The sequence below is a fragment of the Lampetra fluviatilis genome, chromosome 3 (assembly GCF_964198595.1).
Source record: "Lampetra fluviatilis chromosome 3, kcLamFluv1.1, whole genome shotgun sequence".
NCBI classification, from domain to species: domain Eukaryota; kingdom Metazoa; phylum Chordata; class Hyperoartia; order Petromyzontiformes; family Petromyzontidae; genus Lampetra; species Lampetra fluviatilis.
The window spans coordinates 29,935,028-30,079,206 of NC_136277.1; the positions used below are offsets into that span (position 1 = coordinate 29,935,028).

Sequence of the window (144,179 nt, forward strand, 5' to 3'; positions counted from 1 at the left end):
CGGTAAAGTCCCGGACCCGTGATGTTCACCCCCCTCGTTTGGCCACCAACATTATCATCATCATCATTATCATCATCATCATTATCATCATTATCATCATTATCATCATTATCATCATCATCATCATTATCATCATTATCATCATCATTATCATCATCATTATCATCATCATCATTATCATCATCATTATCATCATCATTATCATTATCATCATCAACATCATCATCATTATCACGGTTGGCTACGTATGGTACGAAAGAAGTTCAACATACATCAGTAGCATCATCATCAGCCATGCTCAACCCTTTGCTGGATGAAGGCCTCCCCAAGCCGTTGCCATAATAGTGGACATCCGTGAAAAAGCGCTTTGTAGTTCATCGGATTCCTCGAGTATGAACGCATATTCTAGATTTGAAGCTTTCGTGACTGCAAGGATTCATACTCTGAGGTTTTTTCGGTAAAGTCACGTAGGTAAAAAATGAAATTAAAATTAATAAAAAATAAAATAATAACCCCTCACTTGATACAGCAAATCTGGTTGTGACGGTCCCACCTGATGACGGAGACTTGTGTTGCCTCCGAAACGTCGTGATTTATTATTATTTTATTTTTTATTAATTTTAATTTCATTTTTAACCTACGTGACTTTACCGAAAAAACTAAGTGTATGAACGCATATGGCCACTCTGATCTCTCTTGATCCTGCGAGGGGCCACCCACAAGGAGTACAAATTGAGACGTGCAGCGCTGTGGCAGGGAAATGGTGCAGAGCGAAGTGGAGAAAGAGCCCACGGGGGGACGGACTGGGGGGGGGGGGATGGACTGGGGGGGGGGGTGTCACGGCGAATCACCAAGCGGACGAGCGAGAAAGCATCGGCCGCTGCTCCCATGCATGACCACAGCAGCGGCTTTTGGACAACCATCGAACGAACAAAAGACGGCCACGGACTGCATCTCGCGCTTTTCGGATTCGCTTCTGCGGCCATGTGGGATGTCATTCCGATTTTAGGAAAACACTGGGAGCGACGCACTTTAAAAAGAAAAATTGAAAACTCGTTTATTTGTAACTGCTTCTTGTGTTTAGTTACGGTGCGAAAGAAGTTCGAGATATATACAAAGATCCCCTGTATAGCTATCAACAGGATGTGGGGGAAAGTGCTGTTAGCGAGCACCTATGAAGGCCGGAACAGCACCACGCCCGGCCGCCTTTGTCTCCCTAGGCGGTGCTATTTACACATCACACCAGGTATTAATTTTGAGGTTGAGTCGATCTTTCGGAGGCCCAGGACCGGTCCATCTAATCTGGCGTCACTGGCGTTGGCGGCCGTGAGCGGGAATCAAACTCGGGTCGCCGGGTTCATAGCGCAGCAGCAGCGCGCTAACCGCTACACCACCACTCCCCGCGTAACTGCGCACACGCACGCTCTGGCATGTTCCGGCACACAAGCAACCACCGCTGGGAGATTTTTTTTTTCATTTTGTCTCTGTAAACCTTGGGGGGGGGGGGGGAACAGTCACGTGACTTTTGCTGACGTCGTACGCGTGCATTAAAAACAACTAAATTCGACGCTCGAATGGAAACGGCCTCTCTGCGAGTTCTATCTGACCCATCCAAAGCTCTGAACAAGAACTTAAAGCGTTCAGCCTGGCATGTGCGGATGAAGATTAACATGGTGTCACAAAAATGTACACTTTCACATTACCCCTTTTGTCATTTTAATGAAATTGTTTCTCAAGTTTTATTCTGAGAATGATAATCTATGTACGGTCGGGGGCGAGGGGGAATGGAAGCTTTAGTTTAAGGAATAATGTTTTTATTGATTGATGCTCCGAGTCAAATTTCGAGGCTCCCAAGTGGCGCAGCTCTCGAGCGCGCAGGCGGTGCAACTGCGTCTGGGCCTACAGAGAGGCCCGGAGCGGCTCAGCTTTCGCGATGCGAAGCAGAGTGGGAAATAAAACAAAAATGTTTTTTTATTTTATTTTACCAGGTAAGGCCCACTGAGCTATACGAAACTCTTTCAGAAACGACCTGGCTATCGCTAATTATATCTCGACGTAGTAGCTTATCACGTGGAAGTTTATATCAGCAGCCAAACACTCTAAAGTGTAAGCGTTTGTTTCTAAATGTGGGGGGGGGGGGGCGGAGAAAAATCCACGTGACCCCGGGGAGAGAGAGAGACACACACGCAAACTCCAAATCTCCAGCAGGTGTCAGGGTCGGGATTGAACTCACGACCTCCTGTATACCAGGTGAGGTAGTTAACATCTTTCCACCGTTGCTGCCTTTGCACCAGGGCCCATGTCTACTCTGCTACGCCAGTGATGGCCCAACTGAGTTACCGCATGCTGGTGTCCACACGTGGATCGATGTACTGCAGAGCACATAAGGACAGCCTCGTAATTGAAAGAGTGGTCCATTCCTAATGTGCCACAAGTTGATTTCGCCACTCCATCTCTGCAGTGGACGTGGTCTCGAATCTTATGCTTCCTTGGCTGCCACTCAGTTATGACCCGAGCCCACTTTCGAGTTATGCCCAAGCCCAATTCGCTCCCTTAACAGTCAACACGATGTCTCTAACTTGTGCGTGTTTTTTGATGCGCGTGTTCAAAGCAAAGCATGCTCAGACTATATCAATCTAAACAAGGTGTACGTGGTAGGTGTGGTAGCAAACGCCTGTGCTCCACAGACTTAAAGAGGTGCTGGTGGTGCATCATCCAGCCATCAAGGTTTCATGACCTTTGCGTGTGTGAGCGCGTGTGTAGGTGGAGCGGTGGCGCAGTCGTTAGCGCACTGCGCAATGCACCCGGTGACCACAGCCGACACCATTTGCGACTATCTGAACCGGTTCTGGGGCCTCGCCTAGGTCGGCTCAGCCTCAGATCATGACCTGGTGCGACGTGTAAACATGCAAGAATTGGGGAGACAATGACGGCCGCGAGCCAAGACCAATCTCGTCCCCCACGCCGCCCCTGACACGCGTTACTTTGCTGACGGCACTTTGCCCCAATAGCGCGCCGGGCTATTAGGGGAGATCTTTTTTTTTTATCGATTTAAAGCTTCTTTCGTGACTGCAGGGATTCATCTTCTTGGTTCTTTCGGTAAAGTCACGTAGAAGGGAAATAATAAAATAATACAAATAAAACATAATAAAATAATTCTCACGACGTTTCGGCCACAACGCAAGCAGCCGTCCTCAGGTGAAGAACAGGTCTGTCGGGAAGACAGCGTCAGACGCTGCGTTGTGGCCGAAACGTCGTGAGAATTATTTTATTATGTTTTATTTTTATTACTTTATTATTTCCCTTCTACGTGACTTTACCGAAAGAACCAAGAAGATGAATCTTTTTTGTCTGTCGCTCGTACGTCGCTGTGCATACACAATGGGTGTTGGTGGTGTGTGTGATGTTACGCGCCTCGTTCTTGTCACTTCTCACACGCGGTGTCACAACTCCACCCATCTGGCCAGCCACCACCACCACCAACGTCTCTCGTTCGTTCGTTACGAAGATCGATTTTGTCCTAGAGAGAGAGAGAGAACAAAAATGTTCCGAGGAGTTTCTCTGTTCTCCTGACATTTCTCGTTTCCTCCCCACACGCAACGAACACTTCAAGCGAATGGAATTATCGTTAATCATAAAAAAATACACCTGGCCAAACTCTTTAACATGACTTTACAACAGGGGTCCTCAAACTACGGCCCGCGGGCCACATGCGGCCCGCCGAGGACATTTATCCGGCCCATGGTCACTAATTGGGCTGCGCTTGTGAGCACTAATTGGGCTGCGCTGGTGAGCACTAATTGGGCTGCGCTGGTGAGCACTAATTGGACTGCGCTGGTGAGCACTCATTGGGCTGCGGTGGTGAGCACTGATTGGGCTGCGGTGGCGAGCACTGATTGGGCTGCGGTGGCGAGCACTGATTTGGCTGCGCTGGTGAGCACTGATTGAGCTGCGGTGGTGGGCACTGATTGAGCTGCGGCGGTGGGCACTCATTGGGCTGCGCTGGTGAATGGTTCAATGGGCCAATTGACTGGACTTGCCCCCCATGCCTAAGGCTGCCAGCCCTCCCCTGGCTGCGCTTGTCTGGCTCTCCCTCCCTCAGCTCCCTCACTTGCCCCTCGGCTCCACTCCCAGTGATATTCCTGTGTGCTGGGGATGTACTGCGATCTGTGAACAAAACTGCAGGTGTAATTAACTTTTTAATGGCACCACCCGCACCAGTGTGAGCCTGGGGTAAAAGCGGAGTTCCCCCAATCAGACTGCATTGATGGGCAGTGCAGTCTGTATGTCTCTGTGTGGGCAAAGTTATTGCTGGTATATTGTTTTTGTAGCGCTGTATATATATTGGTGTTTTACTAATAGCAATTTTGACTCCCTAGGAAACAATGATGTCAAGAAAGAGAAAAATTGACTCGGAGTGTAGGATATTCAAAGAACAGTGGACTTTTTCATGCAGTACAAGGAAAGAGCTGTGTGTCTGATATGCCAGAATATAGTATCTGTGTTCAAAGAATACAATTTACGTCGACACTATGAAACTCAACATAAAGATAAATATGATTGTTTGGTCGGAGAAGTGAGAAAAGATAAAATATTAAAACTGAAAAATACATTAACAACTCAGCAAAATACTTTTGTGAAGCAGAAGCAGCTAAATATTTCATCACTGCGAGCAAGTTTTCAAGTTGCCAAGCTAATAGTGTGCACTGGCAGACCATTCGTTGAGGGAGAATTTGTTAAAGAATGCCGATTTATTTAGTACAGTGAGTCTTTCAGGACCTACAATTACACGGAGGATTGAAGAAATGGGAGACAATTTGCATCAGCATTTGCAAAACTCCACAAAAAAACTTTCCTATTTTTCCTTGGCACTCGACGAAAGCAATGATGTTCGTGATTCTGCACAACTTCTAATTTTTATTCGTGGGACGAATGACTATTTCGAAGTCACAGAAGAGCTTGCTGCACTGCAAAGCATCAAAGGAACAACTACAGGAGAGGATATCTATGAAAAAGTTTGCCAAACTGTGAATGGTTTGGAGCTGAACTGGGCTAAACTAGCCAGTGTGACAACTGATGGTGCTCCTAGCATGGTGGGGTCTAAGAAAGGAGTAATTGCTCGCATTAACCAAGAGATGGACAAACATAACCATTCTCATCCAATAGCCATACACTGCCTCATCCACCAACAAGCGCTGTATAGTAAATCACTGAAGTGGGACTCTGTTATGAAAATTGTGGTATCTTGTGTTAACTTCATTAGAGCTCATGCACAAAACCACAGACAATTTCAGGAATTTCTGTCTGAACTAAATGTTGACTATGAAGATGTTCTGTACCACACAGAAGTCCGTTGGCTGAGTCGAGGGAGAGTTTTGAAACGTTTCTATGACTTACTTCCACAGATTACAGCTTTTCTGCTTTCAAAAAACAAAGAAGTACCAGAGCTCAATGATGCAGAATGGAAATGGCACCTTTCCTTTCTGACAGATGTAACAGATCTACTCAACAGTTTCAATGTACAACTTCAAGGAAAGGGGAAGCTCATCTGTGATATGCAATCACATGTCAAAGCATTTGAAGTAAAATTAGGCCTCCTCATCAACCAAGTTAAGGAGGAAAACTTCTGTCATCTCCCCACAACTCAAAATCTGTTAGCGGAAAATTGCAATTCCCAAACAAAACATGTGTGGATTCACTGGAAAAATTGCAAAAGGAGTTCCAATTTAGATTTAAAGAGCTTCATCTCCATGAACAGGACATACAGCTTTTCTGTAACCAATTTTCTATTGACATTGAAAATATGGATACAATTTACCAAATGGAACTGGCTGAACTGCAGAATTGTGACTCTCTGAAAGACGCATTCAAGTCAAGCAGCCTTCATAATTTCTATGCATCTCTCCCCTCTGAGACATATCCTCATCTCAGGAACCATGCACTCAAAATGGCAACCATCTTTGGCAGCACTTATGTCTGTGAACAGACTTTTTCCAGAATGAAACATTTAAAATCTCCAACCAGATCTAGACTAACGGATGCACACTTGCATCACTTGTTACGACTAGCAGTGACAAATATGGAACCGGACATTGACCATCTCATTAGCCAAAAGCAGGCCCATAGTTCCCATTGAAATACTGGCAAGTTTGTTGATTTAACTTTACTTGTTCTTCATTTTAAATATTGTATTTGTTCCCGTTTTGTTTCTTCACTTCAAAATAAGATATATGCAGTGTGCATAGGAATTTGTTCATAGTTTTTTTTTAACTATAGTCCGGCCCTCCAACGGTCTGAGGGACAGTGAACTGGCCCCCTGTTTAAAAAGTTTGAGGACCCCTGCTTTACAATAACATCAACAACGTCTTGAAGACTGTTGTTGAGTCTCTCCCGACTTTAGTCGGTCAAATAGGAAAACTATTTTTTGGACTTCACGTCGCACGGTGAGGCATATCGATGTTTCCGCGGTTTTATTTATTTATTTTCCCCTCTTCATTGCATCACCTTGGGGCAGACAATTAACTTCCTTTCGAGGAGTTTGCGCCGTGACTTAGGGACAGGCAAGCGCCAACGCAACGAGAAGAAACTCACGCAAAGAGAATAAACTCACGCAAAGAGAAGAAGAAACTCACGCAAAGAGAAGAAACTCACGCAAGGAGAAGAAACTCACGCAAGGAGAAGAAACTCACGCAAAGAGAAGAAACTCACGCAAAGAGAAGAAACTCACGCAAAGAGAAGAAACTCACGAAAAGAGAAGAAACTCACGCAAAGAGAAGAAGAAACTCACGCAAGGAGAAGAAACTCACGCAAAGAGAAGAAACTCACGCAAGGAGAAGAAACTCACGCAAGGAGAAGAAACTCACGCAAGGAGAAGAAACTCACGCAAAGAGAAGAAACTCACGCAAAGAGAAGAAACTCACGCAAAGAGAAGAAGAAACTCACGCAAGGAGAAGAAACTCACGCAAAGAGAAGAAACTCACGCAAGGAAAAGAAACTCACGCAAGGAGAAGAAACTCACGCAAAGAGAAGAAACTCACGCAAAGAGAAGAAACTCACGCAAGGAGAAGAAACTCACGCAAGGAGAAGAAACTCACGCAAGGAGAAGAAACTCACGCAAAGAGAAGAAACTCACGCAAGGAGAAGAAACTCACGCAAGGAGAAGAAACTCACGCAAAGAGAAGAAACTCACGCAAAGAGAAGAAACTCACGCAAAGAGAAGAAACTCACGCAACGAGAAGAAACTCACGCAAAGAGAAGAAACTCACGCAAGGAGAAGAAACTCACGCAAAGAGAAGAAACTCACGCAAGGAGAAGAAACTCACGCAAGGAGAAGAAACTCACGCAAAGAGAAGAAACTCACGCAACGAGAAGAAACTCACGCAACGAGAAGAAACTCACGCAAGGAGAAGAAACTCACGCAAGGAGAAGAAACTCACGCAAGGAGAAGAAACTCATGCAAAGAGAAGAAACTCACGCAAAGAGAAGAAACTCACGCAAGGAGAAGAAACTCACGCAAGGAGAAGAAACTCACGCAACGAGAAGAAACTCACGCAAGGAGAAGAAACTCACGCAAAGAGAAGAAACTCACGCAACGAGAAGAAACTCACGCAAGGAGAAAAAACTCACGCAAAGAGAAGAAACTCACGCAAAGAGAAGAAACTCACGCAAAGAGAAGAAACTCACGCAACGAGAAGAAACTCACGCAAAGAGAAGAAACTCACGCAAAGAGAAGAAACTCACGCAAAGAGAAGAAACTCACGCAAAGAGAAGAAACTCACGCAAAGAGAAGAAACTCACGCAAAGAGAAGAAACTCACGCAAAGAGAAGAAACTCACGCAAAGAGAAGAAACTCACGCAACGAGAAGAAACTCACGCAACGAGAAGAAACTCACGCAAAGAGAAGAAACTCACGCAAGGAGAAGAAACTCACGCAAGGAGAAGAAACTCACGCAAGGAGAAGAAACTCACGCAAAGAGAAGAAACTCACGCAACGAGAAGAAACTCACGCAAAGAGAAGAAACTCACGCAAAGAGAAGAAACTCACGCAACGAGAAGAAACTCACGCAACGAGAAGAAACTCACGCAAGGAGAAGAAACTCACGCAAGGAGAAGAAACTCACGCAAGGAGAAGAAACTCACGCAAAGAGAAGAAACTCACGCAACGAGAAGAAACTCACGCAAAGAGAAGAAACTCACGCAACGAGAAGAAACTCACGCAAAGAGAAGAAACTCACGCAAAGAGAAGAAACTCACGCAAAGAGAAGAAACTCACGCAAGGAGAAGAAACTCACGCAAGGAGAAGAAACTCACGCAAAGAGAAGAAACTCACGAAAAGAGAAGAAACTCACGCAAAGAGAAGAAACTCACGCAAGGAGAAGAAACTCACGCAAAGAGAAGAAGAAACTCACGCAAAGAGAAGAAACTCACGAAAAGAGAAGAAACTCACGCAAGGAGAAGAAACTCACGCAAAGAGAAGAAGAAACTCACGCAAAGAGAAGAAACTCACGCAAAGAGAAGAAGAAACTCACGCAAAGAGAAGAAACTCACGCAAGGAGAAGAAACTCACGCAAGGAGAAGAAACTCACGCAAGGAGAAGAAACTCACGCAAAGAGAAGAAGAAACTCACGCAAGGAGAAGAAACTCACGCAAAGAGAAGAAACTCACGCAAGGAAAAGAAACTCACGCAAAGAGAAGAAACTCACGCAACGAGGCGGCCTGCGTGCGTAGCCGTGAGAAAACTGAACTTGGTTCGTAGTCTGTCAGAATGTCCAGGACCCGGTGGGAAATGCCCCACGGATTCCCCTGGGAAATGCCCAGGCCGGGACTCGTTCATTGCTGCTGCTGCTCTTGGCTGTCCCCGGATGTCCTTGTGGGGTGCCCGTGGTGGCTGCTGGGTGATATTGTCGGCCCAGGTATTCTTCTAACGCGTCGAACAAAGACGGTCCATTGCATCGCGCGCCGCTCTCAGATGCGCTTCTGCGGCCGTCTGGAACGCTCTTCCTTCCGATATTCGGGACGCCAACCGGAGCTGTGCGCTTTTAAAGTGGAGGTAGAAAACGCATTTCTTTAGAACCACTTTTTGTGTGTTCAGTTTGTTGTTCTTACTCCGCACTTCCCGATTAGCACGGCTTGGCTACGTACGGTGCGAAAGAAGTTCAACATACAGCACACGCGTCCTAGGCTGTGCCAGTGTTGTTCTCCAGTGGCGGATACGAGGCAACAATGGGGGCCATTGCCCAGCCCCCTCCCCCCCTCCCTGAACCTTGAGACCCCATTATCGGGACTCGATTGATATTTGTTCAGAGCAAATGTTACATTGTATTTTAGTAGTAATGTTTGGGCCCTGTTTAAAAGGCTTGAAATGTCGGGACTGCTTCGCCCCCCCCCCCTCCTATCTCCCTGCCATTTGAAAGTATATCGACCCCGCCTCTCTCGCTCGCTCTACTTGCCTGCCGTTGTCATCACATTGACCTGTTTGCAGATATGTTGACGGTTCCATCTTTTCGTGAGCCACCAATCCCCCCCCCCAAAACCTCTCCCACGTGGTCCGAGCAGCTGGCGGATTTACGATGCGTGCAAACATCGTTACTCCTTTGGCAAATGACTGCATTGCACCCCCCGCCCCCATCCTCATCCCCTGTCTCTCGCTGCGTGGTCGCTAAAGTGTGACAGGCACATAGCAAGTTCCAAAAACAGAGACCCCGAGCGCCACTCCACCCCCCGCATTGTTCAACAAAGAGGCCGGCCAAACCGGCTCAGCCAGGGGGGGGGGGATTTGTCTCTACCCCCCCCACCGCCCCCTATCCCCCGCCGCATCTCCGATTAGCACGGTTGGCTGCGTACGGTGCGAAAGAAGTTTAGCATGCTTACAAGCACCCAGCCCCACTCCACCGTGACAACTCTACATCCAAACCCTTCTTAACACGAATTCATGGCCGCAGCAATACCACGGCGGTCAGAGCCCACGGTTAAGCAGAGCCCAGTGGTGCCTTAACCGGTTAGCAGAGCCCAGCGGTGCTTAAACCGGTTACGCAGAGCACAGTCGTGGTTTAACCGTATGTGGATAGAGATCATGGCTGACAGTAGCGGATCTAAGAATGTAGGGAGAAACAGAGATACTACGTAAAATTATGTTATTATTATTATTGTTAATAGAGGGCCCTATCATAAAAAAACATCTTTAAATATCATGACTCCCCTCCCTTCTTGGGAAGTTTCTAGATCTGCCTCTGGTGACTGATGATTATTATGATTGTGATATTTCAGTATTGCTTGGGGTTGTGGAGAGGATGAGATATGTGGCGCAGTTTGTCTGAAAACACACGAAAACCAAGCCACCTCCACCGCCCCCATTTGAACCTCCCTGGTAAAGGGTCGCTCATTGGGAGTGAACAGCAATGACATCGGCAGTGACACTGGGGGCTCCGACCGCAGCTCACCTCTCCCAAGGCGTCATTGGCCCTGGGCGTGGCCAATGAGAGCCGAGTCATCCCTTGTGACGTAGAGAGCACGTGCACAAGAGGGGGAGGGGGTGGTGTGTGTTTTGGGTGAGATCGCGTAAATATATAAATGTGTCGTTAAACCCGCCACCACCCAACACAGCCAATTAGTAAGGTTTGGCACGTAAACAGAACGTGTGCCAATTAGTTACTTGAGCACGCAGGTGTGTAAACCCATTCGAGTACAACGTTTCGCTGGTGATTTCATGGTGCGTGGCGACGTGCGGCAAAACGGAGAGACAGACACGCGTTCGCTTGCTTCATGCAGCGATGCGTCATTGTAAAAAAACAAAGTTGAGTTGTTAATTGAATTCACAGCTTGTGGATGTAATCTGGTGAATCGGGCGAGTTGTGAGAAGTTATATTGTTGTTAACGCTGTTTATATGAACGGGCGCGGGCACAACGAGGTCAAGATGGCCACCAGCAATGCTGTCAAAGTGTAAGATTGCTTATTTAGTGTCACATTCGTAGATATTCAGTATTATTCGAAAGTGGAGATTATGGAGAAGACTCGTATGTATGTAGTAGTATTATAATAATAGGTACACGTACCGATATTAACACGATTTTATCTGTAAATAGGGTGTAATTAATGCTCTTCTTGGTTCTTTCGGTAAAGTCACGTAGAATGGAAATAATACAATAATAAATATACAACATAATAAAATAATTCTCACGACGTTTTAATTATGTTTATTTTTATTATTTTATCATTTCCATTCTACGTGACTTTACCGAAAGAACCAAGAAGATGAATCCCTGCAGTAACGAAAGCTTTAAATCGAAATGTAATTAATGCTGTTAAATGATAAAAAGTTGCACGATTGGTTAATTATGAAGGCCACACTTCACTTTTGAAGGCCACACTTCACCGACAAGACTCCTGCCCACATCACCACCAGTGGCACTTGTTCATACAGGGCTAGACCACGCTGGTGAGTGTTATGTAATCACAACTGTTTCCATATTGCCTTGAGACACGTTGACCACCGATCTGGAAGACGGCCCATTAGCCGATGCATTCAATGTTATTTCCCTTCAGGCATTAAACAATGAATCATTCATCATTACTAGTAACACGCATTTTTCCATAAGAAAAAAAGAGCTCACTAGCCAAGTTGTGGATTTGGAGACTTTGCCCAACCTCCGAAAGAGAAAATCTCCCGTACAGCTTTAACAGACCTTTAGAGTAAGTGCTGTTAGCGCGCGCCTGTGAACGCCGGCAGAGCACACGAGGAGGTGGGGGGCGGCCAGCACCACGGCCGGCCGCCTTTGTCTCCCCAGCAGTGATGTTTAAACACCGCACCAGCTACTACTTTGAGACCGAGTCTACCTAGGGGAGGCCCAGGCGCCCAGCACTGGTTCAGATAATCGTGTTGACTGTGAGCGGGAATCAAAAGCGTAGCGCAGTGTGCTAACCGCCATACTACCGCCCCCCTGGCACCTCACACACAAATCCCAGCCCTTATGAAAGTGAGATTATGTTAAAAAAAGAAATGTGGGTAAAGGGGATTAAAATTTTCATTATGATGCTACTATAAAACCGTGAAACATGGATTGTAAACTGTTGTGATTAAGCTAGCGAAGTACTGTGGTTATAGGCCCACAGCGATGACATCACCTTTACTCCCCCCATTTAAGGTCGAAACAGGCGGATTTCTTCACATGTCTGGCTATCGCCTGATGAAGCTGGTTGTAATCATCAGCGAAACGTCGTGCTCGAATCTTAATGTCGCGGGGTTATCCTCCAACAACACCGGTGCGCTGAAGTAGTAACTAATTGGTACCTTTTGTTTACGTGACAAACCCGACTCATTTGCCATGTCGGGTGGTGGCGGGTATAACGACACGTGATATTTACGTGATCGAACCCAAAAAAAAAACTTTATTATGGATATTGGTCGCGAAAGCCTTCTGTGTTAAACTCTTGGGTTACCGGACGCTCCTCAATTGTGCAAGTGATGCTATTCCCCGCGTTGTCCCCCATCGCACGTGGACAGCTGTGAAATTTGCCGTAGTGGCAGCATTTTTGACTGATAAAAATAATGTGCACATGAAAGGCGAGAGATGAGGATGCTGAGATGGATGTTGGGAATATCTTAGAGGGGGTTTACTAAAATTCCCGAGGAAACTAAACTTTTTATTTTACCAAGTATGGCCCACTTCGCTATCACAGAAGCGACCTGGTTATCACAAATGATAGCTAAACGAAGTGGCTCATCATCACGTGGAAATTTATAACAGCCAAATACTCTAAACGCGTGATGTTGATTCTAAATGTGGAGCAAAAAACCGGAGGACCCGGAGAAAAATCTACGCGACCACGAGGAGACAGCCACGGAAAACTCAAAATTTGCAGCAAGCGTCAGGGTCGGGATCGAACCCACGACCTCCTGCACACCAGGCGAGAAAGATGACATTTCACTACCGTGGTGCTCAGTCTCGCCTGCCTTAGAAGCCTAAGATGAGACATGTTGCGAAGAGACAATGGTGCAATGAGAAGGGCGACGGAGAAGTCATCGGTGCAGGTCTGAAGGAAGTCGAGCGAGACCAAAAGTGAGATGTTAACTCCCTCTCCTGATATACTGGAGTTCGTGAGTTCGATTCCGACCTTGATGCCTATACATTTGGAGTTTGAATGCCTCTCTCCCAGTGGTCGCGTGGATTTTTCTCCGGCTCCTCTGTTCTTTTCCCTCCACATTTAGAACCAACACGCGTTTAGAGTATTTGGCTGCTATAAATGTCCACGCGATGATAAGCCACTTCATTGAGCTATCATTTGGGGCCAGGTCGCTTCTGAAATAAAAAAAGAGCTATATAGCTGTGGGCGTTAACTGGTAAGATAAAAATGTATTTAGTTTAGTAGTTTTAGTTGATGCCATGAAACGAGACACACGGACGGTGGATGTGACACAATAGTACGAGTTGGATAAAAAACATATTCAATCGTGCAATAAATTAAAAGTTTCTTCCGTGCTCAGTGCTGTCGACGCTTGTGTTGAGTTTTTTTGTTCGTGCAACCGCCGCTAACAGCAGCAGCGGCATGCAAGCAGCAGCAGCATCACCACCACCACGCACTAATCCACGCAATAATGAGGCTTTCAGCGCAGAAGAAGAAAAATAAGATGAAAACGTTAATGGATTTTGTGTTCCCCTCCTCCCAACCAGACAGCTTTGTGCCACATGGGAAGGGCATTCTCCGAGTGTCTGCATAAGTAGCAGCCTCCAGAGCAGGTGGTAAGCGCTAATGCGTTTAATACGAGCAAATTGATGCAACAGGCATCGCTGGTAATTTCAGAAATGAATGAAATTGAATTAAAATAAGAGGGGGGGGGGGGGGGTCACACTCACTTGACACGAAAGTTCACCGCGTGACATATGTTAACTATAATATGATGTGTATTCTTTATTTTTTTAAACTTTTTTTTTATACAAAGACATTGAAAAGGACAGTCTTGTGCTGTCTTATAAGCGAGTTGAACATCAATATACTGTACACTGGAGCTAAGAGGACTCGTCAACAGTCGGTACAAAGGTGTTTTACAGAGTAGCTTCATAGTGACCGCACAAAATATATAATTTTTTTTCCTTTTTTTGTTGTTTTTGTTGTGTTTTTAGTAACAATACGGCAGAAACGAAAGGAAAAAAACCCCACAAAAAACAGCAAATATTTCAAGTTGCTATACACAGGCAGATATTGTTTTTTTTTGTTTTTGTACAGACGTATACCTCTGCTCTGTAGGATTTTTTTCTTTAGAAAGCAAAAAAAAACCATCACAAAAGGAAACGAGATTTCATGGCTTATTTAGGATAAACCTTCAAAATACAGTATAACGTAAAATTACTGTGCCAACAAATACAAATTAAAACACTTTTGAAACACTTTGGCTTCAGTAAAATCATTAAAAGCAGACTACACACATAATTTTACTTTAGAATACAACTTTTTTTGTGTCTCCCATCGATATTTACGAAAATAGATGCACTTTATCTTTCACTGAGGTTTTTTTTTTAATTTCCATTAAAAACATTTCAAAGAGGTTAACCAAATTCTGAACCTTAATACAACACAATATATAATAATATATATTAGCTATATTAACTAATACATCAGTCCAATCCAATGCAAGCTCCTATCTTACAAACATCCCATGCAGATTCTACAGAAGAAAAGGGGAAAAAACCCATTCATTAAATAAATTAAATCTGTTTTTTTTTGCGTCGTTTTTTTTTGTTAAATCAAACAAGCAAAGTATAAGCAACTAAAAGAGAAAGTGGATTTAAAGTAAATTGTATTAGTACACGAGATGACAAAGCCGCTGGTACAGTTGATAACACGTAAAAAAAAAATACCAGTTGTTTTTCACCGCATTGTTGCGAATAAACTCCGCGGGATTTCAGATGAAAGTGTCGCACTGCCGCCCCACCACGTGATGTCACGACGCTCGCCGTCTCGCGAAGTAATGCAGGCAAAATTGGTGGACAAGAAAAACCAAAATAGAGAAATCAAAAGTGAACTTTTTCTGCATGAACCGCTGCCAAAAACTGTAAATCTACATGCGTGGAACAACTTCTACACATCCAACTGCATTTTCCGCCAATATATTGTAACTTATAATATGCACGTTTGATTATATAAGCTGTGACGTTACCGTACGTATGTATGTATATGGGGCAAAACGAGCCCAGGAGAATAAACGTGACAAAAGCTGTTATATTTGATCAATTCAGAGCACGGCACAAGCACTTGAGAAAAATAACCATTTTGTCCAGATTTTTCCAACGACGGAAACCACCCCCCCACCAATTTTTTTTTCATATATTATAAGTGTCAACTCATTGCAGTCTGGTGGGGCGAACGAGGAGGGATAAAGAGAAAAAACATGAACCCAAACGTGGGAAATACGAGAGCAAGTCGGAGAAGAGAAGGGCAAAAAAGAACCCCTAGATGGACGCAAGAGATTGGGATAAGGGATGTTTGATTAGACGTTAAACAAGAAGAAATAAAGCATCCTAATAGCAGCAGCATGGCTAACCCTGGCCACGCTTGTATTCATGCCAACCCAACAACTCCCACGCGCAAGAACGCCCCCGCGCGTGTCCCCTCCCCATCTCCCCTCTTGGCGCCCCCCCCACCACCCCCCCCACCACCCACTGAATGTGCACGGGACTAGCGTAGGTCAGAGCAGTCACACAGGGGTCAGGCTCCCAGAAAGCAACAAGCAGCTCACACAACTCACACGGGAAACCTTCCTCGGGTTCCAGAGAGATCGACGACGATGGAAAGTGGAGTGGAGGAGGAGACAGGAGGGGGAGAGAGAGAGAGGGCGGAGAGAGCGTGGAAAGAGAGAACGGAGGAAGAGCGAATGGTGTGGACGTATCACGATGCTGCTTTTGCCCAATCTGCTCTCGGCACAGGGTCGTGCGCGCAAGCCGATGGGGCTCTGCACGAGAAGCTACCCTGGCTTCGGGCAACTGCTAAATGTAAATGGACACTTTGGCAGACGCTATAAACAACCGATACAATAATAAGTTCTTTTCAAAAAATTAAAATAAAACCCAGTTTATTTTAGGAAATACATTAGCTAAAACTGTACAACGGCGTATTTGTAGTGCATTGTTAATTCTGTTGTATTACTTATTTCACGTATATATATTTCTTAAAACTCGTAAAAACTGACGCATTGTTCGTTGCGATCCTAGTGAATCCGATCTGCGCCGGGGGAGTCGAGCGGTGTCGTCTCGCGGAGCGTTGAGGGGCCCCCCCCTCCCCCCCGCCAGCGCTGGCTATGGCTGAGAGCTTACGGAGCGTTAAGTGCTGCGGGCACCGGACGAAAGCGAAACGAACAAAAACAACCCCAACTCTGCAAGTACAGCAGGACCCTGCCCAATTTGAACATCCATTAATGCACAGACCCACACAGTCAAAATAACAACAACCGCACCTTCCCTTTCGGCGCGATTAACGGATGACTGTAAACGGGGGGATATAATGAAGAAATCCTTGTGGTTATTTTGTACTGAATCTAATCTATTGCGTGTACCAGTAAGCAGCAGGTGTTACTGGAGCCGCTTCGCTTAACAGCTGCAATGGACAACAACCGCGTTGGGACTACATTATCGTAGACGATATCGTGGAAGATACCAGAATATTATCTATTTTATCGACGCCGCTCCGATTATTAGTATCTATAAGCAAGACGTCGCTACAGGCAACAGCTTCGGCCGAAGCTGTCGCAAAGGTATCATTTTTAAATTGTCACGATCACCCAGAAACCTCCGCGGCACTGCACCAAACACCAACCGCAGACAAAAAAAATAAAACGCTAAAACATGATTGAGATACAGGCGTGACCACCGTCATCATTATCATCATCATCAACAACAACATGATCGTCACCGTGATTGGGAGGACGATATCATTGGGAGGACGATACGTTATATCGCGGGGTAAGGAGAGTGGGCAGACGCTGGGCACCTGTGCCGGAGGGGGGCTATGGAAGGAGGGGAAGTGGGGCGAACTGTCGGCACGGCAGGGCCAGGGATGACCGCACGCCCAGAGTGGCGAGAAAAGTGCAATCGGTACTGATTGACAATATCGCGAGGAGGCAGTTTCGAGAGAATCTTGCCACGGAAAATAAAATTCACTTGTGTTGGGATCGGGAGAGGCGGTTGAATTACGTTTCGACAGCCGAGCCGCTTTATTTTCTGAAACTTGCAAAGTGTTTTGTTTCGATATAAAGCTTTCGTGACTGCAGGGATTCATCTTCTTGGTTCTTTCGTCACGTAGAATGGAAATAATAAAATAATAAAAAGAAAACATAACAGACTCTGTCTCCTCGACAGACCTGCTCTCCACCTCAGGACGGCTGCTTGCGTTGTGGCCGAAACGTCGTGAGAATTATTTTATGTTTTATTTTTATTAATTTATTATTTCCATTCTACATGACTTTAACGAAAGAACCAAGAAGAAGTGTTTTGTTCTACGTGTTGCTGACGCGCAGTCCGGCCTAGATATGACGTGCAAAATGTTTTGCGTGTAAGAAGGTGTTCTTTTAAATAAAAAAAAGCGACAATGCCAATCGTTTATAAACATCGGTCAAAAAGAGAGATATGATTAAGAGTCGATGAGGTTAGCTGTAATTTAAGATCGTGTTTTGCGGGTGTGTGCTCACAAAAAGCTTCAGAAAAAAAAGCACCGAGAGCTGAAGGATTTCGATGTTCATGTCATGAACAAAAATTAAACAGTACAAGCGTTGCAAAGCACTAAAGTGTTCCATCAACAACAAAAAAACTGGAGACCACAGAACACCTCTAAATACTGGCGAATTTGTACTGCGTAATTTTCATCTCAACAAACCCTGGGGGGGGGTAGGTGTAGGAAGGAAAAAAAGCGTTGAAATGGCGAGTTTTCAAAACGAAAGAATTTTTTTTACGACGAATTTAGTAAAGTGTGTTCTCTCCTTAACCTCATATATATGTGTGTGTGTACGTATATATAATTATTTAGTTTCCTTTCATCGGACTATCGGCGCGCGTCGCCCGCGCGTCGCCGCTCCTTATCGCGGTGGCCATCCGTCTATGCGCAGGCGCTTGGCAGCCTGCGCATCTCCGGGGTCCGGCGATGAGCGCAGCATGCCAACGCCGTGGTGCCCCGCGTGGTGCCCCGCGTGGTGCGAGCCCATGAACTCCCCGCCGCCGCCGCCCCCGCCGCCGACGTTGCGGAGATCCTCGCGGTCGCTGCCCCCGTCGTACGAGCTGCCCGAGCTGCTGAGGCTGTCGCCGGTGGCGCCGGGCCCCGGGGATCGCGACGTGGCGCCTGTGGGGTCGCCGGGACCGCCGCCGCTGCCTCCCTGCGCGCCGCCCGCCACCAGGAACATGGCCGACGAGACGACGCCGCCCTTGGGGGGCGACACGGGCTCCGACTTGACGCTCACGCTCATGTTGGTGTTCACCGTCAGCCCTCCGCTGCTCGGGTTCATCCTGCGGCGGTGGTGGGGGGGGGAAGACGCGTTAAGTTTCGGTGTCGTTGTTTTAGTCGGTGCATCGTCACGGATAATTATCATCGTCGCCACCACGAACACCGCATCGCGCGCTTTCAGATGTGCTTTTAGCGGCTGTCTGGAATGCCCTTCTTTCCGATATTAGAAAGCCACTGGAGCTATGCACCTTTAAATCATCATGTAGATTGAAATCTCATTTCTTTATGACTGCTTTTGGTGTTTAGTTTTTTAGTCCTTCCCCCACATCTCCGATTAGCACGGTTGGCTACGTATGGTGCGAAAGAAGTTCAACATACAATGCCGTGTAATCATCGCTGTAGTAGTCGTGATCATAATGATCGTCGTCATCTGTGCCGCGTCATCTTTAAAACGATCATCACGGGTGTGACCATAGCGATCCGCGCATTTCAACTGGAGTCGTGAACCTTGCGTGTGATCGATGCCGGAGTAATGAGGTTTACGAACATTATTCATTATATAGATCCGTATTTTCGCTCAGAAAGAAGAAAGTGTTGCCAACAATCTTGAAATTCAGAATTGTTGTTGTGACAGTGCACCACACCCTGCGTCAGAGAAAAAAAACCCACAAGATGAGGTCGCAGAACTACGGCTGAATTAACATCTGTGGAACCATTTTTATTAAATCCTTTATATTAAGTTCGCTTGCTTGCTTGCGTGCTTGCTTGCTTGCTTACGACCGTGCAAATCTTTCGGTCGTTTTTTAACCCACTTCCCGTGATCCAATCGAGCTGACATTTTGCACACAGACTCGTTGTGCGTGACAATTAATTTTCGTGAAAATTTTTTTCCAAAATTTTACACTGTTTAGGGGAATTTTTTTAAAATATTTAATTACCAATTGCTTAATGCTGGCAAACAATCATCTGACCCATAGGTAGCAGCCATCTCAAGCCAGAGGACGAGAGGACTCTATCCGCCACGCATATAAAGGATTTATAGTGAAAAACTTAGTTTTTACGGGTTAATTTTTCATGCTCGGGACACACATCACCTACGCCCTTCCAAGGGGCAGGCTCGCATGTCAAACTGAAACTTTTAACTCCAAAAACTGGATTTTAGCTAAATTATGAAAACAAAAAAAAAGTTCAAACCACTCATGTTTAATACGATTGGTTTCCTTGGGCTGAGAACATGCGGCAGTAACTAATGTATGGACATGCACCTTGCGTTATCAAAATTTCCAAACTACTTTCCGAATAATTCCAAAGCACAAAATTCTTACCACACGCATCATTCCCCCCCCATGATTCTTTATTAGTATTACTACTATTACTATCGCAAGGGCATTTGCATTATTACGATTATCAGTACGTTGTTGTTTAACCAAAAAGGAAAAATAAAACCCACGTGTGCTTCAGGGTCTCTTAAACGCGGCGTCAAATAAACCCTCAAGTCTTAACGTTCCTGCAGATACCGAAAGCAATCGCGCGGCCTCAAGAAAACACCGAACAAAAAAAAACCCGTACAAACACGACAAATTCCTGCACAGCGTAATGCGCATCAAAGCACGCACGCACGCACGGACACGGGGCAGGGCGAGGCGGCTCACAGGAGCTGGTTGAGCATGCTCTGTGGGATGTTGTGCAGCTGCTGCTGCTGCCACGTGACGGAGCCCAGGTGGAGGGTGCCGGGCGAGTTGAGACCCGTCAGAGCGGTCAGCTCTGCGAGGGAGTAGTCTGCGGGGCACGCACGGAAAAGCACACGCGTCAAGGCGCCCAACGCGCACGCGCGCACACGCACGTACACGCACGCACACATGCGGGGGTGCAGGTATGAGACAGACCGGAACAGAGATACAGGGACGACAAGATCAAGTACTGTTAGCGAGAACCAATGAAAGTCCGCCACGGCACACGAGAGGCTGGTGTGGCTTGGGCCATGCCCGGCCACATTTGTCTCCCCGGTGCCAGGTACTCATTTGAGGCCGTGTCGACCGAGGGGAGGCCCAGGACCAGTTCAGATTATCGTCACCGGTGCTGGCCGTGAGCGGGTTCATAGCGCAGCGCGCTAACTGCTACCCTACCGCTCCCCAACCAGACTCGACGGTACACACAGAAATGGGGATTTTGGGGCACACGTACACACAGACATGCACACGTACACACAGACATGCACACGTACACACAGACATGCACACGTACACACAGACATGCACACGTACACACAGGCATGCACACGTACACACAGGCATGCACACGTACACACAGGCATGCACACGTACACACAGGCATGCACACGTACACACAGACATGCACACGTACACACAGACATGCACACGTACACACAGACATGCACACGTACACACAGACATGCACACGAACACACAGACATGCACACGAACACAGAGGGACACCGGTACACACGTAGATATACGACACATACGTGCACAGGGGTAGAGTACACATACATAGGCATGTAAGGACACACAGGCACAAGGCATACGTACGCACGCATACATACATACATACACAGGGTTAAATGTAGTCATATAGGAGGTTGTTTTTACAAATTGTTACACGCTCTAAAAATGTCCAGATTGGGCTGTGACTCCAGGACACAATAGCCTGTTCTTACAAGTGCTGCTGGCGTGCAAGTCTTTAAGATCTATGCTACGCAGGTGGCAGATTTGAATCATTGTCGAGTGTGCTATCCAATGAGCCACACCCACATACAGGCAAGCATCACCTGTTTGGTGGTTTGGACCTTAGAGGCAAAGCGCCGTTTGTGAGCACCTATTAAGGCCGGTACTGCACACGGGAGGGTGGTGTGATTATCTCCCCAGTGCTGATGTTTACAAACTGCACCAGGCACTCATTTAAGGCCGAGTCGACCTAGGGGAGCCTCAGAACTGGTTCGGATATTCCTCAGTGACGTAGGCCGCGAGCACGAATCAAGCTCGGCTCGCCAGGTTCGTAGCGCAGCACGCAAAGCGCTGTGCCACCACTCCCCAAACCACAAACAACAGACGCACGCGCACAATCACACGAGCGCGCACACACACACACGCATTGGCACAAGCTGCCCTTGCTTCACGCGGCGAGCTCTACCTATTCCCAAACAGCAACACAGGCCCCCAGGAGCTGGGAACCAAGAGCTTGTTAGTGCGAGCCTGGGGGTGCGGATGGGAGGAGGTTGTGGGGGGGGGGCTGGGGGGGGTTGTGGGGGGTTGAGGGGGGGGTGGCACTCCCACCTGTGTTGTAGGCCGTGGGCATGGCGGACGGATACCCCGAGAGCGCCTGTGGAGGTATGCTGGGCGTTGCTACGGAAACCACCGGAGTGGCCAGGGACTGGGTCACCTGTGAGCTGTTCAGTCGCTGGTTCTGCAGGGCGAGGAGGCAAGGAGGTGGGGGGGGGGCGCGGAGTTACGCCAGTGGTGCGGCAACGCGATGGCTCGCGAAATAAACAACAGCATGCGGAGAACAATTTTTATTTTCATTCGAAGTACAAATTTACGGCGTATTTCGTCAGATTCCGTGCTGTCCCGCTGCAAACGGATGGACTCAATATTTATCGCTTTTGCGACTCGCAGATGGCAGTGAGGCGGCAGATGTTCAGCTGTTATTTCTCTCCAATAAGTCGTTTTTGTCCGCTCTCTGGGTCAGATCGCGCACACTCTTAAAAACAAGAGTGCATGTTGGAAAGGGGAATTGTTTTGCAGACCTTAGGTGCATTAATCACACTTGCGCTACCTTTTAACTTGCGAGTTTTAAGCGGAAGGATGGACCAAACTGCTGTAAAAAATCAACAGTAGTATAACGAAGATGATATTCAGCGCTATGTCTTCTGCTTGTAATAACAAACATGCGCCGCGGAGTATTTGGTTGAAAATGCCGGCGAAAAACAGCGAAAATCAGATGGACGTATCCTCCACTTGAAACCAAAAAAAATCAGCACGAAAATTACGTTGCGTGTTTGATGCGCAAGATGTGGCCAAGATTCCGAGTCAAAGACCAGCGACTTGAAAATGAGGATATTTATTTATACTGGAGGAATCCAATGAGCTACACAGATGTCCAGTCATACAAAAGCGCCAATTTACCAGGTGCTTATTTTGAATCGGAGGCACGAAAAGAACGCATGTTCGAAGGATGCTTTAATATTTCAACAAAAAGCCTGCTGAAATATTAAAATGTCTGGTGACATGACAATTCAAATAAAATGTGTGAACACTATTTTCATATTCAGAAATGGTTAGGGTTTTTGGAATTTTCAAATTGGATTTTTTTCTTCCACCAATTACATAGAAGCTACACTATCAGCAGCTAAGCATGAAGCATTTCATTTCCTGCTGCCCGCCTACAAAAGCAGAATTACGTTGTTGTGTTGAGGAACAACTCAAATCAGCCTCTGCCCCCCACATCCTTCAACATGAATATTTTACACATGAACTTCTAGCCTTGTGAGCAAAATCAAACTTTTACATCTTGTTTGTTCAGTCATTGGTGACTGCACGGACCAACTGTCAAATTCACTCCACTTCAGAACCCTGCTTAAAATTACCATCAGCTGCTTCGATCAAAGCTGGCAATCTCAGCAGTGCCAGCTCGCCGTTTCAGACACAACCATTGCACGAATGAACCGTTCGCATTTCGACAACTTCAACGCGGTCCTTTTTGCGCAACGCGGTCCCCCAATCAGAACATTTAATTTGCTCGTTTCTTTTTGTACAAAACAATTACGGAATGTTACGGGGACCGCGTGGAGCTGCGCGACGTGAAACGGCGCGGGAAGGGAACCGCGAGAGACCTTCGCTCGCGATCGGGCGGCGGTGGCGGCGCTGTAACAGCGATAACTACGGACGCCATCCGACGACACAACTGATCGGTGATCTGCCCAGAAAATAGGTATGGCCTTGCCCGTATAGGGACGTCGTGCCTCTGCCCGTGTGTGGTCTTGTGGATCGTGATTATCATCACGTGCAGTCCATCAGACAGCCATGTTCGAGCGATCGATCCCACGGACCGATTGATCCTATTGGTCAGTCGTCTGAAACGCCCTCCTTGTTTGGGATTGGCTGATATCTGCAGGATCGGTGATTCGCTCGCAGTCTGTTTCTATCGCGTCACAGCGCCGCCGCCGTCTACCAATTGAGAACTGCGGTGGGAGCGGCTCCATCCGAGAGCTCTTTTAGTTTGCTGTCCTCCTCCCGCACCTCCGAGAAGCTCGATTGGCGACTTACGGTGCGAAAGAAGTTCAACAAACATACATATACGTACACATACATACATTACAGAACCCATCGCGAGTCACAAGCGGCGGGGAGGACGGAGCCAGAAGAAGAACACGTGCCGATCGACGCAGCGCCTAATATCTCCCTGAATGTGCCCGATCTCGTCGGGATCTCGGAAAGCTGAGCAGGTTTTCTGAGCCTGATTTTTCGTTTCATCGGGCATACGTGAATTTTGCAGGGGGTTTTGCCTGCAAAGTGACCGACAGATGGCACGTAGAGCGATGGATTCTTGTATTTATCCGTGGAGAATTTTGTAGGCGTGCTGGGTTTCAGATGGGTTCTCTGGTATCTTGGCACACGGAAAGCAAATGCTCATTCAAGGCATATGCCTGATATCCAGATGTAGCAGGCGCCTCATGAGAAAAAGAAAGAGTCTCAGAGACTCGGTGAGGCTTTTCTGGTTGCAGCAAAGCCATTGCTAATTAGAGAAACTTTGCTTGCAGCATCAGGAGATAAGCACAGCATTCGAGAGGAATTTGCCAAACCCGTGTGCGCTACTATCTGCAAGAGCCAAGAATCCAACTCAACATGCTAAAAAAGTTGCAAATACTATGGGCCTTGTCAATCCACTGCTGGTTGAGGGCTTTCAATGCAACGTGCAGGTCATGGTGTTTTTTTTACCATACTTCACCACGTTTGTCAAGTGCGGATTGGTGAAGGCTGGCAGAAAAGACACGAGAGCATACACATACATTACAGAAATAATTTGTTTTCGCCGAACTGTCCTCTGCTACCTCCGTCGTAGGCCCCACAGCCAGCCTATAGCAGCTGCTGTGAATGGTGGTCACCAGTCTATGCGCTATCCAGGCTCGAACCTGCTTAGCTTGTGAGCTCCGATGAGATGAGACGAGGGGGGGGCGATTTCGTCTATGTATATACTCCTACAGCTATTCCACAAGTTGCCCATTCGTTCTCGAGCCCATAATTCACATTCTAGGAGCCTGCAGCTCCAGCTTGTGCATTACAATCGTCGGATTTCAAGGTGCACACGTGGGTAACGCATTAACCACGGCTTTCTCGGGCCACTGTTTGGCTGCTATAAATTTCCACGCGATAAGCCACTCCTCATTGAGCTATCGCTTGTGGTCAGGTCTGCTTCTGAAAAAGAGCGAGATAGCTCGGTTGGGCCTTACCTGGTAACATAACAATGGTTAGTAAAGAAACTAGCAATAGTCGGTTGCACGGGCGGCAGCAGCGGAAAGTCACAACTGCCCGGCCGAAGCGTCCAGGCAACGGAAGAGAGGCATGCTCCGTGATGATCGTTACGCAACGGGCACAGTGAGGCGAAGAAGCATATCCTGCTCACAACGGGGGCATCGTAACGGGTCAGTGCTGACAGCGGACCCTAAACTAAACAATTTATTTTTATTTTACCAGGTACGGCCCACTGAGCTATGTAGATATTTTTTTAGAAGCGACCTGACTACAAATGATAGCTCAATGAAGCGGCTTATCATCGCGTGGACATTTATAGCAGCCAAATACTCTAAACGCGTGTTGGTTCTAAATGTGGAGGGAAAAGAACAGAGGAGCCGGAGAAAAAGTCCACGTGACCACGGGGAGAGAAGCACGCAAACTCCAAATATATAGACGTCGGGGTCGAACCGACGACCTCCTGTATACCGAGCGAGGTAGTTAACATCTACCGAGTATCACCCGCCGAGTGTTGCGGCAAGCAACAGGCGAGGCAGCGAGAGGGTGACATGAAACCCGCGGCGTTGTCAAAGACGCCGGGGCTCGCCCCGCGATCTACCGCGTAGTCGTCGTTCCCGGTTTATTGCTCGCACGCGCAACTCAATCCGCGCGCTTCTGGTTCCGTCCACCTCGGCGCTTTCAACGAAAAAAAAAAATCGCCATTCATCCGTAGCATGCCGTGATTTTGTGTGCTTTGTGCGTCGTGAATGTATTAGAACACCGCACACCGGCGCCAACGAAGAAGACGGTCACAAGGCATGCACGGCGGCTCGCAAAACACGAAGGGATAGACCTCTGGGCTGCGACGCAACGGAGATGCTTTTAGCTTTCCCCTTGCAACGAACGCTATTTATAAAATAACAATAATATCACCACCACTATATATAGGGTAAAAAAAACCACACACACACACAAAGGGCGTGCAAAACAGCATGCGCTAATATTAGCCACAGCACACTTTAGGAAAACAGAGTTTATCCCCCTTGAATGCATAGAATTATCAAATCAAAGGCCTGACAAGAGTGTTCAGTGAAACGGTTTGTCCAAATCCCACAAATAGCCAAGTGTTATTACTAATAACAAAGGCTGCATTTAAACACATTAACCCTTAGCTCTTCGAACACAAAATGCATCCCATCATGGGAAATAACCCCCCCCGGTGGAATAAGTCATTAACTCATAATGGGTAAAGCCCTCTCGTGGGGGGGCCTGGTGGAGGGGGAGTCAAGGGGGGGGGGGGGGGGATGGCGAGACGGGAGGGTGGTATGTTTGTCCAAAACCCCATGCTGCAATCGATGCGATGTTTGTATGTGTGTATGTGTGTGGGATCCGCAAAAGGCACACGCAGGCAAGTGTGTGCGTGTGTTATGCGTTTACAGAAATCCGTTGACTAACCTGCATACTCACCAGTTCCATGAGATCCTCGTCCGTCTGCATGCACGACAAACACAAATCGGGGGCCATCAGGCGGTGAGCGAAATGACTAACGGCGTGGACGGTTCCCCGTGGGAGTTGCCGATGACAGGGGGACAAAAAAGTGGCCGCATCGCGATTGCAACGTCCGACTCGGGGTTTTCCTTTGAGCGCTGTGGTCGGTGCCCATCCTCCGCCGGGTGATTCGGAAGTTGGCGGTGGAAATTCCGCGTTCCCTTTGGCGACGTCTGAACGATGGCGATGATATAGAACGAGTCACGCTACCCACCGCACGGGCTTGTTGCTCAAGGGTCAACTCGAAGCCCACGAGAAAAATGAAAATGTGTCACTGCCGCTAGCACCGCACAGAGGAAAACGACACGGGAACGGTGAATGGGGTGCAATTAATTTGCTTTTCAAGGTTTTTTTTTTTTACAGGGGACCGATCTGCCAGTCTATTATCTGAAAACCAAATCCGTTACTTGTCTGCCAGTCCATACATTTCTAGAGACTCAATCACAGACTAGTGTACCAGACTACTGTCTAAAGATCCCACCAAAAGACGAGTCAAGCTATTGTCTGACCGAGCGAACCCACTGGTCTGATAGACTACCATTTAAAGACCCCATCAATGACCGGTCCGTCAATCTATTATTTAAAAATCTGATCCAAGACCGGTCTGTCAGTCCATTGTTCCGAGTCTGACAGTCTATTGTCCAAAGATCCTATCACAGACTAGTCTGCGAGTCTGTGATTGTCTAGAGACTCCCATCGTAGACCAGTGTGTGAGTATATTATCGTCTGAAGACTCCTTCGTGGAGACTGGTCTGTCAGTCTATTATCAGAAAACTCCGGCTAAAACATGCTAACAGCAACACAAAATTAAATCAAGAAAACCGCAGCTGTTTAATAACCATAATAATACTAACACGTAAAAACATGTACAGAATATAAATTGTAGACAAACTTGAGTGGGAGAATGAATTCTGAGGTTCAGATTTCTCAACGAAACAACAGTATAAAAGTTAAGTGGTTCCGGAGGCGCTAAGGGTGTGGATAATTAAATCAGTGAAATTGAAGCGGTCGATCAGCGGTGCCCACAGCTGCATACCTGAGAGTCAGCCACGGAGCTCGTGTGAAAGCTCACACGCGTGGGCATTCAAGTGGCTCACTCTCGAGAGCTGATGTGCTGATGCGAGATCAAACGAGCTGCATCCAAGTGCACCTCCAGCGGCCGGTACCAGCAGCGTCATGACCAGCCGCTGTGTGCGACGGAGGTTCGGGAATGGTGTTCATTGAACAATGTTGGTGGTAGTGGTGGTGGCCGCTTTTCAGCGACAAGAGGAAGTAGAGAAGCGACGCTTACGACAATGAATGAATGGTGCATCGGGCAGATAAAATACAGGGAATGCAGAGTGATGCATCTGCCGGTCATCCGGCTTTGGTCACCCACACTGCCTGGGCCTCGTTCGTGACCCCCTGCTGACGAGCGTTCACCTCTACGCGACCTCAAAGTGGACCTCCTGGCCAGGCACAAATGCCAGGGTGACGTCACTGCCGCTTTGCAGAGATTAGTGGTTCTTGTTGCTTGCTGTTGTTGCACAGGAAACCTGCGAGTACAAGGTTGCTGTGCGCTCACTCATTCACTTAATAACTCACTCACCGAGTCCTTCACTAGAGACTCACATAACGAAGCAGCCATTCGACTAAATAACCCACTCGATAACTCATCCGACCACTCGCCCACCCACTCACCAGCTCGCCCCACTCACACTCACCAGAGTGGGCATCATGCCCTTGCTGTTGGACGGGATGACAACACGCAGGTCTGGCTTATTGCGCTGCTGCTGCTGCTGTTGCTGTTGCTGCTGCTGCTGTTGCTGCTGCTGCTGCTGTTGCTGCTGCTGTCCTCCAGCTTGTCCCTGTGAGGGCGGCGGCGGAGACTTTGCGGCCATGGATCGGTTCATCCCTCCGGAACCGGAGCCCGATCCCGGGGACCCCATGAGCACCGGCGATGCCCGCGAGGCTGCCACCGCAGCTGCGTATCCGTTACCTGTGCGATGGCAAAAAATAAAAAAACGAGTTATTCTTTCGTGCGAATGCCACTGCGGTGTACGGTTAAACACACTGGACTTGCAAATCCAGAGGTTGCCAGTTCGATTTTTATCTCTCCCGGAGTAGCAGTCGAAACACGTTTCTTAAAACCCTCCCGCCTCCACCGAACAAGCGGCGCAAATGAGTTCACCAGTTAGTCGATCGGCTGGTCACATTGGTAATCCCACCTCTCACAAGACGTCTGGCCAGCAAGTGTGAAAGAGTCGGTCAAAATATCCCTCTAGAGGGCCTCTCTAAAACTCCTCTCGTGGAGCTCCTTCTGCCAGCAGTGGCATGAGCCAAGCACTTGCAGCGCTGCACCTTTACCATTACCTGGCGACGGGGCCAAGGCCATCAACTCCGCGGCTCCGAGGCGCGACTTCATTCCGTGAGATTGCGCGCGTATGCGAACTGTTTATTGTTGTTATTAAGTCGTAATGCGTGAGAACCAAGTCCAATCACGGTGGCAGGCACCGGAGAGCCACACGCTCCAGAGGGCTTCAACTGCAGAGACGGATTCATGAAAGCAGCTGGCGTGTGCAGGGGCTCTACGGATTGCGACAGCGTATGATCGTGGGGGGTGGCGTCAGCTTTGGGAGGCCTTCGTCCAGCAGTGGATTGATCATGCTCGATGACGATGATGACAGAATTGAAAAGAAAAACATGAGCGTTTGAGAAAAAGCAAAGTGCATACAAAAAAAAATACCCATTTGCTGTTTATTCCGGCATCTGAAAAATGTCAATGTTTTCATTTGCTTCAAGAAAGATTTTCTTGATTGAACAACGAGCAATGGGGAGTGAAACATTCTGCACTTGATTTTCGATGTGATAATTTTCCCCGTCAGCCACAAATTTAAATCTTTCAACAAAGAAATCACGTCACAAAAACCAAACTACTATAGGCTCCACGAATCACAGAAGTCGATCGTTTTGTTCGTCTCTGGTTTTTTTTTCCTGCCCAATTGCTCCCTAAAAAAATAAAAAAATCAGAAGGCATGCGATATAATTAGACGAAAATAAACCGACACCAAATAAATCGTGGTCGAAACATTCTCGCATCGGTCGTTCATAATCACGCGCTCGTCTTTAGCGAAGATAATCAGTAAATATATAAGCCGTGTCACCTCACCGATGACACCTACCATCAATCCAACAAAGCTTTTCATCGCGACACTGTCGCTCCTTTGAGAGCCTTTAAGGCATTCCTCAAAAGTGCAGCTTTAAAATTGCCTCAAGTGGCTGTGCAGCTCTTTCACCGTTTGGAATAAAACCCGCTCCTAATCTCTGTGGACCCTATTAAAGGCACTTTGATGTTTGGTTATAAAACATTCCATTAAAAAAACGATTCATAACTCGACAAAAATGGCAGACTGAAAATAAAACATTTTTTAAAAATCTCAACAATTGGCACTCTAATGCATTTATCTGGCTTTACATTTTTTTTATTGGAATGTTTTTTTTAATACAATTAGGATGACTGTAGTAAGTGGGAGTAAGTCTTTGCAATGGTGCATCTGCGCCTGGAGAATATGACGGCTCTTCCGCCAACCAGGTGCGATTTTCAACGGCATTTTAATTTGACAGCGGCGCTTTACAACAGGGCCACATTTCCCCGTCGTTTCCTGTTTACCGCTGCCGCCGCCGCCACCGCCACCACCGTCCAGATGTGGGTACCACTCTGGACGGCGAGCCAGGGCACGGCATGTAAAATGGTCGCAACCCTTCCAATCCTCCCACTATCTCCTCTACCTCCCTCCTCCCCTGCAACTCCCTCCCTTCTCTTCCCTCCCACTCACCCACCCACCACCCTACCATCACTCCCCTCCCCTCCACTCCCATCATCCCTCCCTCGCCACCGCAAAACCGACCTTCCCGTCGTAACGGCGGCGCAGGCAACCCGACTGAAAATGCCCCCGTGCAAAATGGAGACACACTCGAGGTCATGGGTCGAAAGGCTGCCGTCGCCGCTGCCATCGCCTGAACTTTAAAAAATCCGCACCTTAGCCACGCTTGTTAATCAGCTTGGCGCAGGAAAAATAAGCGGCCAGCAGCTTTGGCGGTGGCACTAAGAAGCTGCAAATTTGGGCTCAGTATTTTTTTTGTTACTATCGGTGACGTGAAAGGAGGAAGAAAAATAAATCCCCACCCCCCCCATGCCACAGTGTTCACCCCTCGCAGAGGATTGACGCCGCGTTCTTGTGGCCGAGAAGCTGATTTATTTGCGAACAAAGCGAAGGTTTTCCCGGGGACGTTATTTATTTATCTCATCCAGCGGGCACGCCTATGAACGCACCTCGGGGGGGGGGGGAGGGTTTTTACTTACGCAACAGACCAGTGAAGGAATTTGCATGGAATTAAAATAAAACTCAGCAGTTGAAATCGTGGAGCAAATTATACACGGCTGCATTTCACGCGAGTAATAATTTAGAGGCCTTTTGTCAATCCACTGCTCAGTCGTGTTGGGGTTGTGTCACCTTATTTCACCACGCTGGTTAGGCGCACAGTTGGTGAGTTTTGTTATCCAGGGTCAGGAATCAAACTCGGCACACGCTGGAGTCACAGCGCGGCGTGCTAACTACCTCCTGCACGCAGAGAGTTTGCGTTTTACCTAAGGTGAAAAAAAATGTTCTTACCAAAATGATACAAATCTCAACGAACTCGCACCACGGGTTAAAATACAATTATTCAGCTATAATTGAGTCGCATTGCGTTGAGTTTCTTTTTGGAAATGTATGCAACTGGTGATTTTTGTTGTTCATAATATAATTCACGGTATTATTATTTTTTAAGTGTCAAAAAGGCTTGAGAACATGAGCGGGCTGGCTCCTCATTAAAAATGTGATTCGATTATTTCCTACTTGGGGACAAAAGCCTACCTGCAGAGTGCAATCTCCAGACACGTTGACCCTTACTTGCGTGCCCGTGTGTCCCTCCGTTGTGACTGTTGATATAGGTTCAATAAACAAAATTGTGATTCGATTTCTAGATTTCTAAGCGGCGCATGGTGCAGCAAGCCATCTACACGAGTCGATTAACTGAAACCCCCCCCCCCCTCCAGCACACGGGCGACGGGAGCAACGAGACGATGTCGGCTGCCTACGTTTCGCTTCTCACTGCGAGAGGCACAGCGAGCCTGGAAAAGTCGACAGCAGAGACTCACCGAGACAGAAATTGCCGAGCAGAGAGAATGGGGGGGGGGGGGGGGGTGAGAATGCACAATGGATGGGTGTGGACTGCGGAGGCAGGCCGGGCAACAATGATGGAGATAGACATGGAGTGACAGAGAGGGATGGAAGGATGATAGAGTAGAGGGATGACAGCGTGATGAAACAGAAGATGACGGAGGCAGAAAGGAAAAAAAGGTAGGCAGCCAGCAGCGTCGAGGGGTGAGAGTGTGATGAAGGGATGCAAGACGGGGGTGGACAGAATGGCGGCACGAGGGAGGGGCAGTTAGGGACGAACCCAAGTGCTACGACGACGACGACGATGAGAGAGGAGAGGAGGGATGGAGGGAGGGGATCGGTGACGCAGAGAGAGATGCAAAGATGCTGGGTGCAGCAGTCAGGTCTGGGCCTGCTTGTCACTAGCACTGCCATCACGCAGCCCAGTGCCCTGGGCTTTGCGTGACAACACCAGGAGAAGGCTCGCCTGCTCACTCGCTCGCTGGGAGGGTGCGGGGAGCTGAAAAATGAAAAAAGAGGTGGCAATGTGTTTTTTTGTACGCACGCGCAGACGCACGTGAGCGCGTCTGTGCGCTAAAACATTTTTTTACCGTGATTTTTTGTTACCACCCCCAAAGCGTTTGCACCCACTCGCAATCTCGTAATCACGAAAAGGAAGGAAGAAGTGGGGGGGGGATCTGGCAAACACAATGGCCCTGCACGTGCCATTTCTGGCTGGGGGAGTTCATCTTACAGGTGCCTGTGGTTCGCGCGGCAACACAATAGCGCCGGTTTTGAGAAATTCAAGCATCAATGTCAAAACATGCCGCGGGATTTTTTTCTGCTTTGTTTTCTCGTCCTCCTCTTTATTTATTCTTCTTCTTTTCTCCGCCACATTTATATTTCTACATTTTTTGTTCAAAGCGAACGCCACAGCTCTCAAGCTTCCCGCGAGGTTGCTAAGCATCTGAAAGATTTAAAGGGGAAATAAATGTAAAAGGACACGACGGAGTCGCTCTGCGGTGGCACGTTACGGTGTTAAATGCGCACATGGAAGCTCTTTGCCGCCCGCGGAGGAAATGTTAACATTTGAGGTGTTTTCGAGTGCTCCTCTCTCCCCCTCTCCGATTAACGCTTTCATGAAAACCGCCCCGAGATGCAGCGCTAAAGCGGCGGTGGCGGCAGCAGCGAGCGCACGGTGGCGAGGCGCCCGCCGATCAAAATCGGCGCGTTCACAATGCAGGAGCTTTTCGCCGGCTCGATCACACGGTGAAATATTGACATCGCCGTTTGCTGCTGGACAATAAAAAATATAAATTCGGTGTTGGCAGTAGCAGCAGCAGCAGCTTTGTTTTGAAACCGTCAGCTGAGGAACCGAAGAAGGGCGACACCGCCAGATTAGAGGAGGTGGGAGAGACAGATGCATGCCTACACACACACACAAAAATCCCCCTTATAGCCTTGACAGGCTGTTGGGACAAGTGCTGTTAGCGAGCACCTATGAAGGCCGGTATGGCACACGAGGGGGTGGGCTGCCAGCACCACCACGCTCGACTGCCTTTGTGTTTCCCCAGTGGCGATGTTTTCACACCGCAACAGGTACTCATTTGAGGCTGAGCCGGCCTAGGGGAGGCCAAGGACCGATTCAGATAATGGTCACTGGCGCTAGCCGTGAGCGCGAATCGAACTCGGGTCGCCGGGTTCATAGCGCGGTGCGCTCACCGCAACACAACCGCTGCCTACACACAGATTGTGTGTGGGGCAAGTGCTGTTAGCGAGTAGCATCTATGAAGGCCGAAACGGCACAAGAGGGGCGGCTAGCACCACGCCCGGCCGCCGAACACACACGCATGGGCTCCCACACACACACCACATGCGCATGGGCTCCCACACACACACACGCAGGGGCTCCCACACACACACCACACGCGCATGGGCTCCCACACACACACACGCATGCGCTCACACACACACGCATGCGCTCACACACACACGTATGCGCTCACACACACACGTATGCGCTCACACACACACACACCGCATGCGCTCACACACACACGCATGCGCTCACACACACACGCATGTGCTCACACACACACGCATGCGCACACACACCACACATGCATGCGCTCACACACCACACATGCATGCGCTCACACACACACGCATGCGCTCACACACCACACACGCGCGCGCCCACCGCCCTTTTTCCCCTCTCGCCTCGTCTGCCGGCGAAAGTCTAACGCCCCCAGCGCCGGCTTGTGGTGTCGGTGCTGGGGGGGGGGGGTAGGCGTCACCGCTGGGATGGGCGGCGCGAGGTGGACGCTGGCTCCCACTTGCTCGCTCCGGGAGCCTGCCGCGCCGGGGCACGTAAAGCCGCTAACGCGCAACCTCCCAGACATCAGAGCTCGTGACAAAAAAACCCGGGCATCATTATTTTCCGCGCTCTTCAGTCCAATTAACGAGCGGTAATCATGTGTGCTAGGAGCTCGGTAATGAGCCCAACGCATTTGCAAATGCAGACGGTTCGCCGTGGGGGGGGGGGGGGCCCGTGTGCATTGGGGAAGAGCTTTTAATTATTATTATTTTTATAAAAAATGTTTCCCTGTTATGTTCAAATGCCGCTTCGCCTTTATTCTGAACGCTCTGGCAATGGAGACGGCGACGCATGTCCTTATTTTTATTTAAATTTTGCCCATGATGCACACCTTCGGTACTCTCGGGCGGGTTTTCCAGTTATTGCTCCGCGAAGAGCAAAGCGTGCGGCCAAGACGCAAGGCACAGCAGAGGCTGCGTTTTTGGGGTGGAAGTCGAAAGGTACACTCGGAGTCGGCCGATTTGTGTTCTTTTTCTGCTGTGCGCACGTACGTACGCATGATGTGCGCACGCATGATGAACTTCTTTCGCGCCGTTGCGTAGGCCAACCGTGGTGCGGGCGAAGGAAGACAAACTAGATAGAAAAAAGCGGTTGTAAAGAAATTGAGTTTTCAATCTCGTCAGCACCGAAGCACCGAAGCAAGCTCGGCTATTGTTGTTGCAGCGCACATGGAACATTCTGGAAAAGTGTGCAATTTTTTTCCCCTCTCGCACCGTCTCCTCACTCGTAAATAAACACTCCGTCGTTCGGACGGGTGGTATAAAACTCACCCGTCCGAACGCTTACACCACCGAGCCGAGAAATATGCTTGCTAACGCTTTTTTTGTTGTCGATGAACACAACTCAGGTTTCTCCGCGGAAAGCACTTTCTCTTTGGCGATGCAACGTTGGATCTCCTCCCCCACCGACCCACCCACACCCCACCGCCATCGCCGCTACAACCCACCCTCTTACCAATGACATTTGTTTGCTCACAGGCTGTGAAGTGGTAAACATAAATACCTGTGAAGTGAAGCCCGAGCCATTCTCGTGGATCATTATCATCACCTTCATCATCATCCTCGCCAGAATCTTGACCGTGAAGTGAAACCCGATACACCCTTTGTTATCATCATCGCTACCACCACCATCGTCGTCGTCGCAATGATCTGCATCGTCAAGTGAAATCCGAGCCATCATCACCACCATAAGCCATCATAATTGTTAGTCACTTAATTTTTCTGAGCGCCTTTCGTTTTAGAAAAATATATATCACCATTGCTCGCACGCAGAGCTTCACAATTGTACTACTTTACAAAATCCAAATTGTACTGTATTGCCTTGTACAGAGGACCGAAAGTTTTTGAAGATTTGTTTTTGAAATGCTATCAATGGTAAATATTCAGAGAAATTATAATCAATGATTGGAAGTGCATCGTCGCTTTTGCCAAACCACTGTTGTTTCAAGACGCAACAGCCGCTACATGTGATGTGTTCCTCATTATAATACGTTTTAACAAAGTAGATTTTCGTGGGTAATCTATTAACAGGGGATCTGGATTTAGGGCCAAGGCACATTTGCTAATCTTGCATGACACCGGACCTCAAGAAAGCTACGAGCAGCGTTACGATCCATCGATTCATCTATTCACATCGATTCTCCTAGCTCGCGATACACACACAGACGTAGAATCATGTGTGTAATCATCGATATTTGGGTTTATGTGAAACCTCTAGGCACTGGAGGCCACTATATTAACCGCAAAATAATAAAAATAAATAAACTTCCAATTCAATCGCAGGACCACTGTGATATGACGATGCCTTCGGGGGGGGGGGGGGGCGGGGGGCACCGTCATCCAGCAGTTGATAGATCAAGGCCGGCGACAGTAATCATGAGCGTAAGAATGTATTTCAAATCGGAAAATCCGATGCGACACGCCTAGACTAGGACAAGGATGACGATGTCGAAGCCGAGTCAACCCTGGCCAGAATCCAACCCCCTCCCCTCCCCCCACGATCTCACAATTGTAAACCTGTCGCTCCGCACACACAAAAACGAGCGCCACATCCAATCGTCACTTCAAACCCCGAACAAAACCGTCGCTCGTTCCATAAACACTGCACAAGAAATAACTTCCTCGGGCTGGGTTCGGCAAAACGAGAGGCAAAACCCAAGCCGATTCTCTCTCTCTCGTCGGCGAGCGCTCCCCGATCGTCAAACAAGGGTAGGCGCGCCCGCCTGTGCATTGTCGTGCAAGACAGCGCCGGCAGCGAGCGAGCGAGCAGAGGGGCGGCGTGCGGGCAGCACTTCCTCCCATTCTCCACGACGGGAGGCGGCTCTCCCCCCACCAACCCTCCACCCACGCGCCTCCTCCCCACCGCCGCCCCCCCCCACGCCTGCCCGCCGACACCCCACACTCCCCCCCCCACCACCACCCCCCCTCCCCACCCGCCAAGGTCAAGGCAGCCGGCCAATGAGGAAGCAGCTGTGGCTGTCGCTCGAGTCACATGATAATTACGCCCCGGTGCCAGAGGGGGAAAAAATGCCGCAGCCATCCCGACACGCGGAGGCCACACTGGCGGCAACATGAGCGCGCGGAAATCCTGGGGGGGGGTTGGCGGGGTTGGCGCGGGAAGGGGGGGGGTTGGGGGGGGGGCGGCAGGGGCGTGCGGCGGGGATGGCGATAGGGATTGGGGATAGAGGAGAGAGGTGGGGAGAGTCAGCACAATGGGCGAACGACGGTGTGCACCGACCGCTTTTCGTGCCAAGCTAGCAGCCGGCGTTGGTGGATAACTCCGAGATCACGGTCTGCACGGCGCTGGGCCCCCCCCCCCCCGCAAGTGGCTAGGAGTTGGCGGCAGGGTCGTTAACCGTCGAGTTTACTGGTGCGGAGCTTTGAGGTGTTACTCACCGGTTGGCTAGGTACGGTGCGAAAGAAGTTCGACATACGTGCACGCAACATATGTACCCTCCTCCCAAGCGAGGGCGGGCATTCCGCACGGCCAAACGCTCACCGACGGTACTGGCCAAAAACAACCCGTTGTCGCGACACCCTCCGGCAAATGAAGTCCTGAGACTCTGAGTCTTTTCTGGGATGAACAAAGGGCGTTACCATTGAAATATTATTCATTGTTACTGCCACATGCAGTAATCCACAAGGCGATAAGGTGGCTCATCGGCATGAGCACATGAAGTAAGTTTGTGCCCTATCGTATGCAGTGCAATCTCCCCACATGAGTGGGTTTTCTCTGGACACTCCCGTCTCATCCCACATGGAATGTACTCATTCAGAAACCGGCCAAAAATCCCAACGCAAAACCCTTCAAGAAGAAAAAATAAAATTAAGACGATCCAAGATCGAGCGAGGTTCTTCCGGTTAAATAAAAGGGGTTTGATTATAATTAACGTGTCCAAGGCGGCACAGGAGAACGTGTGTGTGTGTGTGTTGTGTCGGGGGCTAGGGTTGAGGGGGGGTCGAGTCAGGGGAGAAGGAGGAGCAGTAAGAGGGGAGTTGGGGATTGTGGGCTGCTGGGGGTCGTGGTGGTAGTGGGGGGAGGAGGAGGAGGGGGAGAGCGAGGGAAGGAGGGAGGACAGGCAGGGAGAGGCAAAGCGAGACCAAGGCCACTCGCACCCACATCACCGCTGTGGACTAATGAGCCGGGGCGTTCAGCTGTCGCGACGCTTCACGCGCACAAACAGCGGAATAACAGGGTCAAACGTGAAACGCAACGCCACCGGACCTCTCCTCCGCCCAGTCCCCCAGCGCCGGGCGAGCGGAGGCGGCTTTAACGCCGGGCTCGGCGCTAACCGCGGGGGAGGACGAGGTGGGGGGGGGGGAGAAGAGGGAGGGGGCCCCGGGGCAGGGTTGGATGTGCCGTGACAAGGTGTGCGGAGCGTTCGTCGGGGTCCTTAGTTGCAAATTGGGCTCGTAACAAACGAGCTGCGCGCCTTTTAACGATTCTTGTTTGACCTAAAACGCGTTCCTTAATAAACACGCGTGTTAATGAAGTGCATTCGTCTTGCGCTCACGGCTCGCAGGACGAGCTGCGCTAAGTGCGTTTCTTTGTCCGACGGGACGTTAGACAAAGAAACGGTTTAAGCTAAACATTAATTGAGAAACTCCTGTAGGTTGTATTTACGTAAGAGGGCGTATGTAAATGCGTCGTTTAAATATCAGATTCCTGAGTTGAATAAGAACCAACGCTGATGTTATGAATTAATCAATAACGAGAATTATTAATGGACAAGAGGAAAATGATAAGACCGTACAATGAAGGTAATATTTTACAAATGTACGCAATGGAAAACCAAAACACCCCATTCTTAATTGATGACAAAGCCGATTATAAATAAATACAAATCTCGAGAATAGGTTTTCCCCCTTTTGCTGGCAACAAAACAGCTGTGTTAAGATGTTAAAACACCAAACTGAAACCTTTTACAAGGAATCATGTCTGCATTAACCACAATATTTGTGGTCAGAATGCAAACAAAAAACATACGCCGATACATATGCATTGTTTTAACATCTTAACACCTGTTTGTTGCCAGAAAAAAAGGGGAAAACCTCTTCTCATATTTTGGTACTGGCAAAGGAGGTCCCATGAAATACAAATCTCACTTGACAAAAAGTATTCAGTGGTAATAGAGATTCGTAACGTGTCGACCCTGCCACTGATGATTTACCAACGACAGCCATGACAATGACGACGGAATAAAACGAAGACCATGATGACAATGATGACAATAATGACGATGAAGACACCGATGATGAAGACGTGCCCGTAACTCACCTATGGGACTGGCGCCTGCACCAGAGCCTGAGACGAGTTCTGCCCCCAGCATGCCTCCTGCAACACAATGCCGAGACCCATGACACAAGACCCAAGAGACGAGACCCATGACCACAGGGCCCAAGACGTAAGACCCATAATATGAGACCCATGACATAAGACTCTGTGACAAAACAGCGAGACCCAAGACCCTAGACTGACGCCATTGACACCCAAGACACAAGATCCATGACACAACAACAAGACTCTTGACACTAGTCCGAGGCCCAAGACACGATACTCACGACACGAGACCTGTGGCAACAACAAGGCCCACGGCCGGCAGACGGCAGTAACTCAAGTAGGTTGCTGACCTATATGTAAATGTCACCGGGCTCGGCAAAATGAGACAGCATTGCACAATTTTCTTTCAGTCTGGTTTTCACGTTTCACATCACCTATTTGGTTCCTAGCTTCATTATCAACTAATGTAGCACCTAATCCTAAAACCCTAACTGCTAAGCATTAATCCACGAGTCCAATAAGTATGGGGTGGGGGGGGTAAGAGATGATCTCTGGTGTGAACAAATATTCATTTCACTGGGGGAGACAAACACTGTATCCGATGGAACCAATATATTCCTCCTCTACACTTTGTTCTCAATCATGAATGTGGTAACCCAAGTAGGATTCCCATCCAGGGCGAACATCGACGCTCAACGAAGTCTGAGACAGTCCTGACCCCCCCACCTTCCCATGCCCCCCCCCCCCGCCGTCCCCCCCTTTCTCCCCCTCCATGCCCCCGCAACCACTTTTCACAAACTCACACTGATGAGTGCGATGAGCTATGATCAAACAACCCCCGTGCCCGACACGGCGGCAAGGGGAGGCTTTTATCCAGCAGTGGATCGACAAAGGGCTGTAAATAAATGATGCTACGATGGTTTATGATGGGAGGTCTGTGGGAGCTCACGGATGACATGCACGAGCGCCAGCAGGGTAAGTGGCCGCGTTTGGATGCGGGAGTGGGTGGGGGGGCGAGCGGAGGGGGGGGGATGGAGGTTAGCTGGCTGAGGGGCACGTGGGCTTCGCGGGGGTCTGGGGGTGGCAGAAGCTCTGTGCACGGAGCGTGCATCTGTGGTATGTCGAGCGGACGACCGCTTGCGTTTGGGCTCTTATCAGAAGGCAAAAAGAAGCCGATGGGCACGTCTTACGGGCACGCAGACGGCGTGACATCGTCGGCCGTGGCCAAACGACGGCGCTATCAGGTGAGGGGGAGAGGTGCACGCGGGGAGGAGGATGCCTGATTGCATTTTCACCAAGGGATCAGCAGCCAGGGATACTCGACAAATTTGAAGGGAATGTAGAGTTGGGGGGGGTGGGTGGGTGAGTGAGATGAGGTGCGGAAGGGATGTTCGGGATTGGGGGCTCTCAAAAATTCCAGCCACCAGCGGCACTAAAGAACTGTGCATTAACAGAGAGCGCACAGATAACGATCCTGCCCCCCGACTGCACGCGGTTCCACGGCCTGTCATGATTCGGGGTCGCGATTCGATTCAGGAAACGATCCTTTTTGTTGGTAACCAACGCTGATAGCGGTGGTGGTCATGATCGACACTGGCTCCAAATCCAATCACAAGTCAACTACAAGACCTACACAAGATGACCCCCTCGTCGTATTTAAGACCCCTCTCTCTCTCTCTCTTCACTCACCCCTGCGCCACCTCTGCCTTGTAATCTCGCTTCACTTCCACCCGCGTGTCCTTTGCTTGAGAAATCGAGGCCTTCTCTCTCTTAAACCCTCCGCGTCGGTCTCTGCCGAACATGAAGGTCGCTCCCCCTTCTCCGCTGCTGATCCTATCGCCTGGAACTCTCCTCCGTCGCCCCTCTCTCCGCGCACGGTGCGTGTTGCTCGTCCCGGCCGCGTCTCGTACATCGTTCCTTAAGTCCGGCCGAGTTTCAGGACGCCACGTATAGCACAGCTCGCATTGCTCGTATCGTCAAACCGCGTTGCGTGGGGGGCAAAGGGGGCAGTGACTTGCGCGGGGCTGTACCGTGGATGGGGTTTGAGATAGCGGCCTAAGATTTGAGTCAAACCTATGTGGCGAGCGAGCAAGCAGAGGGCAGCGGAGGGATATCCAGTGCTGTACCGTGTTTCTATGCCACCACATCTTAAGACTCCCCCACACCTTCATCGGCCCGCGCTGGCCAGAGGAATGAAATACGGGCGGTCTCCGGTTTACAACAGTCCACATGAACGACGTTACTATCATGCCACCATGGATCGATTTACGATGCAGAAACTTGATTTTACGACGCGTCTTCCAACACGACTCCAAACGCATTTGAACAGAGTCAGTCTGGCTTCCGATGCGACTTGGCGTTGAGCTTTTTGTTATTCTCAAGTGTTTTTGGTGGCTTTTCACCCATTGAGCCCTGTTAAAGACGGCCGATAAAAGTGAAAAAACACATCGGCAAGTGATGTGTCTACCGTTTCCACTGTCTGTTGGAAAAGAGGGTCCGATTTAGGACAGGCTTTGCAGGAATGCATTTCTGGCATAAAAGCGGGGACCTCCTCTATGGTCAAATATCCCCTCTCACGCCTCACCTGACCAGCACAAGCATGGGGAAGTAGTGGATTGACAAAAAACGCTGCTCACATACACATACACTAATAACAATTAATTATGATAAGCTTTGTATAATAATATTCACTGCCACTTAAGATGCCACGGCAACTCAAAGTACTTTACACCACTTCTCATCCGAAACATGCTAAGGGCAACCCCAGTGGCAGCTGTCCCTGTGCGGAACAAGGTGACGTGGTACCGGCGTGCCTCGTCTGCCAGTAGCAGGTGACGATTGCTCTCTACGTGATCCCAATTGAGTACTTTGCAGGAAAAGTTTTTTGTGGGATAACAAAACCGGCACACACTGTCCTAATCTTTTGCCACGGTGGCGAGACGTTAACCACCTCGCCGAGTATACAGGAGGTCGTGGGTTCGTTCCCGATCCAAACGCCCGTTTTATGTTTGGAGTTTGCCTGTTCTCCCGCAGTCGCGGAGAATTTTCTCCGGGTCTTCTGGTTTTATGTTTTTTTCCCTCCACACTCAGAATCAACACGCCTTGAGAGTATTTGGCTGCTATACATTTCCACATGATGATGAGCCACTTCGTTGAGCTATCATCTGTGGCCAGGTCTCTTCTGAAAAAGAGCTATACGGCTCAGTGTGCCTTCCCTAGTTTATTTAATAACACGTCGGGGGGGGAGGGGGGTGACCTGTAAAGTTCACTGTGAAAGCAGACGGCACGCGGCATTTTCACTGTTAATGCACCCGCAGTGTTGTAACTGGGGCGGCCTTACGGACACTTTCCGCACCATCGGCGGGGACGCCGGCTTGCAAGGATCATGCGCGGTTGGAGTCTCACCAGGGTTGCCGGCGCTGGGCGGGCGCTGCTGAACACCGGGAGACACGGTGTTCCTCTGCAGGCTGACGGCCTGCGGGGGCGGCAGCATGGGGCCCCCGTGCTGTGCCAGCGTGCCCCCGGGGCTGCCGTACACCAGCGTGTTGCCGGGGTTCGACAGCGGCACGGCCACCGGCAGCTGGAAACTGCCTGTGCCTGGCGGCACACTCGACTGACACGGGGAATTGGGGTGGGATGGGGGGGGGGTGCGGAATCGGGGATTGCGGATTGGGGGGTATAAGGGGTGGTGCAGGCCCACGGGCGGGTTTGGCAGGGGGGGGGAGACGGGAAGAAACAAGGGGCACAATAAATAAGTCAACAAGCAGGCGGTGGGTAAATAAATAATAAACGCAAAGGACATTAGCGGAATTAGCGGCGTGAAAAAGAACAACGTCAAGCTGCATCACACCACACTGGAGGTGCGAAACGAGCAGCGTGTACGATTTAATTGTCTTCCTCCGTAGGCTTTGTGAGCGATCGCAAAGTCTCCGGGCAATGTCCCCATCGTGTTTGTGTTGGTGAGAGCTTAAAAAAATCCTGCCTGAAAATTGTGTTTTACATATTTATTGAATGGAACGTAATCTCCTCTGAGAGTGTCTATTACGGACGAGATAGCAAACACGCAAATATAGCTTTATTTAACGGAAATATAAACACAATTATTTTATTTGAGTGTGATAAATGACATTACCGTGCCTAAACTGCCAAAAAATTCACCTAGGAGAATTATATACAACTTGACTTCGAAGATTTTGACATTGCGAGTTATATGGATATTTTCATTTTGTGCAATTCACTTTTACCATCAACCCACTTAGATTCACGAGTGATGTTTGGTAATCTGGCGAAATGTGTGCCGTGAAAACACCTCCACCGTCCCCGACAGCCAAAGAAATCAAATAGGTCACGCGCAGAAGCGTCCAAACGCGCCAAATCATTCCCGTTTCAGCTCGCTCACCGGTAAGTTGCACAATGATTTGCGCAGCCAACTGCATGGAATCGCAACGCTGGCTGCGAAAACAGACGTGCTTGGTTGCAAAATGGCGAAGCCTGCCGACGTAAGCTGGCGTATCGCCGTATCGACATCTCATTTGCGATGCCTCTTAAGCGTAATTACCTTAAGCGTGCCGCCCGCTGGAGAGCGGATGTTAAAAGACCTCGCGAGATCCGTCCCGACCAAGAGAATGTGGGAGTGTGTCGCGGCACGCAACTGCCAGATTTGAAAACGACCCTAAGCCGTACCCAATTTAGTGACTAATTTCGTCCGTGTTTGCCAGGTTTGGTATCGTTGTTGTCAATGAGACACTTGCACATCTCCCTGGCTCCTTCCTCGCATTAAAAAAACGGTGTGTTGGGATGTAGAAAAAAGAAAAGATCGTTAAAAATTAGGGTTGGATTCCATCACATGCATGTGCCTAGTATGTGGAGAATCATCGCTACCCATGACCGAATGCTCAACAATAGCCAATCGAAGAAGGCAATGTTATTGTTGCAGCTGGATCGGATGATAAAAAAAAAACATGCTGCGATTTTGACATCACGGCATTGTGCCAAGAACGATGTTACCAAAACATAGTTATTTTCTCGTGGACAATTAGCGAGTTTGCGTGTCTCGGACTGTCTGACAACAATTTATCTTAACTTTGTTCGGGGAATGCTTCAAAGTTATAGCCTAGGGCGTTGCTCAAGTACTGGCCGTGATCTCATCAACGTAATGAAATGTACAAGAGTGCCGTCGCGATGACGTCACTAGAGTAGCAACATGACACGTTTGATCACAACTTGAAAGTCTTTGTTCACTAACGGAGCTTCAAACTTGTGTCGGCTGGCCTCTTGCATGCGCGTGGGCCCAGAGCACGTTTATTGACGAGACAGGAACCGGTTATTTCTATGGCGTTGTCAGTCTTCACTTGCATTTTACCACTCTAAGCGGAACACACTGATTGGGAACGATCCAAAGTCGCGGGCTTAAAAGTGCGTCTAACAACGTGTGTTTGCGCATGTGAATAATACAAAACGTTAGTCCATCACCCCCATCGGCTTTACAGACCAATACCATTGAACAGCATTTCTTTAAGCACGCGAACTCTGGACCGGTTTCAACCTTCTGGGTATCATCAGCAGAGCCAGGTTTGTTAAGTGAAATGCCATTGGCTTGCTGGACATCTGGACGGTTGATGGCACGTGCATGTTTGCGAGCCGTGAAAAAAACACCGTGGGCTTCTTGAGCTGGCCTATGCAGCAAACGGTTCTTTTGCACGGGGTGCCTTTATTGCATTAATAATGCCTGTGGGGCCCAGCTTATGTTTCTGTGCACAGCAGATGACACCGGGCATTCCAAGGCAACAAAAAATCTGGCTCTGGCAATAACGCGTTATTAAATTATGCCGTATGTTCACCTACGCACCCAACTGAAACCCGCCCGCACACAGGTGTGTCGTAGCTTGCGCAACGGTTTTCAGAGCCGTGCGTTGCGGCGCTGGGTAAGACGTGATGTATAAATAAATAAAACCCCTACGATGGTCAGTAAAATAAGAATGAAAAGAGTTTTTTTTTTTTTAAAAGCTTCGCAAGCTATTCGAGACCACGTCTCATTCCTGGCTATCGCAGTCAATTTGTTGCACTAACCCGTTTCGCGAAAGACTTATATCGCATGTGGGTGAAAATGAAGCTTTAACAATGCCTGGATGTACAATTAACCTTCAGTAAAAAAAAACATCCTATGTGAGCTCTACATTCCATGACACGGTGTGATGAAGCACGCCTGCAATCCTGTAACTTGGGATGAGATGTGGTGGACCGTGCCAAAATCAGCCAGTACAGAAAGTAGGTCGGTGACCTATTCGGATTGTGGGTGTTCTGTTCTTCGAGTCCCTGGCCTCCTCCAACATGAAATATAGAAAGATCCAAAATAAGAATTTGCGGATGATCCAGGAAAAAGGGACCTCCTGAAATATTCTTAAAATGCAAGTAAGCCTTTTCTGGGTGCATAAAAAGAGTTATCAGTATTCTCATAAAAATACTAACACATCATTACGGCAAGTTTTTACGTACTTTAACTATTTTTTTGTCTTTCAATTAAGCGAATTGCACGGAGGAGCAAATGTAAGTGCACCACATTTGCACGTCAGACTGTGCAAGTTTCATAACAGTGGCTCTTCATTATACGCCGAATCCAAATGTTTAGGATGCAAAAGCCAAATTGAGCATTCACGGTGCTGAAAAAGAGGCAGCAATTTCAGAAAGGCACCGAGAAACGCAATTAAAAAAAAATCTACAATACAACAAGCGGTATTTAGAAACTCAAGCCTTTCACATTTAGTTTTTTGGGCAGAAGAAACTTTGTGGTGAGTGGTGTTTGGTTGGGAAAATGACAAGAGGAGGAAGTCGTGGAGGGAGGATGAGGAGGGTGGGGGGGTAAAGACCAAAAGAAGCAGCTGTAGGTTTAGAGTTTAACCACTTCCCCGCTCTAACGAGAGGGAGCGACGGGCAAAACCGCAGACAAATAAAAATCATGCATTCATTACATGCGAACGACAAAATGCCACCTTCGTTCAATTAAACTAACAGCAATTTGCGCTGGCTTGACAGTGGCACATGTGTGATACACAAAGGACAGGGTGCCAAGGCAAGTGCACGCGCTCGCTCGCTTCTCTCCCGCTCGCCCGCGTCTCACGTGGCCAATTATCCCATCCCCTTCTTCCAGCGAAAGGCCGGCAGTGAAAAGCGTGCGCCATGCGTGTTAAAGCCACCGGCACACTCGAAAGCCACACCACCGTCGATGAGATTGTAAGTGCCTTGTGCCTCCCTCTGCTGCCACGCGTGAAAGAGGGAAAACTACCACGCACTAGGATGTACCGGCCGACATTTGAAAAAGGTCACGTTAATTGAACCGTTTCGCCAAATTAGGAAATGACAACTTTTACGTGTTATTTTTCTTCTCGGGTTTTTTGTTTCGTTTTCCAATAATAAATGTTTTTTTTTTTTCTCCAGTTCACACGTCTCTATTACGGCCGAGCGTTTTGTTCAGGGAGAGACTGTTCGATGCTTTAGGAGGGGCGGGGGAGGCGGGGGCGTTTGCTTTGAGGGGGGAGGGGGCCGTTTTGCTTGAATGTAAGTAATGAAATCGTGCGATGCAGGTAAGCTGTAACGGGCAATTAAATCGGTTGAATCAATTTTTAACTGTCGCTGGGGGTGTTTGCCCCCCCCACCCTTCCCCACCCACCAGCTACAAGGACACGGAAGTGGGGGGGGGGGTGTGGGGGGGACCTGGGAGACGTCGATTGGAATCGGGACGGTAAATCCTGGCGGTGAGAGCGCGGGCTGCGGTGGCTACTTACGGGCGCCAACCTGTGATTCCGCATCATATTATCGAACTCCTCGTCAATTTTTTTATACTTTTCCTCCGTGCGCGGGGTTAAAACATAAGAGACGTCGGGCTCGGGACTGTCTTCCCCGCCTCGCTGCTCCTTCCGATTTAGAGCCTGCGAAGGTGGTGCAGAAAGACAGAGAGGAGAGAGACGGAAGGAGGGAGACAGCGAAAAAAAGAGGGGGGGGGGGGGGAGGAGAAAAGCAAGCGGAAAGAGTAGCCAAGCGACAGAAAGAATGGAGAAAAAGACAAGAGGCAGAGAAAGACTGGCCGACAGAAAGAGAAAGAAAGCCGGAGGAAAGAAAGCAGCACTGGAGAAAAAGGATTGAAAGAAGAAAGCATCGCTGGTAAAGAGAGGAGAAATATTGCCAGAGATAATAATCCAAACGAGGAGGAGAGAAACAGAGTCGGAGAAAGAGCAAAAGGGCAGCGAGGAGATGGATGAGAGAGAGAGAGGCAGGCAGACAAAGGAGAGAGCAGCAAGAGGAGAAGTGTAAAGCAAAGTAGGCAGGAGAGGATGGAGGTGCAAAAGACAGAGCGGGGAGAAGCAAAGGCAGAGGGGCAGGGGGGGGAAGGAGGCGAGAGGGACAGAGGGGAGAAGCGGGGGGGGGAGGAGAGGCTGAGTGACCAGGTAAAGGTAGGGCACGAAGAGAGTGCTACTTACACACAGTCTCTGATTCCGCATCATGTTATCGAAATCCTCGTTGATTTTGCGGTATTTCTCCTCCGCGTGCGGGTTGCCGCCGAGATTGTCTTCCGGGTCAGAGTCCGGGCTATCAAAGCCGTTCAGCCCCTTTTTTTTCAAGGTCTGAAAATCAAAGTTTAGGACAGTTCACACAAAAACCTCGACGCGCCTGGATCGTCTCCAGCCGACAGAACGCCGTCCAAATTTCCACGTAAAAAAAATAAAATACACGCCGCTTCATTCCAGTCTGCCAACCGCTCTCTGCAAACAGAACATCCAGCGTTAATGTAACACAACGATTCGTAATTAAAATCTCTGCTGCTTAGATTTTTTTTTTTTAACACCAATTATACCCCCAAAAATCATGCTATCGGGGTCACGTCACGACAGAGCCTCTTCCGGAGCTGTCACATCCAGCAAAAGCATCACAATGTGTCACGAGCAGAGCCCCCCCCTCCGCCCCCTGGAACATGACACCACAGATCGACTTCTGGAGTCACTTCAGAAGCTCCCGCACATCCACCGAGTGACAGCTCTCCTTCTCGCTCGGCAAAGAGTATTTGTCACACGTCAATCGGCCGGCAATTTTTTGGGGGCCTCTTGAGCTGGATTAACAATATAATTTACCATCATTATGGGTGTGCAGCCGGGCCTTTACTCTATACACTGGTGTTGAAAGCCCCCCCCCCCACCCGCCGTGACGTGTCGGTACTTGGGGGGTTGTTTTGCCATACTTCACCGCACTCGTCAGTGTAGATTGGTAGAGGTGGGGGTGGGGGCAGGCAGCACAGGTTCAGATATCAATTGCCTCACTGATGTTGGCCGCGGCTGGCAATCGAACTCAAGTAGCTGATTTCACAGTGCCGTGTGCCAACCACTAAAGGCCACCGCTCCACCCCCTGCTCTGGAAGGGGCACGGCAGTGGGGAGATGTTAACTACCTCGCCGGGTATACAGGAGGTGGTGGATTCGATCCCGAAGCTGACGCCTGCTGTATATTTAGAGTATGCAAGTTCTCCCCGTGGTCGCGTGGATTTTTTTCCGGGTCCTCCAGTTTTTCCCCTCCACATTTAGAATCAACATGCGTTAAGAGTATTCGGTTGCTATACATTTCCACATGATAAGCCACTTCGGCAAGCTGTCATTCGTGGGCAGGTTGCTTCTGAAAAAGAGCTATACAGCTCAGTGGGCTTTACCTGGTAAAATAATAAGCGCGGTATCATTTGTGCAGTGTGGTGATCGAGTGAAGATCACCAAATCGCCACACTTGCGACCGTGGCTGCACAGATTCACTATTTTTTTTTTACTATTTTAATTTTCATCAGGTAAGGCCCACTGGAGCTATGTAGCTCTCTTTCAGAAGCGACTTGGCTACAAACGACAGCTCAACAAAGTGGCTTATCATCATGTGGAAATTTAGAGCAGCCAAATACTATAAACGTACGTTTATATTACAGAGGGCAAAACCGGAGGAGCCAAAGAAAAATCCTCTCGATCACGGGGAGAGAGATGCGCAAACGCCAAATATACAGCAGGCGTCAAGAGTTTGGATCGAACTCACAACCTCCTGCATACCAGGCGAGGGGGTTAACATTTCGCCACCGCGGCGACCCTGTTACAGCCAGGATCTCGGCGGCGGCGGCGTCAGCTCTGTGTCTCTCCGACACAGCCGACACGAAACAACCCCGATTCGCGCGGAAAGATCTCAACAACGCGAATTTATTTTTTTGTGTGTGCTGCGTGTGTGTGCTACGTGTGTGTAAACACATCGGAACGGATTATCGCAAAAGCCGGTACGTGCACCGTCCGGGACACGCGATGTCATCGGAACACGGGGCACGACAAACAAAAAAGAAACCGTGACGTTTCGGCCACGGTCGCGGCACGAGCGCCCGTCGACGCGCTGGAACAAACGCGCGCGTCAAATGCAAGCGGACGCACACGAAACAACACGCGGGGGGGGGGGGGCCCTTAAGGCCACAGAATGTGTCGCGCACGAGTGCGGGCGCTGCGGCCGGCACACTCCAGATAGCGCTAATCACGCGGAATGCATTCGGCCGTGTCTGATATGGGCCGGTTGGAGTAGCGAGCGTGGCAGCTGCCACCGCGTTATCGGCATTGGGGTGCCTGGGGAGGCCGGAATGTCACAATCACGGCGAGCCTATCTGCACCTGTTCCACTTCTCTCCTCCCTCTCCCTTTGCCATATCTCTCTGGTGGCCGCCATCTCCACCCCCCCCCTCTCTCTCTCTATGCCTCTCTCCCCTCTATCTCCCTCCTCCCTCCCTTCCCCCCCTCTCTCTCTTTCTCCTATCTCTCAATGTCCATGATCTTCATCCCTCGATCTCCCCTTCTCGCTCTCCCTCCCTCGTTCCTCCTCTCTCTGCTCCCCCCCCCCACCTCGCGCTCTCTCCCTGCGATATTTTTCTTTTCGCTATCCCTCCCGCTCCCCGTCTCTCCCTTCTCGTGCTCTTTCCCTCGTTGCCTCTCTCGCCTCCTTCCCACTCTCCCCTCCTTTTACTCCCTCTGCCACCACTCTCCCCCAAGCACCCCCCCCCCCCACCTCTCAAGCTTTCCCCCCCCCCCACTGCTCTCTCTCTCTCCCCTCTCTCAGCGTCCGCACAGGACAGAATGTGACATGCACAGGGCGGCCGTGGCCAGATGCCCTCACACCTGTCAGCCTGGCACCTGTCTGTCCACTCACAATTTTAGTTTTTTTTTACCAGCGCCCCCCCCCTCGTCACCCCCCTTCTCGTTTTTCAGCCGAGGCCGGGCAACCTCATCAACGTGACTGTTTGTAACGATCGTGAAAAAACAAGCAGTGGGGTTCGTTAGGCGCAGCGGAGACGCTCCGACCGAGCCTTTCACAATTTTATTTCGCATCTCTCTCCCTCTCGCTGCTGCTGCTGCTGCTCGGCTTACGTGTTCGCGAAACACAAATTGCTCGTCGCAATTATACACACGCGCTAAGAATTACAACAAAAAAAGCCATGAACTCAACAAGATTAACTTATGACATCAGCAGCACACACCCAACCACTCTGGACGCGTTTTGTAAGCATTCAATTAAAAACCGTCTTTCCCCCACAACAAAGAGGCGCGTCGGGTTTTTCCTGCACTCGTCAATCCACTGCCAAATTGAGGGCCTCTTGGCGCCATGTGAGGCTGTGGGGCTGTCATCCGATTGTACGTCGGCACACCGTTCCATCGAGAGGGCAGCTTAGGCGTGGAGGCACGGAAGTGCAGTACAATGGATTTTGCTGCACTGCTGCCCTTTGCTGTCCACAGGCGTATCACCCCCCCCGCAGCCCCTATGGCAACCCACTCGCGTGGAGCCATCGGCCATCCAAGCACCGTAACAAGCCGGCGTTTCTTAACCTGGGGTGCCCTTCCTGGGGGTACGAGACATGGCTCGATTTCTTTTAGAAGGCAAATAATCGAAAACACAAATTGAGCACGGGTACGTAAGTACAACTTACTTTGTTTCATCAAAACACTATGCATTTATTAACACTGTACTTTTTTAACGATTTAGAACCAAAGAGGGTGGCAAGGCCGCAGTAAAGGTTAAAGAACCACTTGGTACAAGCAATGAGAACTCAAATCTCTAAATGACGAGGACCCCCCCTCCTCCATCGCAGCGGACAGACTTAACACCACACAGACACGTGCAATGGATGTACAAAAGTTCTGTCAGCCTTACGCAGACCACCAGCTCCACAGAACTACACGTGCGGCCATTCTGTTTGTTTGCTTGCTTGGTTGGGCACATTTTCTCAAACTCTTCCGGGTTGTTGGTAAAAAAAACGACAAAATGACCCCACACGGTCAGTTCTTTATGAGCTGGCGGTCTGCGACAAGACTGAGAGCACATTTGGACGTTCACGGCGACGTCAGCACCACCAGTTCGAGCCACAACCTCCGTCTTGGCTTTTGTAAATGTTGTTGATTTTCTCTCCAACACACCCGTGTGCTGTACTAGTAACGAATTGGCATGTTCCGTTCACGTGACAAACCTCACTAAATGGCCTTGTCGGGAGGTGGCGAGTTCAACGAAACATTTATATTTACGCAATCTAACCCAAAAAAAAACACCTGCATTATGGATGATATTGGTCGCCAAAGCCTACGTGCTAAACCGTCTTGGCTTCCTTCCCGACTTCTGATGGGATGGAGGTGCATTCCATGTGATGTGGCAATAGGCGTGGTTTTGGGGGTAATTGATTGCCCATTCCTGCCGACAGGTTTTTTTTTCGTGTTTAGGGGGTGGGATTTTATTTTAATAAATCCACTGCCGTCATCTCGGCACAGGTGCGTCGATCTGGTTTGGCAGGAGAGACCTGCTGCTTTGTCAATCTGGCACGGCTGCTTTTCTTTTTTTTGCTTTCATTTATCGACTACAACACCACGGTGACTCTATCTTTGTTCCACTTCCACTTTAGTTTGTGGCTGTTGTTTTTTTTGTGCGTGGGGGTGTGAGAGGGAGAATGTAAAAGGATCAGAATCCCAACATTTGAAGTGAACGAAAAAAACCGAAATCACACCTACCTAGGCTGCCCATTTTTAACCTCCGTTGTGCCAGACACAACATTACAAACGCTGCAGAGATTTGCTTCGAAAATTAGTACGAGGTCAAATGTATATATATATTTTAAGAAATCAGTAGCTTAAATCGTGTATGCTTTCTGAGAATGCCTGCCGGTCGGGCTGCCTGTCTACCCACCCACCGTCCTTCGACATTGAAATCAAGGCTTGGAATGGTGAGTAGAGGCACACAAGAAGAGTCGTATAAATCTGCTTCCCAGGCTGGCACTGTTGTTCGAGTGTGGAGGCACTAACTCCTGGGGCTGCCCACCCTCCCACCACCCCCCACTACCCACCCACCACCACATCTCCCCCTCCCCACGCCGCCACCACCCTCTCTCTCTCCCCTCCTAGCCCAAACCAACCCCACACCACCACCACCACTCGCCTCTCCTCCACCTCATGTCGCCAGCCGCCCTGGCTCTGCCTTCAATCTCAGCCCCCCTCCCCTCCGTCCCACCGCTCAGCCTGGCTCACACAATGCCCATACATGGCACCAAACACAGCAACTGCACGGCCGCCTGCCCCATCCCGAGGGGAGGAGGGCTAGGGGGGGGGGAGGTAGTGGGGGGAGGTAGTGGGGGGGGAAGGCATGAGTTGGGGGGGGGCATGGGGAGGCTGGGGCGAAGGGGGAGAGGAGTGGGGGGGGGATTGTTGGGGGGGGGGGAGCAGGAGGCCTCATTAAGCCCACATACGGCTTTCCGCCAGGCCAGCCCGGTAACCATCTCACGTGGACGTGCGTGTGCGCACACACACACACACGCGTGTACACGTGTGTGTGTGTGTACGTTCACAAACAAGCTCCCAGGACGTTCAATAAATACACGCGTGCGCATAGTTGCGTAAGTACGTGTACAAAATAGAACTGCGAGCACACAAATATATCACCCATACGGTATACGTACACACAATGAAGTGTATATTGCCTACACATACAAGAGCAGGCATCCACTAAACATTATACACAGTTATGAGCGTGCATACACCCAAGCATTGTCAGCAAAAACGAGTACCCGCGCATAAAACAAATACAGACACACGCAAGAATATCCCACTATCCACACGCACGCACGCATATACACATTGGAAATAAAGGACATAGATCCATCCATACAGCCTCACTGGGGTAGGGTGGCATGACAGTGGGTAGCGTACCAAACTATAAACCTGAGTGTGATTCCCAGCCACGGCTCACATCAGTCGCGTGCGATATCAGAACAGGCCCAGATCCTCCCCTAGGTCGACTCGGCAGCTTTACGTGAGAATCTGGTGCAGTGTGTAAAACATCGGCATTGGGGAGAAAAAGGCGGCATGGTTTGCCAATATTAATAGGTACTCACTAATAGCACTTGCCCCAACAAACACACAAATATTCAAAGAACCCCTTGTATAGCCTTTCAAAGACTGTTGGAATAAAAATGCTATTAGCGAGCACCTATGAAGGCCGGCATGGCACACGATACGGTGGATGGCCAGCACCACGCCCGGCTGCCTTTGTCTCCCCAGTGGCGATGTTTACACACCACACCAGGTACTCAATTGCGGCCGATTCGACCTTGGGGAGGCACATCACCCTATTCAAATAATTGCCTATGTTGTTGGGTGTCCGTGAGCGGCAATCGAACTCAGGTCGCCGGATTCGTATCGCCGCATGCTAACCGCTGCAACTACACTACCGCTCCCCACGTGCACACGCGCACACAAAGATCCCCCGTCTCGCCTTAACAGACACGCACGGCACACTCGACCCATTCTGGCCGCTATGTCGCCATGTACACCGGCTCGAATTTCCGCGCGGCTGTGTTCATGGTGGACCGTATTTCTCCTTCTGGCGCGTGTTAACGTTGTTATTTATTCGTGACGAGATTCCGCCAGCAAAACGTCCGGGGCAGCACATCGGCCCAGGTCCCGTTTCGACAAAGCGACGAGCACCGTCAGGGAACGGAAAGAAAACCCACGCCGAGAGGGCACCCCTGCCCACCTCACCCCAGAGGCAAAGTCACTCAGCCACGCACCCACCCCCGCTCGTTCGCATGCCCGCAATCAGCACGGTCGGCTCCGTACGGTGCGAAAGAAGTTAAACATGCATACGCCGGTGCAATGAGCGCGCACGTTTCGAACGGGTAAAGTTGTTTTCGCCGAAAATAAAATTTACAATGTTTTTACAGAATTGTAATTTGTCGAATATGCCTGTTTGCGCGTACATTAACATGATACATAGTGCATAAATCATGAAACGTTATGAAAAAATTTTGGGGTGGTGGGGTTGGGTTTTTTCGCTCTCTCACTCGCTCGCTTGCTTGCTGCACTCACACCGCATTTGCGGAGAGAGAGAGAGAGAGGATGCATTAGCCGCTAAATCTGATCCGGGCATCGATTCAAAGCGATCGGTTTCAATTCCTCCAACGGATATAAAACCTTCCACAGCCACAAAAACTCAATGGCAAATCTCCCGGGCCCGACGGCTGTGATATCATCCATTATCGGCCCCATCCCTCCCGCGACCATGCGGCTGTCAGCGATGCAGCGCTTTGAAAATGTCAAATTACGGAAAAATGTTAATTGTCTCGCAACACTACTAAGTCTAATTATCCAAAAATAGCTTTGCTGGGCCGTTATTATTTTTTTTCCCCTTCGTGCTTTCGCACATCCTTGCAGGTCACCTGTTTGGCGCAGCGCGGTGTTGAAAAATGTTTGGAGGGCGAGCGCAGACTGGAAGCTGCGGTGGTGAGAGCTTAACTACCTCGCCCGGTATGCAGGAGGTCGTGGGTTTGATGCCGACCCTGACGCCTGTGTATTTGGAGATTGCATGTCTCTCTCCCCCTGTTGTTGCGTGGATTTTTCTCCGGGTTTGTCCCTCCACATTTAGAAACATGCGTTGCGAGTATTTGGCTGCTATAAATTTTCCCATCATAAGCCACTTCGTTGAGATATCATTCATGAGCAGGATTGCTTCTGGAAAAGACCTATATATCTGGTAAAATAAAAAGTTTAGTCTAGGAAACAATTATTACGATGACAATAAACATTTAAAAAACAAGAATAATTTAAGGCATTTTTGTCAATTCTGCTGCTGGATGAAGGCATCCCCCCCCTCCCCCCAATAATAACTATTATTCAGAAAACAAAGAGTCGTTTAAGGCACTTTTGTCGATCCACTGCTGGAACTTTTTGTCAATCCGACCCGCAGGAAGGAACGTTGCAATGCCGCCCCGTTGCTGCCCGTCACATGGGCAGAGTGAACGACGCGGGCGGCGACTCGCTCGCAGTCTGCGCCCGTCACAGCTCCCGGCGACTTTCTTCTCCGTTTGAAATTCGGACGACGGGGGTCGGGCCATGCACAACCCACGCTACGACGCAAGCGATTTCAGCGAGGGGGGAAAAAAAATACACGCTAAAACAACGCAACCGTTAAAAGGCAGAGCGCCCGCGGTTCAACGGGATGTATTTATTTTTAATGGTCGAATTGGCTAAGCGAACTTGACACTTGCCTGTCACCTAAGCTATCCCTTATGAGTGTTCATGTTCTTTGAAATGCGCTTTCATGTCTGTAGGCCTCACCGTTGTTTACGTGCCTGTTCATATTTATTTTACACTGCGTACACAACGTGCGTATTTGTACCACGCGTGTTGCCTACAGACGGGTAGCGGAGGGATGGTGGTGAAAGTGGTTTGGGTGCTGCCCTATGAACCCGGCGACACGAGTTCGATTCCCCGGCCATGGCCGATAACATCAGTGCGGGGTGACGTCTAAACCAGTCTTAATCGCACCGCATTCGACAACTCGCGCTGACCAGCGTGGTGAAGTATGGTCAAACAACCCTTGTGAACATCACGATGTGGGGGAGGGCCTTCATTCAGCAGTGGGTTGACAATGGGCAGCAAATAATTACTAATTATCGTTCCAGTATGTACATTAATCTCCTCTCGTTGTCTCTAACCATGGTATGTGTGAAGCCAATTGTGGGTGGGTGTTCAAGACGGCCCTTTCGTGTTGTCATTTTACTACTTGAGCACCAATAAGTTCAATCAAAAACTAAAATTCCCCACGACAACAATTAAAAGAACACTTAGATGCAAAAACACAGACCTCATCTGTTGTGTCCCAAGTCTTCTCACGCAAGTTAGAAACTTCATTAACGAGCAAAAGAAGACAGCCTACAATCAGGCCTCTCATGTTAGCACTCCAGTGACATCAAATTGACATCACTCCAAATAACCCAATGCAGTAAAGTCAATACCACAGTGTAACTATTACTATTTTTATTATTCTACCAGGTAAGGCCCACTGAGCTATACAACCTGGCCACAAATAATGGCTTATCATGTGGACATTTATAACAGCCAAACACTCTAAATGCACCTTTTTAAATGTGGAGGGAAAAACCGGAGGAGGACCCGGAGAAAAATCCACGCGAGCACGGGGAGAGAGACACTCAAACCCAAAATATACAGCAGCAGGCATCAGGGTCGGGATCGAACCCACGACCTCCTGTACACCAGGCGAGGGAGTTGACATCTCACCACCGAGGCGTCGCATCTCGCCGTGACTTAAGTATTATTTTTTTTCCCTCACCAACGAAGATTCAATCTCATGCTGGTCAGTGCCTGACACATGGCGGCCCAGGCACAGTACGTATCTGCGAGAGATAAGAGCCGTTTGATGTTTTTGCATTGCGCCTTAACTTCCTCACAACCGCACTACGTTACTGAGAGCGGACACGCGTTCGCACGCACGTAAGAAAGATGGACACGGGACTAATATATATTTTTAAAGCCTATTTGTCAATCAACTGCCGTACCACGGTCGGTCATGAGGATTGTTTGATCACACTTCACCACACTTTGTCAATGGGGGGGGTGGGCCCAGGACCGGTTTGGATAACACTCGCCACCCACGGTCAGCTGTGGCTCAAAATCGAACTTGGGACGCCGGGTTCGTAGCGCAGTGCGCTACCCTCCACACCGCAGCTCCACTGTGAGAACGCATGCCGATGTGAAATATTTAACACCCATTACCCAATAACATGACATTATGCATATCCATGATATGAGACCTAATTTTTCTGATGAAAAAAGCATCCTGGATAGCACGAAACTATTTCTGCACGGGAGCGCTGGGAATGTGTGCGTAGCTCAGCAAATGCATGTGCGCGTGAACAAGCGAGTGAGTGTGTGCGTGCGAAAGTGCACGTGTGCGTGCAAGCACGTGTGTACATGCGCGTGCGTGTACATGCGCCCGTGTGCGTACATGTGCACAGGTGCCCGAGTGCACGAGAGAGCGCGCCAAGGTGGACGCGGGGGCGTGAGTGCACGTGTGCCTGCGCGTGTGTGTGTGCGCGCGTGTGCGTCCGCGCGTGCTCGCTGAGCTGAGGCCTCGTGGCGCGCGTGGGCGGGGGTTTGTGCGCAGGCGGAGTGGGATTAGCGGCGACAGCCTGCCGATTTACTCTGCGCTGCTGCACACGCATGCGCATGCGCAGGCTGCGCACGCGTGTGTGTGTGTATGTGTGTGTATGTGTGTGTGTGTGCAGCGCGCATTAAGCTCCCCTCTAATGAACTGTCAGCCGCGGCGAGTTGACTTATACGTCTCATTGCCGGCTCGCCGCAACTCTCCGCCAAACGACGCTCGGCAAGAACGTCGGCTTTCTGTTTGTCCGCCCGGCCTTCCGTTCATCTGTCCGTCAATCCATATTGTCCGTCTGGCTATCCATCGTCCATCTGCCTCTCTGGTCGGTCTCTGACTGTGGTCTGGTTGATCCCCCCCTGTCCTTCAGAGTTTACAATTTGCACAAGTGGTTCAGTTTTCACACATGCGTGGCCGTTGACAGGGACCTGCTCGTATTTGAAATCACGCACGAGGTTTCTTACGGCCAAGGCTGAAGAAACGGCAGCGCGGAGATGGAGTGAGGGAATCGGCTCATGAGCACGCGCACCCGATGCATTGTTACGTCACAGGACCGTGAGAGATGGCGAGGCATTCATCCAGCAGCGGCTTGATCATGGGTGAGGATAATAATGATAACGGCGACTCGGTTTCTTCGCTTTTATTGGACCCCTTCAAACCGCGTTCACGATCTCATGGAGCTCGTTGAAGTGGCGAGGGACGTTGCACAGTCGGCTCCGATTGTAACGGGAGCCGGTGGGGGGGGGGGTGGGGGCCGTGAGGGATTGGTGCTGGCGAGACGTTTCCAGTGTGAACCCCTTAGCACTTCACTGTCCCCCCCCCCCCCCATGGACCCCGTGGCCTGTTACGGACCCCCTAATGATGCCCGTGTCTGCCCCAAGAGGCCACTGACCCCAGTGGAAACCCCCACCCCACCCAGTCTAACGGACGCCACACAGAGCCAGAGTCCGCCCGGCATTGGAGGGGGTTAGAATTTTCATTTGCCTCTGCCGGTCCACGTAGCGATTGCTCCAAAACGTATATTTAGTACGCATTTCTTCCACTGCGCACCTCCTATTATTAGCACGGTTGGCTACGTTGGGGGTACGGTGCGAAAGAAGTTCAACATACAGGACATACACAGTCTTCAGGGTGCACTACCAAGTGACCGCTCACCGTGTGACCGCAAGAGACGCCGGTGCCTTTTGAGAGACCTTTACCCAGCAGTGGATTTATCGTGGCTGATGAGGAGGGATTTATGTTAGACGGGGGAGGTGGCACGTGACCAGTCGCCACAACCAAAGCGCGGGGTATACCGGACGCGGCGTGCGGAAATACATTCTCGATCACAGACACGGTTATGTATCAACCCCCCGCTGACGATAATTACGGTGGTCTTCCACCAACGCATTTGCACTCCGTCCGTTCGAACAGCTGAACAACGCCGCCCAATTTCAGCCACAAATGCAACAGCAGAAAAAACCAAAGCACAATCCTCACCCAGAATCTAAACTCCCCCTCTCCACTGCCCCCCCCCCAACCGAAACCACCCGGCGGCCAGAACGCTACCCCCCCCCACCATCCCCGGCACCGAAATGGTACACGCGGCCCGGGCTTCCTGCAACACAATCAGGGTCACGGCAAGGATCGGGGGGGGGGGTCGCCAACGGCTCGGCAAATAGAAAGAAATAGATGACGAGGGGAGTTCCTGCAGAGACTGTCGGCGGCCTGGCAAGACGGGCGACGCCATTTCATAGCCCTCACCACCTCCCCCCCCCCCGTCCATCCATCGCCAGGAGGGGCTTGCGGCAGATTTCGCTGCTCCGTCTCCTTCAAGGCATCCCGATCAGCGGTATCCAGGGTTACGCGGAGCGCGCGGCCCCCCCCCCCCGCTGTTATTCCGTATGTTTCCACCCCGTCTGGGCCGTGCTATTTTTAGGGGCGCAGCCGCAGCTATTTTTAGTCGACGGCTACGCCGGTCCTGCACCAAATCCCCGCGTTTAAAAAAAAATGCAGCAGCGGGGGGGATGAAAGACCGCTATTGATCGCCGTGTTTTGGCATACAATTACATAATAGGGCAGCTCTTGCACGGGGTGAAATGAGACTAAATATTTTTCTCGTCATCGGATGCCACAATCCTGCAGACTCCCACGCGAACCATTACTTGTTACATGACCTATACCAATTCCGAGCCTTAACGCACGTGCGCGCGCTGTATACGTCCTCCAAGCGACGAAAACAAAGGAAAATATAGATTAAGTTGGGCAGCAAGTGGAATTCCCAAGGCGCGTAACGTGCGAAACAAATCTTTTTAATCACGCCGTTTGATAGGCCAATGAGCCTGGATTGTGGCATCGCGAGACCCTCAGCAGATGGTGTCAATCTGGGGAGGCATTCGTCCAGCAGTGGATTGATTGCGGCTGCTGATGACGACGACGCTTGATAAGAACCTTGGCTACATCCCTGAGCCCCCCCCCACCCCTCCCACCTCAAAAAAAAATGATTGGCTGATAAAAAGAACCCTAAGTGTTTTTATCTCTTTAAATAGCTTTGTTCTGCCGACAGTTAAAACACTTTAAAGAAAACGCATTACTCTTTTGGCAGAGGCCTCAGAGCAGATTTAAAACAAGAAACAACTTTCAAGTGCGGCTGTCGATGCAGCAGATGGAAAACAACAAAGCTTGAAACGGCGTTGGCGTTAATTTTTTGTGCGACGCTAAATAGAACGCTTTCACATTAATTACATTTCGCCCCCCCCCTGACCCATCGCAGACCCCACCCACCTTGCCCCCAAAATAAGTAACAATGTAAGAAAATGAAGAATGAACCCTGCCCGTCCCAAGTCATTCGTCTAATCTTGCGACGATGCGCGAGACGGGAAAGTTTACGTTGACATGGCGTGCGCAGAAAGCGCGGAGCAACTTGCAGCGACGTTTGTGTGCTGTTCCAATTTAAGGAGATTACAGGCCCTCGTGCCTAAGCGCAAATGCTTCCTCGGACCACGATGACCAATCAGCTCAGCAAGGAATGGGTTTATCCCCCAACAGGCCTTCAGAGATCCCTGACCACGTGTCTGACCCTCGACCATGCGGAGGGCTCAGTGCGGAGTGCTCAGTGCGGAGATGTTCACCGCCACAGAGAGCACGGAAGAGGGTTTGAATCATTTACATGCTCAAAAGACTTGGGGACAGTTTAACGAGAAGATCTCGGGGGGATTTAACCGTGGTGTTTTTGTTGTGCGGGGCTACCGAAGTGGTGGTTGTTTCATAATAAGGTCTGTGTTGTGTCAGAGTTACTTTTTTAACTAATGACACAGAGGTGGCTGGGTGGGTCAGGGGTCAGAGGCTAGAGCGCCAAGTTGCTGCCTGTGTCCGCGTCTGGGTTTTCAGAAGCCTATGATTAGAGTGGGTGCTCAAGCGTAGCGAATTGGTCTCCTGGTGAAATATTTTTTTGAAACTAATTTTAATGTGTAAGGCTTGCATGGATCATTCTCTTGCCACAGCACCTGATGCTCTCTGTCATTTCTGAATCTATTCTTCTTTGGCAGAGGTGGTGGTGGTAAAAGTTCTGACGGTGGTGGTGTTGACGGAAACTGGTGGAGATAACTGAGGTAGTAGTATTGGTCGTTGGTTGTTTTTTTTTGCACGACCTAACTGAACCATATGATGGATTGAGACTGTAAGGGCGGAACTTGGAGGGCACCTGCCAATTGCTTAGCATTTACATGACCAAGCAGAAATTACGTATCAAATGGCAAGTGTGATGTGGCATCAACAGCATTCAGCCACAGTGACCTCTAGACCTGGCTGCTTACATTCTATAGACATGAAAACAAATATCTCTCACCATGGCCACACAGACCATTGGGGGCAAGGGGCTGTTAGTGAGCACTGAACAAGACCAACGCAGCGAACCAGGGGACAGCGTAGCGATCACCACACACCGCCAGTCTTCTCATTGTGGGGGCCGAGACGACTTGGATGGGAGACCAGGGACCGGTTGAGAAACAGATCACTCGGGCCCTACGTTTGTCACAGCCGTGGGCACGAATAAAACTGGATTCGCCGGGGTTGTTCGTAGGCGGAGGCAACCGCGCTAACCACTTGCTACTCCCACCGCTCCGATCCGTACACACACACACTCGTAAATCTCACGCAAATACACGGATGCGGCAGCACGCGAGGAGCACGAGCACAGGCCAGAGAACACACAAAAAACACAAGCGCGTTGGCACGGCGAGGCCGAACGCCTCGTACCACAATTACGGCAGAGGCTCCGAACACTCCCGCGCCACTCGCGGCCGCGTTTGAAATGTGACACGCGACCAAGAAGCAATTTTACAGCGGGAGCGGGGGCCCGCAGCTGCCCAGCAGGCTTTAATTAGCACGGCCACGTGGAGGGAAGCATTTATCAGTGGAATGCGCACAACAGCGTTGCCTGTTGGAAAAAAAAATCCCAGGGAGAAATTTAAAAAGGGGGAGGAAACTGGCGTTATTAATTCCAGGGGAGAATGTGGCTCGTGCTTATGATATAGCACCCACGTAAAGGTTTTTTTCTTGACCTCCGAATGCTTTGACCGCGCGTTCGTGTCGCGAAAATATTAAATGGGCCAGTTGGGCCAGAATGGATATGGTTTGACCGGTTACGTATTGGATTTTTAGATTTAGTTTATTCCTTGACGTCAATAGCTCAGTCAAAATGTTTATTTATGAGGTTGTTCGGCTGCATTGATTATCGTATTAGCGAATGCAAGTTTTTCTGCATGATATCATTTCTTGGGGCACCCTGAATTTTAAATATAAATGCTGAAGAAACAACTGGCTCAACAACGCTGATGCTCGTGCCATAGAATCGCAACTTCTCTGCGGCGCAGAACATCTTTGCAGTTCATGCAACGCGCCCTTGACACGTCGACAAACGTCAAGGCCTCATCATCTACCTGCGGTGAAACAAATGACATGAAACCCGGACAGGAATGACTGCGGCTTTCCTGGAACCGGCCCTGGGCAAGTTGTGATTGAGATTGACCAGCGAACGTCACAGACCGTTTGGTAAGAAAAATAAAGACGGGCAAAATCAGATGCCCCCCCCCCACCACCATTGACGCTGCCGCTCACCTTCCCACTTAAGGTGCCCTTCCGAGCTCGTATTAGCGCTAAAGCTGGGGTTAGAAGAGATAGACACAGCGGGTACACACATCAGATTAGCCTCAAAATCCCCCCCTCCCACACCTACACTCAAGAGGTCACCACTAGCCCCTCCCTCTCAGCCGCTCCCGTCTGCATGTGCGCACGAACGCACGCGCCGGCACGCACGCGCCACCACTGTCACGATTGTGAGAAGTGCCCCCCTACAAAGTGAAGACGCGGCCTCTGCCACCGCACACCCACCCCCCCCACCACCTCCCCCCACCCTTCAGATTTCCCTCGTCCCTACTCATCTCTCCTCCTACCGATGCGTTCACCCCTTCTATCCCTCCCGCGTACAGAGGATAGTCCCCTCCCATCCCTCTGCATGCGCGAGCTCTAGCGGTGGCAGAACTAACCGATCACCCCGGCTCCTTGTCCTCCGCTCGTCGATGCAGCTGCTCGCTCGGGCACACGACGCACAGACGCACGCACGCGCGTGCACCCACGCACGTGCACAAACACAAAAACACACACACGTACGCGCACTTGTCCTTTGTCCCGCGCATAAGCGCAGCCGCTGACATTTGAGTTAATTCCGCTCTCTCCGTGAAGCAGCGCGACGACGCTTGTTTTAGCAAGCGTGAGCACAAGAATCGTCGTCGGCAAGGATCACTGGGGTTGAGGGGCGGTGGGGGGGTGGGGTCGTAGGAATGGTGGGGGGGGGGGGCAGTCAGTAGCTTGCGCGTGCCCCCCGCGCCAGCTGTGCGGACGCACCTCGATAATGTCGGAGTTGGTGCGGCTCTCGTGCGGCTCGTTGTACTCGGTGTACTTGAGCAGCACCTTGTCCATATCGGTGCTCGCATACTGGAAGAGCTTGTTGGCGCTGTTGAAGATGATGAGCGCGATCTCGCAGTCGCACAGCACGCTCAGCTCGTAGGCCTTCTTCATCAGCCCGAACTTGCGCTTCGTGAACGTCACCTGGCGCGATGGGCGAGAAAGATAACGCCGCAGTTTTAGCGTTTTGTTTTACGCTGCAAACGGAGCTCGATAGTGAAGAGCGACGTGCCACTACGGGCATAGAGGATCAACGGCGTAATCGGTGTACGTTATCCGTTGCGACACACGGACAACGTGGATCAGACACACACACACACGTTGACAAAGAAAAAAACATGGAAACGAAGGGTGTGAAAAGTGCACAAAGGTGCACGTTCGCAATCCGACACAAGACGGACATGTACATCTTCATAACTACGCAAAGACAAAGATGCCTCGAATAGGCTTAATAGGCTGTTGGGTCAAGTGCCGTTCACGAGCACCTATGAAGGCCGGCACGGCACACGAGGGGGCGGGTGGCCAGCACCACCCCTGGCTGTATTTGTCCCCCCAGTGACGATGTTTACACACCACACCAATTACTCATTTGAGGCAGAGTCAACCTAGCGGAGGCTCAGGAACGGTTCAGATAATAGTCACTGGTGTTGGTGGTCGTGAGCGGGAATTTAACTCAGGTCGCCGGGCTCGTAGCGCAGCACGCCGACCGCTGCGCCACCACTCCCCACCTACATACAGACATATTCGCACACAAAACACACACTTCCCACGTGCACGTGTGTGCACATACCCAATCTGGCACACACACTCAATGATATATACACACGCACTCTGGAAGGAAACGCTAGAGAGTAGATGCGGATTTCTTTGGGTGCGACTTCAGAGGCACAACGCTCCTTGTTTTGTTTAGGAATGCGATAACCATGTCAGGTGTAACTTTGATTAATGCTCTCTAATTACAAAACTCAACAAAATTCCTGTTCTTTCTGCACGACTCAACAATAACACATTCAACACGTGATATGAGAAAAATTAACCTATTTCTTTATCTCGGTGCATTTCTACTCTAACTTTATCTGCAATAGACTGGTTTCACTGGTCCCTGTCATAGCAACGTTGAATTTCCACCGATGGCTAAGGGGACCAGCAACAGCTGTTATGAGCACTACCCAATGCATGCCAGTTTCTGACGACACTGATTTGTTTCACCTCTGTAAAAGATATGGGTGGGGGGGGGATGTGAAGCAACGGGGCACAGTAGCTAGCACACTGCGCCAAGAACCCCTGGCGAACCGAGTTCGAACCTCGGCCACGGCTAACATCAGCGACAAGCGAATGGGATTTCTGTACCAGTTCTGCATTTCACCGCATCTACCCCCAACCACCACCACCCCTTCACCAAAACCCGCACCGACCAGCGTGGCGAGAATTTGTTAAAAACAAACCCCATGACCGACGCAGCGTCGAGGGGACCGGCCTTCATCCAGCGACTGATTTACAAACGGCAGTAAGACTATTAAATGGTTATTTATTACATTCAAAAGACTCTTGGCCACAGGAACGTTGAACTTCAGGACTGCCACGAGATCTTAAAGAGCGCCGCCCAACGCTTGCGCTGGTCTGAAGAGACTGACATTTTGACTTTTTTTTTAAAGTCAAGTTGTTATTTTTTTTGTAATTTTTTTTCTGAAGGATGATCTCACCTGGCCGTGCACGTGGAGCTTGATTGACTCGCAATACGAGTGTGCCATCGGTGCGGGGGCAAGTGGCTCCGCGGGCCAGGTCTCGGGCAGTTGGTTAAATGCTTGAACTCTTACCGAGGCAGTTGTCAAAACATCGACATCAAGCCTCAGGGAACTTCCTCGCGCGCTCCATAAGGTCTCCTCGAGCTCCACAAACCGCGCTTTGTGCCAGGGACACGAGCAAAACATTTTTGTTGGAAAGCCGTCGGCGAGAAAATGTGCCGAGCGGAAACCAGAAACCAAGAACCTTGTTTGGAAAGAAAGGCCCGACTAACGAAGGCAGGATTGCACAAACACGTGTCGAAACTCCCGGCTGTCATCCGAGGCTCGGTTTGCCACGCCAGGGCTTTGCTGTTTCGTCGGGGCCTAGAGAGCGACACGAACGCACACACGCCTCCGTGCACATGTGCGTGTCCGTGCGTGCGCATGCACAAATTCCGTTGCCTTGTCTCTTTCTCAGGTCCCCAACGCAAGAGCCAAAGCTGCGCCATTAATGCGCAGCAACAGTTCTGTACAATGCTGCTCTCTTTGTCCTGTGATCATCGCACACAAATCTTCATTTATTTCAAAGTTGTTCGTTTTTAATCCAATTAAATCTGGGGAACCAAAAGTAATACAATGATGGGCAATTCACCAACAGTTGGCAATAAATATCCGCTTGTGAAAATGCAAGTTGGGGTTTTTTGAGAGTATGATCTGACCTTGAGAGAGCATTACCGGGACCTGGAAAGCATACAAAATGTTTTTATGGAGTTATCGTTTGGCCGAGTAGAGACACGGTCGGCTGAATTATGACAGTTTTCACATGTTAAATTTCGATTTAAAGCTTTCGTGACTGCAGGGATTCATCTTCTTGGTTCTTTCGGTAAAGTCACGTAGAAGGGAAATAATAAAATAATAAAAATAAAACATCATAAAATAATTCTCACGACGTTTCGGACACAATGCAAGGACGGCTGCTTGCGCTGTGGCCGAAACGTCGTGAGAATTATCTTATTATGTTTTATTTTTATTATTTTCATATGTTGTTAACATCCACGGGCACACGACGGAGCAGGGGAGTAAAGTTCAAGGACAGAATGTATGGAAAAAGAAAAAGTAACGTGAAAGGGAGAGAAGAGGAAGAATGGAAAAGGAAGCGGTAAAGTAACAAGAGGTAAATACGAGGTAAAGGAATGAAAAAAATGAACGGAAAAAAAGGCTCAGAAATAGAAGAATGGTGAGGGCCTGGACGCTGCCACACAGAGGGAGGAGCAGCGTCTGTTTTCACAGTGGGTGGCAGGGAGAGGGGGAGGGGTTCGTCAGTGGGTGTGGCCACGTTGAGGTCACGTGATTTGCTGGATGCTTGAGCTGATTTTAGAGAAATAGAAGTGTGCATATTCATCCCTTTCAACGTCACCATGACTGCATTGTACGTGTATCCTAACGTCAAACTACTACTGACGTATGGAGAGATACGTGTGTGTCGTTGTGTTAGTAACTCTAGAACTACAACTAAACAATGTTGTTTTTATTTTACCAGCTACGTAGGACGGTTGCACCCCTGTGTGTGTCTGTGACCGCCTTCCTGTGTAGCCGGTAAGACGGCGCAAAGCAGAAGGCGACGAATAGTGAGCAGAGTACATACTAAACCAATGACTTAAGCTTGGGGCTAAGCAGCAGATGGGGATAAATACCTCAACAGCACAGTAACCCGTCTGTTCATGCATTTTGTGACAATTAACATACGTACAGCCCTTTTGTCAATCTGCTGCTGGATGAGCGCCTCCCCTACGCCCGTGTGGGTTCTCAGGTGGGGGTGTTGAGCAAGGTTATTTGACCATACTTCACCAAGCTGGTCACAGTGTGGGGTTGGCAATGGCTCGGAAGTCATAGCACAGTTGAAATCAATAACGTTTGTAAAAATGCATACATGTTACATCAATAGCGGATTAACCGAAATAGCGAGAACAGAAAAATTCCGAACACGTACGTAAGGAAACGATGGCGCAAAAAATGTAAGTAACATAATGAAAACCAGCGCTTCGGAACAATCGCAGTATTATTGGGACGCAAAGTCAAGTCGTTTATTTATTTATTTTACAAAACGCAGTTGTACCTGAAACGTACAAGGCAGTTAATTGTTAGGGCATCCCCCAGGGAAGTCATTAAAGCAAAATTCCAAAATACCAAATCGAACACGCTTTTGCAGTTTCCCTGCATTTCCTGCACGAACAAGCCTCGACAAGTTTCTGATGGTTTTTTTTTCAGCACTTTTTTTAATTCTTATTTTCTCCTCGGTGTGCAACAACACGATGGCTTGTCGAGTCGTGCGATGTCGCGACTGAACTGAACACACGCAAACTGCGAAATGACTCTGTTTCAGTCGGCTACAGGGCTTCTGTACAGCGCATCCGTGCAGGCCATTGCCCGAAACATCACCCAGTAGTTTTTTTCTGCACTGTGAAGCTACTTGGGTTGCTGTACCTGAGCTAAAGAGCGCGGTGAGGGGGGGGAATCAAGAGGCGGGGGGGGGTAACGTATATGTTTACATCGGAGATTCATCGACGGACATACTCCGCTAGCCCAAGCGATAGCCACGCGAGCAAGTGGGCAGGCTTCGTTTTGTCACCGTTGTGAAATACGTAAATACCGTAACCTCTGTCCGGCCACTCTTCTGGGTTTACGTGTAAAAAAAAATTATTCCAAGTAAAGATCGTCCGTGCGAGACCATTGTGGTTTCAGCTTCACTAAGTATTATCAGTGCAAGGTGTGGCCTCATAAATCCTCATGTCTATATTGCACACTGCACCACGTGTCACATTTTTAAAGCGATCTCGAGGAGGCCGAGGATTTGTTCAGACGTCACTCGCCACCGACGTTCCCCCCTCAGATGGGAATCGAATTCGGGGTCACAGCGGCGTGCGGAAATCACTTCGCCCCACCGCCCTGCCCGCGCACGAATTGAAAACGAATCGACGATCACACGCAAGACTCGCCAAAGGTGTCGAGAGCATAATCGCCGACATTTCGATCGATGTTTTGTGATGCGGTAAAGCCCTGGCAGCCCCGCCCACCCATGTGCCCCGCCCATCGGGCCACCAGGAGACTCCGCCCCCCCCCCGGGAGGCGCGTAGCTGGCAGTACGCGGAGCAGGTGGGAGGGCGTGTGGGTCACCTTCAGCGCGAGCGCTTGGTTCCTTCACAGGAGGGTGGCCGTGGCAAGGTGGTGGGGGAGGTGAGATGGGTGGGGGGGGGACAGTGGGAGGATGGGGGTCAACCCGTCACCACCACCACCTCCTCCCCCCCCATCCCCACTCTCCCCCCCCCCCGCCGCCCCCCACCACACACATGAACAAAAGCTGCCAATGCCTTCACAACTTGACCTTTACGCCGTGCCTTGTTTTTTTTTGTGGCGAGCTCTTTTTTTTCACGACATTTCTTCTTTTTTTTGTGCAAAATGAAAGCAAAAGATTCACACGCCGGAGCCGCGTTTGAATTCCGCGTGTGTTTATTATTTTTGTAGCCGTTGATAGTAGTGCGCTTCAAAAAAAAAAAACCCCGAAAATCTCATGGGGCGGACGACGTGACGAGCCGTGGGCAGGTGTCGCACCCACGGACTCTACGGCCTCTGAAGTCGCGGTCCGCGGGCGACGAATGCTGGCTGTGGCAACTCCGCGGTAAAGTACAGTGTTTAGGCGTCTCCAAGCACGAAAATCCCACCGAAAACAATCGGCTGAACTTAAACCTCGCGAGCTGATAAGTGTGCCGCCGCCGCCGTACGTCAGTGTACGCGATTTTATTGGTCCAGTCCGTTCCGTTCCGCACCTTTGCCCGTGATTAAACCTCCGCTTGGGGAGCGTGCTGCGGCAGATTTGCGGTTGAGGTGGGGAGAGCCATTGGGTAGAAGACAAAAACCTCGGTCACTAAACGTTTATTTCCAAGCAATGTAAATAAATAACCTTACTCTTATTTCAAAATAAGACGCTAAATATGCGCGCTATTGCCTTTCCGCATCATACTTGATCAGAAATGAGTCGTGGCCAAAAAAGTCTCTCAAAAAAATGCACATATTTCAAGCTTAACCTGGAGAATGCCTCTAGGCTGAGCGTTAAAAATAATTACATTTTCTATAATTCTTTTCCGGCAAGTTCTCCATTTTAAGTCGTGCCAAAATGCCAAACTGGGTCATGTTAGTGTTATGATGCACCCCACCTACAGTACAAACTTGCATGCCAAGTAAACGCTGATGTATAAATTGACACGGCGTGCATAGATTTTGTTGTCGGCGGTGAGCAAAGGAGAAGGGAAGAGGTTGAGCGGGGGTGGGGGGGGCAAGGTTGTTTAAAAAAAACATAAAAATCTGCGTAGCGCAGCCGAACGTGTGAATTCCGCAGATTTCCAACACACGCGCGTGTGGGTTCCAGCCAGCCCCTCCGTGCGTCATCACGGGCCTTCAATGCCTCACCGTTCCGCTGTAATTCCCTCGGCTCATCCCTAACATCAAGACGCGCCCCTCTGCTGGATAGACATGCTGTTGCCACATTGATGTTCCGAAACCGTGAATGTTTACTAAACTCTGGCGGAAGGGGTTGGGGGGGAATGGGTAAAGAGAAAAATCTTTTCCGGAGGGCTCAAAAAATCCACGAGGTGTGGTGGCGCCGCCGTGAGCGAGGAGATGCGAGAGACTGCACATTTCACCCAAGCACCTCCTGCAAATCCCATCACTGAAAGCAGTTTATCCAGGGATTTTCTCCACTGCAATTCAATCCCATTCCAGAATCATTCACTTACAGCTTCTTAGTTGGGCCCCCCCCCACTCACACCCCCCCCCCCCACGTCCAATACCATGGGGGGGGGAGGGGGCACGTGCGGCGTTGAGCCACAACCCCCGCACATCAAGCAAGGGTCACCACGGTGGCGTCTGCCATTATGGTTTTCTTGCAAATGGAATGGACGCTCTTAATGCATTAATTACTCACCCCCCCCCGCCCCCCGCCCCCCGCGCATGGCGGGAATAGATTCGCAAGGACGCGTGCGGTGTCTCTATCTCCGAACAGATCGCCGCGGAACTATGGATCCGCCGAGGGCCGGAAGTGGACGTGTGGCTCGGGGTGGCGGGGGGTGGGGGGGGGCGCTTAAAAGCCGTAAGAGCGCCGAGCCCAATACTGTGGTCGTCGTCGTCATAGTAGTAGCGGTATTTTTTTCCCTCTCAACATTTTATTTACAATGATGCCATCAGCATCATGCTGCGAGATGAAGCGCCCGCTTGGGAATTTCGCCGAGCCGTGACCCACCAAAACCCAACCCCCCCCATGCGCAGGACAACGGCCTTCAGAAGCAGACGTAGCAGCACTTCTCAGATGGTCGCCTCGCTCCAGTTGAGAAGCCGGCTTAATCGCGGGCGGCTGAAATCTGGGCTCAAACCTCGTTTTATTTTCAGCGCTGGTCTCAGTTCTCTGATCCATGACCTGCCACTGTCCACCTACAATAATTGCGTAGATTAAAATTCTTGCCTGAGGATGAGGCCTTCTTTTGAGAGTTATATTTGTCAGGCGAGCCCTGCTTGAGGAAGGGTGGCCATTTCCTCTTTGAGTTATTGTTGTTGTGCAGTCTCTCTCCGAGATGCTACGTTTGAAATCCTGGGAAAGGTGGGTAAACTGAGATACTCGGGGTGGGGGGGGGGTTACTCAAAATGAAGTCAAATTTTCACGGTCTCAACCCCTGCCACCGATGATTGCCACTGGTAATGAGCAAACATAGCCAGATAATGAACCCGGATCTCCGAGAGTAGAGCGCAGCGGGGGCTCGCCATCAAAACGCCACTCTCAAGGGGGCGCAGGGCGGCGCACGGCGTAAACGGTGTCCTGAGCGGAAACAGTTAGAACGGCCGATTTTGGGTAATAAGCATTAAACTGTCTGTTGTTCCTATGGATGCGATTTTGAAAAAAAAAAACCCCTGTGAATCAGAGAAACATCGGAGAGCAGCGCGCCAATTAAAAAAATGATAAAGGGGTTCAAAGGGACGTGAACGCACGCGCGGCGAGCCCGCCAAAGATGAGTGCAATCATGCAATCGGCCAACGAGCCACTTAACGATCACCAAAACAAAACGAGATGCGCACATCCGCGCGCGCGCCCGCGCGCCTTCTTTTAATCAGAAAGGTCGCGGTTTTCAAAGAATTAATAAACTAATGGACCCGGCGACTGTGATCTGCGCAACGCGTGCCCTCCAACTTGCCGTGTAAATTCTAGTGCTCGAGCGCGGAGAGGCACAAAGAGGGATGGGGGGGGGGCACTCTTCCACTCTTCGCTCGGGCGGGCGGGGGGGGGACGCTGAGCCACTAGAGCCTGAGAGGCCCCCGTGTGACGGTGGCGGACGCGAGCTTCATTAAAGTGTCGCCGCAAATTATTCCCGAGCGTCACGATCCCGCGGGGAAACGCGAACAGGTGATGAAGGAACATCCGCCCGTGTCCAGGGCGATGGGCTTTGTCACACGGGTTTTCAACGCGTCCGTGGCGCGATCATCACTGTCCATTGGATTTGCCCGACCACTGCTGTTTTTCCGCCGAGGTAAGGCCCCGCGGGGAGATTTCTAGCTCTTTTTTCAGAAGCGAGCTGGCCAAAAATTGATAGCTCGGCCAAGTGGCTTATTACGATGTGGAAATTTATACCAGCTAAATTCTCAAAACGCACGTCAATTCTAAATGTGAATGGGGAAAAAAAACGGAGGACCCGGAGAAAAATCCACGCGACCAGGGGGAGAACACGCAAACTCTAAATATACAAGAATCAGGGTTGGAATCGAGGGAGTTAACATCTCGCCACAAGAGTGGCCAAGCAGTTCCCACAAGCCCCGCAGATTGCAGGGAGGGGGGGGGGGGGTGGAAACTGTTGCGTGGTGGTGGTGGTTCGATTCCATCTCCCATTATGGCAATTCTGCGGCCAGACGGGCAGAGGGCCCCGTCTGGTAGCAGTGGTGTGCAAAAAGCAATTGCAGGTCTGCACCATAACCTTTACCCCACGGATGGCCCAACCAGAGCCCATGGAGTTCCCATCGCAGAATCGATGTGGGCAGGACCTAGTCCTGCCACCACCACCACGATCACTACCCGTGCGAGGGAAGTGTTACCAAACGGGTAGTTGAAGGGTTAAATTCTCCACACTGGACAGTCGGGCAATTTCCCCATAAACCAATCCCTGGATTTGCGCCACCGCACACTCAGCCCGGCTTAAATCACGCGGCAGCCGATTTAAGTTGAGCTCTAAGTTGGGCCGAGCGCGAGTCGGCGGCCCGGTTGCAGGACCGGGCTCGCCGCGGCAAATTTCCTCGGTCGACCGCGGCAACCACCACCCGCCCCCCCCCCCAAAAGAATGACAGTGGCGGCACCCCCGCGGTAGATTGCCCTCACCTGTCGGTTGCGCTCGTCCGTTATCCGGGCGATCTGTATCTTTTTCCGCCCCATCTTCCGGCCGCCTCCGTGGGTGTGCGGGCGACGACGAAAATGTCCGCCGCTCTTGTTGCCTCGGAAACGCTTCTTTGCCCGACCTCCTCACTCTGCGAACGCGAGGAGACAAAAAAGCAGCTGCTCATCTCAAACGTTCCCGCTATCAAGGGCGCGGAGGGGACAGCATTTTCTTTTTATCTGCCACCTGGAGTAGATTGTTTTTTTGCGCGCGTGTGCGCCTGCTAGATAGATTAACCAACCGGCATTAAACTGCTGGGACTTGGCAGGCGCGGTCAGGGCTACAGGCAACAGTCGCCCCCCCCCCCTCTCGCTCAAGGTCACGTCGTGACATTCACAGGAAGTGGCATCACCCCCCCCCCCAACATGCAGCCACTTCAACCGTTAGCGTCTCCATCGCGGAGAAATGCCGGTCAGGTGTGAACGACGGATATGTCGCGCGGTTAGCTACGGGGCAGGAGGACAAGATAATCTTCCCCGGGCAAAGCTTCTCAAGTTTTAGATTATGTACACATTTCACTCGACGTTTGGGCTGTCCTTTTGGCCAGACAAAAGATGAAAAAAAACACGCCGGTCAAATAAACACGGCACGTCGCGTTTCGCTCATATAGGTCAAGCCCATTCTGTGGTGAAGATGCACGGGCAATTGGGCGTTTATTTATTAAAATAACAACAAGTGCGGCCGTACATCTCTCACACACCCCACAGTTTGTAAACAACACACTTGTGTACACGCACAAGCAGGCAGGCAGGCAGACAGGACGCAATCACGCACCAGCAAGAACTGGGAATGCTGCCAAAACAGAAGGGGCAGTGTGCCAGGAGGCGCAATTTTGACAGCAAATGGAAAACGAGCTTGCAAAGCTCGAAAAAAAAACACACCCACGCACATGCGACGACGGCTTCCAGTCTATGGCAGCCGCGGAAGCGAGGCCCCCTGTTCGCAGGCGGCGGCTGACGCCAGCTCAATTAGACGCCGGGAGGAGAGACACGGACAAGCGCGCAGCTGGTCCGCCTGTCTGTCGGCACAAGCAACGGAGCCACAGCCACGTGGAGCCGCGCGAGCCGCCCCCCCTCACCCCCCCAACTGCCCGAGTCTGTCATCATGCCATCATAGAGGAGCGGGCTGGGTGGGGGGGGGCAGTCGATCGTCCACCAAGATGCTCTCTGTACACGGAACGATACCGCGATGCGATTGCGTTCATATGAAGGGCGCTGTTCGAACAGCGGCGGGTTCGTGGCGTGGCAGAGCGGTGGGTTCACAGAGTGGCACAGCGGGGAGAATGTAGCGTGGCACAGCGGAAGATTTGTAGTGTGGCACACAGCGGTGGGTTCGTAGCGTGGCAGAACGGTGGGTTCAGTGGCAGAACGGTGGGTTCAGTGGCACAGCGGGGAGCATGTAGCGTGGCACAGCGGAAGATTTGTGGTGTGGCACACAGCGGTGGGTTCATAGTGTCGCACAGCAGCGGAGGGTTTGCAGCGTGGCACAGCGGTGAGCGCAAAACGCTACGAAACCCGGTGACCTGAGTTTGACAGGTCACCGGGTTTGACAACCAGGATTGACTAGCGATACGCGAGTCAAGCCTGGACATTCACCTAAGTTATCTCAGCCTTATACGAGCACCTGGTACGGTATGAAAACACATCAGTACTGGAGATACAAAGGCCGCTGGGCATGGTGCTAAGGACTGAAACAGTTCTGTGCTTCCCCATGCCTTCACTAAGCTGCGGAGACCAGCATGGTGAGGTATAGTTCAAAGAATCCCATGATTGACACGAAGGAGACAAGGCTTTCATCCAGCAGTGGACTGATAAAGAGCTACAAATTATAATGATACATTTAAAAGAGCACTCTCCTCCTTGTCGGTTTCCGAATCTTGCAACGATTTCTCCTGCTCGAGAGCGGATCGCAATTAAATTCAAGTAGACCCGATTATATTTGTATTAATTGTGGTGAATTTACGGACTACAAGCGGCACAGATCATGGGGGGGGGGGGGGGTCACGTGAGCTTGTTACATGCAAGGCTTACGAATCGAAAATAATCCATTTTCACACGCGTGACTCGACGCATGTTTTTCGCGATTGTAAAAAATACATCTATTTTAATTGACCAATCAATGCATCATTATGCTCCCAGTTTTTAATGAGCCTTTGAAATCAATGCTTGGACAATATTGAATGCGAGTGGGATCTTTTCTTTAAACATTACCTCCCAAACAATTGTATTTGAATTTTGTTTGAAATGACAACTTTTATTTTTAAACTTTAATCCCGCTGAAATTGTTTTGTCTTGCTTGATGCTGCGTATTTTTTTAGGTTTTTTCTCCCCCCTGTTTTGGCTCATATTTCTGCTTTGTTGCTGCCGTTTTTGATCTTTCATGACGCGCTACGTATTGTTTCACGACCCATGTCTCCCGTGAACATGAAATGTTTAGTCTCGATGGGGGGGTCTCTCACTTAGTTTCAAAGAAAGATTTGATGATGATGATGTTGATGGTCATTGATGTGAAAGCTAACTCATGGGCATATTTATCTACCGGTGGATATTAAAGAACCCCGTGACGCAATTCTCAAGAGGCCATTTGCGCATTACTGCCAGCACATAGATCCACTGATAATCTTTCGGAATAAGTAACCATCTCAAATTAATGTTCACAGAGGATTCTCGCCTATAAACAATAGACTGCCTTTTGTTAATGGTGGCCACACCCCCCTGCTGATGAGGCACAGAGAAATAAAAAGCAGTCCGGGATTTTCCTGCATTAAACAAATGTTATGATAAAAAACATTTAACCTGAAAGTCGATATACGGACGAACCAAAACCCCATTACATTTCATATTTTGGCAAGGAAACGGACCTTTGCTCGTTTAAACATTAATTTAATTTCTGCCGAGATCCACGTTGCCCATGTTTGCAAAAAACAAAGGCACGTGCATGACACTTGGCGATAAAAGACGGGACCGAATAGAACGTGGTGTGTGTTGGGGTGGGCGGGTGCGACGATGGCAACATCGGCAAAGATGACCTCAACAACAGGAGTAATATAGTGGTATTTTAACGATAAAGATATAGTCATTTTAACGGACTTACGAATCGAATTTTACACACCTCACCAGGTACTCATATGAGTTGTGCTGGTTAAGGGGTGGGGGAGCGGACAGACAGACGGACGGACGGACAGTTGGGATGGACGGGTGCTATTTGCCTACGCAAAGTTGAGTGAGCCCATTGCTGCGAGTCGGCCTCATCAAGGCGCATGTTTACACGCCGCGAGCCCTCTCGGCCCCCCCGTGACCCCTCTCGGCCCCCCCGTGACCTCTCTCGGCCCCCCCGTGACCCCTCTCGGCCCCCCCGTGACCCCTCTCGGCCCCCCCGTGACCGCCGGTCATGACTGCACGGGGACGATCGTCGTCGCGGCTACGTGGACACCCGGTCACACGTACCCGCGTTGATTCCCTCCATCCAGTGCCTTGCCGTGCGAGTTCAAATTCCGACGGCGACCGCCGCCGCCGCAGCAGCAGCAAAATGTTACACAGAGCGAGCGTGTGCGTTTCAAAAATATTTTTTCTGAATAATCTCGACAGAGAGGGGCCTTCTACCCCATGCCTGCGTGGGACGTATGGGGCGGGGGGGGGGGGGGTTGTTTGACCATAGTTCACCACGCTGGGCAGCGCGGGTTGGTGATCGCGAGGCGGGGAGCACAGCCGTGAGGAAGCATAGAAGTACTGCACAGATCGACAATGGAATGTTTCTGCTCTGCCCCCTACTGATCACCACGTCAGCCCCGCAAGCGCTATAGCTACCTGCTTGTGCATAGTGGTGGTCTCCCATGCAGGCACCGTCCAGGCTTAACCCTGCTTAGCTTTCGAGGTGTGACAAGATCAGGGGGCACATTGCGTGCGATTTGGTCGTTTCGCCCCGACGCAACAACATGTAAAATGGTCACGAATTGACATAACGCACGCAGTTGCGCGCGATGACTTAATTTACAACGGCGGGTGGAGTTATTCGCCGTGCTTGTTCGGTGCCACAGCTGTGCGCCAGCCAGCGCGGCCGTCAGGACAATAATAAGCAGATACTGCACGTGCTGTCAAACAGCACGGGGCGACTGCGGTGTAAAAGGCCGGAACGTCATAATTTGTGCGGAAAACTAGAACATGAAAGAACCCGTGAGCGCCGCGCTCATTTGTCGGTGCACATCTATCACATCACGCACTTCCACTGAAACCAAACGCACATTGACAAAGATCCCCGGAGAACCTGTAACAGACCGTAGGGGGTCAAGTGCTGTTAGCGAGCACCAATGAAGGCCGGCACAGTACACGAGGGGGTGGGTGGCCAGGACCATGCCCAACGCCTTTGTCTCCCCAGTGACGACGATTTTACACACCTCACTAGGTACTCATATGAGGGCGAGTCGACCCAGGACCGGTTCAGATAATCGTCACGGGCGTTGGCCGTGAGCAGGAATTGAACTCGAGCCGCCGGGTTCGTAGCGCAGCATAGCGCTAACCGCAACCACTCCCCACGATGATGACTGCCATACGCACGCACGCGTGCGCCTTTCTCTCAAATCAGGGCAACACAGCCACACGGCCTCAACTCCTCTACCCGTGCAACGGGGCCGCAGCAGCAGCATTAAGTATTGTGTTGCCCGCATGCTTGCTGTTGAGTTTGTCTGCCCAAGGGCAGCTCCCTGGCTCAAGCTCCCTGCCCATCCCATTCCATCCGATTAGATGCCGGCCGGTCGGTCGGTCAGGCCCCCCTCCCTCCCTTCCACATCGCACAACACCCCACCCTGTGCTGGAGTTCTTGAGTCATGACCAGGAAAGGAGAAAGAAGCAGGTTTCCTCTTGCCTTCCATCGGCGGTCTTTTATAGGGTGACACCATCAGCGGATGCAGTTTGACATCGTATTCGGGATATTGCTAGAGGAGGCTATGATTCACCCACCACAGTGATCAGATTCATTTTCACAATTTGGTGGGGAAGGGTGGGGGGTGGTGGTTCCCGCTATTCAATTCATAAATATTCCATTAACATTTATTTTCCACTAATGGCTTACAGTAATGACAACAAGAATCCATTACATACAATGCACGTAAATGTGGGGGGGAGGGGGGGACGGGACACAGATTTACGCAGGCGCCATCCAACGCTTGTAGAATCGCGAGCCTGATCAATGCGTCGTCACACCCTTCCAACGCACCCACGGCTCCACGCCGACTTAATCTCGCCGTGATTCAGGCTCTCGCGTTCCGACAAACAAAAAAAAACCTCTCGAGTGATTCAGGTCCCCGCAATCGAATTGCCAATTTTATTATTTTTTTAAGGCACCGTTTCCAGCAGCCCATACGATTTTCAGGTGCGCAAAAATGTTTTTAGACGTTTAAGACCCCCCTCCCCAACACAGCGGGACGCACTTGCCCCTAAGTACGGCCGCGCACGAAGGAGTTCGATCCGGGGCACGTGATGGGGACCGGCTTTAACGCCGCTGGCAACAGGCCGCAATGTCAATATTAGAGCTCAAAAGGAACTCGCCAAGGAGAGGCGGAAAAAAAGTGATCAAACCTGAAAACTTTTCAGGTTCAAACTTGCTCCCCCCCCCGCCCCCCCGTGACGTTTGGTACAGTACCACCCTGTAGGCATCAACAGCTGACGGTGGACACACATCTCACGAACGCAACGTCCACCGCCCCCCCCCTCGCTGCCTTCGGCCTTCGTTTACCTTTCTAAAGACCTAAGAAAATATTTATATCGGACAAAGATGTCCATTTAGATTCCACGGGCCTTGCTGGATAACGCCTGCCAATGTCGGGGATGGTGCGTAAAATGTGAGCGCTTTGGAAGCCTCTTTAGTTCGTGTTACTAAAACTAAACCATTAAAACTGAACACATTTTTGTTTCTTTTACCAGGTCAGGCCTATTGAGCTATATGACTCTTTTTTTCAGAAGTGACCTGGCCACAAATGATAGCTCAATTTAGTGGCTTATCAAGAGGAAAATGTATAGTAGCCAAATACTCTGAAACACATGATTCTAAAATGTGGAGGGGAAAACCGGAGGACCCGGAGAAAATTCCATACGACCACAGGGAGAACATGCAAATTCCAAATAAACATGCATAAGGGTCGGGAATGAACCCCACGACCTCCTGTATACCTGGCAAGGGAGTTAACATCTCCTAGCCACCGCAGCGCCCCGCTGTTAATCATTTTAGGCACAGTGAAGCTCAAGGAAACCCAGGCCAGCAACAGATTGAAATCGAGAGGTGTCCTGAAAAAGCCTGATAACCCACCGTGTAGATTATTGGGTTGTTTTTTTGAGATAACCCATGCAGGGCTTCGTCGAAACGCATGACAATCCACATGTGTGCGATGGTTTTATTTGAATTGTACAAAGTACAGTGCTCACAGATGGCCACACGGCAAATGTATTAACTTACTCCATCCTCGATCTACTTCATGTGCCTTACTATCAACAACAAAAAGACAAAATATCCAAACATTGTACACAATTATCTCGTGCTGGTTATCAAGTTTGATTTTTTTTTTATCCTACACCCCTTGAATGCCACCGGTGTTATATGTTGCAACAAATTACATTGACCAACGCAGCCTGATTTAGACATGGTGATAAAACGGGCTCTGTTGTGTATCGCACAAATATGCTGCGAAACAACGTTTGGAAAATATAAAATCCCACGCGATTCCTGCGCTACATTTTTTTGCGATTCATCAGGCCCTGTGACCCATGCTGTGATTCAATTGCCGGGGGGACCTACCGCATGGACCGGCATCGAACCTGGGTGGCCAGGATCGTTGAGCAGTGGGTCGGAAATAAACCAATATAAATCAATTAAATGTCTCGATTAAATCATTTAAACGTCCTACATTTCTAGAGGTGGCATGCCATCTGAGATTCACCGTCTATCCTGCAAGGGAAATCTGGGAGTAGCCGTAATTCAACGGTCGACCGTCGCTATACCAGTGCGCAAGTCGCTCACTCGAGCCAAGGCACCAGCAGTCCTCGACACAGTGGATGAGATGCTTTGGTAAATGAATTGACAGGACACGCGTGCCAGGAACCGAGCCATTGGCTCGGTGTGACATGGCTCGGCCGACAGGCTGACCACCCTGCTTGGCTAAGCAAGCAGGGGCATGTCAGCTATTCACCATCATGGTCCCCCCCCCATCCCCAAACCATCTGAGCAATTTGATTGATTGTTACGCATGGGTGGGAGGGGGGGAAATATCATAATAATCAATTATCCCTCCATCTCGCTTGTATTTATTGTTGTTTATTCTCTCTCACCGGAACACTTTTGTTCAATCCAGGTTGAACATACGTTAAATTGAACACAAATTATAGAGCATACAGTTAGCATGAATTTCTTTCACGTAAAAAAAAATACATTCACGCGCGCAGGATTCCGTTGCGTTTGTCGCGAGTGTGAGAAATAATTTTAAATCGACGAGCTGAAGCTTCGTTATAACGTGCCTATTATCCAGCTGACAAAAAAATAACTGCGCAATCATGTACAATATGCATTGTGCATTGCCTCGATGGTTGTTGGTGATTAATAATACGTAAATAAACACCGGCACAGTGCTTCAATTGCAATGTGCTAAAGGCTAGGCCATCTAAAATCGACCCCTATCCACAGCGAACATCTGTATCGAGTTTTTATCTGTAGCCATCCTGGGGATTGCCCAGTGCAAGACCAGCACTGACCGATGTGGTTAAGTATGGTCAAACAACCCCCGTGCATGTGGAAGTAAGGCCTTAAGCCAGCAGTGGATTGACAAAGACCAATAAGCCATGTTGCCATCAAACAATAAAATAAAACAACACCAATGACCGTCACCCCCCCACCCCCATTGGTTTTCCGGATCAATGGTTTTAGCACCATTTGTTTAAGCAACATAAACCCTGGACCAGTTTTGACTTCATGAGTCTCATCAACATAGCAATGTATACCAAGTGCGGGGACAGTAGAGTCTACTGTCCACAACATACACGTGGTTATGTACAGAGAACAAACACGTACACATGACTACATGGAGCGCACAGACAACAGAGCGTACAGGTCTCCATTGAAACGAAATCCCTGCAAGAGAGCACGGCGGAGTGTGTTTATATTTATCAGCTGAATATACACCACAAGTTTTATATATATACTGCATACCCTATACACCAGAGTGTGCACCGAGTAACAGCATTTCCCCGCTATGAATACGAAATTGCGCATGCTTTTAGCGAGCGGTCGATACAACGTACACACTTCATCCCGTGGTCGTAGTGGCGGTGGCGGTGGGTCTATAAAATGTACACGCGCAGCACTACTTTGGCGAGGGTATTCCGTCTCAACGTGCAATGTTTCCGACAGCGCCCTGGGAGTTTCTTTCTGACGCCACACCAAGCCACGGTCTCCCGGCGACTGAACCGCCGGATCGTCTGACCCTGTCGGGGTTAAGCCATGGGGACCCACACTTCCGGAACAGCAGGAGGATGAGGAGGACGACGACCCCCCCCTCACCACCACCTTCTCGCAATACCCAACTTCAATTGACGGTCCCACCTGATGACAAAGACTTGTGTTGCCTCCGAAACGTCGTGATTTTTTATTCTTTTATTTCTATTATTACTTTTATTAATTTTAATTTCATTTTTTACCTACGTGACTTTACCGAAAAAACTAAGAGTATGAATCCTTGCAGTCACGAAAGCTTCAAATCTAGGATTCAATTTGGCTCGCGACCAAAATCTCCCCTCCCCCCACACTGCCACGAAGCTCATCGGATCGAGCTAATTAGGGCCTGGTTAAATCGCTGCATGGATTCGAGACCGGCCGCCTTGGGGGGGGGGGGGGCGGGGGATACAACTGGTGCTGCACACGCCTAGGCCGCGTGGTGGACAGGAACTGGCAGTAAGCAGTACAGCAATGGATTAGTGAATCGATCTGTGCGGAGCTTCGAGCAAAACTGCCCCCCCCCGCCGCCCCTGACCGAGCCGTGCGTGCGGGTTTTTCTCCAAGTGGCTTCCTGCCACGCGCAGAGCACCCTCCAAGAGGCGTCCGAAAAGTCAGTGGGTACATTAAAGGGAATCGTATAATTTTATTTTACTGCGAAATTTTAACCGCATCGCGCATCCGGCTGAGATTCTAGACAAGGGTCCGTGATAACGCCGGGTTTATAAAATATAACTAAATAACAATAACGATGTAATTAACCGTACGCAGGCTCGTTCTGCGCTCCAGCGAACGTCGCTATGGGCCTCGTCTTGAATCAAATACTCAGAAAATAAATATAAATTTGTCGCGGCGGGAGATTAGCGGACACAGGATCCACACGTGGGAGCCGTATGGCCCGTTCTCAACATCGCCACACACCAGGGGGGCATACTCTGCACAAAGCCAACGTGGAAACTTTAATTTGCATTATTGAACGAAATGCATCGAGGAAGGGCCCTAAAACTTGGATTCTGAAAATGCAGCCAAGGCCACCTACTAAACTACCTGCTGGCAAACACACGAGACGGGGAGAGCGCAAAGACCATTTTTTTTCTCACCCCCTCCCCCCGCCCCTGCTGTGCAAACGCACGCGATCGCCTCGGCACGGTGTGTTCAGCTGCACGGGAAAGGTCAATTTCCCACATTGCGTCCCAAGGTCAAGCGCAGCGAGGAGCCACACGGAACAACCTGAGCCGGCGTTCCCATCGCTATGGCGACAGCAAAGACGACAGGGTCGCCTCCAAGCGAGCGAGCAGCCTCCCCGAGGCACCAGACGAAAGGGTAACCCGGCGCAGGTTGGCGGCGGCGCTGGCGATGGCGACAGAAACGCAAAGCAAAAGGCAGTGCGGCAAAGCCAGAAAAAATCGAGAATTATTTGAATCCCTCCCGCAGTAAATGAACAAGGTTTCATTTCGAGGGTTGTTGTTGTTGCCGCCGCTCTGGAGACGGGGTGAGCGATGTTCGGTCGCCGCGTCGATGGAATTCTTCGGGACTTCTCACTCTACAGAGTGGCACTTCCGAGGGTACTGCCCCATCGGTGGCGATCAAACGCAGGGGGCGGACGGAAAGGATGAGAGCGGATGACGATCGCGAAGGCACAGACTTCGCTCGGACGCGGGGTGCGATCCCTCCGTCGGTTTTCAATACACGCCGCAAAACAAAAAAACCAGCGGGGAAACCAATCAACAGAGTGACGCCTTCGGGTGGCACCCCCCCACCCCCCCCCCGGTGGTGTCACAACTCCCCCAGCGAGTCACGCCGTAGGTGTCATTTTTGTTGTTGTTGTTGTGTTTTTTTCCACGGAGCCTCAACAATTACCACGAATCGACTGCTCAACAATGCCTTTTTGCGCGACGCAGCCGCCGACGTGTTTTGTTTACTTCACCGAGAAGCAGATGCCACATCAATAAAAGTGTGACCGAGCGAAGCTCCTTTTATCCACAACTACATTCCCAGCGACTCTTGTTATGCATGCCCCGCGCCCCCCCCCCCCCCAAAATCAAATCTGCAAAAAGCACCTCTAATCTCCGTGGGCTTATTTTTTTCGATCGTAATGGAGAAGAAAATGCTCCAAACGCACGCTATCGTCCATGGATAACGAGATTTTTTTTTTAGTTGCGGTGATTTGTGGATAACAGGATCCCCACATCGAACGAAGCGAAATAGAGGAGGCCTCACTCGGTAAAACAACACAAACACGGAGGCTGAGAGCACAAGCCAAACTTTAACAAGAAAAAAAAGCAATCCATCCGTATATACCCATCACAAGCAGTACTCCATTCCCAAACAAACCCTTTCGGACTCAAAAATCTAGGCTCTACCAGATAAAGGCAGCACGTCGTTAAATATAGATGGAGCGCACTAAATTTGAGCAATACCGTCGTAAAAAAACAATGGGGGGGGGTAAAAAGAACACGGGGACGTAGGGCACGCCATTCCGCCAGCATCCGCAGTCTGCACAAGGCGAACGCCCCGCCGAGCCGCGCTCACTCGCTCGCTTGCTCACTCGCTCGCTTGCTCACACATACTCAATCGTGAAGGCGTGCGAGTTGACTTTGGCAACGCGCGTCGCAGATGAAATGGGCGCAGCGCCCTGCGACCGTCATCCCCCGGCGCAAACTCGAAATTTCCCTGCCGGAGCGATCCGTCCGCCGCTGTTTTGCGTGAGCGACGCATTTGCTGCGGAAAACATCAGCCGGTCGAGCCGGGCTCCTGGAGGAGTTCAGCAGGGCGACATGCCGGCCCAACGTCGTGAGGAGCCTACAATGGAGAATCGCAACTGGGGTGGTGACACGGCGTGGCCTCGGGTGAACGTGGGCACGCACGGTGCCCTCAATGCCCGGCGCTTTGCGAACATCAAGGGTTGGAAGGTCAGGAAATGGACTCTTGAATCTATCTGTGGGGAGATTTAAGAGTGCTATTCTCTCAAGACTCATGATGGGGTTTCTCCCGGGTCCTCTGGATTCCTGCCATGCTAGTCAGCAAGGGTTGGTGAAGGGTAGCTGGGGGCCCCAGGAACCGGGTTCGGATATCACTCACCGCCGACGTTCTTTGTGAAATGGACTCCGTTCGCCAGGCGCCGGGGTTCACAGCGTGACGTGCTAACCACAGTGCCACCACCACTCCACCCTACTTTTACTACGCAGCAGTCAGGGAAAAAAACTGAAAAACCCCCACCGCCGTTGCCTCCTTGTAGAGGACGCGCTTTCAGATGCGCTTCTGCGGGCCGTCTGGAACGCACTCTTCCTTCCGATATTAAGAAGCCACTGGGGAGCTCTGCACTTTTATATCTAGATTGAAAACTAATTTCTTTGGAACTGCTGTGGGTAACACGGGAGCAGGAGGGAGGCGCGAGAGCAGCGAGTCAATCGTATTTGACGCGACCAAGCGCCAGCGGCATTAATGACACTACACTGTAAGTAAGTCAATAATACAGTGCGGGTATTCATCACGCTCTCTCCGCTTGCTCGTGAAAGCCTCCAGAGGATCTTGAGCTTCTTTTTCCAAGAGGCTGCCGATTGGGGGATACTTAACCCGATTTCCTTATTGAGCCATGTTAATTTGTGTACGCGTGTGTTCGTTGGTGTGCGTGCGCATGACGGACAGAAGCCGGAGTGTGTCCGGGAAACCCTCCCGCAAACCCCACACCACCCTCGCATACAAGGAGAACACACTCAAAGTTGCACTCAACTACAGCGGCAACCTACTTGCCACGCTGCCTCTTACAAGCAGCGTTATTGATAGTAACAGTGGGTCTCGCGTCTCTGGGACAACGCTTGGGAGAAAGATTGCGTTGCGCAGTTGGCGAAAAACACTCATAAATGCATGCAAAAGGGGCAGCTAACAACTTTCCGTATTCCCTCTTATAAGCAGGGCTGTCGTTACCGGTAATAAGAACCAGAAGAACACGGCAGCACTTATTTATCAGTTCTTAGGAACACTGGATCCATTTGGCCTCATGTCTCCAAACACTGCTTATGGCAAAAGTAAATCAAGGCTTAAGTCGCAACACAGATAGGAGCTGTGGCATCGTGGTAAGCGTGCTGCGCTATGAGCCTGGTGACCTGATTCCTTGTCATGACGAAACATCGGTGGCTTCTGATATCTGAACCAGTCATAGGCCCCCCCCCACCCCTCCTTCACCAACCGGCACTGACCAGCAGTGCTAACAGGTCTTCATCCATCAAGATATTGACAAATTGGGGGTGCTGTGAATCGAATTGTCAAACCTATTGCCAATCGCAAATCTAAGTGGTGAAGTCGGTAAAGTTAATTTATCACGGTCAAGTCATTCAAGATGATAACACCAGAAAAAAGTGGACAGGGGAATGCCCTACGATTTGACATGCGGTCCACGAAGGGCGGCGAGATCGGTCGCTGAAGCAGAAGATGAAACGCATCCAGAAAAGGACTTCAAGAGAAGCAAAAATCGAGCAGCGAGTCTGCGCACGCGTCACAAATTGGGTTCAAGCCCGCACCTCCGATTAGCACGGTTGGCTACGCAAGGCACGAAGAAAGTTCCACGTACATACGTAACGCTACACGCAAGGCGCCGTCCTTGTGTCTGCGCGTTACAGGACGAACAACAAAACAAAAACATCCGAAATATAACAGATGGCTGAAGAAAATTAAGAACACAAGAGAGAGCAGTTTCGGAGTCTTAAGAATGGCAAGCGGAACTACGGTTTATCACAAGAACAGAAACGAAATGTTCCTCGAAGAGCATTTGGCCTCGTGAAAGTTTACGGTCGCCAAACACGATTTCATCTTTGTCACGAGCTCGAGATACTATTTACGACTATATTTATTTTACCAAGTAAATCCCACTGAGCTATTAGCTCTTTTTCAGAGGTGACCTGGCCACAAATGAAAGCTCAACGAAACGGCTTATCGTGTGGAATGTATTTGCAGCCAAATGCTCTGAACGCACGTCGATTCGACATGTGGAGGAAAAAACCGGAGGAACCCTGAGAAAAATCCACGCGACCACGGAGCGAGAGACGCATGAAAACTCCAAATATACACAGGCGTCAAGGTCGGGATCGAATGCACAACCTCCCGTATACCAGGCGAGGGAGATGACATCTCGCCATAGGAGGCGCCCCATAAAAAGGACGGCACGGCGAGTCGCGAGTGAACGCTCACTCCTCCACTCGTGTCGAACAAACCCTGTCCTTGAGTGATAACGTCGCATGTTCACAAATTATTTTATCTTCCGCACCAACCGCTCCCTTCATATTTACACGTTACAGTGTGATAACGAATACGATTATTATCTACATCCCCTTGTCGATCCACTGCTGGATGAAGGCCACCCCACGCCGTGACAGTCATGGAGGTTGTTTCGCTGGTCAGAGGGGGTTGGTGAAATGGATGACCATCGGACTTTGGTTTGGATGTCACTCTCCAATGACGCTGGACGTGGCTTGGAATTGAACCGAGGCCGCCGGGTTCGTGGCGCAAGACATCAACCGCGGTGCCTTCGATTGGACGCATTCACAGCGATTTGGTCGAAGAGCCATATGCTTGATATTTTCTCATCCCTGACGAAAAACGGTTAAAAAAATGTTAATTGAAAGCACGAGTTGTAAAGGTAGTCTCAACAATTATAGCGGTTGCAAGTTTCCGCAAGTCATCCGTCCAAAAGACACCGCATCTCCGCAATTCTTTCCTTTTTAATCTACGCGTAGTAGTATATATGCACAGAACGCACTGTGCTGATGATGCTACAAGCCTCGGCTTGCTTATAGGTTAAATTGTCACCTTACAGGTGAAATGGTCAAAAGTCAAAGCACGTTGTTTGTGGTTCGAACAAACGCGGGAATGCTATCCCGTTTACAGTCCTGAGCCAGTGGTGGAAATTCCACATTACTATGCCAGAGTTCAACATGAAGTGGTGGGATTAATTTACAGTCCTTTGCATAATTAGGCTTTCAAGTGTGTATGTGTGTGGAGAGCGGTGGTGTCGCGATTAGCGCGCTGGGCTACGAATCCGGCGACCCGAGTTCAATTCCCGCTCATGGCCAACACCAGTGACGATTATCTAAACTGGTCCTGGGCATCCCCTAGGTCGATTCAGCCTCAAATTAGTACCTGGTGCGGTGAGTAGTAAACATCGCCACTGGGGAGACAAAGGTGGTCGGGCGTGGTGCTGGCCAACCACCCCCTCGTGACCGTTCCGGCTAACAGTACTTGCCCTTACAGTCTGTGTAAGGCTATACGGGGGATCTTTGTCTTTGTGTGCGCGCAAGAGATTGGAGTGGTACACTCCTGTCCTGTATTATCTATTGTGCCCAACACTGATAACAGGATAAATAAATACAAATGTTAAAGTATGCTGATACTTAATCAGATCACTGTATTTTGCAAAAGAGTGCTGCAAAAGTAACTGCTCACCACTCGTATTAAGTCACTTTAACTCACAATTACTGGGTTTCCAATATAATTGTTTATTCGGTGCCAGTGAAACGGATAACAGTTATTTGGGAAAAGTAGAAAGGACGGATAAATAAAAGCATGCAAGCTAAACGTTTGTAAAATTAAAAGAAAAAATGATATCCTAACCGCCAGCACAATGAACATGCATACAGCACGTCCTACATTGTTGCAGAAAAGTGGGCAAATGTAATGTTGAAATGAGCTACACGTGACGAGTTCTATCCAATTAGAGTTGCAATAAAAACAAAACTGTGATGCAGCACGTAAATCATCCTCACGTGATGCCCGGTAGTGGCCATTAAAGAGCAACAACCTCATGCTGGCCAACGGCGAAATCACCACTCAACTTATACAAAATATTATTGTATTCGAAATAAGCCAAGGTGAGCAAGTGGGCCGTTAATCATAGGAGGGAACGCATCCAAGAGGACGTCCACTGGGGGCGATTGGGAATAAGAGACCGGCTTTCGTGAAGATTCTAAGACAGATTGTTTCTTCACGAGCTCGAGAAATATGGCGAAGGCTTGGGTGGGAGGCCTTCATCCAGCAGTGGAATTATCATGGCCGATGATGGCAACGATGGAGCAAAGTTATTCCGCACTCTTTCTGGAAACGTTACGAATGAACGAACGACTTATTCTGTCCCCTTTGTTGTGCGTCTGCCCGTCGCTGCGATATTTGTGGAAGCTCAGCGGATTGTTTTAGTTTTTTTTTAACGAAACGATTTATTAAAAAAAAAGCTTCCGTTAAAAAATTAAAAAAACAACAACAACCTTTACTACCCTTCAAAACTTCTTCAATCACTCCTTGAGTAATACATACATAACACATTTACTAAACAAAGAGCGGGAGTTCTCTCTCGAAACGAAAGACGGGTTTATGCTCATAGCCCCAACCTTGATATTGTGTGCATCTGTAAACAAGGCTACCCTTTGTACCCGAGTACTTTCTCTGAGTCTGGGAGCAGAGCCATGTGTTTTGTGTTATCTAATAAAATAAATAACTAGCGAGCAAAGGGGTCATTTCAATAAAAATCCTCGTCTAAATAAATAAATGGAAAAGCACACCACTTACGATGTCTACAATTTGGCTCGCCAACGACCTAGGAGCTGCACAATTTGGAACGAGCAGGTACTACGAACACGATGAAACAAACTTTTTTTCCAAGGAATTTTTTCCTTTTTCACGGTTGTTTTTTATTTTTTTAATGCCCTCTACCAACTCACTATTTCACGTTGATCCCGATTCATTTTCAAAACTCTAAACAAGTTTAAAGACGCCACTAAAAACACGTTTGTTTTTACGCGTGCGCAGAACAGTGTGCCCGCTTTCACATCCCATTAAAGAAGAGCGAGGTTGGGCGGCTTGGCCGGTACGTCGCTGCGAAGGAGGGACGATGGCGGGTGGTTGAGACTCATCGCGGAGTGGCAGCCAAGGCAGGGAATGCACACGAGAGGTCGTCAACTGCAGACTCGCAGCGATTTGAGTCGGCGTCTGCGCGAGGTGCTGGTGGGATTGCTGCAGTGCAGCACTGTGATAAGTTGTCGGACGCTTGGGGAGGCCTTCATATCCAGCAGTGGAGTGAGCCTGGCTGAAGGCGAAGCTGAACTTGGGGGCGGGGAGGGGAAGTCAAATTCATGTTGGGGTGCAGCCAAAAGTTGAAATGTGTGCGCAGGGCGTGGAGATGAAAGCAAAACGATCGTGGGGATGGCATCTGCTGTACCTGGTTCCACGATGGATGGGTCAACAATAGACACGTGATAATTCATTGATTAAAGCCGGTTATTGTGCTCACAACGCAGGAATCTTTAAAGTAGACTTTACAGATTCACACCACTGTGGAGCCTACAGGCGCCTTAAGCATAAGCAGTAATTGATTGATGATGGGCCCCAGCCATCCTGAGACTACCCTGGGGCCCCGGGGATGCCTCTGGGACTATTTGGTGCTGCCCAGACTGTCCCAGAGACTGGCCTGGCACTCGGCGTTCCCCGGTAGTTTCGGCTGCCAGTACCTGGCCTAGTTTTCCTGGGGCCATGGAGCGGTGTGTCGCTCTTCCCCTTGTCGCTCTTCCCTCTCCCGTGAGTCCCACGGTGGCGAGATGTCAACTACCTCGCCTGGTATACAGGAGTTTACCATGCGTCTCTCGCTCCGTGGTCGCGTGGATTTTTCTCCGGATCCTCTGATATTTCCCTCCACACTTAAAATCAACATGCGTTTAGAGCATTTGGCTGATATAAATGTCCACGCAATACACCATTTCCGTCGTGCCATCATTTGTGGCCAGGTCACGTCTAAAAAAAAAGAGATCAATAGTTGAGTGGGCCTCATCTGGGTAAAAAAAAATTTTCGTTTTAGTCCCTGTCCCCCCCCCCCACTACATCCTATTTCAGTCTTCTTCTTCCCTAATACTACCCCCTCAATTATCTAAAGCATGTTGAGATGCGAGTTGCATTTAGACTCGATACAAACGGTTTTTGGTGCTGCTGCTGTTGTTGTCGACTCACGAATCGAAAATTGTGACCCCCAGCAGTGTGAAAGTTCATTGAACTATAGTTGTGGTGGTGGGCGGGGGAGGTCAATGAATTGTTACTTATGTATGTCACAATCGTAGTTTTAAGGTGTCACGTACAAACAAGTGAGCGAGCACCATGTGGGGGGGGGGGGGGGGTGCGCAACTACAGCAACGACGGCGATGGTGAATGAGGGGGTGACCCCCGTGTACATTTCGCAACCAATGACCAAAGCCGAGAAAAGAAAAAAGAAAAAAAAACGCAAGCCCCAGGGTCAGATGGCTCTCTCCCCCTCTCCGTGGCACACACGTCAACCCGCAAATTGGAAAAACAAAAGGTCGATACGGGAACGTGAAATTTTTAGGAATGCAAAAAGGGCCTGTTTCCAATAATCGTTTCAATAACGGAACGGAGGCCATTCGCACAGCGGCGCGTGGTGTTGTTTGTGTACGACGACTACAAGTAATCTCGTCTGAGAACCTGGGTCATCTCAATGTGCTATCTGTAAAAGAGCGCAGAGGCAAGGAAATACACTGCAATGCAGCTTATCAAGATGTGTTTATGTCGTTGTTTACTCAAAACGGAGGAGCGCTTAACTTTGGTGCGTTAAAAACTAGAACGGGGGTTGTTTCAGGACCACTCTGGTAAGATAAAGGTGCAGCCCTGCAATGCCTTGCTCACGCCACTGTTGGCAGAAGCGCCTCTGGCTAGAGGGGGCTCTGGGGAGAGGGTATTTGGTAGAACAGATGCACCATTATTTCGACAGTGGCGTTGGGAGAGGGAATTTAACTGGCAACCTCTGGATTGCAAAGTCCAGTGTGCTGACCACTACGGGATTGACTGCACTTCCGATGAGAAGATAAATATTTTTTTTTATACTGGTCCAGTAGGGGTGGCTAAAAACGTTACACTAGGTCTGGGTGGTGGCATTATTCAATTACGAAGTATACATGTTATATTTTTTATAGGTCACACTTTTCCAGAGGCAAGGTAAGATTACCTTAAAAAGAAATTACAGATCTGGCGCTTTAAAAATATAGTATAGTTTGGTCATCGTTGGCTCAATGAACCACACAAAGACCCCCTCCCACCCCCGTATAGCCTAAAAGGACTGTTGGAGCAAGTGCTGTTAGCGAGCACCTATAGAAGCTGGCACGGGACACGAGAGGGTGGGTGGTCAACACACCGCCTTTGTCTCCGTAGTTGTGATGTTTGAATACCACACCAGCTACTCATGTGAGCCTCAGTCGACCTCGGGGAGGGCCCATGACCCATTCAGATAATCGTCACTGCTGTTGGCCATGAGCGGGAATCGAACTCGGGTCGCCGGGTTCGTAGCGCAGCTTAGCGCTTACCGCGACACCACCGCTCACCCTACACAACACACACACACGCGCGCTTGTTTACATCAGCAAAACAGGCCGGTACACAGACATCGTGTACCTCTATTTTGATCAAACGCAACTTTTGAGTCCAACTTCAAAACACAAGCCGTGCGTGTAAATGCACGGAGGCGCACATCAAACACAACGGACACTTTTTTTTTTACGCAGTGCCTTGAAACTTCCTTTTCAGGCATTCAATCCAATTAATTTAACATTTTTAATCAACCAGGTCGGCTCGCCAGTCCATTGGGATACATCATCTCCTTTGCAAAGGCAGACCTGGGTCAGTTGCGGGAACACACGCGAGTGAGTAATTACGCGCAAATTAGTTGAGTTCATTTTGTTGTTGTTGTTGATTGTTGTTGGTTGTGACTGCTGAGACATGCTACAATGCTTGTAAACAATGGCTAACACCAGCCGGCGGGGGGGAGGGGACGCTGTCAACCCAGCCTATATAGTCCACCCAACCGCATGCAGCAGTGGCAATGTCGCGTATCCGCCTCGCTGGGGCACCGAGGTCCACGCGGATATACGTGATTATCAGTAGAAAACACGCAAATAGGTTGCTGGACAAAACATAAAGCGCGAGCTGCTTTAGAAAGTGGGACGGATTCTTTACCGCCCTTTAGAAACGTGCACGATTATTAAGAATAGCGCGTGTGTGGGAACATCTAGAAATAACAAGAACATTTTCACAGTGCGGAAATACTGCAATGGGTGTGGGCGGTTAATGGGTCAGGGCGCGCGCGCGTATTCCACGTGGTAATGCGATTGATCCAATGCTGGACATTTTGGAAGGTGCTGTATTTGGTGGTTGGGATTTCCGGTGCAGCAGTAGCTGACGGACATGTATCCGTCCGTCTCTCAGGAATCGAACCTGTCGCCCTTACCCCCCCCGCCCCCCGCTCTGTGAAAACTGGCTTGGTTGGTGAGCGAGCCGACAACCGCCACCACGGGCTATCTGGGACGGCCAGCCGCGCTGCCTGAGGGCCCATTTCAAGGAAGAGACTGGAATGGAAACAAACAGCCCCACCAATACTGTACTGAAAGAAGCACGCTTCCCTTTCGCGGGGCGGCGTGAACGGTCCGGCGCGGCCAGGCCGGTTTTGAGGATGCCATTGTCCACCCCGCTCTGCTGAAGGACACGTGGGGTTCTGATCTGATGCGCAAAGCCTCCGCTGCTAAAAAAAAAAATTTGAATACGGACATTAAAAGATGTAAATAAATACACTCGGAAGAGACTATTCAGCACTTTGTAAATAAACACACTACCGTATGGAGGCTTCGACCACACCGTGTCAGGGTTATCTGATAATACTTCACCACGCTGGTCAGTCTAGAGGGTGACGGGGAGTGTGGAGGGTTGGATGGGAAGGGAGGGGGGCTAGAACCGGTTCAGATGTCACTCGTCCACTTGATGTTAGCCGTAGCCGGGAGTTCAACTCAAACGGAATAATCTACGGTATATGTTGATCATAAAACGGCAAACGATTGTGGCTCGGCAAGGCTTTTACGGATCAACAAAAAGCATTGCTACTATTACTGTTAAATTGTACTGGAACAACTGTACCGATGTAAAGTGTACTTTCGCGAGTTTTGTTTACGCATAAAATTATTATAGGGAAGTTCTGCTTATTGCAGAACATGGTAAAAACACAAGATTACCCGATTAAACTGCCAGACACGGCTTAACTTCTTGCACGTTTAAATGCTATTCAGGGAATACAATATTACTTTGCGTGTACCGGATGAATGTCTCAGGAAGCCCCAAGATTAATATTTTGTAAACGATACCACTTGGAGATGTTTTGACAATTCCTATTCGATATCTTTGTACGGAAAGAACCATCTCCCATGCAAATGGAACTTACAAACTGGCAATGATTTAACGACAGGTATTGGTTGAAGAAATAATTGACCACTTGGGCTGCCTACATGAATAATTTTAAACGCAAAAAAAAAACACACCAAAGACGCTTGCAAACCACATCCACATTACGGAAAATGGCACAATCAGGATTTTTTTTTCCGCCATGTGAATTAAACCCACTAAGGACAACACTTGTCGGAGAAAATTATGATTACGACCACGCAACACCACGTATGTACTGTACACATAAAACATCACGGGAGATTTTGCCGAGAGGTAGCTCTGACAAAACATTGACTGTCGACCTACGGAACCGACGGTCAGACACACGTACGTACGAACGTACAAAAAGCAACCCAAAGAGAATGTACACCGCAATTGTTACGTAAAAGTACCGTAATGGCAAAAGGGAAGCTGCACAAGCAAAATGGACCAATGTCACATCCCCTGTCCGTCACCGCCTGCCAGCGAGGCGGGCTCTTCTGTTCGCTGCGATTGTTCAATTATGGCCCACAGCCCGAAAGGTCGGCGATGGCCACAGGTGTGACGCGGGCTGCTCGCTCCGATATTTCTCCGAGGTCCCTCCTCCCTCTCCTCCGCGGCGTGGGACGCGTGGATCCCGCAGGCCACGTTTGTACCATTGCGGGCAGCCGGCTCGTGATGTGACCCCCCCCCGAACCCCCCTAGCTAGACACCCCGTCACCATCACTAATTCCTCTGGAAATGACTTTCCATCAGTCCACTGCCTGCTGGCCACTGAGTGTGGTGCTGGCGTCATACGGGGCCGAGGCGTGAATGTCTGCGTGTGTCTGTGTGTGTGTCTGTGTCTGTGTGTGTGTGTCTGTGTGTGTGTCTGTGTGTCTGTGTCTGTGTGCGCGTGTGTGTGTGTAGGCCTCTGTGGAAGAGGCTCGTGAAGGACGCTACTGGGCAGTTGGAAGCAGTCGCCCTCCAACAACAACGGAGGGCGGAGGAGCGACGCTCACAACAACGAGCGGAGCGCCGGGTGGTTAAAGCACAGCAAGTTGGCACAGTAGGGGGCACAGGTGGTGCATCAACCAGTCATCTCGATTATCTCGGTCATCTAAGTCAGTCGACCCGTGGCACCTGGGTCTGCCCCGTGACCTCCTGCCAGCAGGCGTTCGACACTACACGTGGCCTCAAGGTGCACATGGCCTGGCACAAGCCTCGTGGAGACGTCCCCGCCACTTAGTGTCGAATGGGCGCTTGTTGTTGTTGTGTGTGGATGTCTGCCTGCGTGTGGTGGTTAACACGCCGCACAACAAACCCGGCAATCCGACTTCGATATCCGCACATCATTGATAATTATCTGAACCGGTGCTGGGACTCCCCTAGGTCGACTCGGCCTCAAATGAGTACCTGGTGCGGTGTGTAAGACATCACCACTGGGGAGACAAAGGCGGCCGGGTGTAGTCCTGGCCACCCACCCCCTGGTGTGCCGTTCAGGCATTCGTAAGTACTCGCTAACAGCACGTGCCACGCAACAGTATGTTCAGGTTACACAGAGTTTCTTTACCTTTTTGTGCGTGAGCATGTGCGTGTCTTAGCTTGTTTTGCTGCGACACATGTGACCGTGTGAGCCGGCGAGTTGTCACACATGCGGGTGCGTGTGTGCTAACGTGTGCATTGTTTATGTATTCTCGTGTGGGCGGAGAAGTGTCCAAGTGTCTTGGCGCATTCCGCAGCGTGAACCCAGTGACCTACGTTTGATTCCCGACCGAAGCGAACATCAGCGGGCAAAGGAAACGGTGTCTGAACGTGTCCTGCAGGGGCTTCCTCCTAGGTCACATTAACCTCATTTGAGAAACCGGTGCAGCGTGTGGAAGCATCGGATCTGGGGAGACAAAGTCAGCTTAAGCGTGGCATTGGCCACATCAGCCACCTCCGTGCGTCATGCCGGCCTTAATAGGTGTTCGCTAACAGCACTTGACCTGATGGCTTGTAAGGCTATACGTGGGGGGGGGTCTTTGTCTTTTGTTGACGTGTGCGAACGGGTGCGAGCAATGTGCGAGCATGTGTGTGCCTTCACACAAGTTGGCCCTGGGTGCGAGAAAAAGCGTGCGAATCCACAAGTGCGAGGGCTGCTTGGTGACTTTTTGTTCACACACGAGAGCCGTGTGTGGTGTGTGTGGTGTGTGTCAGTGTGTGTGGGGTGTGTGTGGTGTGTGTCAGTGTGTGTGGTGTGTGTAAGGTGTGTGTGGTGTGTGTCAGTGTGTGTGGTGTGTGTGGGGTGTGTGGGGTGTGTGTGGTGTGTGTGGTGTGTGTCAGTGTGTGGTGTGTGAGTGTGTGTCAGTGTGTGTGGTGTGTGTCAGTGTGTGTGGTGTGTCAGTGTGGTGTGTCAGTGTGTGTGTGGTGTGTGTCAGTGTGTGGTGTGTGTCAGTGTGTGGTGTGTGAGTGTGTGTCAGTGTGTGTGGTGTGTCAGTGTGTGTGGTGTGTGTGTCAGTGTGTGTGGTGTATGTGTATCAGTGTGTGGGCTCGTGTGTTTGTTCTTAAGTATGCGAGCTCCTGCGCGCGCTGCTTCTGTGCGCACGTAAGGGAAATGGTATGCGCAGTACAGTAATGCATTCAGGGCAATCCACTACGATATTTTTACAATTATCTCGGCCACCCGTATGTATGTTGAACTTCTTTCGCACCGTACGTAGAGCCAACCGTGTTAATCGGCCACACATGTACATCAAACTATTTAAATAAATTACTAACCTAGGTCAACTCAGCCTAAAATGAGAGCGTCGTGATGACAAGCACAGTGCTGACCTTAACAGATGCCCTGCTGACCTAAATAGGTGCTCACTAACAACACTTTCCTTAACTCAGCTTTGAAACTCTATAATGTGGTGGGGTGGTGGGGGGCTGACTAACCTCTGTGAGCATGGGTTCACTTAAAAAATTGGTGGGCATTGTTTAAAAACAAAAACTGCACCACACACACACAGACTTCACTAAGAGGCTACAATTTGGGAAGACCTGGGTTTAAACAAAGTGTGTGTGGTTGCGTCTGCCACATATTGTAATGACTGCTGTACCGAGCTGGTATTGTGTGGTTCGTCAAAGGGTTTGACGGCGGAATTTCCAACAGAACATGTGACTAAGCCAGATGCCATTAGGAAGGGCTTGGATTTTGCGTCACACCGAAACATAAAATAAATAAATTACAAAACCGCAAAAACGCACACAGACTTACTTAGAGGGCCCCATCGCATGCAACAGCCGGGCTTGCGCCAGCCTAACAGCTGTGCACGCCTTTTTAATGTCCGAATGACATTGCGGTCGCCGAGGTTAAAGCCATGGCAGTCACTGATGCAACGGGCAAAGAGCCACCACCACCACCATTCATCATCATACAATTTCCGTCCATCTCGCACCTCCGTAACGCAATGTCCACCATTTTCCGCGAGCGTTTGAAAGCCAAACCGAAAAGGTAAATTTTTAGTCTCGATAAATACAGCGCCAAATCTGTCTAGTTAACGTGATCAAATAGCTATATTTGTCCTAGCAGATTACAATCTGGTGATATGGGGCAGAATTGATGGCATCGTGTATCAGATGCCCGTCAATTGTCATCCTATATTAATACACACGTTTTGCTGGCTGGCAGGCTGCTAGTTTCACGAATGATAAAATAGTACAGACCCTTTATCAATCCACTGCTGCGTGAAAGCCTCCTCCTCCTCCTCCCCCTGCCCCATCGCTCCGTGGGGGTTGTTTGTCCATACTTCGCTTATCAGTGCGGGTTGAAAGGGTGGCTCAGAAACCTGTTCAGTTTCCATTCATCACCGATTTTAACCGTGATCCAGGGATCTCAAGTCGGGTTGCCTGTTCGCAGCGCTCACATGTTTAATGCCAATAATTGTCAATAATATAACGTATGCTTTGCCTAGTCTCGAGACTATTTCAGGAGTTTCCTGCGCTAAGATGTTTGCCTATATTTGGTACATTCATCATCATCAGACATCTAACAACTGCTAGATTAAGGAATAATTAAATCGTCTCATGTGCAGGAACTAGGTGAAATTTCGCATCAGTTGCAGTACATTATACACAGCCCAAACGTATAAATCACTCGCCCTCACACACACACCTACACATCTGTTTACTGCTTAAACTTAAACAGAGGCACGTTCCCTCATGAAGTACCTATCATTGCTGACATGAAAAAGCAAAGATCCCCCATGCTGCTAGCGAGCACATAAGAAGGCCAGCATGTCACACCGGGGAGGGCGGGTGGCCAGCACCACGCTCAACCGCTTTTATCTCCCCAATGCTGATATTTTACACACCAGGTAATCGTTTGAGGCTGAGTCGACCTAGGGGACGCCCCGGGACCGGTTCCGATATCATTCGACAATTATGTTAGCTGTGGCCGGTTCGTAGCGCACTGTACTGTCACCATTATGGACAGCGCGTTGGTCAAGGCGCTAAATAAATTAAAATAAGATAAGATGTGCACATTTCACGAACAAACACATAAACGCGCACACGCACATATGCATTGGCAGATATCTCAAGGGTCAGTTTACTCTGAACACAACCTTGCCCAAACACAACACCTCTCCCGATACCTGTGTACGTAACTCGCTGTGTCACCACTGACAATGGAAAGAGAACTTTGATTGGCAGTGGCTACAATGGGATGTTAGGCGGTAGACCGAGTGACTGACTGTCTGCCCCATTGCCAGGGGTTTTAAGTTTTAACAGAAAGTAGGAGTGACATCATCTCGTCCCCCCCATCTATCCTCTAATCCGATTCCTGGATGTAGTTAGACGCTTTGTGTTACACTCCGACGTCTGTGCGCATGCGGATCGTCACACGGCTTGGGTTAGATTCCTGCCAGTGGCCCTGATTATATTACAAAAAGGTCAAATAGTGGCCACACCTCCCACTCCCACAAGTGGCTTCTGGTGGCAATAGTACATTGGGTTAGGGCAGGGGTTGGCAAACAGCGGCTGTGGAGCCACATGCGGCTGTTCCAAGGACTGCTTCATGACATTATTTATTAAGGACCACACCGTCTTGTATTCACCACGTGAATCGCGTCTCTTGAATTTGAGGTTTTTGTTTGGGTTTGTTTACAGAATTGAGGGAAAAAAAATATCTCGCTTCTTGTTATTTTGGTTGCTGACCCCTGGGTTAGGGTCAACTCGGCCTAATCATCCTTACAATGATCCCAGTCATCATCATCATCATCTGTATCATCACCAATAGCATCATCAACGACATCGTCATCAGCAACTGCAGTAGGCAGCTACACAAGTCGCAACAGCATCATTATCAGCAGCTGCATTGTCTCTATAATCATCATTGTCAAGTGCTTGCATATCATCTGTTCCGCATTATAATAACAGTATTCGCAAGTATATAATTACAATGAATAAAATGTAAAACATATATGCTTTGTCGTTTGAATACAGAGGACATAGTTTATCCAGAATACGATCAAAATAATCATGAACACATGTATATTACATGCAGTATGTCATGCTAGTATACGTGTCCAATTTGAACCTGGTAAACAAACACTCGGGTAATACGAACCTTGTGTCCTGAGTTTGATTCCAGGCCACGGCTAACATCAGTGATATATGAACCAGTAGTGCCTGCATCCCCCCTCCCTCGCCTTTAACCTTCACTGACCAGCGTGATGAAGTATGGCCAAATGACACCCCACAACCAACACGACTTGGAGATGGTCTTGTTCCCAGCAGTGGACCGACAAAAAGCAACCATAAATGGCGATGCAAATACTATAGAAAGTCGCGTGTGATATCCAGCACATGGTCCCAGTGTAAATCCTCGCAACCGAGTCGATCCCCGTAACAGATGCTCCCCTCCACCTTCCGTAATCCTCAAGTGTCTCTCACCACGCGCATTGCCCCAAAAACCGATCCGTTACCTTCATCTAAACCCTTTTCTCACGTTCCTCCCCTTGCAGACTTCATCCTGGTTCTGTCTCCAGCTGCGACCCCTCTTGTACGTTGAACTTCTTAAGTATACCTCCATATATCATCTCATATGCCATATTACCTTCGCTCTCATTGGACTTGAGCAATTCAGCACCGATACAGAATTAGTCGTGCAATGTCATTGTGCGTTTGTGATACCACAGAGAAAAACATAACGTATGGCTGACGTTGTTTATGCAGAATAAGTACACAATGTTTATTTTGAATACGTCGAGAACAATAATAATTTAAAAAAACAATATTATAATAAATTATAAACAAAGATAGCCTTAGCTGCGAACGAAAGGTTATGTTGTTTTCGTGGTACAATGGAGGTAAGAGAAAACGCGGATGGTATTGTTTATGCTGAATAGAGTACGTTCAACAGAATAATTTACAGCGTGTCAATCCACTGCTGGATGAAGGCTTTTCCATGCGAATGATAAATAATGTGATATTCTGAACGCATTATAAACACAACTGGCCCTAAGCCCAAAGAGCAAGCCCATTCGCTGGCTCAGATGTGCCCCTTCCCAGACTTTGACACTCTGTAAACAACGCATTTCCTTTGCCAATAGCAAGAATGCTCAAGTTAAACATTAGCCGCAGCAACGCAACGGCAAAATACGTCAGACCCTGGGCAAATGAATCGAACGACCTCAAGTTGCCTGCATACACTGTGCCGAATGAAAATAACAATCTAATACGCGTTGATGCAGTTCGACACTGGCAATTGTTGCACCTTCCGTGTACCGCTTTTGCCTGCTGCTGCTTCTTCGGCTTTGCGCGTTCACAAACGTCACACGCGGGTGAAGTATGGTCAAATACCACCCCCCCCCCAACCCCAGCCCATACATAACCCCGTGACTCAGGCAGAGTGAGGAAATCCCTTATCTTGGATAGCTTGGCTGTAATATGTGCATACTCTAAAGAGGAGTCTTCGTTCTAAACGTTTTTTTTGTTATAAGGCAATGGCTAATTACGAATGTGGCAGATTGTCTTAAATTAAAGATTAGTATTGTTGTCAATATGAACAAAAAAGGTGCAACGTAATGACATATCAACTTACAATAATCATAAGTATATAACACGGGGTAATGTGCAACTATTTAGCAACTCGCAACCCCCGTTTCGGTCATGGGGATTGTTTGTCCATAGTTCACCACGCTGGTCAATGCGAGTTGGTGAGAAGGGAAGTTCAAGGCCTACCATTTATATACTGACCTGTATATTCACATACACATGCATGTATACCTACTTCTCAAATGTAGTCAAGGTGGGAAAAAGTATAAAGCCCCGGTTATAGGAATGTAGAATTTACGAAACACTGACCCAACCGTCCACGAATGAAATTGTCACGGCCCCAGGCAAGTTCGAGATTAGGTAAATCAACTTTAAATGCATGATTCATGTATCCATAATTGCTATTGTGCTCATTATACCCTGTTCAACACATCATGGTAATTGCATCTTTCTCTTCTCGAGTATGGATTAACTTTGCTTATTCAGTGATGACTGTGGTGACTAAATCTAACGCAATAAGCTCCGTACGTTCGTACCTTTTACAGATTGCCAAGTACACCAATGGCACCGTAATGTACACGCCAATATGCAAAGTGGCTATCTTTAGAAGTGAATGTCAAAACGTGTCAAGTGACTTCAATAGGTCCAGCTGTTATATGCTCAGTTTGAAGGTCAGCTTTTTGACTCCACAACATGTCATCATTAATGGTACGTGTAAATCTCGATTGTACCATCATGCGTGCCATTCTCAATACTTTTTGACCGCCTTTGCTACGTACAATATTGGGATTTACATAATATCATACGTACAAGGACATTACGGCATTTAATTCCCCACACCTTATGCAAATCCAACTAAATATCTCTCACGTGTATACTATTACACAAACCTTGTACAAAAGTACGCATACGTGATGTACAACACACATCGCACTCAAGAAATTCTCATCTACATACCGTAACTTCACCAACCCACGTTGACCAGCGCGGTGAAGTATGGTCAATGAACAGGCCACAATCAGCAACAACGCAGGAATGGCCCTCGTTCAGCAGTAGATTTTTTAAAGCGGCCCTAACGTGTGTGTGTGTACACATTGATGGGATGCGTGAGATTCTAACACGTGTTTAAAAAGTCATGCTTGTTGAGTAAATCAAACGTGTTGGATGATGAGGCTTCCAATAACACCGTGGGGTTTGACTTGACCATACTTTGCTAGGCTGATATATGAACACCAGATACAATGATCCACAAATAATAACAACGGCAGAATAATCACGTGGCTTTTTTGTTGGTTTTGCAGCAAGAAGAAACAAAAATCACTTCCCTAAAATACGAATTCGCATAGAAGAAGAAGCTGCTACTTAGGGTTACGCGAATCTATTCGTGGTTCACACAAGATGCAACTTTACTGCATCAACTTTGGGAGCTTGTAATGCTGCAACCCTCCTCACCTTGTAAAATCTTCTTCGTCGCTTGATCGCAGCGACTGCGATGGACTTCCAGACGACGATCTCCCGTTAAAAAGGTCACCAAAATATATATATTTTTACAAATATTCATTCCAAAACAAAAAGAAACCCCGCCACAAATCTACCCAAAGACGATTGCTTCTTCTACGTTTGGTCAAGCGCACTCCTCTCCACCATCCCAGTACTTCATCAATTATTTATTTGCGACCGTCAAAATGTTGCTAGCACATCACCCAAACCATAACCAGCAGAAAGTAAATGTATCTATTTTAATAAAAAAGAAGCGAGAGATGAGAGAGACGTGATTAGGTTGCCGTTGTTGTTGTTAGTGAGCCCTCTTTACACTCGACTATATCGACTGCAGATGCCATGAACCAGAGGTGGGACAAAGTCATTGTTATGCAAGTCCAAGTCGAGTCGCAAGTCATCAAATTCATGACTCGAGTCTGACTCGAGTCCAAGTCACATGACTCGAGTCCACACCTCTGCCATGAACCTGGGACCTTTTTCTTAAATCCACCTAGAGACCCGGTCTCCTACCAGCGATAACGCATTCATTACTACAACTACCACCACACTTTCAGTAAATACAACACAACAATGACCACATGCAAATGATCAACAACAACAACAGATCGGGCCACCTCCCTGCTTCTTGCGCGCACGCGCAATCGTTCAATCGCAATGATGCAACATGAACACAACGATGGGTCGTAGAAGCGACGACGATGGTGATGATGATGATCGTTATTATGAGAACACACACCAGGTATAGCTGATGACTACTACTGCAGCAACAACAACCACCACAGTGCTTATGTCCGTGCGAAATCGCGAGGCTAGCAGTCGTTTCCCTTCTTCATGTGCAGCAGCGTTGAAGGTGAAATTCAATGTTACGTGTCCCTCTCTCTCTCCCTCCCCTCTCTCACTCCTCACCCACACACACACAGAGGGCTTGTTTTTTTCAACCTGAAGCCTCTCTCTCTTGTGCCTCTGCCCGTCTATTACAGCTGGCAAGATACACACCAGACACACACACACACACCACCACCAAGCCACACTTTGCAAGAAAGCGAAGAGGAGGTTAACACACAGCCACGGACTCAACTCACGCACACCACAGACAGGCAAAACGGAGGCTTGTTGTTTTTACACCACAGGCCTCTTCTTCTTCGTGTGTCCCCCCCCTCTCCGTGTCTCTCTATTACAGCACGCCTGTCATACACCAACCACACACATCAGCTGGCGAGTAAGCTAATAGGATAACACAACACACACCACAACACACACACAGAGAGAGGCTTGTTGATTTTTTTTAAACACGAGGCCTCCTCTCGATTACCAGCCTCTTGCCCCCCTCTGTCACACACCACCAATGCTGTCTCTCGACAAAGACACACACCAAGCAACCACACACACACAAGCAACAAGGCCACTATTATAGTGGCTCACCACGCACATAGAAGCCTGTGCTTGTATCCACACTTTCTCCTCTCTCTCTATTCTACACCCATCTTCAAGTACCCCCAACAGCTATCAAAGACACCTGTGAAGGCCGTCAAGGTACGCGATGGGGGGTGGGTGGCCAGGACCACGCCCGACCGCCTTTGTCTCCCCAATGACGATGTTTACACACTGCACCAGGTACTCATTTGAGGCAGAGTCAACCTAAGCGTTGGCCGCGAGCGGGAATCGAACTCGGGACGGCGAGGTTTGTAGCGCAACGCGCTCATCGCTACACGACCGCTCCCCCACAGTTATCACACCACACACAAACACCACACAAACACCACACACACCACACCACACAAACACCACACACACCACACAAACACCACACACCACACAAACCACACAAACACCACACAAACACCACACACACACCACACACACACACCACACACACACCACACACACACACACCAACCACAAACTCACCAACCACACAAACACCAACCACACACAACACACACCCCCCAACCACACACACCCCCCAACCACACACAACACACACACACCACACAAACACCACACACACCCCACACCACACACCAACCACACACAAACAGCACACACACTCACCACACACTCGCCACACACTCACCACAAACACAAACCACACACACGCCACACACACTAACCACAAACACCACACCACACACACCACACAAACACGAACCACACACAAACACCACACACACACCACAACCACACGGGCAATAAACCCAAACACGACCACCACAACAACAAGCACCCAGAGCTTACTCCGCAGCCTCTATCCTCCAGTTCCTCTTCCCCTAACCCCTCACAACAGCCCCTACCACTGTCAGAGAAACACACAACACACAGCCTTGTTGTTGTTGTTGTTTACGGAGACGATCCCTACGTCTCGCAGCCCCTACCACTGTCAAGACATTTCCGATTCCCTAACCTACCTACTCTCTCTACCGCTGTCAAACACACACGCAGATATTGACACACACACAGGCCGGTTTTCACCGAATCGACTCTTCTTCGGTCTTCTTTGCATCTCCCTGTTCTCTCTCTCTCTCACCCACCCACCCCTTACCCTCTCACTGTCAATCCGTACGAGCTGTCACACGCGCGCAGAGAGACAGCATCAAACGCACAGGGCAGCAAAGCGCTCTCTCTCCCCTCTCTCCCACACCCCACGCCACCTAACTAGACGTGAAAAACACCGACGCAGTTTAAAAATTTCGGCAAGCTCACGCGTCTCGCAAAGAGGCAACAAAAAAGGCCCCAAAAAAATGATCAGCAGCAGCCGCCGTGGTGGTTGCTATTTTTACTAACCAGTAGAATGTGTCCGTCGCGGCGCCCGAGATGAAAATTCGTAACAAACCTCGGCCGCTGCTATTTTTAGGGATTATGGCCGAGGGTGAAGCCGGAGCCGAGAGAGAGAAGAGGCTCCTCCCACTTCCCCTCTGACCACGCCCCTCCCCGTCACCACCCGGACACGCCCCCTATACCCCCCCTATACCCCCCCCCATACACACCCCTCCTACCCCGCCGCACCCCGCCTCGTGCTACCCCCCCCTCCTCTCGCCACCACCCACCCACCCCAGCTCGTCTCCATGACAACCCCGCCCCCACCACCACGGAAATGTATCCCTCCGCAAAGTAGCGCCGGAGAAGGGGAGGGGTGGGTGGGCGAGAATGGTTGTGACGAGGTTTAGTTCTAAGCGGATTGATGATAATGTTGTGTGTTGAAACGCGGGTTGGGATGCTTGGTCGTACGCTTGTGGCGAGTGGACGCGCTTTCAAAAAGCGTAAATTTTGGTGGTAAACGTACGCACTATTTGCGGGACGGGGCCGCTTCGCTCCTTAAAATGCGTCAAGTGACGCGCGCTGACGTCAATGGGATCGGCGGGCGGAGGGAGGAACGGGGGAGATAAGACTTTGGACGTGTCCAATTTCATACGAGGGTGTATTAAATTATATTATGTGAATTGTATTATTCTCTTCCAATTAATACATTCCTTTTTAATTAATATACTGTTCTTTAACCTCTTAATAATTTCCCCCGTGTTGAAATTATTTACATTATTGTTATATCTTCCATTAAAATGTCAACCCCCCCTCCCCCCCCATGTTGCCATGTTTTTCTCCTTTTTGGTTTCGCCCAATCTTGATTGACGTCATCGGAGGGGAGGGGGTGGGCCGGGGGGGGAAGTAGCGTACCCCCCAATTCCCCCCGCCCCTCGCAACACCCTTAGCCCCTCCCCTCACTCATCACCCCCCCCCACCCTGACCGGCCTGGTGTAGCAAACAAGACTAGCACCCCCATTCCAATTCCCAAAGTAAGCCCCCCTATCAATTTAGCTGGGGATAGTAGAGGGGGGGGGGTTACAGCTGACCACAAAATATACAAAGACAAAGATGCCCCGTATAGCTTTTAACAGACTGCTGGGGAAAGTGCTGCACCTATAAAGGTCGGCACGGCACACTAATGGGGTTGGTGACAAAAGCACCACGTCCGGCCGCCTTTGTCTCCCCAAATGACGATGTCGACACACCGCACCATGTACTCATTTGAGACTGAGTCGACCTAGGGGAGCGCACTTTACCGCTGCCTTACAAAAGAAACACACACAAGACGCCCATAAGCACTGGACATTGAGGGCTATTGGTTCTAAACATTAGCTGGAAAATTATTGCACTTCCCTTAAACTTTTGTTTACATTTAATGCCACTTACATGTGGGCGAAATCCGCTCCATGTCCTGTGGTGCTGTTGGATCATTAACATCACAGGCTCGTGAGAGGTGGCAGCAGATTGAGGAGGCCTTCATCCAGCAGTGGATCGAACATAGCTTATGATGATGATACATACAGATACATGTAGGGTCCTTTTTGGAAATTCACTATTGGATGGATGAAGAACTCCCCCATGCGTTGGGGGTCGTGGTGGTAAAATAGAGTTTGGGAGGAGGGGGGTTATTTGACCATACTTTACCGGTAGGGGTTGGTTGAGGATAAGTGAATATATTTGTATCTTTATAACCAGGCGAAAGCTATTCGAGGTTAAAGTGTTTTTACACGGAGACCTGAACACGGAAAAATAATAATAATGATGCGGAAATGTCCGCGTGTTGAAGGACAAAATGAAAACAAAACCATCTCAAAGTAAAATAAAACAAGGAAAGAAAATAATCTTCGAAATACGATACATGTAAATAAAGTATTTTTTTAATCACCAAAAACATTCCAGATACGTATACATTTCTTCAAAGGTAATACTACAGTGCCAGGACTATACTGTATATACATTTTAAAAACTGCTTTGGGGCTAAGAAATAAGCAGCAGAGGTCAGTATAGAAAACACAAATTGTTGTACTGTGCTTCTATGCTCCTCGCCATTCAACCCGCGCTGACCATCTTAGCGTGGTGAGGTCTGGTCACATAACCCCATGACCCCGCACACGCAACAGAGGATTGTTCAAGGTACATGTCTCTAAAGCAAGAATTCGTGGGAAACCGACTTTGAACGTGTAAAGGTAGGGGACAGAGGACAGTGCACAGGACCCGTTCAAGATATCACTCAGTAGCTGATATCAAGCCTCGGCCGGTAATCAAACTCAGCGCCGCGCTAACCACTCCGCCACCGCTCCTCCATCCTACCACCACCACGAATTCTAAACTCACGTTCAAAGCGTGAGACACGCACGCGGAAAGCGTGGAAGGGAAGAACAAAAAAAACCCACGGTCAGTATTTTATAACCGGCCACAGAAATTACCCGCGTACAAAAAAAAGTTGAATCAAAATGCCCATTAAAAATATCGACCGTACGCAACATTTTGCAGGCGTTACCGACCGCTCGGCAAGTTGGCATATAACAGGCCTTGGAAAACTCTCTTAACCCCCCTGCCCCCTCCACCCCCTCGATCCCCTAAGCATTGCCCCGTCGCGTCTCCACCGCCTCCACGTGTTTACCAGTCGCGATAGCGCGCCAGCGTGTCACCGCCGCCCCGTTTAGACTCCGCCACAACAGGGAATACTCGTGAGGGACGTGAGCCAAATGACTCGGCAAGTGTAGCAACAGTCGTCCTTGCCATCTTGTGGGCACACCGTAGAGTGATCGACAGGCAAGGAGTCCATGCGCGATCTTTCGCACGGCACGGGGCAGCCTTCCGTGTTTCGAGAACGGCCCCGCGGAAGCGGCTATCACAGAGTTACTTCTGAGATCACTTTCAGGGTCCACACACACACACGTTCCCTCCTCAACCGCTCCATCACATGAGAGTACAGTACTGTGAAGTTTGTCGCACGATCGTCAAACGGATATTTAAATCACCAGAGGAACCATTTAGCCAGAACCAAATGATTGTGATTTGTTTTCGTGCAGTCATTGGTGGGAGAGCTGGGATTAATTATCAACTATCTACCCTTGAGTACAGGGTTTAATCGCAGACAGCTGCCTGGATTTAAACCCATGGTATCAGCTGTACCAGCTCAGCGCTCTGACCTCTGAGCAATCTGGCCATCTCCCAGTACTTCATGCACATGCGTACGAACGATCCAGTACAGGGTGTGATCCAAAAGTCAGGACACATCGGGTGAGGTACGGTGGCGAGATGTTAATTACCTCGCCTGGTATACATGAGGTCGTGGGTTCGATCCTGACCCTGACGCCTCTGTATGTTTGTAGTTTGCATGTTCTTCCCGTGGCCGCGTGGACTTTTCTCTGGGTCCTCTGGGTTTTCCCTCCACGTTTAGAATCAACATCGTGCGTTTCGAGTATTTGGCTGCTATACATTTCCACACGATAAGCCACTTCGTTGAGCTATCATTTGTGACCAGGTCGCTTCTGACAGAGAATTCTATAGCTCAGTGGGCCTCACCTGGTAAAATAAAAAAAGGTTTAAGTTCATTTCATTATTTTCAACAGTGGCATTACAATTGAATTGTTTATTCTTTAAGTTAATATTTTATCTATGATTAATTTATATTTTTCTTGTAGGGGTCACCTCAAATCCTTCGTTTACAAAACTCGACCATGAACCCTGAATAAATTGAGACAATAAAACATAATTGATCAACGTTTAAAGATTACACATGTAATCTTTAAAAAGTCCTAAATAAATTTGCAATAAAAATCATGCAAGCATTACAGCTAATGGCAGTCAGTTTCAACACTTGTTAAAATACATTAAATAACCCAATGTGATAGCTCATTGGGCCTTACCTGGTAGCATATTTCAGTTTATTTGTCGAAATAAATAAAACCTTATGTGCCCAAAATTTTGGGCCACCCTGTACAATGTGGGGGTGTGTGTATAGCGTTGCGAGAACGAGATGATAAATTATCGTGTAAATGTATAACTATTGTCTTGAAATTTATGAACGTATGACAATATTAAGTAAAGAGTGATGAGTAAATTACGTCTCTATGAAAACAAGTTCGGTCGCCAGAACAGAATGATCCTTGGATTTAATTGGACAGTGTATGACCACTACACTGTATAAAGGTGTCATTTAATACTGTACATATAGTGACTGATGTAAATCCAACGGTGTTCTCGAATGGCTAGAAAGCTCAAATTGTGTGCAAACATCGACATCGCTTAACTGTCGTGCTTTTAGTGAAGCAAGTCATTTCCTCCAGTGGAGCCCCTCTGCCAGCCGTGGCTTGAACAGGCTACTGCAGCTTTGCGCCTTTACCTTTGTATATACAGTACATTGATGATGATGATGCACAATAGACCTTAGGCGCAGCAAAGGAAAGGCAGCTACCACCCCTGCTCTGATTGATGAGATGAGTTTGAGAATATTTTTGTGTGTGTTCGTAACAGATGGAGCGGGTGGGGGGAAAATTGTGAATTGGCTAAGATTGAGGAGATCATCGAGGTAAGTATGAGCAAGGTCATATTAAAGTATTGTGAATATGGGGGGGGGGAGCTATTTTATAGGCAATGTCCTGTTAAGTGGCAAGCCATATTAATACACGGCCTAATTGGAGGTGTTTTTTTGTTCACTACCATAAATTTCAATTAAGGAGCCAGTGGAAAATCCACAATGTCACGTTAGCACTGTACATGTTCCTACCACAACACACACAATGGCAGGCATCAGCACATATAGCTGATTGATTGATGTCCTTTATTTAACCAGGTGAGGGCCTATTGAGATTATATATGCATGAGGATATTGATGGGAAAGGGCAAGTTCGCATCTGCTGCTGATGTGGCACTCTACCTCCCAGGCGTGATGTGTCGCTGTGTTTTAATACTTCGTGTTTGTTGTTGTGTTGTTTTTATTTGGGATGATTATTATCCTGTATGTATATCAGGTTAGCTCTTGGACGCCCTTAAACCAGAGAATATTTCCTCCTCATATGAAAGCTAGCTACTTATCTCCGCCCAGATTATCGCCGGTGTAATCGTGTTGTGCCGACCAGAAATGAATATCATCATTGACATTAAGCATCGTCGTATGAGCTACAGTATATATATAAACCATAAAAAAATTTGCTGCCCAAATGCTCGATGTTCAAGTAATGATCCAGAACAGGCAGAATCAGAATCTTTATTTAGACTGGAGGATTCCGATGAGATATTTAGTTCTTTTTCACAGATGTCCAAACAGACTGAATACAAACACATAAAACCCGAAGCAATACCACATACGGATTTCAACGTTATATACTGTGCTGTACTTTGTCTGGGAAAGCTTCTCCGAGTCTCAGTACTCTTTCAAGAGGTTGTGCTGCTTCATTGATTTGACCGGTTCCGACTTTGATTCTTTTTTTGTCTTCATTTGGGAGTACTCTGGAAAACCCGGAGAAACTCCACCATGCATATGAAGGGGAACAACCGAACAACACACAACAAACTCCGCACAGATGACTTAAGCACCAGGTTCCTCAACCCTCATCGTGTTGGCCACCTCGCGGCCCAACGAGAGTGCTTTCGTGACTTTCACATTTCACGAATTCTTTACGTGGATGATCCCACCACCAACCCTTTGTTACCATAAAAAGCGACGGATCTCACGCGTGCGTCACCACGCAAGTTGCTCTGTGATCTCACGACAGGTTGAGGTGGGCGGAGGGGAGGGGTGATGCGAGAGGATGCCGCGGCTGATGTATGGAGAGGCAAGACGAGAGGGGGGGGGTAAGTTGAGCAGGTGAATACTTAATAAGGGGACTAAACCGTGAAATTTCACGTGCGCACCAGACGGAATAAATCCCCCCCCCCCCCCCCGAAAAAGTTACAATATGCACCCAGAAAACTCTCCACTCAAACCACCCACCCAGCCGTACAAAAAAACAATGATAAGAAAAAAAAGACTACGTAAATCCGAGTGGCTGGGTGCATTGTAACACCAGACTTCCCGAGGATTGTCCCCACACAATGCGAACAATTTGAACGCCTCGCTCGCTGCGTGAATACCTCTAAGCGCCACGCACAGGCGTTATGTCCTCTCCCCCGTGACTCTATTGGAGCGCTTATTTACTCGAGTCCTACACTCACCGCTACTGGACATCTGTGAAAAGAGCGTTATATAGCTCATTAGATTCCTCCGGTATAAATCAATATTCTCATTTTGACTTCAGTCTTTCCGGTGAACAACAACAACAAGAAAGACAACAACGAAAACAACCGCCACTCGACACTAAATGGCAGAGACATCATCACCACTGCTTGTGGCAGGCTAGGTGCACTCCGAGGCCACGTGAAGCGTCAAGGGGATCACTGGCAGATCACGGTACAGGCCCAGGTGCCGTGGGTTGACACAGACAACAAAGACAATGATCCCCAGTATAGCCTTGACAGACTGTTGGGGCGAGTGCTGTTAGCGAGCACCTATAAAGGCCGGCACGGCACACGAAGGGGTGGGTGGCCAACACCACGCCCGACCGCCTTTGTCTCCCCAGTGGCAATGTTTACACACCACTACCAGGTACTCATTTGAGGCTGAGTCGACCTAGGAGAGGCCCAGGGACAGGTTCAAATAATCGTCACTGGCGTTTGCCGTGAATCGAACTCCGGTCGCCGGGTTCAGAGCGCAGCGCGCTAACCATTACACCACCACTCCCCACACACACACACAGAGCGACACACACACAAAACACATGCTACGAACGTAAAAGTGGATTGATAGATTTATGCACCCATGCCGGACACTTATATAATGGCCTTTCTTCACGTGCATTCTCACCCCCCTTGTTTAAATCCCATCAGAATGTCACACACAGTGCCGACTCCGCTCACAACGCAGAGACACAATAGCTTGTGATTGTCCAAAGCAGGTGCCCATTGGTGCCATTACTGCTCACTGACGCACGTGGGAGATTTGGGAGTGAGCTGGAACCATTGTCGCTTTGATCGCAGTGCCTGCGTTCAGCTCGCCCACAGAGTGACAGGAGCCTGCGTGTGTATGTCGCTGTGTGTGTGTGTCTGTTTGCGTGTGTTGGTGGATGCCTTTGCGAGAGTTTATGTGCGTGTTGTTGTAGGGAGCGGTAGTGCATCCGTTAGCGCGCTGCGCTCCGAACCCGGCGATCCGAGTTTGATTCCCGCTTGCACGGCCAACACCGGTGACAATTATCTGAACCTGTCCTGGGCCTCTCCTAGGTCGACTCAGCCTCAACATGAGTACCTGGTGCGGTGTGTAAACATCGTAATTGGGGAGACAAAGGCGGTCGGGCGTGCTCCTGACCACCCCCTCGTGTACCGTTCTGGCCTTCATAGGTGCTATTTGCTAACAGCACTTGCCCCCATAGTCTGTTAAGGCTACACGGGGGATCTTTGTATCTGTGTGTTGGAGAGCAGTAGTGTGGTGGTTAGTAGCGCACTGCGATTCCCGGCTCACGGCCAACATCAGTGACAAATATTGGAATCGATCCTGGGCTTGCTCGAATCAGTCTCAAACGAGTAGTCGTGTACAAACAACAGAACCGGGGAGACAAAGGCGACCGGGCCTGGGAATAGCCGCACCACCGCCCTAGTGCACCGTCCCACGGCTGACATCAGTGGCCACAACATTCGACAACATATGTAATCTCGCGTTGAAGAACATTGCGATGTCATGCGAAAGAGGTTTGCAAAACGTTCGTCACGGGATAAAAAAAACAGTCGCAAGCGGTTTAGCCATATCGACTTCCTCGGCGGCCCTATAACTCTGGCCCTAAACCTCAACCCTAAATAACCTTATACGGTGGTCCTAAGCCTCATCTGTTCACAAACAAACGCAGTTTTTAACCAACGCTCTCTTAACTTTATCCGCCCCGAGCCATAAAAGCCGAGTCCTCAACTATACCACCTCACCCGAAATGACCCCCCGCTTAAATGACCCCGAGTCACCATGGCAAGCTGTGACCTTTAAAAGGCGTGGTGGATGAGCGTTCAGCTTCCTTAAACAAAAATACCTCGGACTCTTTGATGAAAGGATGAGAAACTTTCTCGCGTGGCGAGAGTGCGGGGTGATGTCACCGCATATTACAAGTGGGTGTGTGTGTGGTGTGTGTGGGAGAGTTGGTTGAGAATTGTGGTGTCTGATGGGTGGCTGGTGGTAGTGCTGGTTGGTGCTGGTTAGCGCACTGCGCTCCAAGCCCGGCCACCCGAGTTCGATTCCCACTAACCGCCACCAGGTGACGATTATCTGAACCGGTCCTGGGCCTCCCCGAGGTCGACTCAACCTCAAATTGGGTACTTGACGCTATGGGTAAACATCGCCAATTGGACGGCATCGCATCAGCCCCGGCTTCCTCGTGCCAAAGACAAAGATCACACGTATAGCCTTAAAAAAAACTGTTGGTGCAAGTGCTGTTAGCGAGTAGCACCTATGAAGGCCGGCACGACACACCACGCTCGGCCGCCTTTGTCTCCCTGTCGTGCCGATGTTTACCCATCACCGGGACCGGTTCAGATATCCGTCGCTGACTTTGGCCGTGAGCGCGGATCGAACTCGGCCTGCCAGGTTTCCCGCACTTCCGATTGGCACCGTAGGGCTACGTACGGTGCGAAAGAAGTTCGGCATACGCGCCTTACGCTACACTACCGCGTCTGTGCCAGGCCAGGTGCACTTTGAGGCTGTCGCGTGAAGTGTCGAAGGCTCGCTGCTGACCAGGAGGTCTCGGGACAGACGCAGGAGGTGCCATGGGTTGGCTGACTTGAGATGAGCGGTAGATGCACCACCAGCTGTACCCCCTACGAACATGCCAAGTCCCCCCACACACACACGCAGTCGTCGTCTTCTTATTTCCCTATCCTCGGCGGAAATAGCTGGACAGGAAACGGCACTCACCCCGCAGCTCTTGGGCAATAAATAACCAACACTCTCACTGCGCCTTTCTCATTTGCTGGTCCACATTTATTGTGGCTTCCTTTTAAATGTCGTCGCAATTCGAACCTAAACTCCGATCTTCACTCGACAGTTTTTGGTTTGTGTTTGTGTCATCCTCTTGGAGTCAATGCTCGTGTTCACTCCACGTGAGCGTGGGCCAGTCGTGCGGCTCGAATGGAAACTCTCGCTACATTGGGAATTGTGGCATGATAGTGACGTTTAAAAAAAAAAACACAAATAGATCAAATACAAACATTAGTTGCTGAGCACGTGACCAGAGACCGACACAAAACCCAAAGCGGTGTTGCATAAAGCAACACCGCTCAGGGCCAACACAGTACAGCAAATCTTAGACGTGTTTCACGACGCATCGATTAATCGTTCATGACAGTCGATAACCCCTGCCCCCCCCTCCCCCCCACAAACAAAAAGGTTTTCTGTTGATATTCATGAAGAGAAAATTCATCGACTGCTGTTTTTTTTTAATTCAGTTGAATTTATTTCGCGCCGTACATAGGCAACCGTGGTCATAGGAGGTGCGATTGGCTCTATTTAGGAACATTGACAGCCCCCCCCCCACTCCTACCCCCCTTTCCATCCCCACCACCCCCCTCCCCAGGTAGCAAAGAGACGGTAAAAACGAGAGAGAGAGAGCGAGCGAAAAAGAGGAATGGATTCTTGAGTGGAATGGAGAGGCTCCTTAACCGACACCTAATTCGAATGGATAGAGGTGCTGGCCGATCGTGATCATGGGTGGCATTTGCATACGACACAGCGACACACTGCAACGTAGCAGATGGGAACGAGCAGGATTCTTGAACCGAACGAAATTGTTGTAGGAACTGCTGGGGGGGGGGGTGCTACGGAGGGAGATGGGAGGGAGGTCCACAGTGGAAGTATGAAGGAGGAGGAAGATACGTGTTATTTCATGCAGCCCAGATGATCGAACGCGAAGATTGTGCATGCAAGGAACAAGTCAATCTGGTAGAACGAGACCTGCACACAGTGGCGGAGGAATGTCGCAGGCAGGCGTGGCGCTGGGCGAGAGAGGTAATGACCGTGGCGTAGTAGCGATGAGAGAGTGATAAGGGGGCGGCTGGACGACTGTGGGTGAGAGAGAGAGTGGGAGTGTGGACCGGGAGTGAGTCGGCGTGTGTAGCGTGAGGTCACGGGGTTGGTGGTAAGGGACACTGCCCTGTTGCTGTTGATTGTGGGCAAGAAGACCGGTCCAATTACTGTGCGATGCCAGCACAGGCAGCATGGCTTACGGTCTGTTATTTATAAAACCAAAAATACCAACACATTCGTCAATAATATTGTAGTCTTAAACATATATATGCGCCGTAAAAAAAAGTAACGTTTTGAAAATGTACCGTCCTTCCAACGCACTTCCGATTAGCACGGTTGGCTACGTACGGTGCGAAAGAAGTTCAACGTACATACAACCTACGTACAAGACGCATTTCATCCGTAGATCACAATGCGTCATAATAGACTATTCGGGCAATGGGCCTTCTTTATAGCACACTGTTAGGTGTGATTGTGCACAATTATCAAATTATAAAAAGTGATCGCTGGCTTTCTTTGTGGAGTGAGAGTAGTGGCGCAGTGGTTAGCGCACTGCACTACAAAGCCGGGTCACCCGAGTTAAATTCCTGGTCCATGGTGAGCATTGAGTGGTGGGCGTCATCCGAACCGTCACCAATAGGCGGCGCACTTTTACACACACCCAGCTACACGTAACATTCACTTAGGGGCCGTCCATAAATGACGTCACGCACCTAGGGGGGGGGGGAGGGGTCAGACATTTGTGACGATGTGTGACGACGGGGGGGGGGGGTGTTTGAGAAATGTGACGTCACATCAAAATGCGCAACTTTAAATAAATTAGACAACACGTTCTACTTAATCAAATAGACTTTTTTAATAAATGTTTTCTCCTACAACATCAGAGTGCAGCGCCACATTAAATACGCACTACAATGACAATAGTTTGAAGCGATTTGAAGCATGTTTAATTTTTTTTGGGGGGGGGGCAGAGCTTTGTGACGTCATATTTGAGGGGGGGGTCTGACTTTTTGTGACGCCGTGTGACGAGGGAGGGGGGGTCAAAAATTGTCCAAAATCGCGTGACGTCATTTATGGACGGCCCCTTACATGGCAGGTAAGTCGATATATATTTGTATATAAATGAAAAAAATCATACGTATATAAATTCTCACGAATGAAATTAGCCAAAGTAATGAGTAAAATTCGAAACTTAACCGAATATATTCTCTGCAAAGCCGATACAGACTCAACCCATTGGTCACTGGCATTGCGGCCTGAAAAGGGACGAATATTATAATGGCCGACGTTTCGGGCTACGGTCCTTCGTAAAATGCGACGCAGTTGAATCACGTAAAGCATAAACCCCAATGAAGATTTGAACCCCATGTCATCAGCGTTGCCGTCTCGGTTAACTGGCCAGTGAGATTTTATTGATTTACTTACCAGGTGAGGCCCACTGAGGTATAAAGCTATTTTCAGAACCGACCAGGCCACAAATAACAGATAAATTAAGTGGCTTATCACGTGGAAATGTACAGCGGCCAAATACTGTACTCTTATGCACTTGACGTTGATTCTAAATGTGGAGGGGAAAACCGGAGGACCCGGAGAAAAATCCACGCTATCAACAAAGGGGAAAACATGCAAACTCCAAATATACAGCAGCAGGCGTCATGGTCTGGATCGAACCCACGACCTCCCTCCTCCTGTATAACCAGGAGATTAACGTCTCGCCACCGTGTCTCCCAAGGGAGAGGGAGGGGTGGTGGATGGCGGGGAGGTACGTGTAATGAAACAAATCTGTGTAAATAAATCTAAGAGATGTATCACACAGTACGCCCACAGACAGAAGAATTGGCGTTTGTGATGTCAATACTGGGAAGGCATGGCTATCAGTCTCCTTAATAAACACGCACACACACACCGGTCTGCACTGGAGGAATTGTGGTTTGCTAAGACGATTATAATAACAGAGGTCTACATACCAATTGACAGTGAACCTTGTGCGAGCAGCACACACCATACCCATACACGTACAAACAGCATGCGGTATACACGTACAAACAGCATGCGGTATACACGTACAGACAGCATGCGGTATACACGTACAGACAGCATGCGGTATACACGTACAGACAGCATGTGGTATACACGTACAGACAGCATGCTGTATACACGTACAGACAGCATGCGGTGTACACGTACAGACAGCATGTGGCATACACGTACAGACAGCATGTGGTATACACGTACAGACAGCATGCGGTATACACGTACAGACAGCATGTGGTATACACGTACAGATAGCATGCGGTATACACGTACAGACAGCATGCGGTGTACACGTACAAACAGCATGCGGTATACACGTACAGACAGCATGCGGTATACACGTACAGACAGCATGCGGTATACACGTACAGACAGCATGTGGTATACACGTACAGACAGCATGCTGTATACACGTACAGACAGCATGCGGTGTACACGTACAGACAGCATGTGGCATACACGTACAGACAGCATGTGGTATACACGTACAGACAGCATGCGGTATACACGTACAGACAGCATGTGGTATACACGTACAGATAGCATGCGGTATACACGTACAGACAGCATGCGGTGTACACGTACAGACAGCATGTGGTATACACGTACAGACAGCATGCGGTATACACGTACAGATAGCATGCGGTATACACGTACAGACAGCATGTGGTATACACGTACAGACAGCATGTGGTATACACGTACAGGCAGCATGCGGTATACACGTACAGACAGCATGTGGTATACACGTACAGATAGCATGCGGTATACACGTACAGACAGCATGCGGTGTACACGTACAGACAGCATGTGGTATACACGTACAGACAGCATGCGGTATACACGTACAGACAGCATGCGGTATACACGTACAGACAGCATGCTGTATACACGTACAGACAGCATGTGGTATACACGTACAGACAGCATGTGGTATACACGTACAGACAGCATGCGGTGTACACGTACAGACAGCATGTGGTATACACGTACAGACAGCATGTGGTATACACGTACAGACAGCATGCGGTGTACACGTACAGACAGCATGTGGTATACACGTACAGACAGCATGCTGTATACACGTACAGACAGCATGCTGTATACACGTACAGACAGCATGTGGTATACACGTACAGACAACATACGGTATACACGTACAGACAGCATGCGGTATACACGTACAGACAGCATGCGGTATACACGTACAGACAGCATGCGGTATACATGTACGGATACAGCCCCGCAATCCTCACACCACACTGCTGGCAATAGGAGCTTCCGCTAAAGGGAGCGCTGGAGAGAGTCTCTCTCTCGAGAGGGTATTTGGTCTACTCTTCCACGCCAACCAGGGCGTCTTGGTAGAGTTGGGAGTACGCACACTTTACCCCATTTTCACTGCTCGGTGGGCACAGGCGGGCGAGGGGATATTGTCGGATTTTAAGAGAACATTTCCATTGTTTCAGCGACCATGCATGGAGATTGAACCGGACCGGGGGGGAAATATCTGGATTTGCAAGTCCAATGTGCGTCCCATAACCCGGACGTGAACCCAGGTTATCAGCGTGGCTGTTATCCGACTGATCAGCAAGCGGCGAGTCACCAGAGGGGAGAGATACATCGCTGCAGGGACACGCACGGGGACACGTGGAGGCAGCTTGGCACCGATCGACTCTTCACGGCAGGACCAGAAGCTTTAGTTACGTACGTTACAACAACAAACAATACAACAACAACAACAACAAAAACACGATATGAGTGCAAAGTATGGAAAAGGTAAATAAATCACTATAAAATATATATATAAAAATAAAATATTTTTTATTTGAAGCTTTCGTGACTGCAGGAATCCATACTCTTTGGTTCTTTCGGTAAAGTCACGGAGGTAGAAAAATAAAACAAAATAAAAAATAATATATCACGACGTTTCGATCGCAACACACCCTGGCACCAAATACCCGTTTTAAGGTTGAGTCGACCTGGGGGAGTCCCTGGACCGCTTCAAATATTCCCCACTATAATTGGCCGTGAGCGGGAATCGAACTCGGGTAGTCACACAATCACAAACACACTCTCACACACAAAGACAAAGATCTCCCGTATAGCCTTTAATCAACTGTTGGGGCAAGTGCTGTTAGCGAGCACCTGTGAAGGCCGGAACGGCACACGAGGGGGTGGGTAGCCACCAGCACGCCCGGCCGCCTTTGTCTCCCCAGTCTCGATGTTTACTACACACCGCACCAGATACTCATTTGAGGCTGAGTCGACCTAGGGGAGGCCCAGGACCGATTTAGATAATCGAACCTGGGTCGACGGTTTCATAGTGCAGCGTAGCGCTAACCGCTACACCACCGCTCCCCACACACACAGCGTGAGTGATGGGCCACTCCTAACGTCGGTCACCAACATTGATCACGTGACGACGAAAGAGCGTGTGCGTCCTGGGGCCTCATCAAGGTCGACTCAGCCTTAAACGAGCAACTGGTGCGATGTGTGTAATCACCACCGCTGGGGAGACAAAGGTGGCCGGGCGTGGTATTGGCCACCCCCACCCCCTCGTTGCGCCGTGGTGGCCTTCTTCATTAGGCGCTGCTCGCGAAAAGCACTTGCCCCAACAGCCTGCGCAGGCTATACGGGGGGGCTTTGTCACCGTGCTGTGTGTCAAGCCATCGCGATACACGCGCCAACAGGTGCTTGGAAAGGGCTTTAAAACTAAAGTAATAATAATAATAAGTGCGGGGTTGTGTTTCACCGTTCGTTCGGCTCGAGCAGCAGCACCGGCGACAAAAACAAACTTTGTTGAAAATTAACGAATGAAACGTACGTTTTGTTAAAACTCCGCTTTGCAAGGTTGCTTTTTTGGTTTGTCGCGCGGATAAATGTAACAATTATCTGCCGCGTGCGGAAGGGTCGTCGCCCGAAACGTTACCGTGTGTTTTAAAAGAGGAACCGAGTAGTGAAACCCAGTTGTTGTTCTGCGACGGAAAAATCAGAAACAGCTGCCGCGTGTTTGTGCTCTTCTCGCAATACCCCCGTTCTCGGAGCACCACAATTACTCGGCCTTTTTTTGTACGTAATAACAACAACAATGCCGAGACAATGTCCCGTGAGGTTTATCGTTGTATATTCTCGAGGATTTAAAGAATATACTGGCGAAATAATGTTACATTCATAGGAGCACTAATTGACAAGTGATAGTACATTTTAAATGAACCGCGGCAGGTCTTCTGTATTCCTTACTCGTATTACCTCTTTGGTGTCGCTATCCATATTATGTGAAAAAGAGCTTCATAGCTCATCGGATTCCTCCAGTATTAATAACTATTATGATTCTGATATCTTCCCAACTTCTTCCGCTGCTTCAATCCAATGTTTATTTGTTACGCGAAAAACCCCGTGAAGCCAGTTAGCCAGCTAGCTTCGGTGGCAACGGCCCGCAGCGGCCACTTAAACAATCAACAGAGTTACTGTTTGTGATGGAGAGGCACCCAGCCAGCAGCCAGCCAAGAAACTCGAGTCGTGGAGTATTTTTAACAGTACTGTCGTGTGATAATGTTGTGAGTGCGTCTTACAATCCGGTAGGGTTAAGTGTGCGTGTGTCACTCGATCTATATAGCTTTATTTACGCATGGCAGCAAGCTTGAAGTGCGCCTTACCCTAACAATTGAACTTTTTATATTAATGATTGCATACAAAAAAAGGTTTTGCTGGCTGGCTAGCTGGAGGGATGGGTGAATAAACGAACGGACGGTCACGTCCAAAGGGATGTGCGGTCTGCTAGTTTGTGATGATTTAAAACTTCGTCTGTTACTCAACAGTTACCACAGTACTGAATTAGTGTAACTTTTCATAGGCCTATTTATAAATCTGGTCATCATGTAATTCTCATCAGCCCCCCCCCCCCGCAAGTGCAGTCTCCATCCCTTATCGTCCAATCTGTCTCGACTGGCCTATCTATTTACGTGCTATGAGGAAGGTCCATAGCCTTATTATATATTAAAAAAGCCACAGTGTTATAGACGAATGTGTTGAGTTTCTTTTATGATCCACATCGTCATATTACAGATGTTTGTTTATCTTATAAATGCGGCAGTGGTGATGATGATGATGATGATAACATCAGTGGTGTACGTTCGGTCTGCTCTTGGAAATGAAAATGCCAACTCGGTCTCTTTAAATTTTGTGTTAAACGGACAACGCAATCGATCCCCTGTGCATTGATACTGACACTTTTTTTCACGTATCGATCCGAACCTGATACATGAGCACGACGGGATTGTTAAGTATATGTTCTTCAACTCACAGCGATCCGTAACTTTGACGCCTTTGGCGTCATCTGGTCCAACACCATGTGAGACTAGGCTCTAAGGAAAGCTGTCTCGGGTGTGGACCAATCAACTTCAAGGACAGTGCATACATTATCAGAGTTATGTTTTTTGTTTACATTATGACTGCAGGTATTGTGGTCTATGGACTCTATGCAAACATGACTCCTTGTAAAAAAGGTGTCAGTTTTGTTGCCAGATAAAAGGGTTAAAAAAAACTATCATATTTTTTACTGGCAAATGAGGTTCCAATGACGTACCATAATGTTCATGCCAAGGTTGATTGTCCGCCAGTATTGAAATGATGAAATTATCGTCTCAGGACATTTAAACAACTCTTGAATGAAGATCAAATATGAATATTGTACTTGTTAGCCGTGGGTGTCGAGTGGTGGTGCAACAGTTAGAGCACTGCATCCGTGAAGTTAACAAACCGAGTTCGATTCCCAGCCACCGCTAACATCAGTGCCTATATTGACTCGAATTGTAAATGTCGCGGCTTTACTCTCTAACACACCGGTGTGCTGAACTAGTAACTAATTAGCGCGTTTTGTTCATGTGACAAACCTCACTAATTGGCTGTGTCGGGTGGTGGCGGGTTTAACGACACATTTATATTTACGCGATCTAACCATGAACAAAAACTTCGATTATAGATATTTATCATTTGAACCGATCATTCTCTCAACCTCTCTGCCACCGCTGCACCAGACCGCACCGACCAGCGTGGTGAAGTATGGCCATACAACCCCCCATGACCGACAACAGCGTGAGGAGGCCAGCCTCCATGCAGCACTACACTCACCAAGGGCCGCGAAAATTAATGCCTTGAGTCTAGATTTGAAGCTTTCGTGACTGCAAGGATTAATATTCTTAGGTTTTTTCGGTAAAGTCACGTAGGTAAAAAAATGCTAATTAATAAAAGTAAAATAAAAATCACGACGTTTCGGAGGCAACACAAGCTTCCGTCTTCAGGTGGAACCGTCACAGCACGATAGCTGATACAGCTATCGTGCTGTGACGGTTACAGCTATCGTGCTGTGACGGTTCCACCTGAAGACGGAGGCTTGTGTTGCCTCCGAAACGTCGTGATTTTTATTTTATTTTTATTTTACTTTTATTAATTAAATTTTTTTACCTACGTGACTTTACCGAAAAAACCTAAGAATATTAATGCCTCGGTTTACTTTAATGCGCTCTATAAATGTTCAAGGAGTAGATGTTAACTACCCCCCCCCATCCCCCCTGCTTTGCAAGAGGTCATGGGTTCGATCCCGACCCTGACGCCTGTAAATATCTGGAGTTTGCGTGTCTCTCTCCCTGTAATTTCCGTGGACTTTTCTTCAGGTCCTCCGGGTTTTCCCTCCACATTTAGAATCAACACCACGCGTTTAGAGTATTTGGCTGCTAAATATTTCCACGTGGTGATACCCCCCCCCCCTTCGATGCGCTATCATTTGTGGCCAGCTTATTTGGGCTTTACCTGCTAAAGTGTTGTATTGTTGTATTTCGTTGTACGTAAGTGAACAAAAATTGGGCTAAAACATCAACATCGCATATCTGCTAAGAAATGTAACTGATATCGATTTAAAGCTTTCGTGACTGCAGGGATTCATCTTCTTGGTTCTTTCGGTAATGTCACGTAGAAGGGAAGTAATAAAATAATAAAATAAAACATAATAAAATAAAATAATTCTCACTTATTATAAAATAATAAAAATAAAACATAATAAAATAAAATAATTCTCACTTATTTTATTTTATTATGTTTTATTTTTATTATTTTATTACTTCCCTTCTACGTGACATTACCGAAAGAACCAAGCATATGAAATGTAACTGATGATTTTTCCACTTTATTTTATTTCATATTTGTAAACCAATCAAATCGAGGAGAAATCCGACTGCAAGGCATCTCGCGGTGATGCTGGAGGGCAGCTTCCCGATCTGTTTGCGAGCCGTGCGCCGCGCGTTCGAGTTTCCCCGATAACATTTCAGTCGCCGAGACAAGCTCCCGGCACGTGCAGCGAAACGACGGACACCGTGCGACGTTGACAACGCGCGAGGCGACAACACCCCCTTAAGTGGCCACGTCGCATCATCGCGAGCGCTGGTTCCACATCGTCGGACACGACGTCGCCGGCTACCGCGGGCTCGAAAACACGATCCCAGCCGAAGCAGTCGGGACACAGCAGCACAGACAACTCTCTTGATTTGAAGCTTTCGTAAACTGTAGGAATCCATACTCTTTGGTTCTTTCGGCAAAGTCACGTGTGTAGAAAAATAAAACAAAATAAAAATTAATATATCACGACGTTTCGATCGCAAACACACCCTGGCACCAAATACCCGTTTTAAGGTTGAGTCGACCTGGGGGAGTCCCTGGACCGCTTCAAATATTCTCCACTGCGATTGGCCGTGAGCAGGAATCGAACTCGGGTAGTCACACAATCACAAAGCCAAAGCTCTCCCGTACAGCCTTTAATCAACTGTTAGGGCAAGTGCGGTTACGGAGCACCTGTGAAGGCCGGCACGGCACACGAGGGGGTGGGTGGCCACCACCACGCCCGGCCGCCTTTGTCTCCCCAGTGGCGATGTTTACTACACACCGCACCACACAAGCGGTCGTCCTCGGGTGTGGGGACGATCGCTTGTGTGGCGATCGAAACGTCGTGATCTGTTTGTTATTTTGCTACGGTGACTTTACCGAAAGAAGCAAAGAGGACAGACTACTCTGTTGCGGTGATTGCTCCTGACCTCGCCGTGTCCCCGTGACACCTACCCGTAGAATTATATCTCAACAAAGGGTGCGATGAGATGATATACAATTAGCAATTTGTCTCGCCATCGTAGACAGGCCGCTGGCTCCTGCCGCGGTGATCTGGGCTTGACCGCCTGCACGTGAAATTGCAATTGGACGCTCTGTTCATCTTCTTGGTTCTTTCGGTAAAGTCACGTAGAAGGGAAATAATAAAGTAATAAAAATAAAACATGATAAAATAATTCTCACGAATTATTCAGACGCTGTCTTTCCGACAAACCTGTTCTTCACCTGAGGACGGCTGCTTGCGTTGTGGCCGAAACGTCGTGAGAATTGTATTTTATAATGTTTTATTTTTATTATTTTATTATTTCCCTTCGATGTGACTTTACCGAAAGAACCAAGAAGATGAATCCCTGCAGTCACGGAAGCTTTAAATCGACGCTCTGCTGTCAACATCAGCAGCCGTACGAAAGAAAACGAAGAACATTGCTGGGCGCCCCGTGAACTCTGTTTGTGGTGCCTTACGCCGACGATATACGCAGTTCTTCATCGCAGGGTTTCAGAAAATATCACTCGCAAGCATTCTCCACCACGTGCTCTGTTGGTAGTAGCAGTCATAATAATAATGATGACCGATTGGTTAGTCGAGGAGCGGACTCACCTCTTGTGGACTCCCGTGTGAAGTTGTCTTCACCAAACACGGCCTCGACTTCCCGTCGACTTTTGTCCCCTTTACGAATTTTTATCAGTAGTTTGGTAATAAAAATAATAATTTACGATATAATTTACTTGAACACACACACACTAACAATGAATGAACAAAATAAATTAACTTACAATTTTTTTTTAAAAAGCGATTCACAAATTGACAAACGCGTTGAGGTTTGAAAGCTAGAACGTTGAGCTTCTGGTTGAGCGCGTGCCTTCAAAAGAACACGACGGGTCGACTGTCATCGAGAGAGAGAGAGGCAGACAGAGAGGAGAGACACAGAGAGAGAAGCCAACATTCCCAGTCATCCAGAACTACTCAAGTCTAAGGATGAAGGAGCGGAGGAGGAGGTGGAGTTGTTGCAGATGAAGGGGGAGGGGGAGAGGGAGGAGTTTGTAGCAGGAGGAGGACGGGGAGGGGGGGAACCAGGAGTTGCGAATTAACTTTAAGAAGAATGAGAAAAGGAAGAAACGCACGGGAGTTGATGTAGCGAATCGAGTGGCACGCCACTGATCGGGCAGGGCACCGTAACGCGCACAACATCGGGATTCTTGGGAACTGCGCGTGTGGTGTGTGTCTGTGTGTGTGTGTCTCTGTGTGTGTCTCTGTGTGTGTGTGTCTGTGTGTGTGTCTATGTGTGTGTGTCTCTGTGTGTGTCTGTGTGTGTGTGTGTCTGTGTGTGTGTGTGCGTGCGATTCTCAGCGGCCAACGCCAGTGACGCTTATCTCAACTGGTCGTGGGCTTCCCCTAGGTTGACTCAGCCTCAAATGAGTACCCGGTGCCGTGTGTAATCATCGCTACTGGGGAGACAAAGGCGGCCGGGCGTGGTGTTGGCCACCCCATCCCCCCACCCTCCTCGTGTTGCGCGCCCGACTTCTTAATAGGTGCTCGCTAACAGCTCTTGCCCTGACATCCCGTTGCATGAACGGCTATTACGGGGGCATCTTTGTCTTTGTGCGCTATTCAGCCAGGAGAGGGAAGAGCGAGCGACGTGGCCCAGCGAAGCGGTGCGAGGGGGAAGAATCGATCGCGAGTGACGGGGCATTCCTTCCGACACGGTACACCACAAAAAATCCACACGGGGCGCTATGCAGCAGACACTGTCAATCAAAGTGCAGCTGTCACATCCACGCACGCGCGCGCGTGCCTGCGGGCCCTGCTACAAACCCGCTTTTAACTCGCTCCAAATCGCCGCCTCCACCACCCCCCAACCACAACAACCACAACAGCCATCGTCGTCAGCAGCCAGTGTCTATCCACTGCTGGATGAAAGCCGACCGCCCCTGTCGCCGTCACTCGCGGATCCGTGGCGCCACGGATTCATCTTCACCACATCCGTATACGAAGGGCATTTATTGGTTACTGTAATTGGATAACAAACGTACGGACACGTGGGGCAATATACGCACACAGTTGTGATCACGTGGCATCGAAGTCTATCTCACTCCTGCTGCACGTGAGCTGATTTCATTGCTTCAGTACCTTCACCCAATAACGTGGTTACAATCCATCCGTCATTCATGATCTTGCCACTGCTCGATTAATTCCACCATCAATCATCGCTCCATCTCCGCGGTCGACGTCCTCTGCAGTGGGTCCCCTCCTTTGTGGTGCCATTCCGGCTCACCGGACCATTAGCCCCGACTCTTAAAACATAAACTAAAACGCACACTAAACGAAACGTTTTATTTGACCATGTATGTGCCAACTGAGCTACGTAGCTCTTTTCCAGAAGCGACCTGGCCACAAATGATAACTCGACGAAGTGGCTCATCACGTGGACATTTATGTCAGCCAAATACTCGCAACGCGTGTTTCTAAATGTGGAGGGGAAAACCGGAGGACCCCGAGACAAATCCACGCGACCACGGTGGAAGAGAGAGACACGCAAACTCCAAATACACAGCAGCAGACGTCAGGGTCGGGATTGAACCCACGACCTCCTGTATACCAGACGAGGTAGTTAACATATCCTAACCACCGTGATGATGATGAGAGAGACACGCAAACTCCAAATATGCAGCAGGTGTCACGGTCGAGATCGAACCCACGACCTCCTGCATACCAAGCGAGGTAGTTAACATCTCGTAGCCACCGTGATGATGATGAGAGAGAGAGACACGCAAACTCAAAACATACAGCAGGCGTCAGGGTCGGGATTGAACCCACGACCTCCTGTATACCAGGCGAGGTAGTTAACATATCCTAGCCACCGTGATGGTGATGATGAGAGAGAGAGAGACACGCAAACTCCAAATACACAGCAGCAGGCGTCAGGGTCGGGATTGAACCCACGACCTCCTGTAGACCAGGCGAGGTAGTTAACATCTCCTAGCCACCGTGATGATGATGAGAGAGAGAGAGACACGCAAACTCCAAACATACAGCAGGTGTCAGGGTCGGGATTGAACCCACGACCTCCTGTATACCAGGCGAGGTAGTTAACATCTCCTAGCCACCGCGGACTCGTCACTGATCTCGCCACCGTGCCGCCCCTTCTACGTGGACAGAAGTTTACGACTACCCCCCCCCCTCTCTAGCTCTGCCTTCCTTGATGAACTTGCAGGAGACCATCACAGGCCTATCTACAGCACCGAGGCAATGGTTTACAAGTTAACGGAATGCTCGGAGAAATAATAATCATAAAAAAATCAACCCTCGGACCCTCACTCGCTTCTGTTAACGATGAGCCGTCGTCTTAGCCGTGGTTCAACAACAACATGACAACACAACTCAACCAGTTGAACAACTAACGTCGATCTGACGGCCGTTGTGCTCTGTAACGAGGTTCATGAAGCGAAACGAAGTCATCGGCAGCCGCAGCAGCAGCAGCCGCAGCCGCAGCAACAGCAGCAACAGCAGCAGCCTGTAAAGCCACGTGGCGGAGTGGTCCTGTGAGCAGAGCCCAGAATGGTACACGGCGAATCGTGGCGACCGCCCCGGGCCCCTAAAAGGGGGGGTCCTCCGCGCTTTTTAGACGTCACAGTGTCAAGTGTAAGACGGTGTCGGGGTGGTGGTGGGGGGTCCCACAAGGTGTGCGTTGCCCCGGGCCCTGCGCCCCCCACCACGTGTACAACCATCACTGTGAGACTCGAGTAGCCACAAACATCAAGCACGACGCCTTGGATATTTCTGATGCGCGGCCACCATATACGTCCGGCAGGCGTCACAGGCCGCGGGCGTTGCTCCAGTTTCTTACAGCCGCGGGGGGGGGGGGGGGGGGGGCAAGTGCAGTAAGATCCTTTCATTGTTGTGCCGCACTTCTATGCCCCCCATCTGCGTTGCTTCCAGCCTCCATCCTCACACCACGCGGACACCGCCTTTTCAAGTGGCGTATAGAAGCGTGGTTGACACGGCCCCTGGTACACGGGATGACGGATGGGACCACTCCCTATCCAGTCGCAACGCTCTCCTCCCTTCCTTACCCGACATTTGCAAAGGGGCTGTCCTCCTGCCCTGCGGGCGGACCCCGGTCGCAGTTGCACCGCCTGCACACTCAACGGCTTCACGCGCGGTGTAACAGGATTCTACGGACCCACGCCACTGCCTCCGAGTTCGCATCTCTGATATGCGAGCGCTTGGCTACGCACGGTCGCGATGGAAGTCCAACATACACACACACACAAGCAAACAAACAAACACAAAAAACACTCGATTTAAAGCTTTCGTGACTGCAGGGATTCATCTTCTTGGTTTTTTCGGTAAAGTCACGTCGAAGGGAAATAATAAAATAATGAAAATAATAAAAATGAAACATAATAAAATACAATTCTCACGACGTTTCGGCCACAACGCAAGCAGCCGTCCTCAGGTGAAGAACAGGTCTGTCGGAAAGACAGCGTCCTAAACAGCTCTGTTCTTCACCTGAGGACGGCTGCTTGCGTTGTGGCCGAAACGTCGTGAGAACTGTATTTTATTACGTTTTATTTTTATTATTGTATTATTTCCCTTCTACGTGACTTTACCGAAAGAACCAAGAAGAAAAAGAAGAAGAAAAAAACACTCCTTAAAAAATGAACACGAAGTCAGAAGAATTGAACACCCCGCCTGTGTAACCGTGCACGCAACATCGGGCGATTGAAACGCGCGCGCTGCCACTCGATCGCGATCTCGTGGATGATCGCCTCTGATCGTGGATTGGGGGGGGGGGCGACCTAACTCTGCCGTAGCAAGAGAAGCATTTTGGTCCAATTACAATCACGTCCTTTTGATTGCACGCAAGCTTAGAACTCACGGCGCTCGTAATAGGAACCCCCCCTACCCCCCCCCTGACAACAGCTGCACGTGCAGAGAGTGTGCGGGGAGGGAGGGGAGTGTGGGGGGGGGGAGCTTTTGATGGAAGTGAGCTCGGGGAATGAATGCCGTGGGTGGATGGTTGGCGACACACGGAGAGAAGGAAACGAATTAAGCGGTACTCGGAGAATGAGATCGACCCCCCCCCCACACAGAAAGGGAGAGAGATGCATTGCACGGGGGGAGAGAGAGCGAGAGACTTAATACACCGTGAGAGAGAGGTGTGTGAGAGGGAGAGGTACACGACGCACAGAGAGAGAGAGAGACGGAATGCACAGGGAGAGGGGGTGGTGAGAGAGAGGGGGGGGTACACGACAGAGAGAAAGAGACGTAATACTCATCATCTTGGTTCTTTCGGTAAAGTCACGTAGAATGGAACTAATAACGGCTGCTTGCGTTGTGGCCGAAACGTCGTGAGAATTATTTTATGATGTTTTATTTTTATTATTTCCATTCTACGTGACTTTACCGAAAGAACCAAGAAGATGAATCCCTGCAGTCACGAAAGCTTTAAATCGAGACGTGATACTATATTTTTTATTTTACCAGGTAAGGCCCACTGAGCTATACGGCTCTATCACGAATGATAGCCCAACGAAGTGGCTTATCATCATCACGTGGAAATGTAGAGCAGCCAAACACTCTAAACACGTGATGTTGATTCTAAATGTGGAGGGGAAAACCCAGAGGACCCGGAGAAAAATCCACCAGACCACGGGGTAAGAGAGAGAGAGACACGCAAAGTCCAAATATACAGCAGGCGTCCGGGTAGGGATCGAACGCACGACCTCCTGTATACCAGGCGAGGCAGTTAACATCTCGCCAACGCGGCGATATGGAGTGAGAGAGAGAGACGCGCACTCGTCAATAATTATACACGCCCTTTGCATGTCTCTTTCCTCTCCACATCAAAATAAAAAAAATAGAGTTTCACATCCACTCGTTCAGCAAACTTTGGTTCAACACAGGCGAACTCTGGATGCGTTTCGTGTTTCATCAGCAAAGTCGGGTCTCGTTTGAACGCACGCTGGTGAACTCCCAGATGTTTATAGGCAAGGGGTGTGTACGAAGGAGGGTCATTGTCCGCACACGTGTATGTTGTTCCTTGTATTCTGTATGCGTAGTTTATGGTACGTACTGTCACCGTGCACACCGTGACGGCAAGTGCCGTTGACAGGCTAGGAACTATTCAGGACGAGACAGTGCTGGTGTGTCCAGCTTGATGTTTACACACCGCATCAGGTACTCATTTGAGGCTGAGTCGACCTAGGGGAGGCCCAGGATCGGTTCAGTATATTCGTCACCGATATTGGCCATGAGCGCGAATCGAACTTTGGACGGTCAGGTTCGTATCGAGGTGCATCTACACTTTAGAAACAGATTCTCCGTATAGCCCTAACAGACTGTTGGTGCAAGTGCTGTTAGCGAGCACCTATGAAGACCGGGACGGCACACTAAGGGGATGTGGGTGGCCAGTACCCGAGTGGCGATGTTAACATACCGCACCCGGTACTAATTTGAGGCTGAGTCGACCTAGGGGAGGCCCAGGACCGGTTGAGATAATGATCACAGTAAGCGGGATTCGAACCGCTACCCCACGAGTTTTACACGCAAACACACAGGGAAGATTACACATACACGCGGGTCAACGAACACAGACAAACACACAGAGGTGAACACACACACACACAAGCAAGGACGTTAATACAACACACACGCACACGCAGGGTAGTGAACGCACACAACAACAACAACCGCCATTCACCACTAAGTGGCGGTGACGTCACCACGACGCTTGTGCCAAGCCATGTGCACCTTGAGGCCACGTGAAGTGTCGAACGCCCGCTGGCAGGAGGTCACGGGGCAGACCCAGGTGCCACGGGTCGACTGACCGAGATGACCGAGATGACTGGCTGATGCACCACCTGTGCCCCCTACTGTACCAACTTGCTGTGCTTTAGCCACCCGGCGCTCCGCTCGTTGTTGTGAGCGTCGCTCCTCCGCCCTCTGTTGTTGTTGGAGGGCGACTGCCTCCAACTGCCCAGTAGCAGCGTCCTTCACGAGCCTCCTCCACAGAGGCCGATCTTGACACCGCTGGTACCAGTCATCGGCAAGTCCACTCAGCTCCACGTCCTCCTGTACCACATCACTCCATCTCTTCTCTAGCCCGTGCCGCGCCCGTTTAGCCCCCTCGATCCGGCCGAACAAACGCTGTTTAGGCATGCGGTGGCTGGGCATGCGGGCTACATGACCCAGCCAACGCAGCCTTGCCTGCCGGAGGAGCTCACTGATGGGACTTTACCCAGATCTTTCAAGGACTTGTGAGCTCCTCACACAATCCAGCCTGGTTAAACCCAGGATGGATCGTAGGCAGGCCAGCCTAAATGTTTCCAACCGGCGAAGAACGCACACACACACCCAGCCACCCACAGTGACACAACAATACACACAGGGGTTGGGAGAGCGAGAGAGAGAGAAACTTGACAAATTTGATAATTGAAAATGCTTTGAAACGTAACACAAACGGGGAGCAACGATCAGGACGCCGGATAAGCCGACAGACAAATCTAAAAACGAGCGGCGAATGAGTTTATCAAGAGAGCGAACGCTACACCCATGTGGGAATTTTTGCCAGAAATGTTATTTTCACATCGCGGTTTAAACGATTGCCTTTACCATGCCCCCCCCCCCCCCCGTGAATGCGAAATATAACGAAGATCTTCACGGAGTCTCCCTTTCTCGAGACATCGGTGCATCTTAACGCTGCTCAAATTCAAATGATTTGCTGTTAATGTATATTTCAAATAAAATGTTAATGATTAAATGTAGTCCACGTGCACACGCACGAAACACGAAGACGTCCCGTATGTGCGTGTGTCACGTTACATCGTGTCGGGAAAGCCAGCATCACGCCCGGCCACCTTTGTCTTCCCAGCGTCGATGCTTTACACGGCAATTTTAGGTTGAGACGATCTAGGAGAGGCCCATGCAGGACTGGTTGCGATCTATCTTGCCACTGAAGAATCGAACTCGGCTGGGTCGGTAGAGCAATGCGCTAACCACAACGCCACCGCTCCCGCCCCCCCCCCCCCCCCCACATACACACGAATACAAAAAGACAAAGATCCCTCGTGTAGCATACACACAGCTGTTGGGGAAAGTGCTGTTAGCGAACACCTATTAAGGCCGGAACGCCGATCGAGGGCACGATGTGGCTAACAGCACCGTGGGGACACACACACACGCACACACACACAAGACAAAGATCACCCGGATAGCCTTGACAGACTGGGCAAGTGCTGTTAGCGAGCACCTATGAAGGCCGACACGGCGCACGAGGGAGTGGGTGGCCAACACTACGCCCGGCCGCCTTTGTCTCTCCCCCGTGATGAAGTTTCCACACCACCCCGGGTACTCATTTGAGGCAGGGTGGACCGAGGGGAGGCCCAAGACCGGTTCAGTTAATCGTCACCGGTGTTGGCCGTGAGCGTGATTCCAACTCCTGTCGCCGGGTTCGTAGTGCAGCGCGCTTACCGCTACCCACAAGAATGGCAAAGACAAAGGTCCCCCTTATAGCCTTAACTGACTGTTGGGGCAAGTGCTGTTAGCGAGCACCTATGAAGGCCGGCACGGCACACGAGGGGGTGGGTGGCCAGCACCACGCCCGGTCGCCTTTGTCTTCCCAGTGGCGATGCTTACTACACACCGCACCAGGTACTCATTTAAGGCTGAGTCGACCTCGGAGAGGTCCAGGACCGGCTCAGATAATCGTCACTGGTGGTTGGCCGTGAGCGGGAATCGAACTCGGGTGGCCGGGTTCGTAGCGCAGGGCGCTAACCGCTACACCACCGCTCCCCGCAACACACACACGCACCTACACACAGACAGACAGACACACACGCACGCACCTACACACAGACACACACACATGCACGCACCTACACACAGACAGACACACACGCACGCACGCACCTACACACAGACACACATACACGCACGCACCTACACACAGACAGACACACACACGCACGCACCTACACACAGACATTAATTCTAGATTTGAAGCTTTCGTGACTGCAAGGCATCATATTCTTAGGTTTTTTCGGTAAAGTCACGTAGGTAAAACATCAAAATTAATGAAAATAAAATAAAAACAAAAATCACGACGTTTCGGAGGCAACACAAGTCTCCGTCATCAGGTGGGACCGTCGCAGCCGAATTAGAATAGAATACACACAGACAGACACACACGCACGCACGCACCTACACACAGACACACATACACGCACGCACCTACACACAGACAGACACACACACGCACGCAACTACACACAGACACACACGCACTTACGCACCTACACACAGACACACACACACGCACGCACCTACACACAGACCGACACACACACATGCACGCACATACACACAGACAAAGACACACACGCACGCACCTACACACAGACACAGACACACACGCATCTACACACAGACACAAACGCACGCCCCTACACACACACACGCACCTACACACAGACACACACACACTGCTCTTTCCATTACCGTTTGCCATATCGCCCTTTCTTTATCTTAATACGAAGCGTTTCTCCGCATTTGTGTTCCATCCCGTGTGTGTGCGTGTGTGCGTGTGTGCGTGCGTGTGTGTGCGCGTGTGTGTGCGTGTGTGTGTGCGTGTGTGTGTGTGCGCGTGTGTGTGTGCGCGTGTGTGTGTGCGTGTGTGTGTGTGCGTGTGTGTGTGCGCGTGTGTGTGTGCGTGTGTGTGTGTGCGCGTGTGTGTGTGTGCGTGTGTGTGTGTGCGCGTGTGTGTGTGCGTGTGTGTGTGCGTGCGTGTGTGTGTGTGTGTGCGTGCGTGTGCGTGTGTGTGTGTGCGTGTGTGTGTGTGTGCGTGTGTGTGTGTGTGCGTGTGTGTGTATGCGTGCGTGTGTGTGTGCGTGTGTGTGCGTGTGTGCGTGTGTGTGCGTGCGTGTGTGTGTGTGTACGTGCGTCTGCGTGCGTGTGTGTGTGTGTGTGTGCGTGCGTGTGTGTGTGTGCGTGTGTGTGTGCGTGTGTGTGTGTATGTGTGTGTGCGTGTGTATGTGTGCGTGCGTGTGTGTGCGTGTGTGTGCGTGTGTGTGCGTGTGTGTGCGTGCGTGTGTGTGTGCGTGTGTGCGTGCGTGTGTGTGTGCGTGCGTGTGTGTGTGTGTGTGCGTGCGTGTGTGTGTATGTGCGTGCGTGTGTGTGTGTGCGTGTGTGTGTGTGTGCGTGCGTGTGTGTGTGTGTGTGCGTGCGTGTGTGTGTATGTGTGTGCGTGCGTGTGTGTGCGTGTGTGTGTGTATGTGCGTGCGTGCGTGCGTGTGGTGGGGTTCTTTTTTTTTGTTCATCGTCCGTCGAGCCTGCGATGTGTTCCCTACAACTGGGGAAGAGGCCGGGCAACTGGGAATGAGGCCGGATAAGGCCACTCGGAGTTGCCGGGTGGCCGTGGTGTGGGGGGCCGCGTGGGTGGGGGCTGGGTGGATGGGGGCTGGGTGGGGGCTAGGTGGGGGCTGGGTGGGTGGGGGAAATCGCTGTCAGGTGGAGTTGATTTGGCAGACCCGGCGTCCTGGTGTCTCTCATCATGACATATCAATGTTATCAGACACACACACACTCCCATAGTTGCAGTGAACACAAAGACAAAGAACACCTCCCCTCCCCTCCGCGGCCGCCCTCAACCGTGTAGCCCACGCGGGCGGTCGGGGCAAGTGCTGTTAGCGAGCACCTATTAAGGTCGGCGCGTGGGCACGCAAGGGCTGTGGAGTGGTCGCCAAACACGCCCGACCGCCTTTGTCTCCCCAGTGGCGATGTTCACGCACGGGGTGGCACACACACAAAAGGCAAAGATCCCCCGTATAGCTTTAACAGACCGTAGGGGCAAGTGCTGTGAGCGAGAAGGCCGGAACGGCACACGAGGGGGTGGGTGGCCAGAACCAGGCCCGACCGCCTTTGTCTCCCCAGTGGCGATGTTTACACACCGCACCAGGTACTCATTTGAGGCTGAGTCGACCTAGGGGAGGCCCAGGAACGGTTCAGATTATCGTCACTGGTGTTGGCCGTGAGCGGGAATCGAACTCGGGTCGTCTGGTTTGTAGCGCAGCGCGCCAACTGCTACACCACCGCTCCCCACACAGTGAAGTGAATACACACGTACACACACACAGTGACGTGAATACACACGTACACACACAGTGAAGTGAATACACACGTACACACACACAGTGACGTGAATACACACGTACACACACACAGTGACGTGAATACACACGTACACACACACAGTGACGTGAATACACACGTACACACACAGTGACGTGAATACACACGTACACACACAGTGCAGTGAATACACACGTACACACACAGTGCAGTGAATACACACGTACACACACACAGTGCAGTGAATACACACGTACACACACACAGTGACGTGAATACACACGTACACACACACAGTGAAGTGAATACACACGTACACACACAGTGCAGTGAATACACACGTACACACACACAGTGCAGTGAATACACACGTACACACACACAGTGCAGTGAATACACACGTACACACACACAGTGACGTGAATACACACGTACACACACACAGTGAAGTGAATACACACGTACACACACACAGTGACGTGAATACACACGTACACACACAGTGCAGTGAATACACACGTACACACACACAGTGCAGTGAATACACACGTACACACACACAGTGCAGTGAATACACACGTACACACACACAGTGACGTGAATACACACGTACACACACACAGTGAAGTGAATACACACGTACACACACACAGTGACGTGAATACACACGTACACACACAGTGAAGTGAATACACACGTACACACACAGTGAAGTGAATACACGTACACACAGTGCAGTGAATACACACGTACACACACAGTGAAGTGAATACACGCGTACACACACATATTGGAGTGCATTTATTCACACACAGAGCTGAGTGAATGCACAGACACGTACGTGCACACACGCAGCTGAAATAACACACACATGTGTGCGCACACACACACACACGTGTGCGCACACACACACACGTGTGCGCACAGCTGAGTGAACAGCAGTCACAAGCACAGGGTAGTGAACAAAGACCAACACACACGCACGCACTTACACGCAGGTAAGTGAACACACACACACACGTCACTCAAGCGTACGTGAAACATTGAACACACGGACAGCGCGATGAACACACGAGCACTGGAAGTGAACACCACAGACACACTGGGAATTAGCAAAGACCCCCCGTATCGTCTTAACAGACTGTAGGGGCAAGTGCTGTTAGCGAGCACCTATGAAGGCCGGAACGGTACACGAGGGGGGTGTGTGCCAGCACCACGCCCGAACGCCTTTGTCTCCCCAATGGCGATGTTTACACACCGCACCAAGGTACTAATTTGGGGCTGAGTCGACCTAGCAGAGGCCCAATACCGGTTCAGATAATCGTCACCGGTGCTGGCCGTGAGCGGGAATCGAACCCGGGTCGCCGGGTTCGTAGCGCGGCGTAGCGCTAACCGCTGCACCACCGCTCCCCCCCACTTAGTTAACACACAGACACGCAGGGCAGAGAACACAAGCACACACGCAGGTGTGAAAACACACACACAGGCGAGTTCATACAACACCCAGTCACACACGACGCAGTGAACAAACAGACGCACACACACTCACACTCGTGTATAGTCGATCACAACTGACCGAACACGTGCACACACGCACACACGCACACACCTGCCCAAAACACTCACACACTTGACAACAAAGGCAACGACAAAGATCCCCCGTATAGCCTTACCGGACTGTTGGGGCAAGTGCTGTCGACCTAGGGGGAGACCCAGGACGGGTTCAGATAATGAATCGTCACTGGTGGTGGTGGTGGTTGGTGGCTTTGAGCGGGAATCGAACCCCGGTGGCCGTGTTCGTAGCGCAGCGCGCTAAGCGGGAACGCACAAACCTAACACACACACACACTTAATACTCATACACACACACACCTAACACACACATACCTAATACACCTAACACACACACACACCTAACACACACACCTAACACACAGACACCTAACACACGCATACCTAATACACCTAACACACACACCTAACACACACACCTAACACACACACCTAACACACACACCTAACACACACACACCTAACACACACACACCTAACACACACACACCTAACACACACATACTTAATACACCTAACACACACACACACACCTAACACACACCTAACACACACACCTAACACACACACACCTAATACGTACACACACATCTAACACACACATCTAACACACACACCTAACACACACACCTAACACATACACACACCTAATACGTACACACACATCTAACACACACACACACACTTAACACATACAGCCAACATGGCAAATAGGCACTCTCACACCACCACCAACAACAGCCCTCATTCCCCACTAAGTGGCACTGACGTTATCACGGAGCTTGTGCCAGGCTAGGTGCACTTCGAGGGCACGTGCAGTGTGCAAGGCTCACTGGCAGAAGTTCACTGGACAGACCCAGGTGCCACGGGTTGACTCATTAAGATGACTGGCAGATGCACCACCAGTGCTCCCCACTGTTCCACCTCGCTGCGCTTTAGTCGCCCGGCGTTCCGCTCGTTGTTGTGAGCGTCGCTCCTCTGCCCTCCGCCTTTGCTGGAGGGCGACTGCCTCCAACTGCCCAGTAGCAGCGTCCTTCACGAGCCTCCTCCACAGAGGCCGATCTTGACACCGCTGGTACCAGCTATCGGCAAGTTCACTCAGCTCCACATCCTCCTGTACCACGTTAATCCATCGCTTCCACTAATCCGGCCACACAGAAGCTGCTTGGGCATGCGGTGGCTGAGCACGTGGGCTAAATGACCCAGCCAACGCAGCCTCGCTTGTCGGAGGCGCTCGCTGATGCTGGGGACTGTGTCCAGACCTTTATCGAGGATCTGCGAGCTCCTCACACAATCCAGCCGAAGCTAATGACGCTATTTATCCTTTTGAACGATTCTGTCGATACTGCTGATTCCGCTGATGACGCTTCGAATGCCCGTTTTTGCTGCCGATGCTGCTACTGCTAACGATGTTGCTTATGAAAGTATTGCTGTTGATGATGTTGCTGATGATGTTAACGATAATGCTCATGACATATTGCTGCTGCTGATGATGTTGCTTATGATGCTAACGATGATGCTCATGACAAATTGCTGCTTCTGATGCTCATGAAAGTATTGCTGCTGCTGATGATGATGCTGCTGATGCTGCTACTGCTAACGATGTTGCTCATGAAAGAATTGCTGCTGCTGATGATGCTCCTGCTGCTGCTTCTGCCCCCGCTGCTCCTGCTGATGCTGATGCTACTGATGATGCTGGCTGATGCTGATGATGCTGCTGATGCTGATGATGCTGGCTGGCGCCAAGAGATTACGGGACGCGTCTCTTGTCATCTCAGCGCGACGCAGGCCCCGCCGCGTGACACCGCGGCAGGGATGAGAACCCATCATTATGCTAATCTCGCACGCGTTGGCGCACGTGTTAGTACACAGCACGAAGATAAGGCAAAGATCCCCCGTGTAGCCTTAGACTGCGGGAGCAAGTGCAGTTATCGAGCACCCACAGGCAAAGATTCCCCGTGTAACCTTAACAGACCGTTGGGGCAAGTGCTGTTCGCAAGTAGCACCGATGAAGGCCGGCACTGCATATGCGTGGTCGTGGGCGGTCAGCACCACGCCCGGCCGCCTTTGTCTCCCCTGGTGGCGATGTTTACTCACCGCACCAGGTACTCATTTGAGGCTGAGTCGACCCTTTTTGGAGAGGCCCAGAACCGGTTCAGATAACAATACACAGACACGCACACACACACACACACGCGTGTGCGTGTCTGTGTTGATGCTGCGTCCAGCATCAACGCCCGACCACCTTAGCCCCCCACCCCATGCCCAGCGCTGATAGTGTTTTTGTTTTTACCCACTGCACCAGCCGCTCATTTAAAGGTTGAGTCGACCTAGGGGAGGCCCGGGACGGATTCAGAGATGGAGCCGCTCACATCAGCTCGTGTGCAGGAGCGCTGCGTGGACCTTTGCGTACGCAGGGCAGGGTCGTTCGTGAGGGATGGCCTTCATCCAGCAGTGGGCAGATCATGGTTGCGAAGATGATGATGATGATGCGTCATTAACAACGAGTGACCGGCAGGCGGGGGGGGGGCACGTGGCCACCCAGAGGAGCTCTCTGTATCGCCCTCCAGCAGAAGGCCTTTTCGCCGGCAGTGACGCGAGCAGGCAATTGCAGGGCTGCGCCTTGAGCTTAACCTTTAACATGAGCAGCCTCAAGAGTATGGCACGCCGCTCCTGAGTTGACTCTGTCTGTGTGTCTGTGTGTATGTGTGCGTGTCTGTCTGTGTGTCTGTCTGTGTGTGTGTCTGTCTGTGTGTGTGTGTCTGTGTGCCTGTCTGTGTGTCTGTCTGTGTGTCTGTCTGTCTGTCTGTGTGTCTGTGTGTCTGTCTGTGTGACTGTCTGTGTGTCTGTGTCTGTGTGTCTGTGTCTGTGTGTGTATGTGTATGTGTGTCTCTGTGTCTGTGTGTCTGTGTGCCGGTGTCTCACCGAGCACTCTAGCTCGGTGCTCTGCCGTTATAAATGTGGCACCAGACCATCAGCAAATGACTTGTTACTGCTCGTGCCTTCCGGAAAGTTAAATCACCGGCGCTAATGGATTTCAAGAAACTGCCTTTTTGGAAATTCAGCATGCGGAGCGCTTTAACGAACCCCCCCCACCACCCCCCAAATAATAAAGAACACCATGAAAACAATCAAGAGGGAGACAGACTGGTGGCTGAGGTTGCAGTGCCGAGCCGGTACCGTTAAGAGCCTGGGATCGAATCCAAGTTTCGTCCGCTGCCTGTAGTTTTAACTGGGGTCCTCATCAAGTGTAGGGATTCGATTATCTCAGCTCGGTCACTAATGACTTTTATAGCGACCTAATAAAGATTCACGTAGACACCTCCAGATTCGCGTCGACTGTGACCTCTGGTTAGGCTTGGTTCTTGAGTGGAGTGTGGGTTGATGCTCTCAGCCTGGTCACCAATGCCTGTACATCAGCAGCAGCAACAACAACAACAACCGCCAGCACATTACATTTGGTTCTGAACTTAATTTGGATAAATTCCAGCCACTCGCAATACATTCTTTAACTGTCAGGCGATCCGACGTTAATCTTCTGGTGCAGGCTGAGAAAGCTCTGTGCGTCCCTTCCACCGTGTGGATCAGAGGGTTATTTATTTAAACTATTTAATAAAAGTTAATAAAACTTGATAACCCACTCAACCGTTTGTAACTTTTCGTGTAACTGTAACATGTTGTCATCGTGAAATATACTGCTTTGAAATTGGGTCCATCTTTTTAAAACACCCCGTACATAATCTTTACCAGGTAAGGCCCCCTGAGCTCGACAGCTCTTTTTTTAGAAGCGACCTGGCAATCACAAATGATAGCTCACGAAGTGGCCCATCACGTGGAAATGTCGAGCAGCCAAATACTATAAACGTGTCAAATTGATTCTAAATGTGGAGGGGAAAACCGGAGGACCCGGGGAAAAAAAATCCACGCGACCACAGGGAGTGAGAGAGAGGGAGAGAGACACGCAAACTGGACATTTACAGCAGGCGTCATTTGGTCAGGATCGAACCCAAGACCTGCTGTGTACCGGGCGAGGTAGTTAACATCTCCTAGCCACCGTGGCGCCCTTTGGAAGGGATCTCAGCAGCAGGTCTGTGATGTCCGCTTTTGCGAGCCGTTCCTGAACATTGTTTTACATTGCTCCGCGGGAGATCCGAATGAGCTCGGGTCTCCTTATGATTTTGACAGCCGATGGCACAATTGTGGGAGGGAATAGACCAAAACTAAGGGTAACAATAAAAATAGAAACGCGCATTTGTTTTTGAAAAGAAGACATCCATGTTTTGACACTGTAGATCATTAAAAAACAAAAATATATAATTATTTTAATTTTGTTCCATCACGATTGCGGCGTTTATACAATAAAAGTGTTTTGACGGCAATTTCACGAAGAGAAAATAAATCTCTTTTTGGAGACAGGAGATCCGACCGTTGGCACCTCGAAACGTTTCTTGTAATTAATTGATGACTCGCGAAGAAACACAAACACGGCGTATTGTAGCTCCTAAACGTCTCCCCAGAATATTCTGTTTCATCCCCGTCGTACAGATTACCGAAGATGAAAATAATTACCGGAGTTTCAAGTGAAGGAAACGGTAATTGATGCTGACCGATTCTTTGACTCATGTATGATATGAATTCTAGATTTGAGGCTTTCGTGACTGAAAGGATTCATACTCTTAGGTTTGTTCGGTAAAGTCACGTAGGTAATAATAAATATAAAAAATAATAGCAATAATAAAATAAATAAAATAATTATTTATTATTATTTTTATTTTATTTATTTATTATTTATTCTTACCTACGTGACTTTACCGAAAAAACCTAAGAGTATGGTATGAACTTCTTTGACGTATTATTGTGTCAGGTGGCCAGGTGGCTCAGAAAGCCAAGGCGCTCAGCCCGGTACTATTCAGATCCTGGGTTCGAATCGGAGGTTCAGCCACCGGTTAAAACCCCCAAAAAAAACTGGGTACTCGAGTGTCGCGAATTGCTCACCAAAAGTAGTCACGACGGCTCTTAGCGACTCAACAGCTGCCTCAAGCCCACCTCTGGCTGCCGTTCAACTCACACACACGTCGGGGTAGGTGAGTGAGCAAGTGGACGACTTCACGAGTACCCTGCTGATTCATTTAAATGCTGCCGCTGCTGCTGCTGGTGGTGCTGGTGGTGCTGGTGCTGGTGGGGAGTGGTAGTGCAGCGGTTAGCGCTACGAAACCCGGCGGGCCGGGTTCGATTCCTGCTCACGGTCAACACCAGCGACGATTATCTGAACCGGTCCTGGACCTCACCATTAGGGTCGACTCGGCCTCAAATGAGTACCTGGTGCGGTGCGTAAACATCGCCATCTAGGGGAGACAAAGGCGGCCGGGTGTGGTGCTGATCACCCACTCCCACGTATGTGCAGTGCCGGCCTTCATCGGTGCTACTTGCCTACAGCACTTTCCCCAACAGTCTGTTAAGGCTACACGGGGGATCTTTGTCGTGTGTGCTCGCTGACTGCACTTGCCACAACAGTCTGTTAAGGCTACACGGGGGATCTTTGTCTGTGTGTGCTCGCTGACTGCACTTGCCACAACAGTCTGTTAAGGCTACACGGGGGATCTTTGTCTGTGGGTGCTCGCTGACTGCACTTGCCCCTCCAGCCTGTTGAGGCTACACGGGGGATCTTTGTGCGTGTGCGAGATTGGTGACCGCGGTCTCTCACTCGGGGCTGTTCCTAATTGCCGCGGGGCTGATTGATGTCCGACGACACGGGCCAGTCCTCCTTCTTCATCCTCCTCCTTCATCCTCCTCCTTCATCCCTCATCCTTCATCCTCCTCCTTCATCCTCCTTCATCCTCCTTCATCCCTCGTTCATCCCTCCTTCATCCCTCCTCCTTCATCCCTCGTTCATCACTCCTCCTTCATCCCTCCTTCATCCCTCCTCCTTCATCCCTCCTTCATCCCTCCTCCTTCATCCCTCCTTCATCCCTCCTCCTTCATCCCTCCTCCTTCATCCCTCGTTCATCCCTCCTCCTTCATCCCTCCTCCTTCATCCCTCGTTCATCCCTCCTCCTTCATCCCTCCTTCATCCCTCCTTCATCCCTTCTCCTTCATCCCTCCTTCATCCCTCCTTCATCCCTCCTCCTTCATCCCTCCTCCTTCATCCCTCCTCCTTCATCCCTCCTCCTTCATCCCTCCTCCTTCATCCCTCGTTCATCCCTCCTTCATCCCTCCTCCTTCATCTCTCGTTCATCCCTCCTCCTTCATCCCTCCTCCTTCATCCCTCGTTCATCTCTCCTTCATCCCTCCTCCTTCATCCCTCGTTCATCCCTCCTCCTTCATCCCTCCTTCATCCCTCCTCCTTCATCCTCGTTCATCCCTCCTCTTTCATCCCTCCTTCATCCCTCCTCCTTCATCCCTCGTTCATCCCTCCTCCTTCATCCCTCCTTCATCCCTCCTCCTTCATCCCTCCTTCATCCCTCGTTCATCTCTCGTTCATCCTTCTCCTTCATCCTCCTCCTCTACAGAGGAGGAACGGCGTGAAGAGCCGCTGGAGCAGCCAGACGAGTGGATCAGCAAACAAAGATCTCACTACCACTACCACCACCACTACCACCACCACCACTACCACCACTACCACCACCCCTCCTGTATATACATCTTTAACTGACTGTCGGGGGGCCGCCGTGAACTCCACGAAGCAACGCGGCACAGAGACGGGAGGAAACCCCGTACTCGTCCTCCCTTCGAGCACGCACGGACGGCCACCACCGAATGTCCTCCCCACGCGACGACTCATTCACCAATCCCTCTTCGAGGCTACGATCGCTTTTTTTTATTTTGGGAGGGAGGGAGGGTGGTGATGGGTTTGTGTCATCATATATTAAAATATCTAAACACGCATCAATATGTTTTCATTTGAACAAAAATGCGCAGATGGGGGCCGGCGGGCCGAGTGGCGTGCCGTCTCCATCGGCTGTGAACAGCAGAGGGGCGATTGCCACAGAGACGTGGGTTGCCATGGGAACCGCCTCTCGATGATGGCGTGGGGACCGTTACCATCGTTACCACCGTTACCATCGCACCCTCGCTCACCTCGTGCCCCCCCCCCACTGGCGCCTCACGTCACGGCAACACTGGACGCGCCAGCCCAGCACCCCCTCGCACCCCCCCCTTCCCTCCCCAGCGCTCACCTCGTCCCACCCCATCCCACCCCGGCTCACCTCACTGCACCCCCCACCCCCCCGGACGCCGTGCGGTGTCGCCCGTAACGCAGCAGCAACAGCAGCACTACGGGCAGGGAGCCTCCTACCCCCCCCACCACACACACACCACACACACACACCACACACACACCACACACACACCACACACACACACCACACACACACACCACACACACACCACACACACACGCACCACACACACCACACACACACACCACACACACACACCACACACACACCACACACCACACACACACCACACACACACCACACACACACACCACACACACACACACCACACACACACCACACACACACACACCACACCACACACACACCACACACACACCACACACACACAGACACACACACACCACACACACACACCACACACACACCACACCACACACACACCACACACACCACAAACACACCACACACACACCACACACACACGCACCACACACCACACACACACCACACACACACACACCACACACACACACCACACACACGCAACACACACACACCACACACACCACACACCCACACCGGCTCCCCCCACACACACACCACACACACACACCACACACACACTACACACACACACCACACACACACCACACACACGCAACACACACACACCACACACCCACACC

General features: G+C 49.8%; 1 protein-coding gene across 5 annotated transcripts; it reads right to left on the reverse strand.

Moving 5' to 3' along the window:
- Positions 1-15,650: 15,650 nt before the first annotated feature.
- On the reverse strand, positions 15,651-104,488 carry MEF2C (myocyte enhancer factor 2C). 5 transcript variants are annotated; one of them, XM_078854825.1, is made up of 12 exons: positions 104,367-104,488; positions 72,329-72,474; positions 63,137-63,340; positions 47,247-47,390; positions 46,554-46,697; positions 42,178-42,385; positions 38,770-38,826; positions 28,140-28,414; positions 26,344-26,379; positions 21,715-21,844; positions 20,074-20,200; positions 15,651-18,483 (listed from the first exon to the last, which is right to left on the reverse strand). In XM_078854825.1, the coding sequence occupies exons 2-12, from the start codon at positions 72,380-72,382 to the stop codon at positions 18,060-18,062; spliced, it is 1,803 nt and encodes a 600-aa protein (XP_078710951.1). In that variant the 5' UTR covers positions 72,383-72,474; positions 104,367-104,488; the 3' UTR covers positions 15,651-18,059. The 5 variants fall into 5 exon arrangements, with proteins under 5 accessions (XP_078710951.1, XP_078710947.1, XP_078710946.1 ...); XM_078854821.1 differs by lacking the exon at positions 46,554-46,697 and having other exon boundaries at positions 26,356-26,379; XM_078854820.1 differs by lacking the exon at positions 46,554-46,697.
- Between the last annotated feature and the right edge of the window lie 39,691 nt (positions 104,489-144,179).

What these genes read in the sequence shown, in the direction of transcription:
- MEF2C (XM_078854825.1), bottom strand. Translation starts at nt 72,382, where the DNA reads ATGGGGCGGAAAAAGATACAGATCGCCCGGATAACGGACGAGCGCAAC. An exon ending in CCAACTCCGACATTATCGAG is followed by an intron (nt 47,391 to 63,136) that starts GTGCGTCCGCAC and finishes TTTGATTTTCAG; the next exon opens with ACCTTGAAAAAAAAGGGGCT. An exon ending in GCCCAGCGCCGGCAACCCTG is followed by an intron (nt 38,827 to 42,177) that starts GTGAGACTCCAA and finishes ATTGTGTTGCAG; the next exon opens with GAGGCATGCTGGGGGCAGAA.